At 48.5% G+C, this 139656-nt stretch overlaps 6 protein-coding genes across 11 annotated transcripts; all 6 read left to right on the forward strand.

The window, feature by feature from the left end:
- Positions 1-3299: 3299 nt before the first annotated feature.
- On the forward strand, positions 3300-21663 carry LOC310746028 (zinc finger protein 777-like). Its single transcript, XM_083579602.1, has 6 exons — positions 3300-3614; positions 9966-10358; positions 12760-12886; positions 15410-15523; positions 18325-18579; positions 20219-21663. The coding sequence occupies exons 1-6, from the start codon at positions 3588-3590 to the stop codon at positions 21358-21360; spliced, it is 2058 nt and encodes a 685-aa protein (XP_083435728.1). The 5' UTR covers positions 3300-3587; the 3' UTR covers positions 21361-21663.
- A 2113-nt stretch (positions 21664-23776) lies between these two features.
- On the forward strand, positions 23777-47102 carry LOC310746047 (zinc finger protein 783-like). Of its 3 annotated transcripts, none has more exons than XM_083579673.1 (8): positions 23777-23847; positions 25927-26032; positions 27320-27709; positions 32565-32691; positions 33539-33652; positions 34299-34415; positions 35856-35969; positions 44908-47102. In XM_083579673.1, the coding sequence occupies exons 3-8, from the start codon at positions 27335-27337 to the stop codon at positions 45921-45923; spliced, it is 1863 nt and encodes a 620-aa protein (XP_083435799.1). In that variant the 5' UTR covers positions 23777-23847; positions 25927-26032; positions 27320-27334; the 3' UTR covers positions 45924-47102. The 3 variants fall into 3 exon arrangements, with proteins under 3 accessions (XP_083435799.1, XP_083435800.1, XP_083435801.1); XM_083579674.1 differs by lacking the exon at positions 44908-47102 and adding an exon at positions 38792-40274 and having other exon boundaries at positions 23779-23847; XM_083579675.1 differs by lacking the exons at positions 23777-23847; positions 44908-47102 and adding exons at positions 24119-24138; positions 38792-40274.
- Positions 47103-53571: 6469 nt separating this feature from the next.
- Positions 53572-69215, forward strand: LOC310746073 (uncharacterized protein). 3 transcript variants are annotated; one of them, XM_083579774.1, is made up of 9 exons: positions 53572-53606; positions 55009-55176; positions 55336-55736; positions 60507-60633; positions 61768-61875; positions 63896-64018; positions 64273-64374; positions 65274-65384; positions 67214-69215. In XM_083579774.1, the coding sequence occupies exons 3-9, from the start codon at positions 55344-55346 to the stop codon at positions 67948-67950; spliced, it is 1701 nt and encodes a 566-aa protein (XP_083435900.1). In that variant the 5' UTR covers positions 53572-53606; positions 55009-55176; positions 55336-55343; the 3' UTR covers positions 67951-69215. The 3 variants fall into 3 exon arrangements, with proteins under 3 accessions (XP_083435900.1, XP_083435901.1, XP_083435899.1); XM_083579775.1 differs by lacking the exon at positions 53572-53606 and adding an exon at positions 53616-53667; XM_083579773.1 differs by lacking the exon at positions 53572-53606 and adding an exon at positions 54110-54561 and having other exon boundaries at positions 54739-55176.
- A 12276-nt stretch (positions 69216-81491) lies between these two features.
- LOC310746000 (zinc finger protein 212-like) lies at positions 81492-106529 on the forward strand. 2 transcript variants are annotated; one of them, XM_083579523.1, is made up of 8 exons: positions 81492-82160; positions 85746-86147; positions 87575-87701; positions 88868-88981; positions 90057-90167; positions 90668-90781; positions 91188-91286; positions 103111-106529. In XM_083579523.1, the coding sequence occupies exons 2-8, from the start codon at positions 85749-85751 to the stop codon at positions 104469-104471; spliced, it is 2325 nt and encodes a 774-aa protein (XP_083435649.1). In that variant the 5' UTR covers positions 81492-82160; positions 85746-85748; the 3' UTR covers positions 104472-106529. The 2 variants fall into 2 exon arrangements, with proteins under 2 accessions (XP_083435649.1, XP_083435648.1); XM_083579522.1 differs by lacking the exon at positions 81492-82160 and adding an exon at positions 82995-83150 and having other exon boundaries at positions 85743-86147.
- Positions 98418-101752, forward strand: LOC310746414 (tigger transposable element-derived protein 1-like; the record flags this gene model as incomplete). Its single annotated transcript, XM_083580129.1, has 3 exons — positions 98418-98552; positions 98725-100136; positions 101669-101752. The coding sequence occupies exons 2-3, from the start codon at positions 98742-98744 to the stop codon at positions 101750-101752; spliced, it is 1479 nt and encodes a 492-aa protein (XP_083436255.1). The 5' UTR covers positions 98418-98552; positions 98725-98741.
- Positions 106530-106552: 23 nt separating the features above from the next.
- Positions 106553-119424, forward strand: LOC310746055 (zinc finger protein 212-like). Its single transcript, XM_083579710.1, has 6 exons — positions 106553-109448; positions 113007-113390; positions 113784-113901; positions 115620-115796; positions 116845-116955; positions 118276-119424. Exons 1-6 carry the CDS (start codon positions 109425-109427, stop codon positions 119247-119249), a joined length of 1788 nt encoding a protein of 595 aa, XP_083435836.1. The 5' UTR covers positions 106553-109424; the 3' UTR covers positions 119250-119424.
- Positions 119425-139656: the final 20232 nt, after the last annotated feature.

Below are 139656 nucleotides of genomic sequence, written 5' to 3' on the forward strand. Positions count from 1 at the left end.
CATGGCACCAGACCTTACATTAAAAGCGGTTAAATTACACACAGATTATATTATATATTATATCTAGGAAAAACATAGAAAAGTTATTAAACACAGAATTAAAACACTATCATATATACATACATTATTTATACACACACACACACACACACACACACACACAGTGGTACCTCGGGTTAAGTACTTAATTTGTTCTGGAGGTCCATACTTAACCTGAAACTGTTCTTAACCTGAAACACCACTTTAGCCAATGGGGCCTCCTGCTGCTGCAGCGCCGCCGGAGCACAATTTCTGTTCTCATCCTGAAGCAAAGTTCTTAACCTGAAGCACTATTTCTGGGTTAGTGGAGTCTGTAACCTGAAGCGTATGTAACCCGAGGTACCACTGTATATGAGAATGAACAACAATAAAAATATTGCAGTGCATGCCTTTTCCTTAAAAACAGTCTGTTCCTAAAAGCCTGTTGGAATAAGGTCTTTGTCTGCTGTTGGAAGGACATGGAGGGAGGCAGTCTGGTTTCTTGTGGCAGGGAGTTCCAAAGTTGTCTTGGAGCAGCCACCACAGAGAGATCTCAGATCTTGGGTAGGTTTGTATGAGACTTCTTTCAGACAGCCTGGACCTAAGCTGTATAGGGTTTTATAAGTGGGATTCCCGCATTGAAGGGGTTGGACTAGATGACCCTGGAGGTCCCTACACATTCTGTGCTTATTGGAACAATAACAGCGACATGTTCCCCCTCCACCCTGTAGGGGTCGCTGCGCCGAAAAGAGCCGCCCGGCTTCTCTTGCGCAATCGACTCTGGTCACGCGGAAATTCGCTCAGCACCAAGAGGGTGGGTCAAGGACTCCGTGGGGGTAGAAGCTGCACTTCCGGCTTTCAGTTGACCCTGAGTGTATGTGTATGGGGTGGGGGGCTAAACGAAGTAAATCAAGACTTAGGAGGGGGCAGCCATTGATGGAGTGGGGTGGAGACGAGCATCTTGAGTCCCTTTTCTTTGGGGAACAGAACCTGGAGCCGGGATTACATGGGGCATATAAATATGTATAAATTATTATTATTATTATTATTATTATTATTATTATTATTATTATTAAATTTGAATACCACTCTTCATCCGTAGCACCATAACATATGGGAGGCGCCTTCAGGGAACCTGAAACACAGATTTGCCGCGCACTTAATGATACAAATAAATAAACGCAACTGCAATTTTCCCAAGGCTGCAGCTCTGTAGCACCCCTTATTTATTACATTTGTAAGATTGCCAGAAGAAATATCAACAACCTCAGATCTGCAGATGACACAACCTTGATGGCAGAAAGTGAGGAGGAATTAAAGAACCTTTTATTGAGGGTAAAAGAGGAGAGCGCAAAATATGGTCTGAAGCTCAACATCAAAAAAACGAAGATCATGGCCACTGGTCCCATCACCTCCTGGCAAATAGAAGGGGAAGAAATGGAGGCAGTGAGAGATTTTACTTTCTGGGGCTCCATGATCACTGCAGATGGTGACAGCAGTCACGAAATTAAAAGACGCCTGCTTCTTGGGAGAAGGGCAGTGACAGGCCTAGACAGCATCTTAAAAAGCAGAAACATCACCTTGCTGACAAAGGTCCGTACAGTTAAAGCCATGGTTTTCCCAGTGGTGATGTATGGAAGTGGGAGCTGGACCATAAAGAAGGCTGATCGCCAAAGAATGGATGCTTTTGAATTCTGGTGCTGGAGGAGACTCTTGAGAGTCCCATGGACTGCAAGAAGATCCAACCTCTCCATTCTGAAGGAAATCAGCCCTGAGTGCTCACTGGAAGGACAGATCCTGAAGCTGAGGCTCCAAGACTTTGGCCACCTCATGAGAAGAGAAGACTCCCTGGAAAAGACCCTGATGTTGGGAAAGATGGAGGGCACAAGGAGAAGGGGACGACAGAGGACAAGATGGTGGGACAGTGTTCTTGAAGAGACCAGCATGAGTTTGACCAAACTGTGGGAGGTAGTGGAAGACAGGAGGGCCTGGCGGGTTCTGGTCCAGGGGGTCACGAAGAGTCAGACACGACTAAACGACTAAACAACAACATGCCACTTTTTCTTCCAAGGTGCTTAAGATGGTTCACGCGGTTCTCCTGCTCCTCCCTGTTTTATCATCGCACTAACCCTGTGAGGTGGGCCAGGCTGAAAGAAGGCAGTGACTGGCCCCCTAGCCCAGGGAGCTGATGCAGGATTCGAACCCACGGCTCACCACTCTGCCCCACTGGAAGGCATGCATGCAACCCCTCCAAGCAAGCCTGGGGACGCCCCCTCCTCCCCAAAACTTGCAGCAGTCTCCAGAGGTAGTGCAATGGTCAGTGCCAGACTGGGACACTGGGAGAGACCCGGGTTTGAATCGCACCCACCCCAGCTCTAGGCTCACTGGGTGCGTGGCCTTGCGGGGGGGGGGGGAACAGTCTCAGTGGCTTCTCTCAGCCTTAACCTACCTCACAGGGTTGTTGTTAGCGAGGGTAGAATGAAGAAACCGAGGAGGAGGAGGAGGAGGAGGAGAAGAGGACCATGCCCCACAACACCTTTTGAGCTCCTTGGAGAAATAAGGGTGGGATATGAATGCAGCAAGCAAGCAGGAAATAAATAAATGAAATTGGCACGGCCGGCGGCATATAAATGCAATCAATAAATAAAAATGTAAAAAAGGCAGAAAAACCGCCTTAGATCTGCCGGACGCAGCCGATAGGTGTAAATGAAATAATAATAATTATTATTATTACTAATAATAAATAAATAAATAAATAAAACCATTGCAAGAAATAAGAAATCAGCACGGCTGCCTTAGATCTGCTGGCCGCAGCCGACGGATGTAAATGAAATAATTATTATTATTAATAATAATAATATAAATAAATAAATAAAACCACGTGCAAGAAATAAAAAAATCAGCCCGGCCGCCTTAGATTTGCTGGATGCACCTGCCTGGGGCTATTCATTCCGTTAATTTCATGTCATGAAATCCACATACCGTAGGAGGAAAATAACCCTCCAGGCTGTTTTCAGAAAAGCGAACAAACGAGTGGATAAATAAGTAAGTAAATAAATGTCGTCGCCCCTTATATCTTTTTTTTTGTGCGTAGTTATTTGCCTCCCCCCCCCCCGCAGAGGGCGCCGAACGGGAGCCGGAAGTTGCGGGGCGCCGCTGGCTGGCGGCGCTGGGCGCTCCTCTTTCCCCCTTGCGGCGCCGGCGGCGACAGGAGACGCAGCAGCAGCAGCAGCAGCGCGTCAGGCGGCGGCGTCGAGCCTCGGAGCGCGCCCCGCCGGTGCGCCTGCGCGCCGCTTCCCCTGCGCGCATGCGCGCCCCCTAGCGCAGAGCGGCGCTTGGCAAGAGTGTGGCTGCGTGAGGAGCTGCGCTCGGCGGCGGCGGCCGCCTCCTTCCCTCCCTCCCTCCTTCCTGCCTCCCCTCGCTCCGTCCGGCCTCCGCCTCCGCCTCCTCCTCCTCCTCCGCCGGGCGGCGGGCGGACCCAGCAGCAGCCAGCCCGCCCCGCGCCCTCCCCGCCCGGCTGGAACCTCGTTGCGGCGCCGAGCCCCGGCTGAGGGGGGCAACAAAGGGCCATGGAGGGGGGGGCGCCGCCCGCACAGGTGAGGCGGGGGGGGGTCAGAGGGGGGGGACCCTTCCCAGGAGGAGGGGGGGTTGGTGGGGAGGGGGACACTGGCACGCTTGGCTTCGGGGGTCCTGGGGGGGGCAGCTGCGTTTGGTAGGGAGAGGGATAATCTATACTCTTGGGGGGGGAGAGGAAAATGTGTGTCTTTTTTGGGGGGGTCCTTCATCTGGGGGAGAGGAAAATGTGTGTCTTTTTGGGGGGGAGAGGAAAATGTGTGTCTTTTTTGGGGGGGTCCTTAATCTGCGAGTCTTATGAAAGCTGCGTTTTTGTAGGGAGAGGGATAATCTGTACTGTGGGGGGGGGGAAACGTGTGTCTATTTTGGGGGGGGTCCTTCCTCTGCGAGTCTTACGAAAGCTGCGTTTGGTAGGGAGAGGGGTGAACTCTGTACAGTGGGAGAAGGGAAATGTGTCTTTTCTGGGAGGGGTGGGGGTATAGCTTGTGCCTCCCCCTCCCCAGTTAGCTGCCTTTTGGGGGGGCGGGTGGTGGTGCTGAGTTTGAGGGGTCCCCCCAACACCACCACTTTCCCACCCGGTGGGCCTGTCAAAAGCCGGCCCAGACAGCTGCTTGCTGCAGTCCTTGGAGGCTGCCTGCCTGTACTTGGGGGGGGGGGGCGCCTCTGTCGTAGCTCTTGAAATCTATGCAAAAAGGGGTGGGGGGGGACAAGCATTTATCCCTCTCTCTGTGTGTGTTTTTTCCGCCCCCCCACTTTCCGATTTTCCCTGGGCTTCTCCTGCCACAGTTTGGCAGATTACACCCCGCCTTCCTTCCCTTAACCTTATTGCTACCATGCAAATGGCACAACCAGCTGGTCATTTGTGGCCTGTGCAGTAGAATGAGAAGGGGGGGAGGGAGGAGGGAGGGAAGAAAGGGAGATTTGTTTACATCAGGCTTTGTTTTCGGCCATCATTGGGGCTCAGGGCATTTGCCTTTCCCAGGAGGGCTAGCCCCCCATCCCGTAACCGGCCTACTTCCTGACTGCTCTCCCTTATCCCTAAACCCCCATTCCTGTTGGGAATACCCCTCTCCAGCGAGGTGGTGCTGATCTTTTAGGAAGAGGGGCGCAGAAGAAGAAAGCGTAAGCGTTTAATCCTCCGGCCCTCCTTGCTTACACAGATTTCACCCAAGGCGTTGATTTGAAACCTTGGGCCACACTGGCGTCTGTGAGAAACCCCCTGATCTCTTTCAACCCTTCATTTCTTTCTTCCGGAGCCTGACACAGACACGAATTCTGTCTCCTGTCCTGCATGTTTCTAACCAGCTGTCAGTAGCCTTGAGTGCAGGGAGAGAGATAGAGAGAAAGATGTGTTGTTGTTGTTAATATTAAGGTGAAGCCAAAACAGGAACATTCTTTGGACAGGAATGAGGGGGTTTCTGCTCTTCGTTCTATAGACCAGTTTGGAGAACAGGATGTTATTTCTGCCTCTTCTTTGTGTGGGGAGAGATATTCCATTAGAAAATGTTGGTGGGGTTCCTCAGCAGCTGCCCTTGTTATCTCAAGATTAGGTCTCCTCTGAACAATTTTTCTGAGTCTTGCTCTTAAACTGTGTCTGAAATCTCAGGTGAAGGCCAGGTACAGGGACCGCTCTGGAGCAACTGGGAAGCGTGTGTGTTTGTGTGTGTTGAGTTCAGCTTGCCCTGTGGTAGAATTGACCCTAAAAACAGTACCATGGCCAGGGCCTTGTAAATGCATAGCAAGCCCTCAGCGTAGCATCCCCTCCTAAAAAAATGGTAATGAGGAAGGAGGCGTGGCCACAGGGCTGTCTTGCCTCACCTGAGGCAAGGATGCTCCTGGCAGAGGATTTCCCCCGTTCAGTATAAAGTTATTGGCTAAGGCTGCAGTCGTAACTGCGTCTACTCAGAAGCAAGCCCCGCTGAGTTCAGCAAAGCTCACTCCCAGTGAAGTGGGATTATGACTGCGGCCTTACGCAAAGGAGTGCATAGACATTCTGCTTCTTAATTTAGAGCTCCCCTGGGTTGGGCGCACACAGGAAGCTCAAAGGTGTTAGCCAGGAAGTGGGGTTTTGAGAGTTGATGGGGGAACTGCAGCAACCTAGAGCCTCTCTGAAGAACCACAAGCCCGGCTGGAGGTAGAAGGAAGAGAGAGACTGACTCAAGCTGGCTTCTGCCATGGTTTTGTTATTTGTCAGGCAGTTATTAGGGCCTTTCCCCAGCTGGAGATTCCCGGTGGTTAAGCAGCCTCATGTCTGTAGTGCAAATTGGGCTGCCCCACCAGGCAGAAGGTTGCGCTTAGCTTTGCAGATATTGAATATGTCTCAGGGAACAACGGGGCACTTTTTCTTTTTCTTTTTACTCCTTACTGGGTTAGCAATTTTATTTTAAACAACCACCCTGTCTTTGATATATACAGAGTATCTTCTAAAATACATGTTGTGCGCATATTAAGGTACATATGTGTCACTTGTGGTAACCGAGGGTATATGCTTCTGTGGATTTTTTTTCTGGGACGCACAATCCTTACTTCCGAATTTAGGGAGCCAAACTTAAATTTCAACTGTCCTGGTTTCGGAAGCATCCATGCCAACATAAATTGGCTTTCCCCCACCAACCTGGTGCCCTCCAGATCTGAAGACATCAGGTCTAGATCAGTGTCATTAAAGCTTTAGCTTCTGTTAGAAGTTCATTGAGATGTTGAATTACAGGAAGGTACTGTGTCTCTCTCTACACACACACACGCACAAAGTTGAGTCAGTTTTATTTATTTGTGTGCTGCCTTTCTGCAAAAAGCACCTCTATGAAAAATTCTAAAACCATCAATTTGAATAACTCGCACGGACAAAATCAGTTCTAAAACACCAATCAATATGAGCAGCGTGGGCATCTGTGATGACAGGGAGCATTTTGCTAGCTCAGTTCTGTTCCAGATCTTTCTTTTAACAGAGCCAAGCCAGGTAGCCTATACTCCTGCTGTAGCTCTCCTGCCTCTGGGCTAAGCACAGGAGCCAAGTGGAATCATAGAATTGTAGAGTTAGAAGGGACCGTGAGGGTCATCTAGTCCAGCCCCCTGTAATGCAGGAATTTTTGCCCAATGGGGGCTTGAACTGAACCCATGACCCATGAGATTAAGAGTCTCATGCTCTACTGACCATGCTACTCTGATGGAGCCTCACAGTTCAGAGGCAGTATACCTCTGATTGCTAGATTCTGGGGATAACAAGAGGGAAGGGCCATGCCCTGTTGCCATGCCCTGTGTGTGAGGACTGAAGGGCATTTGGCTGCCAGCCAGGATGCCAGACAAACTGGAGCTTTGAGCTAATGGTGCAAGGTGATCTTTATGCTAGCCTTTCCCAACCAGATGCTCTCCAGATGTTTAGAGACTACAATGTCCATCAGCCCCAGCATCATACGGGAGAGCTGATGATGGGAGTTTTCGCCCAAAACATCTGGAGGGCACCTGCTTTGAAAACACTTGCCTCATGTAGTTACGCCCTTCCTCTCGTATAGGCAGGTGTTGCTGCAAATGTGTGTGTGCAGGTCTATGGGCAATGCACTTGCCTTGCCTGTTGGTTAGCCCACAGATCCAAGAAATTCCAAATCATTCTATCATGCAATTTGTTCGTCACCTTTCCAAAGACAAAACCATGCTCAAGGCGGCTTGCAACATAAAAAAAAACTTTGGTAACTGCAGACATAGCAAAAGCAGCCATGAACAATAAACAGAAGATCAGAAAGCACACAACCAAACTGAACAATTTCCACATGAATCGTAAGAGCCAAAATAAAGATATAAAAAATTAACAGCAACAACTGCCCCCGACAAGACCCCTCAAACAAAACCCCAGCCCATTAAAATAACAGCTCCTGTACATTCGCACACAATTGCTTGCATGTTTACCCAACAAGGGGAGCTGCTAATGAGAAGGGAACCTGTTTGCCCTGGCCTTTTAGCGCTGGATATATCCCTGGGTGTGCCCCGTTTGCTCTTGACCAGCTGCGCTCGGGTTTTCCATCAAACACATTATCTCAGTGATCTGGTTCTGTTGTGGCTACTTGCCTAGCAAATTGAGAGTGGGGGCTTGAATTGAGAGCACCCAGTTCACATTCTTACTGCGCTGTCTTACAGGCGTCTCCTCCGAAGTAAGCCTCATTGCCGTCAGTGGGACTTGTTCTTTTGGATTAGTGTCCTTAGCAAGGGTGGTGGTGAGGAATCTTTTGCCCTCCAGGTGCTGTTGGATCTTCCAGATGCCACCAGCCATCCAAATGGCCAACGGTTAGGGATGACAGGGATTCATTTGTTTAAAACAGCGTCACCTTCATTGTCAAGCAACCCCAGGGTTGGGCACAATGAAACGAAACAAGGTTAAGTTCAACAGCATTGGAGAATCACAGGTTTCTTCTTGCTGGTTCACAGGGCTGGAACATCCCCCCTCCCCAGCCAGTTGTAGTTTCAAGCATCGCAAGAGAGCCCACTGAAAATGTGGGCTGCGACAACAACAAAACGTCTTTTAAGAGTGGCACCTCAAACTTATTATGGCATAAGCTTTCGTGGACCAGAGTCTGCTTCGTCAAAAGTCTTATCCTGACCTGCAAGTACATATCTACTTGGTGATAGTGGTGGGATTATAAAAAGTGAGGTCAGGAGGATTTGACGGCTGCTCCTCTGGAAATGAGGACAATGAGCAATTATTTCTGTCCTCCTGGGCAGAGAGCATTGGCTAAGACTTCCCTTTTCCAAGGCTGCCTATCTTCCCACGAGCCAGTGCAAGGGAATACGGATAGCCATTGCTCTCCTTTGGGGCTTGGTTGGCCACAAAGCCAAGAACAGCAGCAGTATCAGCCTACAGCGCAAGCTGAGAAAAGCCCGGCTGCTGGATGAGGCCAAAGGGGGCTCATCTAGCTCAGCATCTTGTTCTGGCAGTGGCCAACCTGAGTGTCGAAAGGGAAGCCCAGGGGCAGGAACCCAATGCAATGGCACTTTCAATTCCCAGCAAGTGGTATTCAGCAGCGTTCGAAATTCACCAGGCGCATTTTGCACCTGGCTATTGGCCGCTTGCAAACAAGTGAAGCCGCCTGGGAGACAATATGGCGCTTGACATCTCCCCCAGCTGGAGGTGCGTGCCTGGGGATCCTTGGATCTTGACTGTTTTCACACACTAGCAACACATCCTGTAGAATTCTATCCGTTGTATTTTATCTGCACAGTCGTAATGGATTTCAGGAGCAAAAAGTCACATTGAAAAATACGACTTTCGAGCCCTGAATGGCAACTAGGCATTCTGTTTTGGTGACTGTAACCTTGGTTTAAGGAGCAATTTGGCAACTAGCTTATATATCTGAGTTTCTAACACGGGTATTCAGAGAGAATGGAGGTAGTAGACATCCACCCTAACAAAAAAACCAATGACCCACACTGAGTTCATTCTGGGTAACCAAAATGATCAAGGGGATGGAATGACTCCCCTGCGGAGGAGGGTTGTAGCGTTTGGGACTTTTTAGTTTAGAGAAATAATAAGAAGCAGCATGGTAGAAGTTTATAAAACGATGCATGGCATCTAGAAAGTGGATGGGGAAAAGTTTTTCTCCTTCATACCTGTGGGCATCCCAGTGAAGCTGAATGTGGGAAGATCTAGGATAGATAAACGAAAGTCCTCTTTCATGCAATGCATAGTTAAACTGTGGAACTCATTGCCACAGGAGGCAGCAATGGCCACCAACATGGATGCCTTTAAATAAGAATTAGACAAATTCATGGAGGGGGAGAGAGCTGTCGACGGCTACCAGCCACGATGGATGTGTTCTGCATCCACAGGCAGAGACAGCAATGCTTCCGAATTCTTGTGGCTGGAGACCACTGGAGGGGAGAGTCTCTTCCCCTCCTGCTGGCTGGCCACTGTGAGAACAGGATGCTGGGCTAGATGGGCCATGGGCCTGATCCTGCAGGCTCTTCTTATGTTCTCACGTGTGGAGCAGTGCATTCATATTTTCACTGCAGGACAGTGAGCGTTGGAAACTGCTTATCCTGGATCAGACCAATGGTCCATCCAGCTCACTATCACCTTCACCAGTCTTGGGGGACCTGTGTGCCTCTAGATGTTATGGGACTACAACTCCCATTGTCCCTGACTTGGTCATGTTGGCTGCTGGAGCAGATGGGAGCTGGGAGTTGATGTTTAGAGACCAACAGGTCTACCACCACTGCTCTACACACAGACTGTCAGTGCCTCTCCAGGATTTCAGACACAGATTTTTGCCAGCCCTTGCTGGAGATGCATGCAACTGAGCCTGGGACCTCCTGTGTGCAAACCAGTTGCTCAGCCAGTTTGCTGTGGCCGTTTCCCCTACCTAACCCCTGTCTTTTTCTTCAACCAGGCATCAGAACTGGACCGGGAGCCTCGGCGACGGTTTCCTCCGCGGCTCCCCACCGACCCCGACCAAATGTTCGAAAGGGAAACGCAGACCGCCGAGATCTCTCTCACCTTGGTGGCGTCCTTCCAAGCGATGGAGAAGAAGGTGGAGTCTCACGCCACGCGGTTGCTGGATTTGGAGGGCAGGACGGGGATGGCGGAGAAGAAGATAATAGACTGCGAGAAAACAGCTGTGGAAATCGGGAACCAACTGGAGAGCAAGTGGGCTGCTTTGGGGACTCTGATCCAGGAGTACGGGTTGCTGCAAAGGAGGCTGGAGAACATGGAGAACCTCCTGAAGAACCGTAATTTCTGGATCCTCAGGTTCCCTCCGGGCTCCAAGGGAGAAACCCCCAAGGTAAGGGCCTCTCTGGTGCTGCAGGATAATGGTGTATCTTCCACCTAGATCCGTGAATCTGAGCATGCAAACCTGAGCATGAAAACAACGAATCAGGATGCGGCAGCTGGACCGGTGACTGGGAGTGGTTACCGAGACCATATAACACCGGTTCTGAAAGACCTACATTGGCTCCCAGTACGTTTCCGAGCACAGTTCAAAGTGCTGGTGCTGACCTTTCAAGCCCTAAACGGCCTTGGCCCAGTATACCTGAAGGAGCGTCTCCACCCCCATCGTTCAGCCCAGACACAGGTCCAGCTCTGAGGGCCTTCTGGCGGTTCCCTCCCTGCGAGAAGTGAGGTTACAGGGAATCAGGCAGAGGGCCTTCTCGGTAGTGGTGCCCACATTCCCATCAGATGTCAAGGAAATAAACAACTACCTGACTTTTAAAAGACATCTGAAGGCAGCCCTGTTTAGGGACGCTTTTAATGTTTGATGTTTCATCGTGTTTTTAATATTCTGTTGGAAGCTGCCCAGAGTGGCTGGGGAAACCCAGCCAGATGGGCAGGGTATAAATAATAAATTATTATTATTGTTATTATTGCGAAGCTTTAAAAGGAAATTAAACAAATGCATGGTGGATGACAAGTCTATGAGGCTGCAGTCGTATGGACTCATTGAAGCCAACTTCTGAGTTGGCATGTGTAGGACTGCATGGTCAAGCAAGCTTTATGGAACCTCCATATGCAAGAGCAGTCTATCACTGAGTCCCAGTTAGTGGGGAGCAACAGCAGGATCAAGTTATTGCCTTCAGGCCTTCTTTGGGTGTATGGTTGACTATGGTTGGAAAACAGGATCTTTGAGTAGATGGACCTTTGATCTGATCTAGGGAAAACTGGGACTTGGGAAAACAAGGCCGTGTCTAATGTCCCTGGGCAGGGTGAGTCAGCGTTGAGACTGAAAGATTAAAAAAAGACTCTTGAGCCTTTATTCTGTTTCATCTTGGTTGCATTTAGTTAACTCACGTTGAGAGGAAAGGTTTGCAGAAATAGCTCACTAGAGGGAATCTAAATTTCTTCTTTTTTCTTTAAAGAAGATGAAGTGAGACAGCTGTCCAGAAGAAGCTATAATTTACATAGAGATGGAGTCTAGATTTCTGCACAATTGAGACATCCAATTTCTGCAGTTTGAAATAATTTGCGACGGTGAAATCGGTTCTGCTTAATCTATGTCTTTTGTTTGGTGGCAAAGCTGACAGAGGGAGGAGAGTTCTTCTGAGGCAGGGGTCCTGTTGGACTACAACTCCCATCATTCCTGGCTATTGCCTATGCTGGCTGGGGCTGATGGGAATTGCAGTTGACAACATCTTGCACATTCCTTGGGAATAAGTGATGCTGAGTTCATGGGAACTTACTGTTGGGGATGTTTTGAATAAGGACTAGGAGGCGAGGGACCGGGAGAGTTAGGGGGTGTGCTCACTCATTTGATGCTTGGGAGGACAGCCATGGTGATACTGTAGTTAGTTCACCATACAGTCATGGTGAAGATATACATCCATGATTATATACTAGTTCAGAAAATAAAAAATGTTCAATCCAAGATCAGTCAAGAGAATGGGAGCATTATTAACGGTCTTCAAACAAAAACATCTTGGAGGTCCCAGGCCACAGGGAGGTTAGGCTGGCCTCAACCAGAGCCAGGGCTTTTTCGGCTGTGGCTCCGATCTGGTGGAACGCTCTGTCCCAAGAGACTAGGGCCCTGCGGGACTTGACATCTTTCTGCAGGGCCTGCAAGACAGAGCTGTTCCACCAGGCCTTTGGCCAGGGCACAGCCTGACCCCCTCCTTTGGTAATTCTTCACAGAACTCGAGCCCAATGGTTGCCATCAATTTGATTTGAACTGATTTTATAATGAATTGATTTTAGAATGCTGTATTATTTTACTGTTGTTAGCCGCTCTGAGCCGGGCTTTGGCTGGGGAAGGCGGGATATAAATAAAATTTTATTATTATTCTTATTATTATTCTTATTATTATTATTATTATTATTTTCATAGAAGCGAAGAGAGCTACTATTCGCATGTGATCAGTGCAAAATTGAAGCAAATTTGGAGAGAACCTGCAATCCACGCATTTGTTTTTTAATATACCTCCACCACGTAGTCCATTGGCTTAGCAGTGCCTTGCAAAACACATATCAAATGGGTCAATTTATCTGAAACTATGATACACAAGGCCTTTGTGAATCAGATGTTAAGGGGAAAAGATTGGCGTACTTTTCTATAATGTTCCCAATAAGAGAACTTACAATGATTGATTTTGGCCCAGGGATTTCCAGCTGGGATCCTAGCTCTTACAAAAGCAGGTGTGAAATGTTGGTTGGATGAGAAGCTTGGAGAATCCTGACAGCTCTTGTGGTTGCAGGTGCCCGTGACGTTTGACGACGTGTCCGTCTATTTCAACGAAAAGGAGTGGGAGAAGCTGGAGGAGTGGCAGAAGGAGCTGTACAAGAACTTAATGAAGGGGAACCACGAATCCTTGATCTCTCTGGGTAATGTTGCACAACGCAATTGTGGGCTCCAGCTGGCCTGGACAGGGAACTCCATGCATCCTTCAGAGGAAGGGCTGAATTTGAGTGCCAAGCCATATCCATAGACTGTGTGCAGCATTTGTGTCTGGGGCCAGATAATCACGGGGCGCTCTGCGTATGCCGTCCCTACTTAAGCCAGATCATTTGCTTAATCTGCTGGAAGCCATTTCCACTCTCATTACGTCCGGCGCTCTGGACCATTGTCTGTTCAGCTGATTCTTTGATTGATTGATTGATTGATTGGGAAATGGGCACCCCCACTTTCCAAATCGGAATTTGCATGGTTGATCTTGTCACGTTGATAATCAGCCTGGAATTGTGATCAATGTTGTTACAAGCTTGTGTCTGAACCCAGCATTCCTGTGTCTCCCTACACACATTGCCAAGAGGTTTCAGACCTTTGGCCAGAGTTATAACACGTGTTCATTACAAATACTGTATGTGTTTACTCTTAACCTTATGCCCCAGGAAGTTCACTCACAAGAGGAATAAATCGGGTTTATTACATGGACTGAAAGTGAGAGGGTATAGCAATTGTGCCTCAGGCAGCGAAGTTATAAGCAGGAAGCGACTTGTGTGAGATACACACCTTGATCTAAAGAGTAAAGAAGGATCCCTATCAAAAGCAGCCTGCGTTTTGGAACATGCCATTAATTCCCCCAAGAGGAAGAGCTGTTTGACAGTGGAACGGTCTCCCTTGGGAGGTTGTGGACTCTCCTTCCTTAGAGCAGCCCTTCTCAACCTGTGGGTCCCCAGATGTTGTTGAACTACAACTCCTATCACCCCTAGCTAACAAGGCCAGAGCTCAGGGATGATGGGAGTTGTAGTCCAACAACTGCTGCCTTAGAGGTTGTTCAGCAGAGGTTGCATGGCCATCTGTCAGGGATGCGTTAGCTGTGATTCCTGCGTAGCAGTGGGTTGGACTAGATGACCTTTGGGGTGCCTTCCAACTCTAAAATTCTATGATTCTGTGATTCTATGAAATGTAAAGGAGGCAACAAAATAAAATATGTCCCTACCTCCACACCCCTCTCTTCATGTAAAGAGTATGATTTACAGGCAGAAACTGTGTCTTTGCGTCAAATTACTGTATTTTTTGCTCTATAAGACTCACTTTTTCCCTCCTAAAAAGTAAGGGGGAAAGTGTGTGGGTCTTATGGAGCGAATGCAGGCTGCGCTGCTATCCCAGAAGCCAGAACAGCAAGAGGGATTGCTGCTTTCTCTGCACAGCGATCCCTCTTGCTGTTCTGGCTTCTGGGATTCAGAATATTTTTTTTCTTGTTTTCCTGCTCCAAAAACTAGGTGCGTCTTATGGTTTGGTGCGTCTTATAGAGCGAAAAATACGGGTAGATGTAGGAGAATGAAAGATAAGATTCATGCCTTTCGTTAACAGTCGTCAACGGGTTTGCCATACCTATTAGCCAATCACCCATTCCCACTACCCTTCTGAGAAATACCCCTCCCCACCCTCTCACCATATAGAAGGGTCTGGTGACTTCTGTTTCAGAGTATCTGAAGAAGTGTGCATGCACACAAAAGCTTATACCCAGAACAAACTTAGTTGGTCTCTAAGGTGCTACTGGGCATTTTTTAAAATTTTTTTGGGAAGGATTCTTTTAAATACTTTTTAAGGGGGGGGGAGGTTTTTTTAAGGACTTGATTCTTTTAAAGGATTTTTTTGGGAAGAGTTTTTTAAATAATCTTTTTCTAGGTTTTATTTATTTATTTCGACTATGGCAGACCAACACAGCCACCTACCTGAATCTACTGGCTGCCTGTTCATGCAACACTTTGAGGCTGTGTGTTTTTGGGCCTGTTCATGAAAGTAGTTCACCTCTTTCTTCTCCTTTTGTCTCATGTTAGGGTTAGGGCCAGGGCCTTTTCAGTACTGGCCCCGACTTGGTGGAATGCTCTGTCCCATGAGACTAGGGCCCTGCGGGACTTGACATCTTTCCGCAGGGCCTGCAAGACAAAGTTGTTCCGCCTGGCCTTTGGTTTGGACTCAGTCTGACCCTTATGTTTCCCTCCCTTTATGCTTTTGATCTATGGGCTACTTTTAAAATGAGGCTGCATTTTAAATTGCATTTTAACCTGTGTTTTAAATTGGGTCCCCCCCATTATGTTTTTTACTGTGACTTTACTGGTGTTAGCCACCCTGAGCCCGGCTCTGGCCAGGGAGGGTGGGATATAAATAAAATTTATTAATATTATTATGTTTATATTTGTTTGTTTGTTCATGTGCAGAATTTCTCCCCTGCCCATCTAGTGCCCATGCACCACTCCGGGTGGCTTACAACAATTTAAAATCGCAACGTAATCAAGATACATATATTTATTTGTCAAAATTTATTTGCCGCTTAATCAACAGAAATCTGTAAGCGGTTTACACATAAAACCATGTGAAACAGTCATTTAAAATGCTGACTTAACTGCCTCCCACCCGTCTCCTAAACCGGTGACCGTCTTGTTCTTTGTCTCCAACAGACTATGCAATTTCTAAGCCGGGCGTTTTGGCCCAGGCAGAGCCTGGTACCGACTCATGTCTTGGAGATGAGCAGGACTCAGAAGAGCAAGGCAGTCTTCCTGACCCTACTGCAGGTGAGCAACGGGTCTGTACGGTTTGTGCTGCAGGCCTGTCTCGGTGTGTGTGTGTGTGGGGGGGGTGGTCCTGCAACAAAAGGCACTGCTTTAAGTTCAGACAGAACTGTTTAGTCCTGCTTCAGTATTTATTTCTCTCTCTTTTTTTTACAAACAAACCCCACTGTCACAAAACAGGTTTTATGCAAATCGTAGCCATGATGGCTGTGCTGGGCCTCCAGAATTTGAGGCTGGGATGCTTCTAAATCGCAGCTGCTGGAAACCACAGGAGGGGAGAGGCGCTGTTGCGCTCAAATCCTGCTTGCAGGTTTCTCATGCTGAGAGCAACCTAGCTCCTGTCAGTACGCCTTTCAACCGATGTGCAGCGACTGGGCTCAATAGCTGGTTCTGCCCCAGCTGGGCTAGGTGACTGGAGCACTTTCAGAGACCTTGCAATCCTGGGAAACAGGTCCCAGTGCTCTGGACCCACAACTGTGCATTGTGAGCACCAGACTCATGCAGAGTATAAATAATGCGGAAGCTAGCCGTGAAGCATAACTCCTTTTATTTCTAATAGCTACTACAAACTAACGAACTACTGGCTTGCATGAGTGACATCTCCCACTCAGCCATCTAGTCACAACATAGATAAGACTCTCTCCACACACAGAGTCAGGCAGGAGCAAAAGTGTACAAGAGCAGTTTCCGCCCGTTCCTTTCTCAAAACATCAGATCAGGAGATTCTTGCAATGGGAGGGGGTGAAGATATCAACAGCTCCTGCACTTTGTGCTAGCTGCAGCTTTAAGGGCGGCCCCATGTAGAGGGCATTGCAGCAGTCCAGGCTTGAGGTTGCCAATGCATGTACCGCTGTAGCCAGGTTATTCCCTATATATATATGTGTAATTCACATTTCAAAATATTCATTTAAACAACCTTAAATCAGTGACTTCCCTTCTTCTCTTTCCGTGGTTCATTTTGCATACCATACATCCCTGCATATTTTACATGAACTAAACCATTCAGTAATCCATGGTTACATCTATCAAAACTCATTTACTCTGTAAATTTATCTTAATGCTACCAGCGTTTTTAAATAAACACAATTTTCACCCATATATTCATTAAACATTTTCCAGTCTTCTTTAAACGTACATTCTTCTTGTTCTCTTATTCTATAAGTTAAATGTGCAAGCTGTCTGTATTCCATCAGCTTAAGTTGCCATTCTTCTCGTTCATTTTCCATTATTGGGCTAACAAAACACAGGCCGCAGTAGTAACATACATAAATTATCTTTTTTGACACCTGGGAATTTCCCTCTGAATTATCCCCAACAGAAAGGACTCTGGTATTTTTAGAAAATTACTTTTAAATATTCCCCCCCCCCATTATATATAATTTCCCAATACTCTCTTACCCTTTTACCAGTCCAAAGCCAGGTTATTCCTGTCCAGGAGCAGTGACTGCCGGTGTATCAGTTAAAGCTGGTAGAAAGTACTCCTAACTACTGAAGGCGTCTCTGGTGTCTCTGGTGACAGCAGCAAATCTCCCAGGCTTCAAGCATGCTCCTTCAGAGACAGTGCAGCCCCTGCGGACCCAGAGCAGTTATCAAACAGCGGAGATGATAGCACTGAGCCCTGTGGAAAAGATTTCTCCCATGAAGCCAGTGTGTCGTGGCTGGAGTCATGAAAGTCACTGGGTGACCTTGGGCCGGTCACTGCCCCTGTCTAACCCTACCTCACAGGGTTGTTGCGGAGATTATTGTTGTTGTTGTTTTTATTGAGTTTTATAAACATGAATAATGTTATACAAATAAGTATACCAAGTTTTCTCATGTCTTGTTGTGGGGATTGTTTGAGGAGCGGGGAGAACTATGTACGCCACCTTGAGCTCCTAGGACAAAAGGGTGGGATATTTGTTGTTGTTTAGTCGTGTCCGCCTCTTCGTGACCCCCTGGACCAGAGCACGCCAGGCACTCCTGTCTTCCACTGCCTCCCGCAGTTTGGTCAAACTCATTCTGGTAGCTTCGAGAACACTGTCCAACCATCCCACCCTCTGTTTGTGGCACACTTCCTGTTGTTGTTTAGTCGTTTAGTCGTGTCCGCTTCTTCGTGACCCCCTGGACCAGAGCACGCCAGGCACTCCTGTCTTCCACTGCCTCCCGCAGTTTGGTCAGACTCATGCTGGTAGCTTCGAGAACACTGTCCCACCATCTCGTCCTCTGTTGTCCCCTTCTCCTTGTGCCCTCCATCTTCCCCAACATCAGGGTCTTTTCCAGGGAGTCTTCTCTTCTCATGAGGTGGCCAAAGTCTTGGAGCCTCAGCTTCAGGATCTGTCCTTCCAGTGAGCACTCAGGGCTGATTTCCTTCAGAATGGAGAGGTTTGATCTCCTTGCAGTCCATGGGACTCTCAAGAGTCTCCTCCAGCACCAGAATTCAAAAGCATCCATTCTTCGGCCATCAGCCTTCTTTATGGTTCAGCTCTCACTTCCATACATCACTACTGGGAAAACCAGAGCTTTACCTATACGGACCTTTGTCGGCAAGGTGATGTCTCTGCTTTTTAAGATGCTGTCTAGGTGGGATATAAAAGCGATAAATATATAAATAGGCTACCTAGTCTGGAGTCCGCGTGGAATGTTGGTGCTGTGTTCCTGGTGCATCCTAGTGAAGGGGGTTTCTTGAGAACAGCGAGAGCCACTGCCAGCCCCCTTCCTTGCTATGTTGTCGCTGCAGACTTTCGCTGATCCTCCTGCAATTTTACATTTTTGTAAAAAAAATTAATTTTTTAATCCTCTTCCTTTCTGAATCCTTCCTCCCGCAGCTGGCATCAGGGTGGTGATCAAAACAGAGGAGCCCCATTCCGACGACTGCCCGGAAGACCTGGAGCCGCACCAAATGTCCGGGAGCTCGGAGGGGGATTTCCAGGGCCTGGATCAAGAAGCCCCCTGCAGAAGTCCTTACAGTGCAGCCACACCTCTGGGGAACTTTGCAGGGAATAACCTCGAGGAAGCGGGCGACTACGACATGGGCTTCGGGGAAATCAAGAGAGTAACTGTCCAGCACGGCACATGCACAGGTAAGAGCTTGCAAAACAAGGTTTATTAAATTTCTGAGAAATCAATCAACTTAACCAAATACAACTTGATGGTTGTTCCATCAATACTGCAAACAGCCCCAGTGTTCCAAAGGAACCTTAAGACAAATAGCATAGCCAATGGACTATTTCGCTCTAGTAAGTCTCTCTCTCTTGCATGCGATTGTGGGGGGTCTTCAAGTTGGTGGCAAGGTTGCACGGAACAGCAATGGGTCCAATCTCCCTCTGGCAGCATGCAGTTGATATTTCAGTTTTTCTAGCGCATACCTGCGCATACCATGAGTCAGGTGTCAGACCCTGGCCTGATTTCAAGCATTTAGATACAGTGGTACCTCTCGACGCGAACGGGATCCGTTCCGGAGCCCCGCTCGCATCCTGAGCAGAACACAACCCGCATCGCAATTCGCCGCTTCTGTGCATGCGTGCGACGTCATTTTGAGCACCTGCGCATGCGCGAGCAGCGAAACCCGGAAGTAACCCGTTCCGTTACTTCCGGGTCACCGCAGAACGCAACCTGAAAATGCTCAACCTGAAGCGTCTTTAACCCGAGGTATGACTGTATTTCCACCTGTGCTGCTGGCAGTAGAGTAGCACAGGTGTCCTTTGATTCTCAGTGCAGTGGGCCAGGGAGCCTTCAAGGGAGTCTTGGGCTGAGCTGGGGTTTGCATAAAGGTTTCCCAGCTTATATTCTGGCTCTTGCCATCCACCTGTTGGTGCATGAGTACGAACTGAGGGTAGCTCTGAGGCTGGGGAGAGCAGCACCTCACAATCTTGCAGTGCAAAATTCCTTTCCCCCTACCACTCCCCCTTGATCAGTGGTGTTCCCGGAGGGGTGCGTGGTTATCTCTCTTCTTCTCTCCTCGCCCCCAGCCCTGCTGATAGAGCAAATTCAGCCATTCCCCAAAGCCATATAACTACTCTGAGCAAGGGAATAATAATAATAATAATAATAATAATAATAATAATAATAATAATAATGTATTTATACCCAGCCAAGACCGGGCTCAGGGTGGCTAACACCCAATATAAAAGCAAATTGATTGAAATACAATTTAAAAACAAGATTTAAAACATTAAAATACAGCCTCATTTCAGTGGAAACTCAAATCAAAAACTTTTTGGGGGATGAAAACGTCAAGTCTTCACCAAGGCTAACTATCCAGCCTGGTCCTACGTGGGCCAGAAAAAAGCCAGGGAAGTCCCCAAATAGGAGTTCCATCACAGAAGGAGAAAGGAAAAAGGATAGAGGGGGAGGAGATCAAGTTGATTCCAAGCCAAAGGCCAGGCGGAACAACTCTGTCTTACAGGCCCTGCAGAAAGAAATCAGATCCCGCAGGGCCCTGGTCTCGTTCCACCAGGCCGGAGCCATCACTGAAAAGGCCCTGGCTCTGGTTGAGGCTAATCTGACTTCCTTAGGGTAGTCTGCGTGGATTGCAAAAGTTGCCATTTTTAAAAAAAGAAAAAAAATTCCAACTCTTTAGCATTGAGAGGGTTGCAGGGACTCATGACAGTCAACAATCTGGCAGGCCGTTTTCAGGAAATCCTGGAGAAACTTTAACCCTGAAATGTTTCCCCTGCCGATCAAGTGACGCCCTGACCTTTCCTTTTGTTTCCCTCCAAGATGGCGGCATTGTGATCAAAATGGAGGAGGAGGAGGAGGAGGAAGAAGAGGAAGAGGAGGAGGAAGAAGAAGAAGAAGACCCTGTCAACTTGGAGCCGCGTGGGCTGTTCTCCTCGAGAGCGGAGCCCCCCTGCTCGCTGAATTGCAACGTGGAAGTGATGCGGGAAGAGAAGCGGGTGGTGAAGCCCTCCAGGGCCACGGTGGGCATCTGCGCCCCTCTGTGCGAAAGGGACAGTGGCGTCGAGTCGCGGCCGGTCACCCTCCAGCAGAGGAACCGGACGCGCGAGAGGCCGTACATCTGCCCGGAGTGCGGCAAGAGCTTCATGCTGCGCATCAACTACATAATCCACCAGCGCAACCACCTCAAGGAAGGCCCCTACGAGTGCCACGCCTGCGACCTCAGCTTCCGCATCAAGCAACAGTTCCTGCTGCACCAACGGCTGCACACCGCGCGGCGCGGGGTAGCTCCCCCGCCCCGGCGGGGCCAGGCCTACCCCGACAAGCGCAGCCTCAAGCCGCAGCCCAGGCCCCCGCCGGCCCCGGGGAAGCCCTACAAGTGCGGCGAGTGCGAGAGCAGCTTCAGCCACAAGTCGAGCCTGAGCAAGCACCAGATCACGCACGTGGGCGAGCGGCCGTACTCGTGCGGCGAGTGCCGCAAGAGCTTCCGTCTGCAGATCTCGCTGGCCATGCACCAGCGGGTGCACGCCGGCAAGAACGAGCTGTCCTTCATCTGCCCGCAGTGCGGCAAGGCCTTCAGCCGCCCCTCGCACCTCCTGCGGCACCAGCGGACTCACACGGGCGAGCGGCCCTACAAGTGCAGCCAGTGCGACAAGACCTTCAGCGAGAAGTCCAAGCTGACCAACCACTACCGGGTGCACACGCGGGAGCGGCCCCACGCCTGCGGCGAGTGCGGCAAGGGCTTCATCCGCAAGCACCACCTGCTGGAGCACCAGCGCATCCACACCGGCGAGCGGCCCTACCACTGCACCGAGTGCGGGAAGAACTTCACCCAGAAGCACCACCTCCTGGAGCACCAGCGGGCACACACCGGCGAGAGGCCGTACCCCTGCACGGAGTGCGCCAAGTGCTTCCGCTACAAGCAGTCCCTCAAGTACCACTTGCGGACACACATGGGGGAATGAGGACTGCTTCGCCCCCTTGCTCTCTCCCATCGCACTAAAGCCCGGGGATCGGGGAACTGACGGGGTGGGGAGCTGGGGGTTGGGGGGAGAATCCTCCCAGTGCACCCCTCCGCCCTCTCCCCCGCCCCGTGCCCTGGGAGCACAGACTCATGGTCTCGTCCTTCAAGTAAATAACGGGTTTCAGAACCAAACTAACCATACCTGTGTTGGCACCGCGCCACCTGCCAGCCCTGAACTCTCCGCCTTGCTTCTGCCTTCCCTGCCCTGTTCTGCTCTTTTTTTTATAATAAATGTGGAGTCTGATTTTTCTTTGGTAAGCAAATGCCTTCAGGTTTTGGGTTTGTTTCAGGAGTGTCTGGGAACTCTGTATCCTGGGGAAAGCCCAGGTGAACAGAAGGTCCTCAAGGAGCTAGTCCTGAGTGTGTGTATGAGCATGTTTAGACCCGAGGAGAGAAAGCCCCAAAGGACCCCTTTCAGCAGGGACAGGAGGAACCCCAGCGTTGCCACATTTGCCTTAAGATGCGTTGTCCAATTTGGAGGAGGGGGCGGCATCCTTGTGTGTACTTTGCACTGTTGTTGCACAGTTTGGGTCTTCTTTGACACTGGGCAGAATTGACATATTATTTGTTTCCCCTGTGGGAGAGAAGTTTGGATTTGTAATTACTCAGGAGGTGGGGGAAACATGCTGGGAGAAGAAACTGCTTGTGATTATTTCAGGAAGACTCCATTGGTTTTCTTCCCCCTGGCACATATGAAGCATCCTTAAAGGTAAAGGGACCCCTGACCATTAGGTCCAGTCGTGGCCACTCTGGGGTTGCAGCGCTGATCTCGCTTTACTGGCCGAGGGAGCTGGCGTACAGCTTCCGGGTCATGTGGCCAGCATGATTAAGCCGCTTCTGGCGAACCAGAGAAGCGCACGGAATTGCTGTTTACCTTCCCGCCGGAGTGGTACCTATTTATCTATTTATCCTTACCTGGTCAAATGGCGGGTCCTTCTAGCTTGCTATTTCCTGCTTTGATTGCAGGAACTCTCAGGGCTCCTTCTAGACCTTTCTCCCCGAATCCCCTTCTTATTGAACCTGGGGTTTTTGCATTGCAAAGCTGTAGGCCATATGCCTTTACTGAGGGGCATTTTAAAACTTGTGATCAAAAGGGCTAGAAACTGGGATGTTATAAGACACCATATACTGTATTGCTATGGTGGTGCTGTGAGGTTCCAGATACTGAAAAGGATGCCAACCAATTCTTCCCTGGAGCCTCTGAGGGTGAAATAAAGGAGTGAGGAGCTTTGTGGCGGCTTCATACTTCCTTAACTCCAGTTCCTTAGTCCTCTGGAGTGTTGATGGGAGACAGGAAGGATGTATAGCTTCTCTTGGCCTGGGTTTAGCAGTGAATGATTTATGTTCCGCCTCTGCGGCCGGAGGCAGCATGTCTCTGAATACAAACTGCCAGGAGTCACAAGTGGGGGTGACACAGGAGGCAGCAATGGCCACCAACCTGTGGCAGGGAAGACCCCTTTCAAAGACACCCAGTGCAAGGCCAGAGGCTGCCAGTGGGGCAGGGTCACTGGGACTAGCGTTGACAGGTAGCTGGCTCAAAAAAGCGGCCCAGAACCTCTCTGCTGCTACAGGAGTCTCATTTTGGGAAGGAGGTCTTACTTCACCGTGCATAGTTAATCTGTGGAACTCCTTCCCACAGGAGGCAGTGAGGCCACCAACTTGGATGGCTTTAAAAGCAGATTGGGAAAACTCATGGAAGAGAAGAGGGCTCTTGATAACTGCTACAATGCTTCTGAATCTCAGTTTCTGGAAGCCACAGGAGGGAGGGTGGGCTCTTGCGCTTGGATCCTGCTTGCTGGTTTCCCTTGGGGGCACCTGGTTGGCCACCGTTAGAACAGGGGGCTGGCCTGGACAGGCAGTTGGCATGATGTTGTCTCTAGGCTCTTCTTAGGCTTTTACGGAACCTCCAGTTCCAGATGCAGTCTATTTAGAGCAGAGTTTCCCAACCTTGGGGCTCCAGCTGTTTTTGGACTACAACTCCCATCATCCCTAGCTACCAAGACGTAGTCTGGGATGATGGGAATTGTAGTCCAAAAACAGCTGGAGTCCCAAGGTTGGGAAAACGCTGATTTAGAGCTTTTGGTTCCTGGGGATATTTAGCCAGCGTGAGAACTACATGGGCCGCTGGCCTGATCCAGCTGGCCTCTGCTTATGTTAGAGCAGCGGAGAGGGCCTTCCTCCCATCGCACCCCTCCAGGGGGCAGCAACCAGCAGGAGAGCAGAAAGCGAATTGGCCCCCCCTTGCCATGAACTCCTCCCTCCGCAGGTGGCGCTGCGGTGCCTCCAGCGCACAGGAAACCGCTATCTCTCCTCCTCTCCCCGCTCCGCTTCCTCCTGGCCGCCGCGCGCATGCGTGCCGCTGTTTCCCCACTTTTTTTAAAACACAGGACCGCGCATGCGCGGCAGCCGTGTTAGTGAGACGGCTCTGGTGGGTACCTCCTCCTCCTCCTCCTCCTCCTCCTCCTCTCTCCCCGTCTCTTCCTCACCCCCCTCATTCCAACTGCGCCCCCCCGCCCCGACAGAAGCCCCCCCCAGCCCCGCCGCGCGTCCCCTCAGAAGGCCGCCTCCTCTTGCCCTCCCCTCCCCCCTTGCAATAGACGGAGCCTGATTGGGCCGCTCTCGGCTGCCCCGCCCCCTTTCCTCCTGGGGAGGGGGAGGGGAGACAAAAGGCCTGGCCGGGGGGGGGGTGTCGTCGAGGGAGGGGGCGCCGCCGCCTGAGGTGAGGCTGGTCCGGTCTCCCCCTCGGGGGAGAAAGGGAAAGGCAGCCCGCCCAGCCCCTTGAAGGGGCCTTCTGGGGAGGGGCCCCCTCGAAAGAGTTGGGGGGGGGCGTTGCTGGGTGTGAATATTGGGGGGGGGAGGCTGGTGGTGTGTGTTTTTTCCCCTGAGGGAAGATATGGAAGCGCCGCCTTGGTTTTTTCTGTCAGCTGGGGCGGGGCTCCTCGGAGGGGGGAGGGGAGCATCCAGGGGGAGGGAGGGGGAGGGGAGGGAGCGACGTTGTAGGCCTTGGAGAGAGAGAGTGAGTGTGTGTGTGTGTGCAAGAGGGAGGTTGGGAGCCAGGGAGGGGTGGGGGTGAATGAGAGAGGGAGGGAGAGAGAGAGAGAGAGGGAGCTTAGTGCTGTTGGCCTAAGAGGGACTGGCTTGTGTGTGTGTGTGTGTGTGTGTAAGTGTGCAAGATTGTTGCAAGCCAGAAAATAGCTTACAACAAGATGACTGTTTCTGCGGGGAGAGGGAGGTGGGGAGTCAGGGAAGGGGGTGGTGTGTGTGTGTGTGCATGAGAAAGTGTTGTTGGCCTTGGAGGGTTTCTCTCTCTTTCTCTCTCTCTCTGTCTCTCTCTGTGTGTGTAGGATGACTGCTTGCTTCTGCCTGGCAAGGGAGGGTGGGGGTTGGGGAAGGTTGGTTAGGAGCATCCCTGGGAGGGGAAGCTCTGTGTGTGTGTGTGTGTGTGTGAGAGAGAGAGAGAGAGAGAGAGAGAGAGAGAGAGAGAGAAATGCTTCTGGCCTGTGTGCTTAGAAAGACTGCTTGTTTCTGCATGGCACAGAGGGGGTGGGAGGCTCTTGGTCAGTGTGCTTTTTTTGGGGGGGGGTTGCAGTGGAAGAGGGATTCTCTCTCCATGCAGCTTCCAGGTCCAGAAGGATGTGCTTATTTTTTGTATAATGGGGGTTCTGAAGGGCACAAGGAAAGGGTGGTCATGTCCTCAGTGTTCTGCTTTGATGGGAGACTCATCTCTTGGGACCGTTCTTGCGGAAGTGCACGTTGCCCAGATGTGCAGGCCTGAGGAGTTGCAGCTAACATCCCTTTTTGAGACAGGCTGCAGCTCAGTGCAGGGTTCTTATGCAGAGGCAGGATCTCAGGGCTGGGAATAAACAGCCTCTTAATTTGAAAACTGTCACTAATATAGAGTTTTTTCTGGACCCTTAACTAACCAGAAGGATGGAATCCTCTTTGAACAATTTGTCCCAGAACAGCCTTCCTCATCTTGGTGCCTCCAAAGTATTTTAGAGTACACATGAACATTCTGGTTGGGGCTGATTAGAGTTTTAGTTCATAATATATCAAGGGCACCAGGTTGGGGAAAGCTGTTTTATGTTGACCAGATGGAAAGCAAGACATGGATTTTGTAGTTGTTTATTTATTTGCTTGCTTGTTGACTTATTTAAGTGAATTAGTTTGGGATCCATCCATTTGGATGAAGAGTGGCTTAGAATTCTTTAAAATAATTACGGTAATTTATATAACACTTCTCTGCCAATATGCTTAATGGTTCTCCCCCCCCCAAAAAAAAAAGTTCACAGCAAATACATTCACCCTAATAGACAAAATATTATTAAAAATGGGATTTGGGGGAGGAGGGAAAAATTAATTCACTTACAAATCCTTAGGCAATGTTACACATTTTCTACAGTCACATATGGAATAGCCACCGCAGGGATGTGCATAGGGGTGAGAGATGGCAAATGACTTGAGCTGAAATGATGGAGCGGACCATGGTGTCTCTTCTCTTCCACAGATGCAGCCAAGTTGCATAGAAGAGAGAGTTGTGGCAGGTGCAGCTGTCATGTAATAAGGAAGAAATCTGCACCTACTGAAATTATCTCTTTTACCAAGTATTCCAGGTAAATGAGTTTTGTTGTCTTTGCACATGGTTACTTCTCTGTTTTCTTCCTCTCTGTATTTCTGCTTCTTTTCAAGAACCGAAACCCCTGAACAGCAAGAGTAACAAAGGAAAATGCTATGCTTTTAGTGAGATCCATCTTAGGCCATGACACTACACGCTTTTGTGTCCAAACACACCAGGTGAAGAGCAGTGGAATAGACAGTACAAGACTGGGTGAACCATTGGTTCATCCACTTCATCCATCTGCAGGTTGTTGGGTTTTTTAAGAATCTATGTAAAAAATCATATTTAAATACTTAGTTTATTTCTCTGCATGCATTTCTAAACATTTTATCTTAAAATAGTACTTTTAAAATGCATTTTGGTGTCATTATTTTTTTGAGCTAAAGATTATTGCAAAATTGGCAGAAGTGCAAATCCAGAAGATAATAGCATTTACATCAGTGTACTAGTCTCAGAGGTGAGAATTAGATCAAATGGCTTTAAAAAAAGCAGGCGCCTTCTGTGCCAAGTTTTTAAAGCCTGCTGGAAACTTTTCTGTTTCACCAGGCCTACGCAGGCAAATAGGAGTACATCCCCCGCAATGGGCTATTGATCTTTGTTTTTAACTTTTTCGTTTTTAACTTTCTATTATTTTGTGCTTTTCTTGTATAGTTTTATTCCTTTTTCACTGTTGTAAACCGCTATGATAAAGCGGCACATCAATAAACAAAACTAGAATGCAGAGAAAACTGAATTCCTAGTGGGCATTAAAAGCATTTTGGTGTAAAATGTAGTTAGTAGTGTATAGAAAACTAAGGGCGGTGAGTGTGTATGTGAGAACCAGTCCTAAGTATTCCACAAACAAAGCATTTGCCAACCTGGTGCCCTCCGTGTTTTGGACTACAACTCCTGTCTGCCCCAGTCAGCATCCAGTTTGGCGAAGCCTGCATTAATGCAGCTCTAAGATGCACTTTTGAGGTGGCTTATAAGCACAAACTCAAATGTAAAACCTGTAATATTGATATAATAATTTGGTATCTCACAGGGACTTGTAGCTCAATGACCAAGCATCTGATTTGCATGCAGAAGGTTGCAGTTCATCTGCAGGTAGGGCAAGGAGAGACTGCTGCCTGAAACTCTGCTGGTTGTTGAAGGTGATCCTGAGTTAGATGGACCTGTATGGGCTGACACTGTATAATGCGGTTTCCTTCATTCCTAACTTGCTTGTGCTTTTGGGGCAGAGCAGACAGCAAGCCAAAATAGATGGACTATATTGATCGTTCTTCTCTCCTTTTGTAGCCAGCTTCAGCGTTTCAACATGGAGCCCCGGCAGCCGGCGCCTTCGCAGCCCGAACAGAATTTTGTCCGAGATGCCAAGCAGAATATGGCTGAGCTCTCTCTGTGGACGGTGGTGGCTGCGATCCAAGCCGTGGAGAGGAAGGTGGATTCTCACGCCACACGGCTGCTGAACCTGGAGCGGCGGATGGTGACCAACGAAAAGAAATACGTGGACTGTGAGAATGCCGTGGTGGACTTTGGCAACCAGATGGAGTGCAAGTTGACTGCTCTGGGGACGCTGATCCAGGAGTACGGGCTGCTGCAGAGGAGGCTAGAGAACATGGAGAACCTGCTGAAGAACCAGAACTTCTGGATCCTGAGGCTCCCTCCAGGCTCCAAAGGGGAAACCCCCAAGGTAAGGGTACTTGGGGGACACTCGCTCTATTCCCCCCCTTTTACAGCATTGTGAAAAGCTCCTCAGACTTGGAGATGTGTTATTATTAAAGGCTGCCTTCCGGATCATCAGCCAGCAAAACTTTTGTTAAGTAGAAAGGTTAACTCTTTCAGGCTGTCGGTGTGCCACAAACAACTAGCTCATGAGCCCAAAGTCTTGAAAACTTGGTTAAGATAAGAACTATACTTGGCTTTGGTGGAGATGGCGAACTGTGCTTGAAGGCTGTCAAAGGATGGAGATGGAGAGAGGAGAAGTGTGTGGTTCTGTGGATGGCCCCCAATATGCAGTCCACAGTAAAGAAGCGAACAGTGTCAAAATCTGCACAAGATTATAGTTATGCCCACCACAGGGAGGCTAGTATGGCATCTGTATTTATTTTTAAGGCTTGCCTTGTGTGACAGCAGAGCATTGAGGTTTGCCAGGCCTTGATTCTCACTACTTTGCGGCTTCGATCCTTGCATTATTTTTTAGGTTGCCGTTTTGAGTTCTTGTTTTTAATTTACCTTATTCTAGATAACTTCAGGCAAAACTCCCATTACTGTTGAGTGTTAGGCGGGAGGATTTGTGGAGGGCTTTTGGGGGGGGGGGGAGAGACACCAACATAGTTTGAGTGTTTCCTTAGCTCATCTTGCATGCTTAGATGCTGTTTGACTGACATTATTGGAATAGTTGAGAAATGCCTTATTTGCTCTTCTAAACTAGTGGAGAAACTTGTTTTCTGTCCAGCTAGTGCATCCCCCAAGCTCTGGAAATTATGGTCACATCTTTTCTTCTTGTCCTTTCCCCCTAACCTCCATGGACGAATAGAGTAGTGTGGTCCAGCTATGCCTGTTGGGATTCTCAGGTACCCCAGAGATCGTTGTGAGAGCTGTTAAATAGCATAGAGAGTGCTTAAGTAACTGCAGTAGCTCACCAAAGAGGATAAAAGGCTGATGCCTGCCTCTGGACATGCCCCCTTCCCTCCCAAACGTCTAGGGTAATATGCTATAATGTCAAATGAGCTTTATGAATATCTTACCCTTAATCTTCATGAAGCAAGGGGTTAATCGCTGCAATATACGCAATACTTGAAAAGGTGAATATAAGTGGAAACCAGCTTTGGGGATCTGGGAGACAGATCTGGGTGCAGGGATACCTCAGCAAAAAATGGAAAGCCCTTTGGAACAAGAAGCTATTTAAGACTGCAAAGATATATGAGAATGTCTAAAAATGCAGAATATTATTGGTACCTTGCACCCCAGAAGTGTCAATCCAAATGTTGGAGGAAAGATTGTTCAGGATTAGGTACATGTATCCATATGTGATGGGGGTTGTAAGAAAATTAAGAGTTTGAAGTATTCTTGGAACATGGTGAAGTAGTTGACAAATGACCTTCGTGGGCATTCTTAACAACTTTTGGTGGAAAGAATGAGATGGTACCATCTAAAGATATGCTGCCTTTTTATTTGTGGCTGCAAGACAGGTAATTGCAAAATATTGGAAAAGTAAAAATGGAGGTTCAGCACAAGAATAGTATTGTTACATTTGGCAAAATGCTTTGGCAGAGAAACTGACTAAACAGATCTGAGCTTCAAGGTTGCCTGAATGTGAGGGTGACTTTGCAGTTCAGTGGTATAGTTTTATTCCATGAGCTAATAGACAAGGTGGTCTTCGGAGTCCACCATCCACACTTGGGACTCTATGGACTGGTCCAGTGTGATAGATAAAAGATACTCCTTTTATACTCCGGAAACTCTGATTGCTTTCCACCTACATTTATATTGTGAAAACAACACCTTCAATTTTTTTAATATAAACCAATGGTTCTTTTAAAAAAGAAAAAATACCTATGCGTGGGAAAGGTGTTAGTACAATGCAGTTTCCTTTCGAGGAAAATGATGGGTTTGGAGGCACTGATGAAGTTTGCTGCCAGCTGTCCCCAAAGTGACTTTCACATCAATTAAGACTTAACAGACTGATTAAGACTAACCAGCCAAATCTCTAAAAGGAGGTGTCTTGAGCTCTATTGCTTCAGTTGCACGTTTAGTGGCTCTGGGCAGAATGCAGGAATGGAATTGCCCTCATGTTCCCGGTCAGCCATTCCTCTGATAGCCACTACAGTACAGGCAGTGGTTTGCTACCTGAAACAATGATACTTCATTAGATAGGATCATTGCCCTGACTTGAGAAGAAGAAGAAGAAGAAGAAGAAGAAGAAGAAGAAGAAGAAGAAGAAGAAGAAGAAGAAGAAGAGGAGGAGTTTGGATTTGATATCCCGCCTTTCACTCCCCTTCAGGAGTCTCAAAGCGGCTAACCTTCTCCTTTTCCCTTCCTCCCCCACAACAAACACTCTGTGGGGTGAGTGGGGCTGAGAGACTTCAAAGAAGTGTGACTGGCCCAAGGTCACCCAGCAGCTGCATGTGGAGGAGTGGAGACTCGAACCCGGTTCTCCAGATTACGAGACTACCGCTCTTAACCACTACACCACATGGGCTCTCGAGATAGATGCTGTTCCTGGAAATGTTCCATTTCCCTTCTTGAAAGCCTGGTGGATCAGGCTTTGGATTTGGGCAGGAGGGGATATGCTTTGGGCGAAATGCTTCTGGGTTGATCACCCCAAGAGAACTCAGCTTCTGCTCTCAGTATCAGTGGTGCAAATTTGCTTATAGGTTGTGCTTTGAATTTGGTTTTGTGTAGAACTTTGAAATGTCTGTCAAGGAGCAATGTGGGGTCAGCAGGTAGGTCATGACATACCTGCCCTGTGGAGACCTGAGCCTTTTGCCAATGCTACCTGATTATTACCAAGCGTGTGTCCATAACCATGAGGACTAGAAACTTCACCTGAAAAGTACAGCCTGGTAATTGAGGTTCTACTCAGGATAACTAGGTTCCATGTGTACTACACAGGGCAGAGGGTGATGGCAAGAGACAGACCCAGGCAACGTTGTATGTGTCAGCTGTGAAACCCACTTTCAAACTCTGCTCCCCCTTGGCTTGTTTATTTGGGGGGGGGCTCCTGTTGTTGTTTCTTCAGTTTCTATACTTCCCTTCATCTTAGGATCACAGGGCAGTTTTCAACGTAAAAGCACAAAAATACATACCATAGTAACAAACAAAAACAGCTACCCCCAACGCAGTTTAAAAGACCATAGATAGGTTAATTATCCAAAGGCCTGGGAGAAGAGGAATGTTTTTGCCTCACACCTAAATGTGTGTGACGAAGATGCCAGGTGAGCCTAGGAAGGGCATTCCACAAATGGAGCTACTGCAGAGAAGGCCCCGCTCTCGTGTTGCCACCCTCCAGACCTCTTGCAGAGGAGGCACATGAAGAAGGGCCTCAGATAATGAGCTCATGGTCTGGGTAGGTTCATATGGGGAGAGGCGGAACTTACGGTAATGTGGTCCTCAGCTTCTTGAGGCTTTATAGGTCAAGACCAGCACTTTTGAATTGGGCCCAGAAACTAATTGGTAGCCAGTGCAGTTGGACCAGGATCGGTGTTATACGCTCACACCGTCTTGCCTTGGTGAACAACCTGGCTGCTGAATTTTGTACCAGCTGAACCATCTTCAGAGGCAGCCCCACGTATTACGCGTTGCAGTAATCTATCCTAGAGGCTACCAGAGCATAGGCAACAGAAGTTAGGCTATACCTGTTCATATTGGGGTGCAGCTGATGGAAGGTGCTCCGTGCCACTGAGGCCACCTGAGCCTCAGGCAACAGCAGTGGATCCAGAAGCCGCATACCTGCCTCTTCAGAGGGTGTGTAGCCCCATCAAGAGCAGGTAGCTTCCCATCCATTCAGTCTAGGGAACCGCCCATCAACAGTCCTTCAGTCTTATCTAGGTTGAGCTTCAGTTTGTAGGCTCTCATCCATTTAATTACTGAGATGAAAAGGAGTAGAGCTGTGTGTCATCAGCATAAATGAGGAGTGGTTTTGCCAGTGCCTCCTTCTAGCAGGCAGGGACTACCCCCTCTTGCATTAATCACCTCCCTGGCCCAGTCAGCTGTCCCTCCCTGCTAGTCTTCAGCCAAGAGGGGCAAGGGTCCAGAGCGCAGGTGGTCGCCCTGACGGATCCGAGCACCTTGCCCACGTCCTTGAGCCTTACTAACTGAAACTCATCCAACATAATAGGACTAGACAGTGCTCTGGGTAACTCTTGAGATTCATCTGCTGTAACAGTGGAGTCAGGGTCCCAGTGGATGCAAGCGATTTTATTCTCAAAATGATTTGCAAGCAAGTCACAGTGAGCTGCCATCAGTTCTGTCACCACCTCTGGGCCAGACGGTAAAAGGTTCTTAGGCACTACCTAAATTATTATATATTGAAGTGCCACATTTTTGCTCAGAGCTTTACAGAGTAACTGACAGGCAGTGGAAATGAAGCTATTGCATTGAATCTGGAAGCTGCTGGATTGCTTCTTAAAAGCTAAACTCAACAAAGTTTCTAGGTGGAGATATTTATCTGTCTGTATCTGGATTGGATTTGAAATTGCTTTTATATATGCAGGTGTATTGCATATGGTGTTACTGTATTGTGAAATCACTTTGAGACGTTTCATGGGAACTCTATACGTATGTTAAATAAATAATAAGAGTTTGCTTCATACCGTTTTTTTTCTTCAAATCTCTAAATGTTGGTCGGGGAGGGGAGCATAGGAATAGCTGGTGAGTCTGCTTGCTGTGGGGAGCGATAGGCTGTGCACCCTTTCAGCTTCTCTAGACCAGAGCAGTAACATTCTGGCCCTGCAAAAGGTGATGGATTTGGAGGGAAAAGGGACACAGGTAAGTGCCAGGCACTCACCCTAGAAGGTCTAAGTCTGCGACTGCTGTGATTCCAGGTGCCGGTGACCTTTGAGGACAACTCCGTCTACTTCTCAGAGCAGGAATGGGGGAACCTGGATGAATGGCAGAAGGACCTCTACAAAAACATGATGAAGAGCAACTACGAGTCGTTGGTCTCACTGGGTAAAGAACTGGTTATTGCTCTTTTTATTAGCTGCTGATGCAAGTCATGAGGCTGGCTCAAGTGGTTTTTAAAAATATCTACCTCATCTGTTATCTAATTGTTTGCCATCTACTCCCTCATGGGGTGCAAATAATAAAATTATTATTAATCCCTGTTGCTGAAAACGGCAGAAGGGGAAAGTGCTATTGCATTCAGGTCCTGCTTGCGGGTTTCCAACAGGCATGTGATTGGCCAGTGTAAGAACAGGATGTTGGACTAGATGGGGCGTTGGCCTGATGCAGCAGGTTCTTCTTAGGTTCGTCTTACGTTCCCAGTATCTCTAGGGTCCACAGAGCATCTTTTTTAAGGTAGCCTGGCTTAAGCACGGACATTCTACTGGGGCTCTGATCCACGTTGCTTGGGCTTTCTGCCGAACGGTGGGCTGGTGTAAACACACAGTCGCTGTTAACCACGTTTGGGGATTACTGCTTGATTTTCTGCAAGTGATAAGCTGTGTGACGTTGTGGAGACTGTGCTGTAATGCTCTGCAGTGTCCAGGACCTGGGAGACAGCCAATACAAAGCAGGGGTGACTGTGGGGAAGTAGCTGAACTCCACTACCTCCATGACTTCTGCCTGTTCAGGGATACATTCCCAGTCTCTCCTCACCTCCCCACTTTGCCCTTTCTTTGTGCTCTGAAGCACCTCTGGACCTGCTCATGTAACTTCTATGGTGCACCTGTAATCTAGCGTGTTCCCTGCGGTGAATTTTCAGTGGGTACAGAAGTGCTGCCAGCATCTCCCTTAATCCTGTTCAGTACAGCAAGTGGGCTGAAGGGGTGTTCTGTGTTTTCTCTTTTTCCAACAGACTATGCAATTGCAAAACCTGACCTTCTGTCTCGGATTGAGCAAGGCGAACGCCCCTGTGTGGAGGAAGAGGAGGTCCCTAAGGAGAAAGAGATTTCTTCAGAGCCCAGCCCAGGTAAGCAGCTGGAATCCCAGAAGGGTTTGGGTGGATGAATAGGATGTACAAGGCTGTCTTAACTGACCCTTCCATCTCCAGTGAGAGCCAGTGTGGTGTGGTTAAGAGCGGTAGTCTCGTAATCTGGGGAACCAGGTTTGAGTCTCCGCTCCTCCACATGCAGCTGCTGGGTGACCTTGGGCCAGTCACACTTCTTTGAAGTCTCTCAGCCCCACTCACCTCACAGAGTGTTTGTTGTGGGGGAGGAAGGGAAAAGGAGATTGTTAGCCGCTTTGAGACTCCTTCGGGTAGTGATAAAGCGGGATATCAAATCCAAACTCTTCTTCTTCTTCCAACTGGGATTCTCCCCTCCCACCCACTAACTTCAAAATGTGCAGGAGATTTTCCTCTCTCTTCAAGAGGGGTCTGCCAGGACTCCCATGTCTGAGGTTCACCTTGGTGGTGTGGGCTGCAAGACCTGTGGCCCAGGACAGGGAAGTCTTGTGCATCTGGCATTCTTCCTGTTACAGCAGAGCAGAATGAAAGACCATCTTTGTCCTCCTTTGGGGTTTGTGAGTTAAATTGAAACAGGCTTAGCAAGTAGTTGCAGCCTGGTGCAAAGCGGCTCACCGAACAAACACCCTCTCGTTCGTGTCTCCCGAAACAGAAGCCTTGGTTTTTAGGCCTGGCCTGGCCTGCCAGATGGAAGGGAGAGAAAATGCTCATGTCATTGGAGACCAGGAGAAAGCAGAAGGAAGGGCAGCTCTGAGCGACCACAGCGTTGGTGAGTGGAACCCGTAGGTTAGGCCGTTTTTGTCCAGAGTATTTCAGGGTTTCAGAAAATACAAAATCGGCTCGGAAAAGAATCTTGACTGGATTCTCCTCACGGTTTTTGCAATGGAAGAAAATGTTGAAAAGTAAAGCCTAGAGGGACACAGCTCTTGCAGCAGGGTCTAAGAAAACGTTATCTCTGCACACACACACCCAAACATGAATGCTAAATATATTCAGCTGGAATTTAAAATATGGTTTGAATAGGTGGTGTGGGGAGGAACTACTAACCCCGGTGGCCCCTTCCCTGCCTCCACAGTCCGCATACCAGCTGCCGCTGACTGCAAGAGGGCAGGGGGTTCTCTGCTTGGCTCCTGCTTGCTGGCTTCACATGGTGGGTGTCTGGTAGGCCGCTGTGAGAACAGGATGCTGGGCTAGACAGGAAGTTGGCCCTTTTATCCCAGCAGGCCTCTTCTTAGGTTCATTACTACATTGACTTTCAATGTGGTTCTGCAGAATAGAGGCGACAGAGTTTTCCAGCTGAATGAAAAGCCCTAGATGCTCATTTTGAATAGTTTTTCAACAGATCTTTTTTTGGGGAGTGGGGGTTGCTTATTTTATGGTGACTGGGAGTGGCTGCTGAGACCATATAACACCAGTCCTGAGAGACCTGCATTGGCTCCCAGTACATTTCCAAGTACAATTCAAAGTGTTGGTGCTGACCTTTAAGGCCTTAAATGGCCTCCGTCCTGTGTACCTGAAGGAGTGTCTCCACCCCCATCGTTCTGCCCGGACACTGAGGTCCAGCGCCGAGGGCCTTCTGGGGGTTCCCTCCCTGCAAGTGAGGTTACAGGGAACCAGGCAGAGGGCCTTCTTGGTAGTGGCGCCCACCCTGTGTAACGCCTTCCCATCAGATGTCAAGGAAATAAACAACTATCTGACTTTTAGAAGACATCTGAAGGCAGCCCTGTTTAGGGAAGTTTTTAATGTTTAATGCTGTATTGTGTTTATAACATTCAGTTGGGAGCCGCCCAGAGTGGCTGGGGAAACCCAGCTAGATGGGCAGGGTATAAATAAATAATAATAATTATTATTATTATTATTATTATTATTATTATTATTATTACTGTTGTTGTTATTACACACCTGCAAATTCCCTTGACACGCATGTAGCAGGTGATTCATAAATTAATAACAATAAAAAACAAGGGGTAAAAATGCCTTCCTGTGGTCTGCCAAGGGCCCTGTTCATGCCACCGCACAGTTGGAGGGCAGTGCCAACCCCCTGGCAGGATCTGTACCCCCTGCCCCCTGCTAAGGTGCTTTCTGAAGTCCTGCAGAGACTCAGCCAGGTGATGCCCATGTTGCTGCCCTAAAGCAAGTCGGGGGAGGGGAGAGAGACTAAATTGCCCCAAGTTGAGCTTCCTCCTAACTGCTCTTTTCGTTGGCACAGACTATGGGGCTGCCGGATCCTCCTTTGGCTCTCCAGGGAAGCGGGAGCAAGAGGTGAACCTCGAGGGCCCAGAGGGCACGGAGGAAGGCGAGCTGCGCATCAAGCCTCGCGCTGGTGAGTGTTGCACCTGGCGCACCTGGGTGCAGGAGGGGCGGTGACGTTGCAGAGGCGCTTTGCGTTTGGAGCAGATCAGGCTGCCAACCCTTCCAGCTGCTACACTTGAGCCTGAGGAACATGTCCAAGCAGAACTTTATTCTCCCCAGCCCATTTAGTGCCGTGGCTGTGGGCCCTGTGTCGAAATAGCCACAGTTGAGTGAATCCGCATTTGCAGTGCATGGTGTCGAAGTCAGAACCTGGAGCAAGCCAAGCGCCTCTAATGCTCCCTTCTTGTATCTTGAGGGGGCTGTGTTTCATGGGGTGTTTGGGTACCTTTGGCCCACAGTGGGGAAAAGGGCCTTCTGCTTCAAGGCTCTGTGATGATGTTTTATGGCATAAAAGGGGTCTCTTTGTGTAAAGCAGGATAAAAATGTAACTGAGCTACACCTACCGTTTCGTGTTATTCTCCCCACCTTGGTATCAAGTTTGCAACCTCTGTGTGAGGAGCTGCCTTCTTGGTAGAACTCTGTCCTGTTGGGCAGCATCCTCTGGCCTCACAGAAAGCGTTTGTTCTTGCTGCTGCTTCACGGCCCGCCTCCCAGGCAAGGGGAGCTTCCTAGCCCCTGAGTCAAATTACTCTCGACCTTAACATAAGATGGGGTAGCCTAGGTTTTCTGCTGCTCTGGAGGGGAGGACACAAACCAGGGGATTCAAAGGAGATTCCAACCAAACATTAGGAAGGACTTTTCTGGTTTTTAGACAGAGTTTGTGTGACCGTCTGCCAGGGATTCCTTTGCTGTGATTCCTGTGTTGCAGAGGGTTGGGATAGATGATACTTGGCATCCCTTCCAACTGCTGTGATTCCACGATGTAAGACACACCATGCTAAGGACCAGGGAAGAGAGTAGTACAGGAAAACTCTATATGTTTCTCTGCTTCTTCAGCCCATTGGTTGTACCTCTGAGCCACGTCCCACGAGAACAAAGCCTTCCTCCTTCTGTTTCCACCCACCCACCCAGCAAGCCCCCTTTCTGTGAATTCTGTTGTAATGTTCAGGGTGAACTTGTGTCTTCTGTATTGCTGGCTAAAATATTCTGAGTGCTTCCTTCCCCCCCCCCCCCGCCTTCTCTTTTATGCAACGAATCACACTTGCAATATCCACAGTGATATTTAGCCAACGCCCCTCCTAGCTGTGATGTTGGCCCTCTCCACATCACCCGTGTGGCCTCCCACCCTCCACCACTTCTTGTATGGTGTGCAAGCAAAATGGTCTGCTCCTGTTAAAGTATAACCCCTGCCTCGTGGTATTCTGGGCCCTCATGGTAGCTTACATCCATGACAGAGCGATAAAAGTACAAAGAACCAGAATGCGGCGGTACCATTAAAAGAAAAACACAAAGCAGCAACACATCTCAGAAAGGTTCGGATGGTCTCATCTTGGCCACCTGTGTGCTGCCTTCAGTCTACTGATCCAGCAGCCTTGAGGAGGGCAAATGCGCTTGTCCTGTTTGACTAGCAAAGGACGAAGGAGAGCCAAGACCTGCTTTCAGGAGCCGTTTTTTGTAGTGGAGGCAATCCAAGCACGCGCGTTGCCAGCCCTGGGTCATTCTGGTGCTGGCCTCGAGTGCCCCCCTGCCCCGCTCACCCGAGAATGGCAAGGAGACTTGGAGGGGCACTGAGGCTCTGAACATGGAGAGGGGGAGAGGCTGGTTTAGAGCCCACCTGGACAAAGAAATGGGCTGCTGGAAGGATGAGCAGAGCTGGCTGGCTGGCGAGGCTGAGAGGAGACGCTGAAAGAGGGAGAGAAAGAGAGAGAATGAGCACGAGCCCTTCATGTAAGAACACAGCTACTGCCTGTCCCCCTTTCTGACTTGTCTCCTGCTCTCACCTGGTGGCCGTTTGCTGCTAGGCGGGGGCAAGCGCTGATCACGTTTCCATGCTTTCCTTTGCTCTTTCGAACTGTCAGCCGCTTGTATAAATGTACCCCGAACGTGGCTTTCTTGTAGGGTATTGGGGGGGGGAGAGAAGGCAAGTGCTTGCTTGTCTTTTGACTAAAGAATATAGTAATTTTAGGGGAGTGGGCACCTGCAGTGTGCAAGCACTGAGCAAGGGTCAGAAAGATCCCTCTGAGTGCACACTAGAGAAGCACATTTTATAAGCTCAAGCCCTGTTGTCTGTAGCCTGCTAGACAAAGGAGTCCAGGGACTTGGAGCTGAAAGTGTGGCCGGGTGAGAGCAGGCCTTCTGTGACTCTCCAGAGCAGAGAGGACATCCCAGGCAGGGTTGACGTGAGCAATGGAGAACAGCTAATGGACATTGCCGGGGGTAGGACTAGATGACTTTGAGGTCCCTTCCAACTCTGCAATTCTTTGATTCTAACGTTTTTGGGTAGAGCGGAGAGCAAGGCATAATGGGGCTTGTCAGCTTACAGACCTGGGTTCTTAGTTTAAAATAAGTGCCAATGAGACTTTTAATAACGTGTGCAAATGCCCAGTCAGGCTGCACCAACCAGAGAGTTGCCTTGTTGGTCTTTGTACACGTTGCCTGATGGAAAAGGGACTGTGTCCTCGTGACGTGGTGCGGCAGAGAGGCCACGCTGGCCGCAGCCGCCTTGTGCAGTGGTCAGGCAGGAGTGCGCTGACGACTGAGCAAAGCGGGTTCCTGCAGAGCCACTCTGGGTTACCTGGCCCTTTAAGCACCCTCCCTCTGAACAGGCAGGAGAAGGTAGCTGGGCAGAATGTTGTAGGTTTCTGGCTCAGTTTTTAAGAAACGGATGTTGCGCGCGTTTGCTGCTTTGGAGAAGAAGCATTGCACCAACGCTGTTTTCTTTCAACCCACCAGATGACGGGCTGGCCTTCAAAGCAGAGGTCCTGCAGGCCCAGAAAGCGCTGTGCGAGAGCTTGGGGCTGCAGTGCACCGAAGACGCCGTCCTCCACGGCCCCCACCCAGGGGCTGCCTCCCTCGGGAGCCGCTACAGCGCCCTGATGCACCAGCGGAGGCACCCGGAGAGCCAGGCGGACGAGGCCCTTCCCGGAGAGGGCAGCTTTGGCGGAGGCGGTGGCGGCCACAGCCCCATGGTGGGCTTCCAGCGCGAGAGGCCGGGGGAGAAACTGTTTGTGTGCCCCGAGTGCGGGAAAAGCTTCCGGCTGCACAAGAGCTTGCTGATCCACCAGCAGAGCCACGCGGCGGGCGGAGGCTACCGGCCGCAGTGCGAGAAGAGCTTCACCTACAAGCAGCAGTTCACCCTCCACCAGCGCATCCACACCGGGGGCGGCGCCTACACATCGGTGGCCTGCGAGGAGACCTTCAAACAGAGCCACAACCTGAAAGCCCTGCCCAGGGTGCCAGCCGGAGAGAAGCCGTACGGCAGCGCCAAGTGCGTGAAGACCTTCAACCTCAAGTCGTCCTACCGGCAGCACCCAAAGGGGCACGGGCGCGAGAGGCCCTACAAGTGCAGCCGCTGCCCCGAGAGCTTCTCTCAGAAGAAGAGCCTGGTGACCCACCAGCGGCTGCACTCGGGGCGGGGCAGCGGCAGCTCCCTGGCCTGCCTGTACTGCGGCAAGAACTTCAGCCACCCCTCGGATCTGGTGCGGCACCAGCGCATCCACACCGGGGAGAGGCCCTACCGGTGCGGCGAGTGCGAGAAGAGCTTCACTCAGAAGCAGCATTTGCTGCAGCACCAGAAGATCCACCTGCGGGAGCAGAACCGGCTGATGGGGACGGCCGTCCGGGAGGCCCTGCTGGACGCCATCTTCATCTAGCAGCCCCCTCCCACCGTGGCCGGGGCTACGGCTCTGCAGGGAGGGGCGGAAGAAGGGCAGGGAGGGAGGGGGTGGAGAAATAAGACTGTTACCTCAGAAATTGGACCCCCAGGGCTGCGAGGGGGCTTCTCCGCGACCTCCCTCCTAGCCTGTAGGATCCTGTAGACTCTCGGGTACTCGATAGGACCTTTTTATTTTAAGGGTGACTAGAGATTGTTCAGAGTTGCTGAAGAAAAAACAGTGGCATTGGTAGTAACAAAAAAATGCTTCTGGGATTGTCTTTTCTGTCTCGTTCGGAGTGTACCATACTGTAGCTGCCCCTTCCCACTATCTCCTCCCCACCGCCCCCCCCCCGGTTGCCAGAGGGACATTTTCACTTCAGAATAACTCAAGACGGACGACTGTTGGCCCAGAGACGGCGCACCCGTTCACCTTTTCTGTAAACACCGATTTCTCAGAACTGAACACTTTTATATACTTTTCCCCTGGATTTTTCTTTTTCTTTCTTTCTTTTGGTCTGTGGAAACTTAAAAAATAAACTAGAAATGTGGAAAAAGAAATTAGCTCAGCGTTCTGGTTAGTGAATGTTTTTTTTCCTGGGGAAAATGGAAATTTCTGGGCACCATGTGTGTTTCGTGACATTGTGGGGTGACAGCAGCAATGAGTGAGGGCGTCTTCCGTGGCCCTGCTGTCTTTTCTGTGAGACCCTCCCTTCTCCTGCCACCATCCACCCATGCTGGGGTCCCCGTACCATCTAGAACCCCAGAGCAGGCTCCCCTTACACAAGTTCGGAACTGTGGGACCAGAGAGGGGGGGACACATTTGCTGGCCCCTAAGGCACTGGGAGGGACGCGGGTGGCGCTGTGGGTTAAACCACAGGGCCTAGGACTTGCCGATCAGAAGGTCGGCGGTTTGAATCCCCGCGACGGGGTGAGCTCCCGTTGCTCGGTCTCTGCTCCTGCCAACCTAGCAGTTCGAAAGCACCTCAAAGTGCAAGTAGATAAATAGGTACCACTCCGGCGGGAAGGTAAACAGTATTTCCGTGCGCTGCTCTGGTTCGCCAGAAGCGGCTTAGTCATGCTGGATACATGACCCGGAAGCTGTACGCCGGCTCCCTCGGCCAATATAGCGAGATGAGCGCCGCAACCCCAGAATCGGCCCCGACTGGACCTTTACCTTTACCTTTAAGGCACTGGGAATTGTACCTAATGATTTCAGCTTTTAAAACTTATTTTGCAAACTTTCTTGAAAACCTTTAAAGCCGTTTCCAAGCAGAAAGTTGTCTTCCAAGACATGTACGTATGTTAAGTCTTGTATGTAAGTCACTCGCATGGCATCAGAACAGACTTGGAGAATATTTTGCAGTGCAGATTATGCTCACATGCAGAGGGTCTGCATCAGTCTGAAATGTTAAGAGGCTGTCTCCAGAATGGCTGCTGTAACTTGAGACAGAAGGGGAATTACTATTGCTAATAACCAATATCAGTCAAGACCGTGCAAACGCATCTTTCTTTGTAATTAAACGTGGCGAGGCCCTCTCCAGTCTAAAGGTAAGGCAGAGGAAAAGACTTAAAGACACTCTTGTCTCCCAGACAGCCCTTTCCTCAGCAGCTCAGCATTTCCATGGATTTCTCCAGATATTTCTGATCTTGCATTGGGAAATGCTCTTCCTTGAAAATCAGACCATGAACTCCTCCGGGCAGGGAACGGTTCTTACTAGATTTTGACACTGGATTTTTCTTAATGGGGGATTCAGCTTCTCTCAAAGAACTCCCAAGAAGGGTCATCTCACCCAGCTCCCTGCAGTGCAAGATTCACAGCTAAAGAATCTGACAGGTGGCCATCCAGCCTCTTGTTTCGAAACCTCCAATGAGGAAGAGTCTGCCACCTTCTGAGGGAGTCCATTCTATTCTCAAACAGCTCTTGCCACCAGAAAAGTTATTCCTAATGTTGAGTCGGAATATCCTTGTCATTTGAATCTGTTGATTCGGGTCCTGTCCTCTGGAGCAATAGAAAACAAGCTTGCTACACCTTCCATTTGATACCCATCGTTCAGCCCGGACACTGAGATCCAGCGCCAAGGGCCTTCTGGCTGTTCCCTCATTGTAAGAAGCCAAGTTACAGGGAACCAGGCAGAGGGCCTTCTCGGTAGTGGCCCCTGCCCTGTGGAACGCCCTCCCTTCAGATGTGAAAGAAATAAGTAGCTATCATATCTTCAAAAGACATCTGAGGGCAGCCCTGTTTAGGGAAGTTTTTAATATTTAACGCTGTATTGTTTTTAACATTCGATTGGAAGACGCCCAGGGTGGCTGGGGAAACTCAGCCAGATGGGCAGGGTATAAATAATATTATTTTTATTACTATTATTATTACTTGAAGGTGTCTATCATGTCACACCTCGTCTTCTCTTATCCAGGCTGAGCACCCCCAAGTCATGAGACTTTGTTTCCAGACCCTTTTATCGTCTTGGTCACCCTCATCTGTACATGTTCCAGATTATCAATATCCTTAAATCGTGATGCCCAGAACAGGACACAGAACTCAAGGATTGGTCTGATTCAGGCACAACAGAGCAGCTATTCTCACTTCCCTTGGCCGAGACACTTGACTTCTGTTGATGCAGCTTAGAATAATAACATTAGCTGTTTTTGCTGCCGCATCACACTGCTGGCTCATGTGAAACTTGCGGTCTCCTAAGACCCCCTCGATCCTTTTCACATCTGTGTGTCAGGCTTGGGGAGTGAAAGGAATGTGTCTCCACTGCCACCGGAGGTTTCAATATCCTGCATCTGAAAAACGGGTTGCAAGTTGGGGGGAAGGATCTTGCTTAGTGATGGGACACCTGCTTGGCAGGTAGAAGGTGTTGTGCTCAGTCTCCAGCGGTCTAAGTCAGCATCCCGAGAAGTCAAACTTTTAAGAAGGAGAAGGAAGGGTGGGGGGAGCAAGTTGCTTTTGTGCCATTGCGGCCCCACGAAACAGTGGATGCGTGATTTTTTGGTACAGGCTGTAGCCATGGACGTGCTATGTGATCTGATGGTGAATTTGGGGTGACCCAATGAAAAAATCCTGAGGATCCATGAGCTTTTACCTCCCCCCCTCCCAGGCAGTCTCCTTTATCTCTAGCATCCCTTATCTCTCTCCCGATCCCACCGATCAGCTGCTTCCTTTCAACACTCCCTTCCCTCTTGTTTGCCTTAGTGTCTTTTCCTGAGCTGGAGCAGTTTTTTGCTCCTCCTTTTCTTCTAATTTCTCTCCTTATTGCTTTAGTCTTCCTGTTTCCACCTTTTGCAAGGTTGCTGTCTTTACCTACCCTCTCCCAGGCAGCCTCCTTCATCGCTAGAGTCCCTTATCTCCCTCCCTGATCGCTTGCCGATCAGCTGCTCAGCAGCTTTGTTTCAACACCCACTTCCCTCTTTCAAAAAAAAAAAAAGCACGATCTGCTTTTTGCCCCTGGGCAATTCAACTCCAGGGACCACGCATTCTCTCCATAAGATGCGCAGTCTTATGGAGCGGAAAATACGTTACTTCAGGCAGTGCAGTTAATCTGTGGGACTCCCTCCCACAGGAGGCAGTGATGGCCACCAGCCTAGATGGCTTTAATAGAGGATTGGACGAATTCATGGAGGAGGAGAGGGTTATCGATGGCTTATAGCCTCGTTGGCTCTGCCCTGCCTCTATGGTCCGAGGCAGCAATGCTTGTGAATGCTGGTTGGTGGAAACCACTGGAGGAGAGAGGGCTGCTTGTGCGCTCACATCCTGCTTGCAGGTTTCCCATAATGGGCATCTGGTTGGCCACTGTGAGAAGAGAATGCTGGACTAGATGGGCCACTGGCCGGATCCTGCACGGCTCTTCCTATGTTCTTAATAGCCAGAGAGCGGTGTGTGTCTGAAGAATAGTCTCCAAACGGTGCCCCCTTGGGGACACAGTGTGCCTTGCAGGCCTTCCTATACAGCCGTCCCAATGTTTTGGACTCACATCAGCCCCAGCCCTCAAGGGTATAGAATACTGCATCAGATGGGCAATATCCCCCCCATTGGGGGGTTGGGGTTACCAGGCTGTGTGGAAGGCTGCTGCATGTGGATTGGAGAAGTTGGGGGTAGTTGGCATCCATCTTGGAGGTCCCAAGTTGCCAGGTGGTTAGAATGGTCTCAACTAGGGCCATGGCCCCGATCTGGTGGAACGCTCTGTCACAAGAGACCAGGGCCCTGCGGGACTTGACATCTTTCCGCAGGGCCTGCAAGACAGAGCTGTTCCGCCTGGCCTTTGGTTTGGACGCAGTCTGACCCTTTTGTTTCCCTCCCTTTATGGTTTTGATCTATGGGCTACTTTTAAAATGAGGCTGCATTTTAATCTGTATTTTAAATTGGGTTTTTCCCTCCTGTTATGTTTTTACTGTAATTTTACTGGTGTTAGCCGCCCTGAGCCCGGCTCTGGCTGGGGAGGGCGGGGAATAAATAAAAATAATTATTATTATTGTTATTATTATTATTATTATTATTATTATTATTATTATTATTATTACTATTATTATCACCTGTCTTGGGAGACAATGGAGGAGTGCTCCTTTGGGGCTGAGCAAAAGCTGTTGGTAGGTAGCAGCACCTGCCGTGGCTGCAGAGACCGATGCAGGAGAGACATGTTTTGTTGCAGCCAGGGCAGATGAAGGTGTTCGGTTGTTCTGCTACAGATGCACCAGGGCGTTTTTTGTCTCTGCGCTCCTCCCAGCGGTCATTCCTCCTATGGTCACTGCTCTGGATGCACAACCTGACCATCTGTCTCCATGCACTGCGGTTGTCTGCAAGGGATTCCCACACAGCAGGGTTGATGTTGCAAGCCTTCATGTCGTGTATACAGACATCTTTGGTCTCCTAGTGGGAAGCCAACTCCCTGCAGAGAACATCTTTGTGGGTCCTGCCATCTTCCATTCTGTATATGTGACCCATCCAGCATAGACGTCACTGAGACAAGAATGCGAACACCCTGGGAACATGGGCTTGGGAGGAGAGCATATTATAATAATAATAATAATAATAATAATAATAATAATAATAATAATAATAATAATAAATTTTATTTATATCCCGCCCTCGCCAGCCGAAGCTGGGCTCAGAGCGGCTAACAACATCTTGGTTTGGTAGGCATTCCAGATTTTCAGCGTCTTCATTTTTGTCTTCCACTCTCCCCTTCCCTTGCAGACCTCCCGACGGACAAGGCGCCGATTGAAGCCAAGCGAGATCCCCGAGTCCCTGAGCCATGGGGGCCCGAGACGTCTGGGGAGAGCGCCTTCGGGGAGAAGGGTCCTCCTCGCCCAGCCGTGTGGCCGGGGAGCCCCCCGGGGGAGCACAAGCGGTTCAGCCCCGTTGGACTTGCCCTGGCCGAGTGGCCAAAACCCAGCAGCGAAGCCAAGTCTCACCCGTGCCCAGACTGCGGGAAGAGCTACGGCTTCCCAGGGGTCTTGGAGGACCACCGGCGCAGTCGCTGCAGCCTCGCCCCCTCTCCGGGATGTCTCCTGCTGTCGCCCTCGGGCGATGGGAGCCTCCCGAGGCCTGGGCTGGGCTGCCAGGGAGAGGCGGAGAGTGCCAAGCCCCTTTCTCCTCTTCCTGCGCCACCCGGGGAGAAGGGCTGGGCGTGCCCCTGGTGCCAGCAGCGCTTCCGGTTGCAGGTGAACCTTCTCATCCACCAGAGCAGCCACCTGGAGGCGGGAGGCGAGCTGGGAGGGCAGGACCGCCTGGCGTGCCGCTTCTGCCCGCGCCGCTTCGGGCGCTCGGACCACCTCCTGCGCCACCAGATGAGCCACACGGGCGCCCGGCCCTACCAGTGCCCCTCGTGCGAGAAGAGCTTCACGGACAAGAGCAAGCTGACCAACCACTACCGCACGCACACCGGGGAGCGCCCCTTCCGCTGCGCCGCCTGCGGGAAGAACTTCATCCGGCGACACCACCTGGCCAAGCACCAGCGCACCCACACCCGTGAGAGGCCGCACCAGTGCCACGTCTGCCTGAAGGGCTTCATGCAGAAGCACCACCTGCAGAAGCACATCCGCACACACACGGGAGAGAAGCCCTACCGCTGCAGCCAGTGCCCCAAGGCCTTCTCCTCCCAGCAGCGCCTGCTGCTGCACTGCTGTGCCCCAACGCAGGTGGTGGCGGCGGAGGCTGCGGGAGGAGGTGGCTCGGCGGCGTCCGCCACCGCCCTCCTCTCAAAACATTGATGTACCTCCTGCGCCGTTCACAAGGCCGATCTTCCGGTCTCCCGCCTTCAGAAGGGGCGTGGGGAGCAGCGCCCTCGATGCCGCCAGCTTGCTCGAGAGACCCTTGCCGGACCTCGGCTCTCCGCTGCGAGCCTTGGCGGCAGAGGGTGCGTTGCAGAGCCTGAGCTGCCATGGCAAGGTGAGCCCCTTGCAGGACAGCAGCTCCTCTGCGCCTTCAGTGTAAATGGTAAATCACATAAGGGTGGCGTTTCCCTGATGGGGACTTTGGTCGTTGTGGTGCTAACGTGTGCTTAGAAGGGGAGAAGGGGGTTGCGCATGAATGTAAGTATTAAGAAGTCTTAAAGGTGGCCGCCGACGCCATCTTTTCTTTTGTTTCCAAGGCAATCACTGTTGTTGGACTACAACTCCCATCATCCCTAGCTGGCAGGACCCCAGTGGTCAGGGATGATGGGAACTGTAGTCCAAAAAAACAGCTGGAGATCCAAGTTTGGCAAACGCTGGACTAGGCCCTGATATAGCTCAGGGTTAGGGTGGTCGTCCGAAAGAGGGAGGGGGATTTACATCTGGGGAAATTTGATGTAAAATATTAAAATGGTGAATATGTCAGCCTGGTTATGTAAGCCTGGAACAGTGGAGAACAGGACTCAGTTTGTGTCTCGCTGCGTTTAGAAGAGCCCTATCCAGCGTCTTCGTGGTTTCAAGCTCTTAATCGCAGCTGGAATGGCCAGGTGACCTCTGAAGCCACACAGAACCCCAGTGAAGCGAAGCTCCTTCATCTCTTTTCCAGATGTCCAAGAGGTTCACCATGCAGACTGGGCCACGGGGCTCTTATTCGGCTGTTCTCGCATGATGCCTTGCTGCAGAGTTGGGACCAAGCATTTTGGGAGTCTGGAAAGGGCAGGACCCAGGTGGGGGTACCCACCTTGCCTGAAACCTCACCCAATGGGACTATAACGCCACCTCCTACAACGCGTGGCCGTTGGGACTGTGGAACTTCTGTTCTTTTCTGAAATACTTTCCCTGCATCGATAGATTTTTGTTTCATTAAAAACCCAAACTTTTGTCCTTTAGGGGCTGGACATTCTGTGTTGTGGTTTTGGATAGATATATTTTTTCCTGATTTTGTAATCCTGCTGTAAAGGCTTACCTGGGGGGAAAGATATACACTGGAAATGCAAACGGGAGCGTCGTGTGGTTTTTTTCTTTCCTCTCCTCCTCCTCCGTTCCACATTTTCCTGTTTTAAAGGTATTAGAAAGAACTTCTGCTCTTCTGTCTTTTAACAATCCATCCGTCCCCGTCCCCATCCGTCCCACTCTTGCAAGGAAGCACTGAAATAATTCCATTCTGTATAGGTAGAGACAGCCTTGGCCAATCTGTGACACTTTCCGGGTGCATGGAACTACAGTTCACATTGGCTCCAGCTTGGGAGTTGCAGTCCATAGCAGCTGGAGGGTACCAGGTTGGCGAAGACATTTGTGCCCACATTCCGTGCTGTTTCGAACCCGATACCTGAGCATGCATCTCCCTTCTCTCAAAACTTTCCATCACTGTGCAAGGCACTGAAGATGCATTGACTGGGTTTGATGGGGATGTGGAGTTGTGGCTGGTAGAAATCAGGGACTCAGTGGCTCCTAAATACCCCTTTTATTATTTTGGCCTTTCACTTTTGCCCTTGGGATCCAAACAAAAGGGTCTGTTGGTATCGCTGAGGACACCGGAGTTACAAGTTTTGTGTCCATGCGCCCTTCATGTGCTGAGCGCAGCCACTTGGGGCAGGCAGATCTCTCAGGCTTTGGCGGTCCTTCGCTGGTTTGCAACATCTGTTTGAAAAATGTTTGCATTTCATTGAGAGTAGCAGAGTGGGCGTATGCTGCCCCATCTTGTTATGTGCTGCCTACCTCACCAAATATTCTGGTTTTAGCATATCTGCTCAAAGAACCTTGAACCTGACTTCTGAAGAGTTATCCAGAATGCGGCAGCTAGACTGGTGACTGGGAGCGGCCGCCGAGACCACATAACACCAGTCTTGAAAGACCTACATTGGCTCCCAGTACGTTTCCGAGCACAATTCCAAGTGTTGGTGCTGACCTTGAAAGCCCCAAATGGCCTCGGTCCAGTAGACCTGAAGGAGTGTCTCCACCCCCATTGTTCTGCCCGGACACTGAGGTCCAGCTCCGAGGGTCTTCTGGCGGTTCCCTCCCTGCAAGAAGTGAGGTTACAGGTAACCAGGCAGAGGGCCTTCTCGGTGGTGGCACCCACCCTGTGGAACGCCCTCCCACCAGATGTCAAAGAGATAAACAACTACCTGACATTTAGAAGACATCTGCAGGTAGCCCTGTTCAGGGAAGTTTTTAATGTTTGATATTTTATTCCGTTTTTAATCTGTTGGGAGCCGCCCAGAGTGGCTGAGGAAACCCTGTAGAATGGGTGGGGTATAAATAGTATTATTATTATTATAATCATCAGTTTGATTATTATTATTATTATTATCATCATCATCATCACCATCATCATCTCTATAATAACCTGGCAATAACCACTGGCAATCTTATTCCGCCAGCTCTCCGGCTTTGTTAGATTTTGCTAGATCACAAAGTTACAAGGATATATTTGCAGCCACAGGGACAAGACACTTTTCAAGAAGGAGGAGAATTCTGAACCCAATTCCATGTTTTGCATTTCTGCGATCTGCACACCCTGCAGTGTTTGCATCATTTTCCGCATGAGACTGAAAACTCACTAAGTTTCCCCAAAGGGACAGAGGCACCATCTTGCAGGATCACCAGCCATCCTGCCATCTGCTCACACTCTTATGGGCTCTGGCAGTGGGGAAGTTTCCACCACCACCAATGGCACCCCAGCTAATGAGGGTGGCATTCAGCTGAGTTCTGCTCCAAGTGGAACCTCTGAAATTAGTGGACCTAACTTAGTCGTGCCCATTGATTTCAGTGGGTCTGACTCTGAGCAAACCTTAACTGAATGCCAGTCGGTAGAGCAGGAGACTCTCAATAACAGGATTGTGGGTTTGAGACCCATGTTGGGCAAAGATTCCAGGGGGTTGAACTAGTGTCTGGAGGCGGTTGGAGGATGGATGGCGGCTAATAGATTGAGGTTGAATCCTGCCAAGACAGAAGTACTGTTCTTGGAGGACGGGGTGGGCTGGTGTGGGGGACCCCCTGGTCATGAATGGGGTAACTGTGCCCCTGAAGGACCAGCTGCGCAGCCTGGGAGTCATTTTGGACTCACAGCTGTCCATGGAGGCGCAGGTCAAATCTGTATCCAGGGCAGCTGTTTACCAGCTCCATCTGGTACGCAGGATGAGACCCTCCCTGCCCGTGGACTGTCTCGCCAGAGTGGTGCATGCTCTGGTTATCTCCTGCTTGGACTACTGCAATACGCTCTACGTGGGGCTACCTTTGAAGGTGACCCGGAAACTACAACTAATCCAGAATGCGGCAGCTAGACTGGATACTGGGAGCAGCCGCCGAGACCATATAACACCGGTCTTGAAAGACTTACATTGGCTCCCAGTACGTTTCCGAGCACAATTCAAAGTGTTGGTGCTGACCTTGAAAGCCCTAAACGGCCTCGGCCCAGTAGACCTGAAGCAGCGTCTCCACCCCCATCGTTCTGCCCGGACACTGAGGTCCAGCTCTGAGGGCCTTCTGGCGGTTCCCTCCCTGCGAGAAGTGAGGTTACAGGGAACCAGGCAGAGGGCCTTCTTGGTGGTGGCGCCCGCCCTGTGGAATGCCCTCCCACCAGATGTCAAAGAGATAAACAACTACCTGACATTTAGAAGACATCTGCAGGTAGCCCTGTTCAGGGAAGTTTTTAATGTGTGACATTTTAATGTGTTTTTAATCTTTGTTGGAAGCCGCCCAGAGTGGCTGGGGAAACCCAGCCAGATGGGCGGGGTACAAATAAATTATTATTATTATTATTATTATTATTAGCACCACACCCTAACCAACTGAATGAAATAATGTGTGAATGGAGTTACACATCTTTTGGAGATGAGGGATGACAGGTGTGACATGATAGGCATCCACAGGTATCTCTAGGGCTGTTGTGTGGAAGATGGAGCAAGCTTGCTTTCTGCTGCTCCAGATGGCAGGACCTGAACCAGCGGAGTCAAATATCAGAAAAGGAGATTCTGACCCAGCTTGAGGAACATGGTTCTGGCGGCAAGAGCCGTTCAACAGACGAGCTCAGAAAGCGGTGGGCCCTCGATAACAGCGGTGGAGGCTGTTTAGGAGAGGTTTAATGGCCATCTGTCAGGGGATCTTTAGATGTGAGTGCCACAGGTTGGTCTAGATGGCCCTCGGGTCCATTCCAACTCTACCATACCATGAGAGGGTTAAGCCTGAGTCTTTTTTTTTTTTTTTTTTTTTTTTTAAATAATATTTATTAAAATTTTTCAAAAATACAAAAAATATCACTTTACGGGACTCCCCCCTTCCCCCACCCCTACCATATTCCCCTTTCATATTGTTGGCCAAACAAGTTCCCCATTCAAATTGAAACTTAATTTGTTTTACAGTAAAAAAAAGAAAAAAAAAAAAAACCCAGTGTTCTTTCCCCAAGACCCACCCCATGTCATTCCACAATTTCCATTTTTTAATAAAAGAAGCACCCCAGATAATAGAAACAGAAAAGGTAGAGAATAAAAAAAATATAATGAATAATAGACCAATTCAGCAAAAAATAACCAAGTTGGCAAGCCTTTGGAGTTTTAGTTCTCCCCCCCCTGTCCCCGGTTTAATTTCCCCCTGACCATCAACCCCTGGTGTCTGCCTGGAATTCTTAAGACCATAAATCACAACTTTTCCCCAACTCCTTGCTGGCTTTTTCTTTTTTAAAATTAAAAATAAATTTTTTTGAAAATCAAAATTATTATTATTATCATTATTTTTCAAAACTTTAACTTCAGTCTTTAATAAAACTGTAATAGAACTCCCTCCATTGTTCTTTCCAGGTTGTAGTCTGATTTCCCTTTGTTCCGCTGCTAAAACGTTGTAGTTCGAAAGTTTGGTAAGTCTGCAGGGATGGTTGTTATTCAGGGGCAAAACCTTACGTTCAGTCCCTTCCTTTCTTCAATAGAAAAATCTATTGTCTCCTTTAAAAAAAACAAAAAAGAAAACACCCTGAAGACGAGATGTTATTTCCGTTTTGCAGCTTTCCCAGAAGATAACCAGTCCTGTAAAGTTCCATTGGTGTTTTTCCACTTTCCCAATCCTTGTAATGTCCCGAAACTCCTCAAGGGGGATTGTTGTATCTTTGTTTCCTCTAATCCAAAAGTCAATTTGTTATCCATATTCGCCATTTTGTATCCAAATTTTAACAAGTTGTAGCAAATTGTATCAAATTTAACCAGCCAAGTTCTCATAATAAAATCCACTCCGCTTTTCGACTTTGACAGCTATTTTGACAGCTGTCAAGATCTCCGACTCCTTTCACCAGGCTCTCTCTTCAGTCACCCCGGTTCCCAGGGGGGGGGGTTGCGTTTCCCTTCTCCAGTTCCTCCTCCAGCACAGTTCTTGTAGTTCCCCATCGTGAAATTTTGGATTTTTATCAGCAATGCAAGCCTTTTTGGGTCTTGGTTTCCCCGTCCTTGTTTTGGAAAGTTTACAATAGGGAGGGGACTGACTTCCTTTTTGGATCCCCCCCGCTCGTATCCAATTCGAAAAAAAAAATTTTTTTTTTCCTCCTTTTGAACCCGATTTCCAAATTTACTCACGGGTTGTTGTTGAAAAGTCCGAATTTTCAATGGAAGAAGTCAGCGCTCTCCGCCGAATGGCATGCGGCTTCGCTCAGCAGGGGAAGCAGAGAACTCAAGGCACCACGCTTCTCCCCGGCACCCGATCCGTAGCCTTTAAAAAGGCTCCTTCACGAGTCGGGAGGGCGCTAACGGTGCAAGCCGAGTCTCCATGTCCACGGCCTCCGTGGCCGTGGTTTCTAAGGGTCCCCGCATCGCCGGTGCGGTAGAACCCAGCCCCTGCCGAGCAGACTCCCTCCGGAGCTCGGAGGGAGTCCGCCATTCGGCGATGGCGCCAACCCGGAAGTCTAAGCCTGAGTCTTAAGCCACAATGACGTAATAATTAGTGGGGGAGGTGTGTTTTGAGCAAAATTGTTTCCCTGTCTAATCCATAAGGGCTTGAGGACTTTCCAGACTGCACTTGTGGTTTCTTTTTTAAAAAAAATATTCATTTTTCTTTTTCATTCATTACACACATCTCAAATTCTTAACATTTACTATATATTCCTCCCTCCCTCCCCTCCAGGGCTTCCCCCAACTTTCGCTTCTGGTTTGTTTCTCTTTTCACCCATTTTGCTATCTCTAAACAGAAAAAGTTATTAATAACATAACATCAAACCTAAAGGCATAAAAATAACAGTAAATACACCATCATATTTCACTATCTTCTAAACATTTTCTAATGCTAATAATGTGAATGTTTATTTCAATCCTGCCATCGTCTATTGGCTTTCTTTGTTTCTGCAAACATAATATGAATGGTTCCCAATCTTTTTCAAAGTCTCTCTTGTATTTTTCTAGTTACAGATAGGTAGCCGTGTTGGTCTGCCATAGTCAAAACAAAACAAAATTTTACAAAAATTTTTCTTCCAGTAGCACCTTAAAGACCAACTAAGTTAGTTCTTGGTATGAGCTTTCGTGTGCATGCACACTTCTTCAGACATCTGAAGAACATCTGAAGAACATTCTTCAGACATCTGAAGAAGTGTGCATGCACACGAAAGCTCATACCAAGAACTAACTTAGTTGGTCTTTAAGGTGCTACTGGAAGAAAAAATTTTGTTTTGTTTTGTCTTTTTCTCTTTGTCTGTCTGTCATTTTTGCCAGTTCTACATAGTTCATCAACTTCTCTTGCCACTTGTCGTTTCTGACCATTGAAGCTGGTCAGATGTCATTAAAAGCAACAAACCACGGAGGCTAATAATAATAATAATAATAATAATAATAATAATAATAATAATAATAATAATTTGTTATTTATACTCTGCCCATCTGGCTGGGTTTCCTTAGCCACTCTGGGTGGCTTCCAATAGAATAGTCTATTAAACATTAAAAGCTTCCCTAAACAGGCTGCTTTCTAAAAGTTTGCAACAAATGCAGACTTGTGATGTGGATGGAGTGTAAATAAGAAACTGTAAGAAAAGATTTGAGACATGAAAAACGTCGAAGGGGTGGAAGGAAGTCCGGGTAAATAAGAAGACATTCAAATTTTTGAATGTAAGAGTATTTATTTTATTTGTTGTTGTTACAAAAAAGCAATAAAAAGTATTGGGGGGGGGGAAGTCTGCAACAAATGCAACCATAAATAAAATAAAATAAAATAAAGTCTGCAACAAATAAACGCAACCATAGATAAGCAACGATCAGCCCCAGCAAACGCGCCCCATGGAAAGGGATGATGGGAGTTGTAGTTCGACAGCGCCCGGCAGAGCAGGGAAGGGGGCGTGTCTATGCAAATACCTCCGCCCTGTGCGCCAATCCGGTGAAGCGGGGAGGAGCTTGCGTAGCCCTCCGGCGGCGGCCGGCTCCCTGCGTTTCTCCTCCTGGCCCGCAGGTGGCGGTCCGGAGTCGCTCCCGGGGAGCTGCGGCTTCGTCGCCCAGGCCTGGTCCTCGCGAGCATGCGCAGTGCCGGCCCCACGGACCCAAGGCAAGTGTGGGGCTCTGCGCGGGAGACAAAAGCGGGAGAGACGCGGCAGGGCAGGCGGAGGGTATTGCAAAGGGATGGGGGGGTGAGCGCGGAGGGGCCGGTCAGTTGCATTTCAGAGTGCCTTGGGGTGCAGAAGGGCTGATCATCTGTATTTCAGGGTGCCTTGGGTGCAGAAGGGCTGATCATTTGCATTTCAGGGTGCCTTGGGTGCAGAAGGGCTAGGCAGTTGCATTTCAGAGTGCCATGGGGTGTAGAAGCGCTAGGCAGTTGCATTTCAGAGTGCCATGGGGTGTAGAAGAGCCGATCATTTGCATTTCAGGGTGCCTTGGGTGCAGAAGGGCTAGGCAGTTGCATTTCAGAGTGCCATGGGGTGTAGAAGCGCTAGGCAGTTGCATTTCAGAGTGCCATGGGGTGTAGAAACGCTAGGCAGTTGCATTTCAGAGTGCCATGGGGTGTAGAAACGCTAGGCAGTTGCATTTCAGAGTGCCATGGGGTGTAGAAGCGCTAGGCAGTTGCATTTCAGGGTGCCATGGGGTGCAGAAGGGCTGATCACCTGCATTTCAGGGTGCCTTGGGGTGCAGAAGGGCTGATCATTTGCATTTCAGGGTGCCTTGGGTGCAGAAGGGCTAGGCAGTTGCATTTCAGAGTGCCATGGGGTGTAGAAGGGCTAGGCAGTTGCATTTCAGAGTGCCATGGGGTGTAGAAGAGCCGATCATTTGCATTTCAGGGTGCCTTGGGGTGCAGAAGGGCTGATCATTTGCATTTCAGGGTGCCTTGGGTGCAGAAGAGCTAGGCAGTTGCATTTCAGAGTGCCATGGGGTGTAGAAGAGCTGATCATTTGCATTTCAGGGTGCCTTGGGGTGAAGAAGGGCTGATCATTTGCATTTCAGGGTGCCTTGGGTGCAGAAGGGCTAGGCAGTTGCATTTCAGGGTGCCTTGGGTGCAGAAGGGCTAGGTAGCTGCATTTCAGGGTGCCTTGGGGTGCAGAAGGGTTGATCATTTACAATTCAGGGTGCCTTGGGTGCAGAAGGGCTAGGCAGTTGCATTTCAGGGTGCCTTGGGGTGCAGAAGGGTTGATCATTTACAATTCAGGGTGCCTTGGGTGCAGAAGGGCCAGGCAGTTGCATTTCAGGGTGCCTTGGGGTGCAGCAAAGCACTTTGGGGGTTCCTTGAGGACGCCTTAGGTCGGATAAAGCAGAAGAGAGGCAGGGATAATTCCTGCTGTTTATTTTGGGGTGTAGCGAAGGTGTTGAGGGCTCTGCTGCTTTCGAAAGACGTTTCTGGGGGTGTTGCAGGAGCCCTACTCTGGCTTGAAAAGGGGGGGAGAGTACACCTTTGCTTTTGGGTATGGGACTTAAGGGAGGATGGCATCTAAGCTTTTGGCTTTCTTCCCTCTTGGCAGCTTGCCAACTTTTCCCCAAGGCCCCCTTTCCTAGGGTGAAGGGCATCCCCAACGCGGCGCACATCTCTCTCCAACTTTGGTGTTTTGGTTCCGATAAGGGGCATCAAAACCTGGCAAGCGACTCTTACCCAGGACCCTGTCCCCAGCGGTGAAATTTCACAGCTTCCGGTAAGCAGCCTCTGAAAGGCATTTCTTTTCCTGCTCTCTAACAGTGTTGGAGGCTCGATTCTCATCCAGCGCTTGAATCACACGGGGTTGGTCTGGATGACCTTTGGTGGGCCCTTCCGACTCTACAATTTCCTGATTCCATTTCCTCCACCCTTGCAGAGCAAGCCATGGAATTCGAGGTTTCAGAATCCGGCTGCCAGCTGCCGTCGTGCCCTGCGGCGCCCTGCAAGGCCACGTTTAACGGGGAGAGGAAGGTGCCCGTCCCGGAGGCGTCTTTGTGGTCTGCCGTGGAAGACACAGACACGGCGCTTCCTTCTCACGGTGCCAGGCTTCAGGGCCTGGAGAGGAGGATGGTGGCTGCAGAGGAGAAGTGGGTTGTCTGCGAGAGGGTGGTGGCGGAGATGGGGCAGGAGCTGGAGAGCAAACTGTCCGCGCTCGGGACCCTGATCCGGGAGAACAGCCTACTCCAGAGGAGGCTGGACAACTTGGAGAACCTGCTGAAGAACCGCAACTTCTGGATCCTGAGGCTTCCTCCGGGCGTAAAAGGAGAAATCCCTCAGGTAATATTGCTCCGGCCAGCTTAATTTGCACTACAAATTATATGTACATTATACAAATTATATGTAAATTATACAACATATATGTAAATTATACAAAATATATGTGTTGAACACTCCTTCCGTGGAGGTTTTTATTGAAATACTTTATTGTCACTTGTACAACTTGTATACAGTGAGATTACACAAGCACCCCCCACTCAACTCTCTTAGTCTTAATTCCCCTCGTTTACCCACCAAACCCGAAAGTCAGTTGCCCTATTGTTCTCTTTTCATTCAGCAGCCTAATGGATAGAAGCTGTTCTTTACCCTGTTGGCGCGACTATTCTTGCTTCTATATCTTCTGCCCGAGGGCAGGAGATCAAGAAAGAGCCAGCCAGGGTGTGAATCATCCCTGAGAATTTTCCACACTCTCCAGCGGATTCACGGGACAGCCCATAATATCTTGTGCTGTATTCCCCACCCTCTGTAGGCACCTCCTATCTGTTGATGTCAAACCAGCGTCCCACACCGTGATGCAGTAGGAAAGGACACTTTCTGTTGTGGACCAGTAGAAGGAGATCATCAAATGTTGATTGACATCGTTCTTCCGCAAGACTCTGAGGAGATGGAGTCTCTGTTGGGCTTTCTTAACCACCTGGGTTGTATTGATTTTCCCAGTAAGGTCTTCACTGAGATAAACTCCTAAGAGACTCTCTCCACACAGCGGGGCTAGTTCTCCTCTCTTCCTCCCAAAGTCCAACACCATCTCCTTTGTCTTGCTGATATTAAGTTGTATACAGGGACTCTTTCTCTCGCTGCGATTCTTCTTAATTACTTTTGCATCCCGCCTTTCCTCCACGGAGTTCAAGGCGGCTTACGTGACAATCCCCATCTTATCCTCACAACAGCCCTGTGAGGTAGCTTGGGCCTAGTGATTCCAAAATAAACGTCAAGAAGCACTTTCTGACGGGAAGAGGACTGGACTCCATCCGGAGGTGGTGGGCTGTCGTTAATGGAAGGTTTATTTTTATTTATTTTTAGACAAAGTAATAATCATCAATAAATAAGAATAAACATGTGCACCCCACCACTGAGACCATTCCATTGTAACTATCCAGTCTCCCAAAATTTCAACACCTCTTGCGATGGTTTGACCCCTTTCTGTTTTAACAGTACAAATCCTACAAACACCCTCCATATCTCCTCAGAATCATTTCTCCTGCGTATTCCACATCTTACCTTAATAGCACATGTTAATTTATCATTAATAGCTATATCCCACACCTCTTTATACCGTTCTTCCATTTTATGTTCTGCTTGCCCCTTCCACTTCCTAGCTATCATAACTCGTGCAGCTGTCAATAAATTGGTAAATAATAATAATAATAATAATAATAATAATAATAATAATAATTTATTTATACCCCGCCCATCTGGCTGGGTTTCCCCAGCCACTCTGGGTGGCTTCCAACCGAATATTAAAACAATACAGCGTCAGACATTAAAAACTTCCCTAAACAGGGCCACCTTCTGTTGTCTTTTAAAAGTAAAACAGTTGTTTATAGCCTTGACATCTGATGGGAGGGCGTTCCACAGGGCAGGCGCCACCACTGAGAAGGCCCTCTGCCTGTTTCCCTGTAACCTCACTTCTCGCAGCGAGGGAACCGCCAGAAGGCCCTCAGTGCTGGACCTCAGTGTCCGGGCTGAACGATGGGGCTGGAGACACTCCTTCAGGTATACTGGGCCTTTGAGGCCGTTTAGGGCTTTAAAGATCAGCACCAACACTTTGAATTGTGCTCAGAAATGTACTGGGAGCCAATGCAGATCTTTCAGGACCGGTGTTATGTGGTCTAAGCGGCCACTCCCAGTCACCAGCCTAGCTGCTGCATTCTGGATTAATTGCAGTTTCCGGGTCACCTTCAAAGGTAGCCCCACATAGAGTGCATTGCAGTAGTCCAAGCGGGAGATAACCAGAGCATGCACCGCTCTGGCGAGACAGTCTGTGGGCAGGTAGGGTCTCAGCCTGCGTACCAGGTGGAGCTGGTAAACAGCTGCCCTGGACAGAGAATTGACCTGCACCTCCATGGACAGCTGTGAGTCCAGAATGACTCCCAGGCTGCGCACCTGGTCCTTCAGGGGTACAATTACCCCATTCAGGACCAGGGAGTCCCCCACACCTGCGCGCCCCCTGTCCTCCAAAAACAGTACTTCTGTCTTGTCAGGATTCAGCCTCAATCCGTTAGTTGCCATCCATTCTCCAAGTCCTTCATAGCTTGTGAACCTTCTGCTCCGTCGTAAATTGATAATAATGCCGCTGTAATGGCTTTAGGGGTTGCTCGTGCGTAAATAGCCGCCGCTCTGGGCTAGGTTGGCTGGTTAACCGTTTCTCGCTGGACAGCCATCCACTCCGTGGCTGTTCAGTCGCTGGCAGAATCCATCAGTGGGTGTTTCTTAAACCTCTTCCAGCAAAGCAGTTCTTTGACGCCCAGTCGCCGCCTACTTTCCCTGCGCGGAAGTCTTCTGCGCAGGGTGGGTGTGGGCAGCGGAGGACCTGTGCTCTCCTCGCTGGTCTCCTGCGAAGAGTCCTGGAGCCCCCTCTCTGCTTCCCCCATCGGCCCCCCTCTATCCCTGGTGTTGCGCTGATTTTCTTCCCCAGCCGGAGACCTGCCTCTCTCCCTGCTTGGCCCCTCTCCAGCATCGCTGTGGAGCCTCGCCTCCTCCGCTAGTTCCGATGGCAGTTCCCTGACAGCCGCCTCTGGACTTTTGGTCAGCTTTAACCCAGTGATTTCTGTTATCTCCTGTAGCACCCTTTGCCAGAAAAATTGTACACCCCCACCACACGTGAACATAATTCTTGGTTTCCTGGCATCCACTCCAACGTAAGGGTTTTTTTTAAAGTAGAGGTTGGTTGGCCGTCTGTCAGGATTTCTTTAGCTGGGATTCCTGCCTTGCGAGGGGTTTGGCTAGACTACCTCTGGAGTCCCTCCTTGTTGTCCTTCCACCTGCACGTGAAGACACCTTTATCCCGACAGACCTTTGGGAACGATCTGCTTTGGAAGAAAAGGATCACCTCTCCTGGTATGCCCCGCGGAGGACCTTAAGGTCCACAAATGACAACACTTTGGAGGTCCCAAGCCGCAAGGTGGTTAGATTGGGCTCAACTAGGGCCAGGGCCTTTTCAGTACTGGCCCCGACTTGGTGGAACGCTCCGTCACAAGAGACTAGGGCCCTGCGGGACTTGACATCTTTCTGCAGGGCCTGCAAGACGGAGCTGTTCCACCTGGCCTTTGGTTTGGACTCAGTCTGACCTTTATGTTTCCCTCCCCTTATGGTTTTGATCTATGGGCTACTATTACAATGAGGCTGCATTTTAAATTGCATTTTTAACCTGTATTTTAAATTGGGTTTCTTTTTCCTGTTATGCTTTTACTGTAATTTTACTGGTGTTGGCCTCCCTGAGCCCAGCTCTGGCTGGGAAGGGCGGGGTATAAATAAAATTTATTATTATTATTATCATCATCATCATCATCATCATCTGTCTTGGGAGCATAGCTGTCAACTTTCAGATTTGAAAATAAGGGTCAGCAGCCTCGAAAATAAGGGATCAGCAGCCTCACCTGTCCCAGGGACAGTCTACAGAATAGCTAACAATCCGGGATTGCAGCGGGAAACGGCGCTGGAATAAGGGAATTTCCCGCAAAGAAAGGGAAACCCAGCCAGATGGGCGGGGTGCAAATAAAAAATTATTATTATTATTATTATTATTATTATTATTATGCCGTGCCTTATTTACCATCTGTGTTGTTATGGATTTTCAAACATTCTACCGGAGTTTAATTTCCTTTTTAACAATGATCCCTTCTTTGTTTTTAGTTTTTGGTATTCTCGCTGTGTTGTTTGAAATGGTGCAGAGTCCTGACCTGACATGCACTGGCTGGACGCGGGGAATCCCCAAGGGAACCCCCGGGGGACAAAGGCTCAGAGCCCAGTGGTCAGAGGAAAGGAGGGAGCAGTGTTGGGAGTTTGGTGAGCAGGAAGAGGCTGTGACAGAGGTCAGCCCAAAATCAGAAGCTGTGTGTTGGCAGCCTGTGGAAGAAGACAGGGACCAGCTTGCCTCTCTCCTGTCTCCCAGAAGCAGTAGAGGTCTGAAGAGGGTGGAGCAAAGAGCGCCAAGACAACTGAGCCTTAGGCTGCTGGGGAAGGAACCGGGCCAGGAGCCTTTTGAGAGTGGTGGGCATTCAGTCCTCGCAGCTACTTTCTTGGGGCAACAACAACAACAACAACAACAACAACAATTATTATTATTATTATTATTATTATTATTATTTATTTGTACCCCGCCCATCTGGCTGGGTTTCCCCAGCCACTCTGGGCAGGTTCCAACAAAGATGAAAAATACATTAAAATGTCACACATTAAAAACTTCCCTGAACCTTCAGATGTCTTCTAAATGTCAGGTAGTTGTTTATCTCTTTGACATCTGATGGGAGGGCGCCACCACCGAGAAGGCCCTCTGCCTGGTTCCCTGTAGCTTTGCTTCTCGCAATGAGGGAACCGCCAGAAGGCCCTCGGTGCTGGACCTCAGTGTCCGGGCAGAACGATGGGGGTGGAGACGCTCCTTCAGGTATACTGGGCGAGACCTCTTGGGAAGATTTGCTGAGAACCCCCTAGGCCTGAGCTGCTGTTTTTTCCCCTTGGATGAAGAGATGAAAAGTGGGTGGAGGGGGAAAGATCTCTGGATGTGATGGACGGAGATGGGCGCTCTGACGTTTGGGACGCTTTCCACCCCAGGTACCAGTGACCTTCGGCGACATCTCGGTCCATTTTGACGCTCAGGAGTGGGCCAACCTGGACGAGGGCCAGAAGGAGCTGTACAAAGGGGTCATGCGCAGCAACTACGAGATGCTGGTGTCACTGGGTAAGAGCTTCAACACCCAGGCGGGATCTGTGCCTCTCTTTCCCTCTTAAATTTCCCAAATGCTTAATGGCGTCTTTGTGCTGTTCCGTTACGTGTGTCTGCATTATCGCTGCCTGTTTCTTGTAAGCTGCTTTGAAGGCCGTTCTATTTTTCAATTGTTATTTATCTTTTTTTTTTTTTTGAATTTGCATTTTATTTATTTGTTAGCATTCTTCTATCGGTAAATGTTGTCATATTACATTACAGGACTTACTATAATATAATTTCCAACATGTATGCAAAAATTATATACAAGTTTTATATACCTAGAAAGAAAATGAAACAAAAAAAAGAAAGAACAAAGAGAGAAAACAAAAACAACCCCCCCCAAAATAGTATACATACCAACAAACTAGACTTCCTGTCTTTCCCGTTGTATATTCCTTTTTTTACAAATGAATGTACTCTTATTATTGTATATTTCTTTATATATTATCTAATACATTCCTACATCAATATGTGCTCTTAGTCTAATTTCTCAACTCAGTTTCACTTCAACATCAATCAAATGCTATTTTTCAATTGTTATTTATTGAATTTGTGTACCGTCCTTCGTCCGAAGGTCTCGGTTCACGGCATGAAAATGCAGAACGGAACTGCAAAGTAGACCGTAAGAACAAAGGAAACCAACATTTAAAAGGAAGTAGATGTTTGAATTAAAAGTGGCGTAGGAATATAATAAATCAAATCTGTGCCACACACTTTCAAATGTTTTGACTTCCATTTTTTGACTGAGCGCAGCTTGTGTCATCCGGAACCAACAAATCACGGTTTAGAAGATCACATAACATCCCTTCTGTCATTGTGTGTATATTTTATTCGGATTTGTTCATGAGATCCATAACTTTTAGTATATGCTGAAAGGGCTAAGTTCCTCCAGTGTCCAGGAGCCGTGATGTTTTCAACAATAAAGGATGTTAAAATATATCTGTGCCACACCTGCTTTTGGGTAGGCTGCTTCTATATTCCAATTAATGTGCATTCTCTCTCCCCCCCATCCTCTTCCTCGTGCCCCCCTGGCATTTCTGCCCATTGTGCATTCCCCACCACCCTGTTCTGAATGAGACTGACTGCCTCTCCTTTTCCCGTGGCCAGACTATGCCATTTCCAAGCCCAGGATCCTGTCCCAGATTGAGCGAGGGGAGGAACCCCGTGTGGAAGACCTGGGAGACTCAGAGGCGGAGGAGCTGCCTGTGGATCCAGGTAGGTGGGTGGGGTGATGAGGGATCAAGCCCCTTCTCCCTTAAATGGCCCTCTCCACTTTCCTGGTGGCAATGTTACTGTTTGGGGTTGAAAACACACGAGCAAGATGTTGGGCCAGGCAGAAGCTACGGTCAGGCAAAGAACCACAGACACCGAGAGTCAACAGGACTGCTCAAGGTGCCCCGACTATAAAATTGGAGAAACCGAGAGAGAGATAGCCGCACCAGCAGCATATCTCTTCTTTCTCATATGCAAAAATGCAAGAAGGGCTTTTTCACTTGCCAGAAGCTCGGCTCTAAACTCGCTGGTCCTGGAAGGAGCCTTTTAAAAAGTCCCATATGCTCAGAGACTTTGCGCCTGTTCATTGGGGGAGAGAGGAAGCCCAGAGCAGTTGTTCTTTAGATGTCCCTTTTATGAAGAGGCACGTAGTGAGAACATTGATCCCCTGCTGGTGAGGCTCACTGACTTCCCGGAAAAGCAAAAATTCGACCTTTTTCTGTTAGGCAAAGCTCATAAGACGACCTGGATGGTCGCCAGATTCTGTGTACAGATCTGTAGGTGCAGACCATCCCCCGATCCAAACTACTGTATTTTTCGTTCTATAAGACGCACATTTTCCCCTCCAAAAATTAAGGGGAAATGCGTGTGCATCTTATGGAGCGAATGCAGGCTCCTTGGCTTCAAGGATAGCCGCCTGAAGCCTCGGGAGCGCAGCGGTTTCGAATCCTTCCTGTCATTTTGTCCAATTATGCATAGTCCATTAATTTTGTCTGCCATTCTTCTTTCGTTGGAATTTCTTCTTGCTTCCATTTCTGGGCTAACAATACTCTTGCCGCTGTTGTTGCATATAAAAACAGTTTAACATCTTGCCTATTAATGTCCTGGCCTATAATACCAAGTAAAAATGCTTCTGTTTTTTTTAAGAATGTATATTTCAACATCTTTTTCATCTCATTATATATCATGCCAAAAGTTCTTTACTTTCTTACATTCCCACCACATGTGATAAAATGTCAGGTCTTGCTTTGGGCTTCCTGTTGGGACAGCTGGTTGGCCACCGTGATGGCAGGATGTTTGCCTAGATGGGTCCGATCCAGTAAGGAAGACTCATCATATTTTTTTATGTACAGCGGTACCTCGGTTTACGAACTTAATCCGTTCCAGAAGTCCATTCTTAAACCGAAACCGTTCTTAAACCAAGGCGCGCTTTCCCTAACAAGGCCTCCTGCCACCAGGTCCCTTCCACTGTTCGGCTTCCGTTCTTAGACCGAGGTAAAGTTCGCAAACCGGGACACTACTTCCGGTTTTGCAGAGTTCATAAACCAAATAGTTCGTAAACAAGGCTGTTCTTAAACTGAGGTACCACTGTACTGCTGTTAAGGAATCTCACAATTGGGATGTGGCACACGAGGAAAAGGGAACGGTCTGGAGGAGGAAAAAAGCAAGCACAGACACAAGTCCCAGCCGCTCTGAGTGGCGGTTCTGGTTGTCTTGCCCTCCTGAGCCTGCAGCGAGTGTCTGCGCAGGGATGCTCTTGGGCATGGGAGATGTGCTAAGTGAAGAGCAAGAAGTCATGCGTAGCCTCATTTTCCCTGGGCTCATCCAAATTCTTGTTACGCTGCTGTTTCTACGGGGATATACGCTCGGTATTTATCACTCCTGTTATACAAAAATCTCCAAATGGGTCCAAACTTCAATGTCTAAAACTCCTGGTAGAGGACAAGGATCTGGAGATTACGCTAAGGGTGGCCAAATTCTGTGCGACTGCCATAAAACTTCGGGAACAAGCTGTACTACCAAAACGATTAAGGTTTTAAATGATAATTTTAGGTTATATTTTAGTGATCAAGATTTAATATATATATTTTTTTAACTGCCGCTATATCTGAATTGTCTCTGTTATACCCAATTGCAATTCAATGTATCCCTGTTGTGTTTTATGATTTTCCTGATAGTGTAAGTGACCCGGACGACTGGTCTGTGACCGTAATAATAAAATTCATTCATTCCCTGGGCTCAGGGTCCCCGATTGCTGCAACGGACACTTCTTCCTGGGACGGGGAAGAGATCAAGGAGGAGGTGAGGCCCTTTGATGACCCAGAAGAGAGTCAAGAAATGAACCTCGCCATCGACCCCGACTTGGGTGAGTCCTCTCTTTAGAAAGATCTTTCCTCTGAAAACATTTTATTTTAAAAATCCAATTTGGATCTAAAAAAAATCCAATTTATTTTATTTTATTTTTTTAAATCATTGATTTTTATCCACACTGCTTCTTAGCAGCACTTGGGGTCAGAAGTTCCCCAAATGCCATAGCAAAAAAAAGGGGGGGGAGCTGAGGTTTGATTCCCAGAAAAAATCATTTGGAGTATACAGAAATTTCCTCTTTATTTCCCAAAGAACTCCAGATTGTTCAAGACGAGACGGGGCTGCAGATTAAGGAAGAGCAGGAGGAAATCCACATCAAGGAAGAACCTGCGTCTCCCATGAGCCCTGGCAGCGGTGAGTGTTGAGGCCCCTTGGGCACAGAACCAGGAGCCCTTCTTGGATCTGGGCCCCGGGATGAGCACCAAGAACAGGCCAGCAGTGCCGTTGACCGTTCTCCGGGTTGGTGAAGCTTGTTTGACGACAATGAGAAAACAGAGCTTGAGCGTCGTCGGCCTGGTCCTGCAGGACTCCCTGCCACTAGAGATTCAGCAGGTGCCTTCTGTGCCCAATTTTTAAATGCCTACCGTACTCCGCCAGTCCTAGGCAGGCAGTTAAGAACACCTCCTTCCACCGCGGTTAATTGGGCTCCGCTTTTAAATGGTCTTATGCAGGGGTCAGCAGACTTTTTCAGCAGGGGGCCAGTCCACTGTTCCTCAGGCCTTGTGGGGGGCCAGACTATATTTTGAAGAAAAAATTGAATGAATTCCTATGCCCCACAAATAACCCAGAGGTGCATTTTAAATAAAAGCGCACATTCTACTCGTGTAAAAACACGCTGATTCCCGGACCATCCACGGGCCGGACTGAGAAGGCGATTGGGCCGGATCCGGCCCCGGGCCTTAGTTTGCCTACCCATGTCTTTACCCACAGGAACTATTAAAAGAAAACCTTCACAGAAAGTTAAAGCTTAGATCAAGGGTCAGCAAACCTTTTCAGCAGGGGGCCGGTCCACTGTCCCTCAGACCTTGTGGGGGCCGGATTATAATTTTTTTTTAAAAAATGAACAAATTTCTATGCCCCACAAATAGCCCCGAGATGCATTTTAAATAAAAGGACACATTCTACTCACGTAAAAACACGCTGATTCCTGGACTGTCTGCGGACCAGATTTACAGTAGAAGGCGATTGGGCTGGATCCGGTAAAAGATTGCTGGGGAATGATGACCAGTTTCGGTCTCCTCTCTCATCCACAGGGCCCCTTGTTCCTGCCTGGATTAAACAGGAGGAGGAGGAGGAGGAAGAAGAAGAAGATGAAGAGGAAGAAGAACAGCCCATCGAGGATCAGCAGGTCTTGGTTTCAGCAGGTGAGGGCTGGCTTGGGAAGAATAATAAAATCAAAGAATCCGTTGAGTCGGAAGGTGCTCCGAGGGTCATCTAGTCCAACCCCTGCAAAGAGGAGGAAGGCCTTTTAGTTTTCGGCATAGAATAGAGCTGTTGGGGAGATGTTGTGGCTACCTAAAGATCCATAGCATTCTTCAGCCAGACCCACATCCAGGCCGAACTGCAAGATCTTTCGATGTAGCGGCACCTAAACTGTGGAACTCCTTGCTTGTTGATATCATCCTTCATTATATACTCTTTTCAGTACCTGCTAAAAACTTTCTTGCTTAGGAAAGCTTTCTCAGATATTTAGAAAGTGCCTTCTAGTTTTAATCTTTTTTTAGTCTTACAGTGGACGCTTGGGGTGCGAATGTGATCTGTGTGGGTTGCATGTTTGCAACCCGCGCCGTCCCATCTGCGCACGCACGGGTCGCGATTCAGCGCTTCTGCGCATGTGCAAAGCATGATTTAGTGCTTCTGCACATGCGCGATTGCCGAAACCCGGAAGTAACCTGTTCCGGTACTTCTGGGTTCGGCGCGGTGCACAACCCGAAAACACACAACCTGAAGCGTCTGTAATCCAAGGTATGACTGTATTCTTATTTTAACTTTTCAAAAGTAAAAACTTTTTTTATATAAAAATTATTTATTTGGTTTTTCAAATAATTTTTTTACAGGGAATATAGCACACATAAATAATAAAAACAAGATTCCAAGGAATCTCATGGACTTCCATCCTCCCTTTTGTGGCTCCTATGATTAATCCTTTCCTCCCACATCTTTTGTGATAATCCAAAGTCTTTACCTCTTCCATTCAAAAGTTAAAACTTCAAAGTGGTCTGCAAAAAGAATAAGTCAGTAAGATTATTAGCAAAAACAAATTAAAACGTTCGAGGAAGTTCCTGGCTCAATCCCCAGTCGCATCTGTCGACAAGGTTGGGGGAACCCTGGAGATCTGCTGTCAGTCAGTGTGGGCAATACAGAGCTACATGGAGCAGCACTTGGTTAAATCAGCCCTTGATTTAGAACATTGAGGACTAGAATCTTGCTTTATTTTTAGGGGAGCTCAGCAGTAGAGCCTCTGCTTGGTGTGCAGGAGGTCCCAGGTTTGACTCCCAGTGACCTCTCTTTTTTAAAAAAAATAATATTTATTAAAGTTTCAAAAAAGTTACAAGAGTTACCAAAATGAAATAATGAAAAAAGAAAGAAACAAAAAATACAAAATACAGAAAAATAGAAACAATTAAAAACAAAACAGTCTTTCCATGTCTTGTCTTTCATTTACTTATTTCCCTGACCTCCTCACACCTCCCTTTTTTGTATTCTAGTTCAGTAGTTGTTTCAGCAAATCCTTACCATTTTTGCTTTTATCTTAATAATTTATCTTAATATATTGTAACTTTACATTCTCACCTGTTAACAATCCATTTTTACATACCCCTTTGTAGCATTACTGGTAAAACCACATAACTTCATTCCAGCATCCTTCTAACATTCCTTAATTTTACAGTGTTTCTGTATATAGTCTTTAAATTTCTTCCAATCTTCTTCTACTGACTCTTCTCCCTGGTCTCGGATTCTGCCAGTCATTTCCGCCAGTTCCATGTAGTCCATCATGTAGTCCCAGTGACCTCTCTAGGTAGGGCTGGGAATGTCTCCTCATCTAAAATCCCAGACAGCTGCTGCCTGCCAGTGTAGACAGTACTGAGCAGGAGGGACCCAATGATCTACCACCTTCCTGTGAGCCTCAGAAGACTTTTCCTTGCGCCTGCCCAGCCCCCTTTTCCTAAAGACGGTTTGCTTTTTGCCCCAGTTGGACGCCGTACGCCGTGCAGGGCCGCAGAAGAGGAGGAGGAGGAAACCGACAAGAAGTCAGCCGCCCAACCCAGCGCGACGGAGGACCCTGAGCGGAAAGCGGTCGAAGGCAACCTCTTCCAGTGCGAGATGTGTGCCGCGGATGGCTCACCGCGGACGGCCTCCGCTGACCACCCCTACAGCCGCAAGCGGAAGTTCCAGTGCACGGGCTGCAACCGGAGCTTTGCGTTCCAGGGCCAGCTCTCCCAGCACCTTCTGACGCATGCGCCCGGCGCCCAGTTCCCGTGCGCCCAGTGCAACCTGTGCTTCTCCAGCCAGAAGTCGCTGGCCGTCCACGAGCGCGTCCACTCGGCCGACTGGGCCCTGCCTTGCTCCGTCTGCAGCAAGGCTGGCCCGCCCGCCTTCGACCAGAACCAGCAGTCTCTCGCGCCTGGCCGGCCGGCCCCCTGCCTGGAGTGCAGCGTCTACTTCACTGACCCGGCTGCCCTGGCCGCCCACCGGCGGATGCACTCGGACGACTGGCCTTTCCGCTGCCCGCAGTGCGACCGGACTTTTGTGCACCAGGGGCTGCTGCTGGAACACCTGGAAAACCACAGCCGCATGCAGAGCCGGCGCTGCCACACCTGCGGGTCGTGGCTGTCCTACAAAGGGACCCTGATGCCCAGTGGAGCCCGCCTGTTCCACTGCAAGAGGTGCAACACCGCCGGACGAGTCCCAGGGGACTTGAGGGCCTGAGAATTCAACCCGCCATCATTGAGGGGGCGGCCCTCAAACAGGCACCGAGAGCGTTCTCCGGGCAGACCCTTTTCAGCTCAGCAAGGCAGTCAGGGACCCCTCTCAGGAGAAAACGGGGCGTTCTCACCCGAGGCCCGCACAACTTTGTTTGTGGCTTTGTGCAGGTGGCAGGAAGACAGACCGGTAAACAGAGACAGGCTGGGGGTGAGAAGCAAGCAGAAAGGGCCGCCCAAGATTTGGCGCGACTTTCCCTGAGCCTGGCAAGCAAGGTGGCAGGGGCAGAGAAAGCTCTTTCCCTGCTGGGTTTCCCTGGCCCGGTTTCCTGTGCTGGGGTTCAAGTCTTGAGCCTCCCAGGAATCTCCAACAGCCTTTGCGAGGCCTCACAGAGTCCAGTAAGGTGGGGATAGTCACTCGGGTTGTGTGTGTGTGTGTTTTCCTGCCTTTGCGTGCAAACCTCCAGGACGTACCGTATTTTTCGCTCTGTAAGACGCACCAGACCATAAGACGCACCTAGTTTTTGGAGGAGGAAAACAAGGAAAAAAATATTCTGAATCCCAGAAGCCAGAACAGCAAGAGGGATTGCTGCGCAGCGCTCCCTCTTGCTGTTCTGGCTTCTGGGATAGCTGCGCAGCCTGCATTCGCTCCACAGGAAACACACACATTTCCCCTTACTTTTTAGGAGGGAAAAAGAGCATCTTATAGAGTGAAAAATACGGTGATCCCCAGGGCCTAAACTGCAGGCCTGCTGCACCGCTCTCTTTTGAGTCCTCACGTGGGTCAGAAAGTGGAGCAGCGTTCCTGGGATGGCCAAGCCTCTCACTTTGAAGGAAGGGGGTCTCTCTCCCTGGCCAAGATGGGCCCAGCTAGGATTTTATGGTGTGGCAAAGCTGTGGCCACACACCATCCGTGGATGCAGGTGGAGAGGGCCTTGTTAATTTTCCCCCTGCAGTCCTCCTCCGTTTCTGCGGCCTCGATAAGCCCCAGTTCCTTTTCCTTTGCCAAACTTTTCTCTTTTCTCCCGGGCTCTGTCCGCCTGAGGGACGCACCTGCCTGACTTGCAACCTCCAGGGCATAGATTTCTGCCCGTCCTGCAGGGGGCGGCACGCGCTGAATGCCCAGGGATCAGTGGGGCTGGGAAGGCAACGGCGCTGAGACATGAACCCCTCTTGATAGCAGCAGCTGCAGCTCTGTGGAAGGTTTGGCCCTTGGCACAGCCTCCTCTCCCCTCCCCGGGGGCCACAGGCACAAATCCCCACAAAATACCCCCAAACGGGGAAAAGACCTTTCCAATGACGTCTGCAGCGGCCAGTTCTGGGGTCCTCTCCTCAAAGACAGCTGCTGAAGCCCCCTAGAGTGGCACTTTGAATGCCCGGTGGTTTGTGGGGTCCAGCCATGAACCCAGTACAGTGGGTGTAGGGCCGGGGCAAGGAAATATCGTGGTAGTGCCACTTCCTTCCGCATCTGCCAAGGGAAGAGGCTCCAGAACGGATGGCTCGCTTTCCCTCCTCTGTTCAACCCCCTAGCGACCCCATTTCCTCCATGCCCGCTGCCTCTGGGCTACTGAAGGCCTCAGAGCTCCTCATTAGGTGCTTGCCGCTGCCTCCTGCCCCATAGAGGTGGATCGGGACCTCCTTAAAGGGGCAGCCACTCTGACAAAGGTGATCCCCTGTGGATCTGCGATGTGTGCCAGCCTTAAGCTGCCCGCTCTCCAGTTTTCTGGATCCCTCCGTAGGGCTTCATCCCGGACTTCAGAGGTTCTGGTTCTGCTCTCTGACAGAACTCTCACGGTTGCTATTGCCTTGCCAAAGCAGTGGTCCAAGGAGATGTTTTGCCGCAGTTCGGTTGAAACAGGTTGGCTGCTGAGCCCTTCCTGTCGTCCCCATCGTATTACGGGATATTCAACCTCTGGAATATTTCCTTATGCACCTGCCTTTTATAAATAGGAACTTGGCTTGCTTCCTTAAGCTCCGTTTGTGGCTGTGACGTCTTCTCCTGTCCCCTTGGAGTTGTGAATCCTGCTCCTTATACCATAATCAGTGGGTCATGGAAGAGTAGGGAATTTGCTACCAGCTGAAAGTCTTTCCTGCGAGTTACTTTCCCCGCAGGTTGACCTGCCGCTCCTATCAGCCCAGTCCCCCTGGCCTGTGGTCAGGACTGACTTTGAGACCATTGCTTTTGCTGCCCTTAAAGCTGCATCGATGGCTCCTTCCCCATTGGAGAAGCATAAAGTTCTTATAGCAAGCCATCCCCTCGGTGGGGCTGGTTGATGTTGGTTGAGAGTCCTTCTGGGGCCATCTCGACATCTGCTTTGGCGCTGGAAGGAAGCTTCTCTGTCAAATTCTGGGTGGACATAAAGGCTCTGCTCCCCTATCCCCGGTTTGGGATTAATTCTCACTCCAGGAATCTCCTGTAACCTCTTTGCTGTGGAGCCGGTACATGAGTTTGAAACATTGCTGAAATTATGAAAATAAAAATTCAAAAAAAAAACCTAGTGCGTAACTCTTTCATTTTGGAGTGCCTTGTTTGAAGGCAGCCCTGTTTAGGGAAGTTGTTAATGTTTGATCCTTTATCGTGTTTTTAATATTCTGTTGGGAGCTGCCCAGAGTGGCTGGGGAAACCCAGCTAGATGGGTGTGTATTAGTATTAGTATTATTAGTATTATTATTATTATTATTATTATTATTATTATTATTATTATTGCTATTTTTAGAGTTGAGCAGACATAAAAGAGTAACTGCAAAATCCTGGGACAAACTTGAGTAACTTTAACTCACTGGGATATGTGTGGGGTCCATTGTTTTGTATAGCTGTAGTAGGGGATTTTTTTCCAATAGCCACACCACTGCGTTATTTAAGGTACGTTTAGTTGGTCATGGTGGTGACTGCTGGGGAACTGAAAAAAAGTGGAGTCCACAGGCTTATAAATTACAAAAACTCTATAAACAATGACAGGCAACATGCGGCCTTCTGGCAGTTGCAAAGAAGCAAAATCTACAGTGAACCAGGTATAGGGCCTTCTCGGTAGTGGCCCCCGCCCTGTGGAATGCCCTCCCATCAGATGTCAAGGAAATAAACAACCAGCTGACTTTTAGAAGACACCTGAAGGCAGCTCTGTACAGGGAAGTTTTTCATGTTTGGTGTTTTATTGTGTTTTTAATATTCTGTTGGGAGCTGCCCAGAGTGTCTGGGGAAACCCAGCCAGATGGGTGGGGTACAAATAAATTATTATTATTAATAATAATAATAATAATAATAATAATAATAATAATAATAATTCCATTTTTTTTTAAATTAAATATTTATTGGTATTTTCAAAAAACACACAACAAACAAAAACAAAAAAAAAATAAACAAAATATTCGAAACTAAACAAAAAAAATAGAAAAAACACATACAGTTTCTGATACTTATTTTCCTCAACCTTGTTTCTCAGACCTCCTCACACCTCCCCTTCTTGTATTCCAATTTAAATTGTCAATTCAGCAAGTCCTTAACTTATTTCTTCACCTTAACTTAAACATTTATTCTAACATACTGTTATTTTACTTTACTTCTTTTTTCCATTTCCTCCATTTATTTTTAACAGCCTTATTCTCACTTAGTTTAAAAAAAAAAAAGAAAAAAAAACCAATTTCACCTTATTAAAATTACACATCAATACTTATACCTCATTAATTTATTCTTGAACCTTTTTCCTAAGGTCGACCAAAATTTCCCTTCCACGGTTTACCCAATTTCCTTACCACTAACAAAATATAAAACAAACAAAGCAATGCAAATTATCCTTATGTACCCTTTGGATTCCCAACCTCCACCCACCCTTCTCCCGGTTCCAGTCCCCAACCAATATCCATCAGTCTTTATATTATTTATTTAGCCTGGAGATCTCAGGTCCGAGGCCCTTATGTCTCTCTCAGTTCCTTTCTGCCGGTCTCTTTGATAGACCTTGATGTTAAGCCCCAGGTCTCGGAGGGGCTCCGGCCCAACAGAATCGGTGTTGCTTCTAGCCAGTCCTCCATACTTAAAAGCAAAAGCAAAGCCTATGGGGTATTCCAACTCTTGTTTCAAATTTCTTTCTAATCCAAATGTCCCCACAGCTCCAGCTTCCACCTTCAACAAATTTATAATCCTCAGGTCTTCAGATCTCCTCAAAAGAGGATCTCTCCATTTTCCAAATTCCCAATCAAACCAGGCTTTCCGCATCCAGTTTTTATTATCCTTTTTTATCATCATGTCAGGCCTCATATTGTAGCTCTCCTTTGACTCCTGCAAACCTCCATCTCCTCCTTCGTTTTCTTCAAAAAGAACATATTGCTCCATCGTGTCTACGCTTTCGGTTTCATTTATTTGTTCAGTTGAATAGGCTTCCTGTTTCAAATCCTTATCAGACTCCAAGCTGTTGTTTACTGTCCAGTGTAATAGCGCTACCTCTGTAGACAAAGCATCGTACTCATCTTGTAAGTTTCCCAAGAGAACCAGTGCTCTGTCCAATTCTGCTTGGAATTTAGACACTCCAGCCATTTTTGTAATGTAGTATCCTTGTTACCCCTCTAGGGGGATTTAATTCCTTGATCTTCCTTTCAGCTCAAAAACCAAAAGTCCAGTTATTTTGTATCAACCTTATTTTCAACAAGTTATCCCGAATAAACCAGCAAAAACAGCAGAAACAATGTTCTCTTTTTCCAGCTGACAACTAGCTGACTAGCAGCTCACTTGACAGCTGTCAAAATCTTCCATGCAACAGGCTTTCTCATCGGACGTTCCCGGGTCTAGGGGGGGGTGTAGTTTCAGCTCCCAAAATTCTTTTTATCCTCCAGAATATCCTCTTATAATGTCCAAACCGTGAGGTCAGGATCTTTAGTTAAAAAAAAAACAAGAAACAGATTCTCTCGACCTTAGCTGCCCAGTCCTTTGCTTTAAGTTGTTTACAAAGAGGGGGGGGTGGACTTCCTTTTTAGCCCCTTCCCGCTCGTTCCAAATCCAAAATAAGAAATTTTTTAAAGTTCCAATCTCCGTATTACTCACGGGTTGATGTTTTAAGATCCAATCACTCTTAGAAGAAGTTGGCGCTCTCTGTCAATGGCTTGCGGCTTCACTCCGTAGACGAGGGAGTACTCTCAGCACCACGCCTTACCCTGCCTCCGTTCCGAAGCCTTTAAAAAGGCTCCGTCGCGGATTGGGGGGGCGCAAATGGTGCCCGCCGAGTCTCTGTGTTCACAGGCATCCGCGCCTGTGATTTTAAGGGTCCCCGCTTCGCCGCAGCGGCCAGACCCAGACGCTACGGAGCCGATTCCCTCCGGAGCTCGGAGGGAATCCGCCATTAAACAGTGGCACCAACCCGGAAGTCCCAATAATAATAATTCCAACAGCCAAGCTAGTGCCAAACATCTTGCTCTGCTTTCCCTGGAACCACACCAGCGGGACTGAGAGGATGGTCTTGTCACCTGGGCAGCCCAGGACCTCCAGACACACTTCCCAGGCTTGTGCCCTGGGGAAGTCCCTTCAGTGTTGTAACGCAGCATTTTGACTTCACCCCAAAGCACACTTCCTTGTCTCTTGAGACAGATGCATACCAACAACAACTGATGATGGCCACACCATTGCTTTTTTATAATTTATTTTATGGCCGGAGTGCGAATTATGTAGCCTGCAGGCCACATGCCAGGCCACTCTGGTCCTCTCACCATTTGACCAACTGGGATGCTTCCTTGAAGTGTAAATTCTTCTCGCTTAACTGGATGGAGAGAAGGTGATGTGGCCATATCCAGAAAGGAGCCCCCTGTACAAGGATACCATTTGCATTTGCTGCTCCTTCTTGCCTCTTGCCCTCACTGCCCCTGCTATATTGTTGATGCGTGAGCATCATCTGCTCTTGGGTTTTCTTCTCTTTTTGTGGTAGTTTCTACAGAAACGTTTTGCTGCGTCTTTTACTTCTTTACCTCATCAGCAGCAACAGCAGCATTCCAGCTATCTCCTAGTGAAATCCCCACTACAGGAATAAACACCATTTGGTTCTGTTTCTCAGAGTCTTTATTATTTACAAAACTTTACACTGGTCATTAATAAAGGGGGAAAATCCAAAATCAAATAAACAAACACAATCTCTTTCTCCTTTTAGCCATCCGGCCAGAGACCTAATGCTGACTTTTTCACATGCTCATTTAAACTGACCCAGACTCAACTGATCACATGCCCTTATAAGGATGCCTGTTGCTGGGGGAATTTTCCGTTGCCTAGCAACTGTTCAAAGCCATTACCGGTTTATTCTAATCTAGAATATTCCAACAGCCCCCTCCCCAACTTGAAATACTGCCATGGATACCTGGTAATTTTATTTTATTTCTTTACTCGGTAAGACCCAATTCCGTAGTTGGCATTTTAAATTTCACAGCAGTCAATGGCCCAATTTCAGTGGTTCTGGGGAGGGGGAGGGATGGTGTGGGAGGAGGGGCAGGCCGGGCAAGGGGCACATGGCACAGGCAGTTAGTGACCGTGCTGTGTGCCAGCCCTTCCTCCAATCTGGGGAACTGTGGTTGTCATATCAGCCAGCCCTTGGATCCACAACTGCTGCTGTTGAATGCCAGGTCGGCCCAGAATAAAATCTCCCTCATCCATTATCTGATTATGGATGAGGCCGCTGATCTGGTTTGTATCACACAGACCTGGGTGGGTCAACAGGGTGGCTGTGCCCACCTGGGTACTCAGTGCAGCATCAGGCCAGAGTTGAGGGTCAGGGAGGGCGAGTTGCTGTGGTCTATAGGTAAAGGGACCCCTGACCATTAGGTCCAGTTGTGGCCGACTCTAGGGTTGTGGCGCTCATCTCGCTTTATTGGCCGAGGGAGCCAGCATACAGCTTCCGGGTCATGTGGCCAGCAGGACTAAGCCGCTTCTGGCGAACCAGAGCAACGCACGGAAACGCCATTTACCTTCCCGCTGGAGTGGTACCTATTTATCTACTTGCACTTTGATGTGCTTTCGAACTGCTAGTTTGGCAGGAGCAGGGACTGAGCAACGGGAGCTCACCCCGTCGTGGGGATTCAAACCGCCGACCTTTCGATCGGCAAGCCCTAGGCTTTGTGGTTTAGACCACAGCGCCACCCACGTCTCACTGTGGTCTATAGAGACACTCTATCTCCAGGCTTTCGGTCCAGTTGAGGGTGGGAATCTAGAGTGTGTGCTCCTCACATTGGGGAAATGGGACAGATTAGGGATTCTGTTGGTTTACTGCCCAGCAGTCTCCCTGCCTGAGATGACAGAGCTGGTCTTGGAGGCGGTGTTGAAGACTCCCAGACTGCTGGATCTGGGAGACTTCAAGATCCATGCCAAGGCAGCTGGCTCTGGGGCGGCTCAGGACTTCATGGCTGCCATGAAGACCATGGGGCTGTCCCAACATGTCATCGGCCCAGCACCACATGGCAGGCCACACTCTGGACCTTGTTTTCTTTTTTTTTTTATAATAAATTTTTATTGGTTTTACAACATATATTAACAGACAAGAACTGACAATTCACAACATAACACGTTAACAAACAAACATATAAACACGTATAATTTCATCACCTTTTTTTCCTAAACCTTATTTCAACGACTTCCCCATACCTCCCTTTTCTGCATCCCTGTTTTAAACTTTTTCAGCAACCCCTAATTTCAGATACTTATGATTCAATTTCTTTAATCCTTTTTCTCTAACCCAATCGTTTATCGTTGCAATTCTGTTTTACATTACCCATGACATTTTAGCACTCATTAATTTTACAACAGTTCTTAAGGTAAACTTTAAATTTCTTCCAATCTTCTTCCACCGTCTCTTTCCCTTGGTCACGGATTCTGCCAGTCATCTCGGCCAGTCCCATATAGTCAATCACCTTCGTCTGCCACTCTTCCAGCGTGGGTAGTTCTTGTGTCTTCCAATACTTTGCTAAAAGAACTCTTGCTGCTGTTGTAGCATACATAAAAAACGTCCTATCTTTCCTTGACACCAATTGGCCTACCATGCCCAAGAGGAAGGCCTCTGGTTTCTTGTGAAAAGTACACTTAAGTACCTTCTTAATTTCATTATAGATCATTTCCCAAAAGGCCTTGATCTTTGGGCACGTCCACCAAAGGTGGTAGAAAGTACCTTCAGTTTCCTTACATTTCCAACATTTATTATTGGGCGTATGATAGATTTTTGCAAGCTTGACTGGGGTCATGTACCACCTGTAAATCATTTTCATAATGTTCTCTCTTAAGGCATTGCATGCCGTAAACTTTATACCGGTAGTCCATAACTGTTCCCAGTCAGCAAACATAATGTCATGACCAATGTCTTGTGCCCATTTAATCATAGCTGATTTAACCGTCTCATCCTGTGTATTCCATTTCAACAGCAAGTTATACATTCTTGACAGATTCTTAGTATTGGGTTCCAAAAGCTCTGTTTCTAATTTTGACCTCTCCACCTGGAAGCCAATTTTCCTGTCCTGTTTGAAGACTTCATTTATCTGGTAGTAATGAAGCCAGTCTCTTACTTTAGACTTCAATTTCTCATAACTCTGCAATTTCACTTTTCCCTCCTCATGCTCTGTAATTTCCCAATATTTTGGCCATTTGGATTCCATATTAAGTTTTTTCACTTCCTTAGCTTCCATTGGTGAGAACCACCTAGGGGTTTTGTTTTCCAACAAATTTTTGTACCGAATCCAAACATTATATAGTGCTTTCCTGACAATATGGTTTTTGAAACCTTGGTGAATTTTAACCTTGTCATACCATATATATGCATGCCAGCCAAACCTGTTATTGAACCCTTCCAAATCCAAAATGTCTGTGTTTTCAAGAAGCAGCCAGTTTTTCAGCCAGCAAAAAGCCGCTGGTTCATAATACATCTGGACCTTGTTTTCTTGGCTGAGCAGGAAGAGGGTGATCTGAGGGTGGGAGACATTGACATCAGTCCCTTGTCATGTTCTGATCACTTCTTGTTAAGATTTAGGATGTTAACAATTTCCCCCCTCCACAGAGGTGGGGGACCTATTAGGAAGGCCCGCCCTTGGAGACTGATGGATCCAGTGGGGTTCCAAATGGCTCTGGGGGTTTTTCCGGCTGATATGACTGGTGGTCCTTGTCAAAGCTCTGGCTGACTTCTGGAACACCCGAATGGCTGGGCTATTGATATGATGGCCTGTGAGTGCCCTCTCCCACCTTGTGGAGCCCAATTGGCCCCCTGGTATACTCCAGAGCTTAAGATGAGGAAACAAGCTGGGAGACAGCTTTAACGCAAGGGGAGGAACGATCTGAATGAATGCAACTGAACACTGGTAAAGGCTCATTATCGAGCCTACCCAGTGGCAGTGAAGGCAGCAAAGAAAGCCTACTTTGCTGCCTCCATTGCATCCCCTTTATGTCATCCAGCAGAGCTTTTCTGGGTTGTATGGGGCCTTTAGCAGGCTGGCCCAAAGGAGGTGATAGAACCAACTGTGACTTGTTTGCAAAGCATTTTGAGGATAATTGAAATTGAAATACTTTATTGTCACTTGTACAACTTGTATACTGTACAGTGAGATTACACAAGCACCCCCCACTCAGCTCTCTTAGTCTTAACTCCCCTCATTTACTGACACACACACACCAAACCCGAAAGTCACTTGCCCTGTTGTTATCTTTTCATTCAGCAGCCTAACAGCCCACGGATAGCTGTTCTTCACCCTGTGCTTCTATATCTTCTGCCCGAGGGCAGGAGATCAAGTAAGTGCCGGCCAGGGTGTGAATCATCATCCCTGAGAATTTTCCTCACTCTCCTGAGGCAACGTTCTTCCGTGATGTCATCCAGTGGACTTGCGGGACAGCCCATAATATCTTGTGCTGTATTCACCACCCTCTGTGGGTACTTCCTATCAGATGATGTCAAACCGGGGTCCCACACTGTGATGCAGTATGAAAGGACACTTTCTATTGTGGACCAGTAGTAGATCATCAAATGTTGATTTGACATCGTTCTTTCGCAATACTATGAGGAGATGGAGTCTTAACCACCTGGGTTGTACTGATTTTCCAAGTAATATCGCTTGCATCCACCAAGACCTTGACTCTGCTGTTATAGCAGATGAATCTCATGGGGTGTCCAGAGCACAGTCTAGTTCTGTTGTGTTGGATGAGTTTCCGTTGCTAAGGCTTGAGGATGTGGACAAGGTGCTTGGATCAGTCAGGGCGACCACTTGCGCTCTGGACCCTTGCCCCTCTTGGCTGATAAAACCAGCAGGGAGGGAAGAGCTGACGGCCAAGGAGGTGATCAATGCCCCTTTACAAGAGGGGGTGTCCCTGCCTGTTTGAAAGAGGCAGTGGTAAAACCATTCCTTAAGAAACCTAGCCTGGATTTGGAAAACCTACCTAAGCACCAGCCAGTTGCTAATCTCCCTTTCCTGGGCAAGGTTCTGGATTCAGTGGTCACAGACCAGATCCAGGCACTTTTGGAAGAAACTGATTTTCTGAATCCATTTCAACTGGGATTTAGGCCTGGTTTTGGCACAGAAGTTGCTTTGGTTGCCCTGTATGATGACCTCTGTCAAGAGAGAGACAAGGGAAACGTGTCCCTGTTAATTGTTCTCAACCTCTCAGTGGCTTTCTATACCATTGACCATGGTATCCTTCTGGAGTGACTCTAGGGGTGGGTGGTGCCGCTATACAGTGGTTCCAGTCCTACTGAGATGGCCGTTCCCAGAGGGTTCTACTTGGGGAGTGCTTTTCAGCCCTGTGGAACCTTCAATGTGGGGTTCCACAGGGCTTAATCTTTTGTATGTGTGTGTGTGGTTACTTTAGATTTTTGTTTTAATTTTTATTTATTTATTTATACTTATACATCATACAAACAAGCATTGAATAAAACAAACAAATAATACAAAACCAGAAGAAAATACAAAAGCAAAATTACAAGGATATAAACATAATAACATAAACTACAATTGAAAATATAAAAAATATTCTCCTAAAAACAAAAAGGACGAAAAATAATACAAAAAAGGAAGTTTCACTAGGTGCTCTGCGTGACTTAAGCTTCACTGCACACATCACATTCCACAACCTTAGAACATGGTTTCAATGTGATTGCCTTCACACAACCCTGGCATTTTAGCAACAGTTCTAAAATTGACACGAGCTAATCCTCTGTGGTATATAAATGAACACACTGATTATGAGGAGCACAATTAGCAACTGTGGATTTTGCTTGGCTTGGCTTGCTATTTCATCCTTAAGACTGCCCTCCTGAGGCTCAATCACATGTAAGGGATCTTGCAAATGTATTGTAGCATAAAACTCTTCCCTTTTTCTAATTTCACATGCATCACCATCAAAACATATTTCAAATCCTGATGTTGCCAATTTAATCAGACTCAACAAATTAGACTCCAGTTGTGGAACATTAAAAACCTCAAGCACTTCCTTCCTTAAACACTTAAGCTTTACCTTTCCAATGCCAGATACAGGAATGTTACCACCCCAGCTAATGCCATAGCTTGACATTTTACATATAGTTCAAAAAGTCAAATTGTGTCTTATCATTACACATGTGACCCAATGCCCCCAGGTCCAAGACCCACCAACCTGAAGTATTACTCAGTCTTGTGATTAAGGCTCTATTCGTCTTGGTGTCACGTTTTCCAGCTTTTGTTCTCCATCTTGCACCCCGGTCTAGTTTCTCTTGCTTGTCCTGTGTTTCCTTCTTCTGTAGCAACGGACAGTCTTTCTTTAGGTTCTCTTTTGAGTCAGAATTAACACATTTCCTCGCTTTAAAGGCTGTAACTTCAACAGTAGTCGCTGTTGTAAACCTGCCACTGTTGCATCTCCCTGAAGATTTACTGCCCATTAGCGCTGACAGTGTCTCTCTGCTGTCAGCCCATTCCTGGCACTTTCCCCATTCAGTCAGCAATTTTCCTGTTATCCGTTCACCGGTCAGGTCCTCTTCATCTTTGCCTTCTACTAAAGTTGAAATGGCATAATTTTCATCAAGGCTTGACAGGATTATGTATATTTGGGATATGGGTGTGAAGTCCAATCCATGCACTCTTAGTTGCCCCAAAAGATCTCCAAGTGTCTGCAAGTGGTCAGGCAAAGACACCCCCTGGCTTTAAATGTTGCTGGTATAATTTGCAAGTCAGTAAAACTTTACTGCCCGGGGTCACACTAAGATAACATTCTGCAAGGCTTTCCACATTGTTTTGGCTATCGTTTGAAAATGGATAATTGAGATCTGTGAAGCCTCAACTCCCAAAGTATTACTTGCCTGTGCTTTCCCATCATACATTTGCCATTTTTCAAATTTTCAACTGTTTGCCTTCCAGGGACGTCCAAAGCCGACGAGGTTTTCCCCAAGACCATCCATGAAAGTCATGAAGAGAACTGCAGGGCTTAAGCCAGCCAGCTTCTGTTTTCTAAAGAAACAAATGCTTTTCTAAATTATTTCTAAATACAAGGTCTTTCTGAAAACAAATTATATGGGAAATCAAGCTCTCTAGGATCATAGGGCACCCCTCCCTAGTAGCCGTGTGTTGTAAGAGAATCTTTGTTTTCCATATATCCTGGCCTGGTCTCTATTTATTTCCCTACAAAACGCAATCTTTCTGAAGGTCCAGTCTTTCTTAAGAAGCTGAACCCCTTAACAGAACCTCTTTTTCGTTTATTTCACTGTGTCACAGGAAAAAGGGGCTGTATCCACTTGTGACATCACATGGAGTTATAGGCCTCAGTTGGTGACATCACAGGGAGTTATAGACGTCGGTTAGTGATGAGTGTCATTGCTTTGGTTGTGTTCTATGCGAGCAGGAGCCTTCTCCCAAGGTTTACACTGACCCTTGAACAGTACATTCCCTGTTTGCTGCAAACCTTGGGAGCTAGCAGCAGGGTCTGGAAGACAGTGAGAAGGCAGAATCCAGAAGTTGCCAGATAGAGAACAGCAGAGTGGATGGATTAGTACTTGACACACCAGCAGGAATTTGGACGCTGGTAGACAATCATCAGGAACCTTCTTATTGAGTGACGGCTTTGCATGAAATGGCTTGAACAGGTACCTTCCTGCTCTTGTGTGGCACTCCAGTTGACCATCTGCTGTGGTGAGGTCTGCAGGGCCTGCTCCCTTACAAGGCTTTAAAACTGGAAGCCCATTGACAGAAGTTGACAGGGCAAAGTGAGGAGGGATGTGGCCCGATGCAGCCAGTGGAGGTGTCTAGGTGACAGTAGCTGCCACAAGGCTGAAGCCAGCTGATATTTGTGGATGCAAGCTGGTTGACAGTCACCTCTGTTGAGGTGAATTTGGCATGGTCCACACCAAGGACAAAGTTGCCGGGCAGAAGCCAGTGGAGGTGTCTGGGAGGATGCTGTCAGATAGTAGCCATCCCACTCAGCTGTTTGCCTTTCAGGGACATACGAAGCCGGCGAGGTTTTCCCTGAGACCATCCATGGAAGTCATGAAGAGAACCGCAGGGCTTAAGCCAGCCAGCTTCTGTTTCCTAAAGAACTTAATGCCTTTCTAAATTATTTCTAAATAGAAGGTCTATTATATGGGAAATCAAGCTCTCTAGGATCATAGGGCGCCTCTCCCTGGTAGCCGTGTCACTGGAAGAAGGGGCTGTATCCACTTGTGACATCACAGGGTGTTACAGATGTCCATTAGTGACATCACAGGGAGTCTGTAGCCCACGGCAAAAGCTGGGGGGGGGCACCTTATTTTTACTTAAAAATAAAAATGACTGCTGGGGTGCCTTCAGAACAAAATGTATGCATTTTTTATGAAAGAAATAACAACGGTATTGTTAGGAGTCCAGGTTCCTGTCTTGATAACACAGTAAACGTATGTAAGTAAAAGGTAGATTTATTGCAAAAACAAGCAATTGGCTCCGGATGGCTCTAGCCAAGCATCCGGCATCCTCAGTCAGTTGACCCTTCTAAAGAATCCTTCCATTTCTGGCAGAATAAACTGAACCTATGACCCTTGCATTTCTTATTTTGTTTCCTGTCAAACACCCTCCCGCGGCGACGACTTCGTGGCTCCTTGGATCCTCTCCAACTTCTTCCTGAGAAGACAGGCTGTCAGTCTTCTGCTTCGCGCCTGCCTGTGCCTCTTGAGAGCCCTGTCCGCATTCCAACATGGTCTCCGCAAGAGAAATCTGATCCTGTCGGTTGCAAACTGCGGTCTGCTGCCGGCTGCATTCCTAGGCTGGGAGCTAGTGTATTCATGACAGGTATAGTTTTCGCTGGCAGTTTCCCCTCAGTGGAAACTTCTGTGGGGCGGAGAAAGGAAGCGCGTCCATTAGCCAGCCACGCTGTCAGGGGTCCACCCAGCGCCGCAAGGCACTCCAACTCCCATCATTCCCTTGTCAGCGCTGCCGACGGCGCTAGCATTTGAACGACAGTGGATGCCGCAAGCTTGAAGCCGATGCATATTTGTGGATGCAGACTGGTTGACGTTCATCCTTGGAAGCCCATTTGGCAGATGTTGACAAGCCGCAGCCAGATATTGGATAGTGACATCACAGGGACTCCGTAGCCAACAGCAACAGCTGAGGGGGGCGCACCTCGTTTTTAATTAAAATTAAAAATTGATTAAATAAATTGATTAAATAAATTTAAAATTGATCGATTAAATAAATAAATAATAAATTAAATAAATAATAAAAATTAATTAATTAATTAAAAATAAAAATGACTGCTGAGGTGCCTCAACAACAAGCTGTATGCAATTTTAATAAATAAATAGGAACGGAAGAGCTCTCGCCCGCAACTCAGGGGAAACCTCTGTAGGGCGGAGAAAGAGAGAGCGTCCCATAGCCCTCAGGGGCCTGCTCGGCACTTCAACTCCCATCATCCCCTCTACGGCGCGGCCGGCGGCAGGGCATGACGGGAGTTGTAGTACCTCGGAATCCGGCGGTTTCCCGCCCAAAAAAACCGCCACCCGGGGACTGAGGAGGGAGGGGTGGCCGTTCGTTCCTCCCGCCTACTGGCGGCGCTGCGCTGAGGGGAAGCGGAAGCTGCCGCCTGCCGGTCTCGCGATGCGTGGCCGGCGCACACTCCGTTTCCTCGGCTTCCCCCGGGTAGGCGCTGCGGCTGCAGTGCGCCTGCGCAGTTCGGCCTCCGCCGCTTCCCCCCAAGGCCCGCTGCCTCCGAGCGCCGCTCGCCTTGTCCGTCTCTCTCTCTCTCTCTTCGGAGCCATGGCTGGGGGGGCGCCTGTCCAGGTGAGGCTCGGGGGGGGCGGGGGCGGGGGCGGGAGGAACGACACACCTGGCGCGAGGCCTTGTGGGAAGCAGGGGGCAGGAGGAAGACTCAGCCCCCCCGGCAGATTCTCCTTGTTTTACCTCAGGAATCTCAGAGGGGGAGGGTCGGGTCGCCCCACCCGCTTTGTTCATCTCCCTCCCCGCCCCCCAAGTCCCCTCGGGCCTCAGGGAAGCGAGGAAGGACCCTCCCCATTGGTTTATTGTTTGTTGATTGAATTTATATAGCGCCCTATATCCGGAGGTCTCTTTTTTTATAAATAATTTTTATTGAATATTACATTTTTATCTTTTGTTATCGAGATAGCCGGAGGTTTCAGGGCGGTTCGCAGAATAAAATAGTAATAGTAATAATAATAATAATAATAATAATAATAATAATAATAATAATTTTGGCTGGGTTACCCCATCCACTCAGTCATTAAAAACTTCCCTAAACAGGGCTGCCTTCAGATGTCTTCTAAATGTCAGAATATCAAAAATAGAAAATAGAAAGCCACAATATATATAATCAAAATGTAAACAATAACACCCCACCCCCAAAAAACTCATTTTAAAAGGGCATTTCAGTGTCTAGTCGGTGAGCTCTCCATGCCCACAAGCGGAAGAGGCGAAGGTCCTGTTCTCTCAGTGGGGGGGAGGGGAGACAACTCCAGAATTCCTTAATAGTCCCAGATTCTGGAAAAGGAAAGGAAAATCACAGGTCGAGGATGCTATTTATTTGTTTGTTTGTTTTTATGAGGTGGGGCGGGTAGCACCAGACCCTCCACATGTCCCTGTTTTCCAGGGCCAGTCCCTGGCATTCCTGTTATCAAATGTTGGAGAGTATGGGGTAGGCGTCATGTGGCGGGATAAATTATTCCCTCCACCCGCCCAACATTTTTATGCCCCCTGGTTGCAGAAGTCCATCTGTGTGGTTCACAAGGTAAAAAGCATATCCCTGCTACCGGTTTAATAATAATAATAATAATAATAATAATAATAATAATAATAATAATAATAATTTATTTGTACCCTGCCCATCTGGCGGGGTTTCCCCAGCCACTCTGGACAGCTTCCAACAAAGATTAAAAATACATTAAAATGGCACACGTTAAAAACTTCCCTGAACAGGGCTGCTTTCCGATGTCTTCTAAATGTCAGGTAGTTGTTTATCTCTTTGACATCTGATGGGAGGGCGTTCCACAGGGTGGGCGCCACCACCAAGAAGGCCCTCTGCCTGGTTCCCTGTAGCTTGCACTCACCAAGTGATTCCTCTGGTGCTGATGGGCAGCAAATGGGTCAGATACAGATGTTGGCCAGGGAGGTACTTTCCTGCAGGGGTCCTGGAAGCAGTTGACTTGGAACCCCGTTTAAATACACTATTTTTGATATTTCAGTGAATCTCTCAAAATGCAAGCCAGCTTGTTAAAATTTGCATGTCCTGAATGAAAAAAGTGTATTGTTTTGGTACTATGGATGCTGAGCATGCTGAGATGAGCAAGTATTTCTTAATGGGTGATGCAATTTGAACTGATAAAGGGCAGAAGCGCTTGCTCCGGGTCAGATCATATGTCCATCTAGCTCAGTATTGTTTACAATGACTGGCATTGGCTCTCCCAAGATTTCGGACAGGTTTCTCCTCTAGCCTTAACTGGAGATGCCAGGAATCTTTTGCATGCAAAACAGATTCTCTGCCACTGAGCTATGGCCCTTCCCCAGCACTCCTTTAACTCCCCCTCCCCACATCCAAATGAGGGACACGGGTAGCACTGTGGGTTAAACCACAGAGCCTAGGACTTGCCAATCAGAAGGTTGGCGGTTCGAATCCCTGCAACGGGGTGAGCTCCCATTGCTCAGTTCCTGCTCCTGCCAACCTAGCAGTTCGAAAGCACGTCAAAGTGCAAGTAGATACCTTCCGACGGGAAGGTAAACGGCATTTCCATGCGCTGCTCTGGTTTGCCAGAAGCGGCTTAGTCATGCTGGCCACATGACCCGGAAGCTGTACACCGGCTCCCTCGGCCAATAAAGCGAGATGAGCGCCGCAACCCCAGAGTCGGTCACGACTGGACCTAATGGTCAGGGGTCCCTTTACCTTTACCCCACATCCAATAAGAACCATGAAAAAAGACTCTGACAGAGTTCCTTTCTTGCATTGCTTCACTTGCTGCTGATCATCACATAAGAAGTGAGGACAAAGACAAATGCAGTTAAAGGTCACAAAGGGAGAAGCTTCTCTTGTGACTCACGCAGTAGCAACGATGATTAAATTGCATTTTGTCTCTTGTCTCATGTTGGCTAAGGTCTATAATAAGGGTGGGGGCAGAGCAGTGACCCAGCTTGATTCCTCCTCAGACTGCCAGTTGATGTATTGATACCCAACCATTCACTGGGTTTGTTCAGTACTTGCAAAATTACCACTTAAATGGCAGTATTTTTGCACCCATTTTGCCCAAGCATATGTTGCTGCCTCTGACATTTCAGAAGGAGAGAATGGGGTGGGAGGTGGGAAGGATTTTTCTGAAGTCAGCTGAAACGCAAGATGGCCACTGACTTTGGGTTTCTGTCTCCGCAAAGCAGGCTATGGAGTGTGATGCGGAGCCAAGGTCTCTGCTGCCTTTCCAGTCCCTTGTGAACCTCAAGCAGGCCACTACGCGGGACATGCAGGTGCAAACGTCCGAGGCTTCCATGTGGGCGGCGGTGGCGGCCATCCAGGCCATCGACAAAACAGTTGACAACCACACCATGCGCTTGCTGCGCTTGGAGGGCAGGATGGGGTCAGCAGAGAAGAAGCTGGGAGCCTGTCAAAAGACCTCAACCGAAATGGAGAACCAGCTGGAAAGCAAGTGGGCTGCACTGGGGACCTTAACTGAGGAGTACAGGCAGCTCCAGAAGAGACTGGAGAATGTGGAGAATCTGCTGAAGAATCGGAACTTCTGGATCCTGAGATTCCCCCCTGGTGTGAAGGGAGAAACGCCCAAGGTTAGGAGTATTATTAATATCATTTATTAAATTTGTTTGCCGCCCTTCATCCATTGATCTCAGGGCAGTTCACAACATAAAATGACAATATAAAAAACACAAAATGCCATCAGCCAAAGGCTTGGTTGGCACCTAAAGGTGTACAGTCATACCTCGGTTTGAAGTAGCTTTGGGATGAATATTTTCGGGGTTTCACCGCTCGCGCATGCGCAGACACTCAAAATGACGTCATGCACGGAAGCGGACACAGGTTGCGTTCGCTTCAGGATGTGAACGGGGCTCTGGAACGGATCCCGTTCGCATCCAGAGGTACCACTGTATAATGAAGGCTTTGATGCAAGTACAAAACATTCTGCTACCAGAGCTAGCAAACATTATTCATGTTTACTGCAAGTAATTATGCAAATTACTCCAGTGCTATAGATTCAAACAATACTATCTGGACTGCCAGGAAGAACTTTGAGTCATGAAAAATATTTTAAAACCCAACTATGAAACCTCCCTGTAGTCATTTGAAGTCTATCCAGAATTCTCCTCCATAGCTCATTTCAGACTTTTAGCAGATGGCTTCCTCACCTTTTTTTTCAGCCATGAGGACTAGAAACACAGTGAAAGCATTGGTTTTCAAGAGATCAGTAAGCATGCTGTTTTTTGTACTGAATGCATGGCTCTGTGATTCACAGTGCAGTATTAATGCCCCCAAAATTCTTCCTGGCTGCCTCCATGGGCTTTCTGTGGGAGTGCTAGAGGTTCTTCCTTTTCCTTGGGGACAGCACCAAACAGAAAGTTGCTATCACAGTATTCCCCACATCTGTATTCCTGGATAATAGACATGCTTTGCAGATGTTTTAGCTCTCCTTGGCAGTTCGCACAGTTTTCAGTGGGGCTGCAGGATGCTGAGAACTTTTGGAAACAAATTTATTTTATCTCAGTGGCCAAAATGTGTGGCCTTGAAAACAGGATGCTTTTGTCTGCTTCAGACAAAACAATAGTGCTGTTAGCACATAAAACTAAGCTCAGTGTGAACAAGTAAGTGTGCTGGTTCACAGAAAGAAAACTGACTGCTTCGTTCCTCCATGCTTTGGCTTCATGTTACATCCAAACCTGGGCTTGTGGTTTATCACCCACAGACAGATCACAAGCAAAGAACAAACCTTAGCTACAACAAATCATGAGCTCAGGTTCATATGTAATACCAGGCCAAACCGTGACTTAGTTCCCAGTAGCAGGGGAAGCGGCTGTGATTTTCGCTCTGTGCACTGATACACCTGCTCATTCATGTTTGGCTAAGTGTTATGTGTGCACCAGCCTCTCTTTATGTAGAAAGTGATTCTTCCAACATCATCCAGTAACATTTCTTGCCTACCAGTTAGGCCGACTGGGTTGGTAGTCAAGAGGGTGCTGAGCTTTAACTTTTGTTGTTCCAGGTTCCAGTGACCTTCGATGACCTCTCAGTCCATTTCAATGAGAAGGAATGGGGAGACCTGGATGAGTTGCAGAAAGAGTTGTACAAGACAGTCATGAAAAGCAACTACGAGATGCTAGTCTCACTGGGTGAGATTTAAGAAACCCTGAGTTGGGATATAATGGGATGCAGGCTCAAAGTTCTTACTTGTTTGGGTGATCATTATCAGTATCTTGAGAACTAATGTGGTTTAGTGAATAAGAGAGGCTTCTCATCTTTGATTATCTGCAATGTGTGTATTAAAAAAGAAACAAAATAAGGGCATTTGTTGTCATGGAAGAGTGTGTTCAAGCCCCTGCTCAGGCGGAGAACCTGCCACTGGACCCCTTTTTTAGTTTCTGAGCCATTACTATGGGTTCATAGCTCCAAAGAGAGTTTTATAGGCCATGCTGTCCAACCCTTTGCTTGGTTCAGGAAATCCACAGCTGGGGAGAGCCTGGAAGTGGCAGAGCAACTGGGCTCCATGGCATCACAGCAGCGTGGCACTGGTATCCAACATATCCTGGGCCAGCTCAGCTTTTCCCACCCCTGGGATGCCCAGTTTTTGGTGGGTCACGTGCACTCTTGGCAAATGAAGCAAGGAGGAAGCCAGTGGAGTCATTGATGGGGGTAGGAACGGAGACATCTGCCTCATCCGACACTCCCCTCCCTTCCCCCAGCATGGCAGATAAGGGATTTGGATTGCAGCAAAGCCTCTTAGAAAGTCTGTAGCTTCCTTCCCCAACCTGCTACCCTTCTGATGTTTCGGACTGGAATTCCTATCAGCTCCAGCCAGCATGACCAGTAGTCAAGGATAATAGGAACTGTAGTCCCAGACATCTGGTGGTCACCAAGTGGGGATGGATAGCTCATGGGCAGCAGCCATATTTTGGCTTGTTTTGCACCTTGAAACACACCCATTCTTGATTGTGGGAGCTGTTTGATGTTCAACTCGAGGGAAGTTGCAGCTTAGCAGTAGACTGCACACTTTGCATTTGGCGGAGGGGACTGCAGTTAGTTCATCTTACAGATATTTTTTAATGGATCTCTGGTAGCAGAGCTGTGAAAGGTTTCTTCTGCCTGAAACCTTGGACAACTGCTGCTTGTCAGAATAGATGATACTGGGCTAGATAGACTGGTGGTCTAACTCTGGATAACACAGCTCTTTCTGTCAAAGCCAGGGCTTGTTTATTTGCAAGCCTTCACAATTCTCTGAGCCTTTTGTTAATGAATGGCATATAATGACCTCCTCTTTTTCCATTCATTGATTGAACAGACTATGCCGTCGCCAAGCCAGAGATCCTGACTCGGATTGAGCAGGGAGAAGAGTTGTGTGAGAAAGGACTTGGAGATTCAGAAGGCAGTGGTGTCCCTGAACAACTTGACGCAGGTGATGTTATGATGCCTCATCATAACAGAGATGTTATCTTGCAATTTCTTTTGACCTTTGCCACTGGCTGTGTTGGCAGCATTTGGATATGACTTGCAAATGAAGCCTGTAGACCAATGTGGGTGAGATCCAGCTCCTCAGCCCCACTCCTTTGCCTCAAAGGATATTGGTGGGAGCTTTTTCCCTGGTATGACACCAGGAAAGAAGAAAGTTGAGGGCAGGAAATGCTGCCTGAGTAATCCTTGTTGTGTATGGACATTGTGTAATTCCTGTTTTACTGGATTCGAGTGATGGTTTTATTCTGAGAATATAAAGTGCCTCTTTTCGACTATGAAGTGGAATATAACTAATCTAAATGAATAAATAAATGCATGGGGACATTGGGCTGGATGCCCCTCACTTGCACTTTAGTTGTACTCAAAGTATGGAAATGAATCCACATGTTAAATCCACCTGTTTAAGTTTAAGGTGTTTGTTTACTTAGAGGGCTTGAGGAGCAGAAGTGATATTTGTGTTGCAAAAGGCGCACCTTTTCCAGCACGTTGATTGTTTTCTTTTTGCCTTATATTCTTCATGCCTGTAGTGCTTTTGCAACAACCTTCATACTTGGCAAAAACGTGTTTCTTTCCTGTTACAAATATTCATTTTTGTATCGGAAGAAGTGGCCTTGTATGCCCAGGACATTGTGTTTGTCCTTGTGCACCTTTTGCAGCAGTGTGTATAATCTCTCCTGCCCGTTGTCGGTCCTGGGTGATACCCTTTTAATTGCAGAAAGTTCTTGCATCCAGATTGGAAAGCCATCTTATTCTACCAGGCAATTTGTACATGCAAGACTGCTTGGAGAGCCTGGCCGTTTTCAGAATGTGACATGGGCTCTGTTACGGTGCAGGGATGGTTAGAAAATGAAGACTTCTTACATGGGAACCTGGTTAGGAAAGTGATTGGAATGTATTGGGTTGTGTAATGAAACACTGAGAGTTTAAGCCTCAAGTTTGTGACCAGTAGGTTGTCATGTGTGCATGGTTTTCAGTGTTCATCAGCTGATGCACAGCAACCTCTTCTCTCTCCCATTCAGACTGCCCCGCTGCTCCAGTCGATGTTTCTTTGTGGCTTAAACAAGAGGTGGAGGAATCCCAGAATGGGGAGGCTAGGCTTCCTGAGGAGACGAGCAATGGCTGCCACATGGGTGAGTATTTAAATGCATTGTGGTTTCTGCTTAGCTTTTAGGCTCCCAAGCAAGAAAGCAGGCCCTTGACTTGAGGGCTCCCCTCTTCCCAGCAGGCTCCCTTTCATTATAAAGCCAGGATTATGAGGGAGCTGCTTACACAATTGGCAGCCTGCCATGTTCAGGTGGGACTTCAAAGGTTTCTCTCCTTCCTCACCTCCACGACAACCCCATGTCACCTTTGCTGTTTTAACTGGCTGGTTTTATGGGTTGTGTTCACTGTGCCCTTTATTATTGCCCCTTGAAACTCTTTCTTCCAAACTATCCATCCTTTTCTTTGCTTCTTCACCTCCTTCCTCTGACCTCTTTCACACTCTTCCCACTGACCTTCCCTGGCCCTCCTCTTTCTGTCCCCCTCACTTGCCACACATGCGCTTCCTCCTGCTCCCTGTGGCTCTGGATGAGTTTTCTCCTTGATGGAGAAGAGCAGTGCCCTGTGACCTCCTCTCTCCTATGTGCAGGTTCTCCCATGGATATAGTAGAGTTATCCTCGTGGATTAAAGAGGAAGTGGAAGAGGTGCGCTTTGCTCCTGAGGATGGCCAGGAAAAGGACCTCGGCCACAAAGGCAGCCTGGGTGAGTCCTGTCTTCGATCTCCCTTGGAACCAATTATGCTTGTCTTGTTAGGAATGCATTGAATGCGTAAATCCTCATGAAGACATTGCAAGTGGGTGTAAAGAAGCTGATTTAAATTTGTAGTGACGGCTCTAATATAACTGTTTCAGCAAACCTTTAAAGGCATGCAGTCCTTATTCTTAGACATGCAAATTTTCTATCCCTGGCCATGTACCACCTTTCTTTTTCTTTTTCTTTTTGTTTGTTAACAACGTCCAAAAGCACCTGCCAGACTGCAGATTTCCCCCTGCGGTTTGGCTAGTTATTCTCCTGCGAAGATTCCCTCATAAAGATATTTCTGCTCTGAACGTTGTGGAAAGAGTAGAACAGGACAGCCTTGGTTGCAAATTTCCTTCTTCCTCGACAGAATATCATACTGTCACGGTGGACGAAGAGCACATGGCGGAACCCCAGGAAGGCATGTGTGCGCAGGAGCCGTTGTTCCTTGGTGAAGGGCCTAGCACTGGTGAGTAGCAGGACAAAGGTTTTTTGGCTCTTGAGAGCGTTGGTCCTTAGATTCCCCCTTGGGTGGAGCTGGAATTCTTGCAGGTAGCAGCGAACCTTCTGGCCCAGCCAGTGTGTTTTCACACTGTACTAACTGCAGTGTTCTGTCTCACCACCAAACTGGCACATAGTTTGAAGCAGGAAAGCTGCATTCCTAAGCAAATTAAGGGGGAAGATGTACCAGAGAGCAGGATTGTGATGGTGGGGGTGCTTCTGATATGATGAGCAACGACTTTGGAGCCTCAGGGCTGGAAGGCGATCAGCCCCTTGAAACAACTCCACATGCTCTCACCTTATGGTAGCTTCTTCCTGCTTAAGGGTACTAGGACTTTGAGTGCCTTCTCACAAAACCATTTTTCATTTGAAAGGTCTGGATGCTCTTTCTCTCGTGTCTTTAAAATGCATAGCCATGAGGGGAATCAGGGGATCAGACTTGCAGGCACACACATTTATTGCAGCAGGAAACAGACTGAACTTGTACTCGATGGAGAGAGACCTCTGTGACTCCTTTAAGATTTAGTGTCCACAAGGACTGGGATCGCTCAGCAGCGTTTTAGAAGTAACTAATAGGGGGAATGAACATCCTTGCACACAGTGGTAGAAAGGATGCTCATTGGGAAATGCAATATAAAGTTTGTGGGGAGTTAACTTTCATCCTCCTTATGACAGCTGAGTCATTTTAGACTTGCTCCAGAGTTCTGAGTCTTAATTGTATCTGCTGCATTTCAGAACGTTTTAAGATGCGACAAATATTTACTCAGATTAGTTAACAGTGTTGGGAGACTTTCAGGCACCTCTCAATGGTATTCATGGCATTCTTTCCTTGACCCCTCCTAACCAGGTGTAATCCCAAAGCTATTTTTCAAGCTGCCACCACCTATTCCTGCTCAAGACTAAATTCTGGTGTGTCTGGGGTTTTTGTTTTTTTAAACAAAGAAGTATACATGGGAACAGAGGGCAGTCCTGCTTTAAATTTCTAATAGTCCTAATAGATTCCAATTGAGCCACACACTTCAAATGCCTCACGGGATCTAAGAAGTAGTTGGGAGGAGAAGTAACTGGCAAATAGTCACCTGTGCAGTTGATTTGCACAGCAGTCAATGCCAGTTTGGTGTGGTTAGAGTGTTGGGCTAAGACCTGGGAGACCTGGCTTCTAGCCCCCTCTCAGCTATGAAGGTCACTTGGCAACCTTGGGCCCAGGTACTGCCTCTTAGGCTTACCTACCTCACAGGGTTGTTGTGAGGAAAAATGGGGAGCGGGAGAGGCAAAATCATGCATGCCACGTTGAGCTGCTTGGAGGAAAGGTGGAATATAAATAGGGTAACATAAAAAGAATAAATATATACATATGTCAATCCTTAAAATTAGTTCCAACAAAAACAACTCACTACGGCCAGGATCCAAATAGACAGTGCTTATGCCAGGGAGAGTAAGAATTTTCCCTGCTAAAGAGAGAAGCCACTAATCAATTTGAAAAGCCGCTTCTCTCTCTTGTGCCCAAGATAGTAAGAGAGGCTGCTTTCTTCACATGCAGATCTTGGGCACACACACTTTTTGTTTGCTGGTTTCTGCTAAGCAACTAACTTCAGCTTTGTGTATACTTTGCTAAGAAGTGGAACCTCCTTAGGCCCTTTGCTCTCTTCCCCAGTTGCTATTTGGCAGGGATTTGCGGCATAGTGTCTTCTCGGAACGGCAGAGGGGATTGGTTGGGACAGAGCCCTTTTAGTCAAAGTGCGAGCAATGAAGCGATGCTTCTTCTAGAGCAGAAGAGGCAATTGCCGTGGAAGGTTGGAGAGTGTGGCTGCTGTGGTGGCATGCTAGCAGATCCCAACACTTCCTGGTCAGGCAAGCTACAGGCAAGGCCAGGATCACCAAGGAAATCTCACACTGCTCATTCAGTCCTTGAGAACCAGAATCCCATTGGACGTAAAGAGTGACAAAGCCCTTCCAGATCTTTCTGAAGCCCCTGGCTGCTAGAGGAACCGAAGCTTTTGCAGCGAGCTAGGCTGAGTTTTGCTTGCAATAAATGGTCCAGAATCGGACGCCACCTGAAGATGTCTCCCGCGCGAAATGCCATGGTTCAGAATGGTGCGTCTTTAACATTTCCCTCGGAGGGAGACGTAACTGCTGACATTTCAAGAACTTGAAAGAAGCCTAAATGTCACTGCTTTCTGCTGGATGCGTTTGGGAGGTGCTTGGCACTGGGAAGAGGAACTGTGTGAGCAAGTTGTATAATGTGGAGGCTGGCTTCGAAATGTCTCTGCTAGGCCAGATGTGGGCTGGAGGTCTTGGAGCATAGAAGTATGATATAGAAGGCCACGCTTCTATCTTCTGTTTGGTGTTGCCGAAGTGGGGTCTACCAAGGGAATCCATTGAAGCAAGAGATCAGTTGTTTGCTACCAGTTCCCCCCGCGGGATTTTTCAGCATTACTAAGCACCCCAACTTGGTAGCTGTTCAGCACAGCTTCGTGTGTCGGGAGACTCCACCAAACTGTTGCTGCAGGCAGGAGTCTCTTGGAATGCTGCCTTGAAAGCCGCCTGCCGAAAACTGCGTGAAAACTGGAGGAAGGCGCCGGAGAAGAGGCAGCAGCCCAAGACCCAGTGGCTTTCCTAGGTTCCCAGACCCAGCCCAGTTTGCCCAGTGGGTCAAGGAGGCCTGGGAAAGTGTCTCTGCGGACATGACAAGCCACAGCCCAGTCATTTATTGCAACAGCTGGTTCAGACTTCATCCAGGGCACAGTCATTGCTGTTGCCAGGAGGTGGAGCGGGGGAGGGGACTCCTTGTTTGGCCTGCATCCTAGATAATGAAGGGACTAAGGGGAAGGATGCTGACGAGGTCGGCTTCAAATGAATGCCACTTAGGGTTCCTTCTCCCAAAGCGAAGGCATCTTTAGGCTTCAAAAACCGGTTCAGGTTTAATAAAGCCGTTAAATTATTGTTAAATGCCTGAATGCAAGATCTTTCCTTCTCGTTCATTTCCCACGTGTAGTTCTCCCGCTTATGACCCAGGTAATAAATTAAAATAACAATAATAGCAAATAATGGTAACTGTATTGACTTGCTGTGGTGAAAAATCCAGTGCTTATAATTTTTTTAAAAAGGTATTTGGAAGAGGCTCCATCGTCTCCCAAGGCAGCTTGTTTCATTTCTAAAGTCAAAAGTGTTCTGTTGCTTCTGTGAAATGTCTGCGGGTCATTTCTTGCTGGAGCCATTGGCAGGTGCCATATCCCAGTTGTACTTCATTGCTCCTGCTCTCCAGCTTGTGGTATGTGCTGTGCTCTGGCTAGTGCAGTTTAATCTGATGTGGGTGTGGAGGGGCTGGGGAGGTTGATTTGTAGTTTGTTTCCTCTTAGACTGGGTTACCTGGCCCTGTAGTAACACCTTCCCTGATCTTACTGGTACATGTTGAACAATTAGCAAGGTGTCCGCTGTAATGATTCCCGCCCCCAATATATTCCATGGATATCTATTAGTACAGTGGTACCTCGGGTTAAGTACTTAATTCGTTCCAGAGGTCCATTCTTAACCTGAAACTGTTCTTAACCTGAAGCACCACTTTAGCTAATGGGGCCTCCTGCTGCCGCTGTGCCGCCGGAGCACGATTTCTGTTCTCATCCTGAAGCAAAGTTCTTAACCCCAGGTAATATTTCTGGGTTATTGGAGTCTGTAACCTGAAGCGTATGTAACCTGAAGCGTATGTAACCCGAGGTACCACTGTATTGCATTTAAGGCTTAAAAATGTGTCATAGTCTAGGTTGGTAATAGAATAAAGCTGTGAACTTTGGATTCTCAAACTTCTACTTTCTCTCTCATCTCCCCTCTCACCACACTTTTAGAAATAATTGTCGTGTGTGAGCAGGATGATAGCGTTGGGACGGCATTAGACTGGGATCAAGGAAGAAGGCACTATAATACAATGCCAAAAGCTAGGGAAACAGGGCAGAGAGGGGGAAAAACTTAATTCCACCTGTGAATGAGGTGGTACAGCGTGGTTCATTTAAGGGAGACATTAGCAGAAAGCTGGAAGCGGGGAAGGGTGGGGTGAGATGTAGGTACTGAAGCAGAGTTGGGAAGTTTGGCAGGGGCATACAGGCCTAATAGGCCGAATATGGATAGTTTTCCTGCAAGGACAGGGGGAATACTTTGTGGGTTTTCACCACCCATTTCTTCACTGCCAGGAAGTTAAAACTTTAAGAGGTTCATTCAAGTTTCCTGGACAACTCCCTCCCAGTTTCACTGCCTTCCACCACTACTGCAGAACATTTTTCTGGCAGCTCCTAAGGCATGGCAAACACCATTTTATAACAGAAATGTCATTTCCTTTGTTCCTCCTCTCCTCTGCCTTTCCGATCCCTTCGGAGACCCCTCCCTTGTTACATCAGAGGGAAGGGGGAGGACCCACACATCAGTAAGCAGCGGAGGGGACAAGGGAACTTTGCAAAGACTCCTCAGGAGTCCTCAGGGACCCAGAGAGGATCTTTGACATAATGGGCCATGATAGAGATAACCAAACACACAGAGAGAAAGAGTTTTTATAAGGCAGTGCTTCCTTTTTTCATAGTTTGCAGCAGACCCAGGATCATGGTTGCAAATTTATTCCCTTCACAAAGGGCTTGCCCCTTCTGCTGTAATGTGATTGTGAAAACATACGGGCTGGAAGAGATCTTGTGGGTAAATTTCATGAAGGAATCTCATGAATGCATACCTGTTGGGTTTTGGCTACCCATGTAGGTTTTCTGGGACACATTGGTGATGAGGACCCAACAGAAAACCCTGGGTCCCTGTTCACAGATCTGTCCAGGGCAGCCAGTGTTTTCTTGCGGAGAGCAAATTCCTGTGTGACGTTTCCACCTTGAACCTGAGGTTACAAAACTTCAGGCCCCGGTTCTGTGAGCCGCTTTAGTTCTGTGAGTTGGGTGGCCCCTTCGGCTGTCTCTTGCACCTTCAGGAAGTTCCCTGTTCCCGGTCTGGAGGGACAAAAAAACATTGTTTGGGGCCGCAGAGTAAGAGCTTCCTCTTTGCTCAGGTCCAGCCCCCTTTCTGACTTGGGTTGACGCCGCTGGCGACATGGAGCACGTCCTGCGCGAGCAACACCGAGGGCGTTTTTACGAAATGATGGAGGAGATCCTGTCCACCAAGCGAGAGGACAACAACAGTTACATTAACCGCGAAAGATACAGGACTTTGATCGAGGAGGTCAAGGAGGCGAAGAGGCTCCGCAGCAAAAAGGGCAAGCATTACCGCCGGCTGAGGCGCTTCAACGTCCTGAACATTGGCGAGGAAGAGAAGCTGGTGGTGCCCGTCTCCCCTGGGCACACCGAGGTGGTGTACTTCGTCCAGTACGAGGATTTGTTTGACATCCTGCACGCGGCACATATTGCCATCGGCCACGGCGGTCGGACCAGGATGCTGAAGGAACTCAGTCGTAAGTACAAAAACGTCACTGCTGAGGCTGTAATGACTTACCTGAAACTTTGCGAGCTGTGCCAGAAAAAGCAAGGCGGTCCCAAGAAGGGCTTTGCCGCAAGGCCCGGGTTTCGCAGCGAAAGGGATTCGCGTTGTTCGTTTGATATAATTTACATGTAGCAGGATTGGGATGCGAACTCAGAACAGTGCATCAAGATCCCCTGAGAAAACTGTTCAGCCTGGACCGCTGCAACCAGGTATTTTTCACAATCCCCATTCCATGTTTTCTGCACTGCAGAGAGCTTGTATTTCAAATAACTGAAAAATTGGTGCTTGGGGTGGCGCCGTAATCCTTAATGGGGAGCCACGGACTGTTGAAACACACAAACGGAGACATTTGGAAACAATAAGTTTGGTCAACGGAAGCAAGACGAAGTCTGAAACAGTTTCATTCAAAGCGTGAGGATTTCATCGCATCACGACGGCATGAAAAGGATTCCTTGCAGAAGCTGCCTTTGGATGGTCCCAAATGGTCTGGCGTCATCAAACTTGATTTCAGATAATTTAAGGACTTTGAGGTCTGTCAGAACAGGGTGATAGAAATTCAGGCGTGCTGATTTTGGTGCAGGCTGGTATCGCTTCAGCTCACGCCCACAAAATGGGGAGGTCACTGAAATAGCCGTCAGCACATGGAGACCTATGGAGAGACTCTCAGCTAATGTTAAAAAAATAATAATATTTGTAAAAATAAACTCCAGGTAGGCTTCAAGGAAAGTTGTCATGAACACCAGAACCTTCTGAGGATTGCACAAAAAGCAAAAACTCACAAAGGACCGAGTCTTGGGAGAAGAATTGCCATTCTGAGGCTTATCGGGTTCTAACAGGCTTTATTTAAATAAAATATAAACAAATAACAGGTTCTGTTATTTTAAAAACCAGTTAGAAGGTTCCCCCCCAATCCAGCAGTACAGTGGTGCCCCGCAAGACGAATGCCTCGTAAGATGAAAAACTCGCTAGACGAAAGAGTTTTTCGTTTTTTGAGGTGCTTCGCAAGACGAATTTCCCTATGGGCTTGCTTCGCAAGACGAAAACGTCTTGCAAGTTTGTTTCCTTCTTCGTAAAACCGTAAATACCCAGGGTGCATTGCTTGAAGAGGTGCAGTTGCGACTTGACTTCGAGGAGCAACTCATAGCACGCGGTGTGGTAGCCTTTTTTGAGGTTTTTGAAGACTTTGGTGATTTTTGAAGCTTTTCCAAAACTTCTTTTGCAGCCATTTGGTAAGTTAAACTTTTAAAACTTTTTTGGGGGGTTTTGGATTTTGGGTTGGGGTGTTTGCAATTCAAGGACTTGGTGTTGGGGAGGGGTTTGCAAGAATCTGGAAGCTTGTGTTTTTTTTTCTGCATTTTTATGATTTTTTGTGACCATTGGGCCACTCTGCTGTTTTTTTTTAAAAAAAATCTGGGTTTGAATTTCTGTGTGGTGGGTGGCTGGGGGAACAGTTGAGGAGGGGTTTGCAAGAATCTGGAAGTTTGTGTGGTTTTTTTCTGCATTTTTATGATTTTCTGTGACCATTGGGCCACTCTGCTGTTTTTTTTTTTAAATTTCTGGATTTGAATTTCTGTGTGGTGGGTGGCTGGGGGAACAGTTGGGGAGGGGTTTGCAAGAGTTGGGGAGGGGCTGGGGGAACAGTTGGGGAGGGGTTTGCAACAGTTGGGGAGGGGTTTGCAATTTCTGTGTGGTGGGTGGCTGGGGGAATAGTTGAGGTTTTTGAAGACTTTGGTGATTTTTGAAGCTTTTCCAAAACTTCTTTTGCAGCCATTTGGTAAGTTAAACTTTTAAAACTTTTTTGGGGGTTTTTGGATTTTGGGTTGGGGTGTTTGGAATTCAAGGACTTGGTTCTGGGTTTGAATTTCTGTGTGGTGGGTGGCTGGGTGCTTTTGAATTTTTTGGATGTGAAGCACTGATTTATTTATTTATTTTTTGGGTTTGCGAAGGTAGGAGCTGTGCTGCCATGGGACCCAAGAAGACTGCTGCTGCAGAGGCCGGCGAGAGGAAGAAGGAGAAGGTTACGCTGGAAATGAAGAAGGAGATCATCCGGAAGCACGACGGTGGAATGCGTGTGACAGACCTCGCCAGGGAGTACGGGAGGAATCCATCGACCATCGGGACCATCCTGAAGATGAGGGAGAAGATCCTTGCGACTGATGCAGCCAAGGGAGTCACCAGGATCGTGAAGAACCGCCCAGCTGTTCTGGAGGAGGTGGAGAAGTTGCTGCTCATCTGGTTAGAAGAGAAGCAGCGTGCAGGGGACACAGTGACTGAGGCCGTCATTTGCGAGAAGGCCAAGGCCTTGCACGCAGACCTCGTCCGGGAACAGCCAGGAACCTCAGGCGAGCCAGAAGTCTTCAAGGCAAGCAGAGGCTGGTTTGACCGGTTCAAGGCAAGATCTGGAATCCACAGCGTGGTCAGGCATGGAGAGGCTGCCAGTTCTGATGTTCCTGCGGCTGAAGACTTTGCAGCGGAGTTCCTGGAGGTTGTGAAGATGGAGGGCTACGTTCCACAGCAGGTCTTCAACTGCGACGAGACCGGGCTGTTTTGGAAGAGGATGCCCAAAAGGACTTTCATCACTCAGGAGGAGGACAAGTTGCCTGGCCACAAGCCCATGAAGGACCGTCTGACCCTGCTCTTCTGTGCCAACGCAAGCGGCGACCTGAAGATCAAGCCCCTGCTGGTGTACCACTCGGAGAACCCACGGGCCTTCAAGAAACACAAGGTCGACAAGGAGCAGCTGAGTGTCATGTGGCGATCCAACAGCAAGGCTTGGGTCACACATGTGCTGTTTGTGGACTGGGTCAATCTTGCTTTTGGCCCTGCTGTCAAACAGTACCTGCTGGACAACGACCTGCCGCTGAAGGCTTTGCTTCTGATGGACAATGCTCCTGCTCATCCTAAAGGCCTTGCGGAGGACTTGTTGGAGGAGTTCAGCTTCATCAGCATCATGTTCCTGCCGCCTAACACCACGCCACTGCTCCAGCCGATGGATCAGCAGGTCATCGCCAATTTCAAAAAACTCTACACCAAGGAGCTTTTCAGGCGATGCTTCGAGGTGACTGATTGCACCACCATCACCCTGCGGGAATTCTGGAAGGACCACTTCGACATCGTCACCTGCTTGAAGATGATCACCACGGCCTGGAACGGGATCAGCCAGCGAAATTTGAATTGCGCTTGGCGCAGCCTGTGGCCGGACTGTGTGGCACCAAGTGACTCTGATGCACCAGAGTCAACAGTGGTGCAGGACATTGTTGCCTTGGGGAGGACCATGGGCCTGGAGGTCACAGAGGAGGACGTCAGCGAGCTGGTGGAGGAGCATGAGCTGACCACCCAGGAGCTGGTCGAACTGCAGGCAGAGGCTGCGCAGGGGCAGGCCTCGCTGGAAGAGGAGGAAGCAACTGAGGAACGGCTGTCCTCCAAAGAACTGAGGGACATTTGCATTAGAAACCCACGAGTCCTTTTGCCTAGTAGAGAATCATCAGGACAGGGCCTGCTTTATAAAGTTCCTGCGCCTCAGTTTGTGAAACAGGCGAGTTTGTGAAACAGGCGCCTCAGTTTGTGAAACAGGCTCTCTCAGAAGTGTCCCATGGGAGTTCTGGCAAAACCCTTCAAAACTCACCATCTCCTGTTCTTGAGTCAAGTGCAACTTTCCTGCTAAGTCATTAAAGGATTTTATTTAGTTGTATTTATAAATGTTCATATATTGTGTGCATTGATTTTGTAAATGAAGTATTTATTTGATTTTTTTATATATGTATATTTTAATATTAATCAATGATCCTGTCTTTTTACCCATTATTGACTGCTTTGATTTCAAAGAAAGCAAGTTTTTCAATATGCAAGTGAAGCAGAGGCATTTGTGGTGCTGCAGCTAAATTGGCCTCCTCTGCAAGGCTGTAACTAAAAATGCTGATGTTCTCCTGCTTCTAAGAATCCTTGGGGTGGATTCTGTGCCTAGTTCAAAGCCCTTTGAACCCTTTCCAGGCCTGTCCTGATGACTGCACAATCTCAAAAAAAGATAATTCTGGGTGGAAGGGCAGTGGTAGGAATCCTGTGTCACTCCCAGTGTCACAAGCCTCAGCCTCTGCTCTAGGAAATAAATATTTTGTCTGCCGATGGTCTTCCTTTGTACTCTGCTTAAGAAGAGTTGTTTGTATGATGACAAAAATAAAGAAATCCCAACGCCCCAAATGACAGTGCTAAAAATGTTATAGTGTAGTAAAATGGTGTTGTTTGCTATTAGATACCGATTAGCTTTGCACCTGCTTGTTTTCTTCACAGTGATGTCAGGTGGAATGTTAAGAGAAATTATATTAAATTCTTTTGTTTGAAAAATGGCTTGGCATAATTCATTACCGAGATAACTTCTCTGGTTAAAGTTTGAAACCAGAAAGGTATAAGAACATAAATTCCACAGTTCAGCTATGTGCCACATGAAGACATCACTTCTTTTTGTATAGCTCAGTTGGTAGAGCATGAGACTGTTAATTTCAGGGTTGTGGGTTCGAGTTCCGCATTGGGCAAAAAACATTCCTGCCTTACAGGGAGTTGGACTAGATGATCCTTCTGGTCCCTTCCAACTCGACAGTTCTGTGATTCTGCGATTGTATCCAGGGTTGAAAATGTGCTTCATTTATCTTCTCCGTTGACAGCGACAATTGCACGTTTAAAAGTCATACTAAAAAGTAATTAAGGTTTTTCTACAACTGCTGCCTTTCCCTGGCCTGGCTTGGTAATCGTTAGCACCGTTAACATTTGAGCATTTGGTACTTCCCACAAGCTTAGTAGTAAATTTACTCTTTTTGATAATGTCATTATCAAACTCCCAGTAATACTTCTGAACATAATAAACTACCGCAAGTGCCCTTGTGTTGTTCGGCACAGCCAGTGCAGCCTACATTCTTGGCTCTCATAACTGCTCGCGTTTCAAGGAAAGGCAAGCTGCGGCCAGGCTTTCCACACCAGTGACTGAGCCCAGAGGGCCATGTGTGTCATCAGCAGCCCCTGCGACACCTCATGATGCTAGAAGGAGCATGGCAGCCGTACTGTGATTCTGAATATTGCTTTTGATAGGGTAGGGAGCACTGGGGATAAGTTTATAGCAGGGGTTGTCAACCTGGTCCCTACCGCCCACTAGTGGGCATTTCAGGATTCCAGGGGGGCAGTAGGGAATTCTATGGCACAAGCTGAATCCTTCTTCCATCAAGCACTGGTGGGCGGTAAGGAAATTTTACCATCAAGAAAGATGCATTAGTGGGCAGTAGGTATAAAAAGGTTGACTACCCCTGGTTTACGGAGTCAAGGAGGCAGTGACCCCCAAAGGTTTGGGAACCACTGTTTTAAATAAAATGAAGGTGTTGGGCTTCAAAATATAAAACCCATGCTTTGAATTGGTCCCAGAAACAAACGGGCAGCTCGTGCTACTAGCATGATAGTGGCCTCCCTCTAACAGCTGTTTGCGGTTGGCCATTTCTTCCCTTGGTCTGATTTGATGGCTGTTCCTGAGCCCTCTTCAAAGGCAGCCTTATATATGCAGGCTGGACTTCCAGTTGATATCACCAAAAAGATGGGCTAGCGGGTGGTAGGGGAGACCTCAGCGTCAAAAACGGAATTACTCCTGTATGCCCCTGCTCACAGCTTATTCAGGGCCTGTGTTCCTGTGTCTCGTCTTAAGTCAGTTGAGTAATGGTGAAGAGTTGCCCTCCTCGTGAGTTTATTTGCATGCCGCTTTCCGCTGCTCAAAGAGGCTCTCAGCAACATACAGACTAAAACCCAGCATCTCAAGACGTTGCGTTAACCATTACAAAGTAGAGCACAATTTGTTGTTGTTGTTTAGTCATTTAGTCGTGTCCGACTCTTCGTGACCCCCTGGACCAGAGCACGCCAGGCACTCCTGTCTTCCACTGCCTCCTGCAGTTTGGTCAAACTCATGCTGGTAGCTTCGAGAACACTGTCCAACCATCTCGTCCTCTGTCGTCCCCTTCTCCTTGTGCCCTCCATCTTTCCCCACATCAGGGTCTTTTCCAGGGAGTCTTCTCTTCTCATGAGGTGGACAAAGTACTGGAGCCTCAGCTTCAGGATCTGTCCTTCCAGTGAGCACTCAGGGCTGATTTCCTTCAGAATGAATAGGTTTGATCTTCTTGCAGTCCAAACAACAGCAAAACTTGCACTAATGTCCGTAAGACCAGCAAAACACTGAAATGCCTTAACAATAGAACCCAAACATCCATATAGGAGCGAAAACAGGGCAGCTTAAGAGACTGCTGTGGGAGAGAGCTTTTCCTGTGTAACGCCTGGTCCCCTTCTGTTCTTGTTCTTTTCTCTAGCAGAACAAGAAACTTCAGCAGAGACACAGGAAGACGGAAGCCGCCGGAAGCCGGACTTGCTCATTGACCTGTCGGGAAGAACCACCCCTCCCAGCCCTGGGCACAGCCTTGCCTGTGGCGCTGAGCCTGGTGCCCAGCCCCAGCCCACCAAGGAGGAGCCAGAGAACTTTATGCAGGAGCTGTACTCCTACCTGGAGTGCGGGAAACGCTTCGGGAACAAGCGGTCTCTGCTGGACCACGAGACGCCCCACCCCTTCCAGTGCCTGGAATGCCACAAGAGCTTTGGCTGGGAGGACGAGCGCCAGCCGGACAGCCACCCCCCGGCCACCTGCCCTGAATGCACACAGCGCCTGCGCAAGAAGCGCTCCAGCCTGGCGCACGTGGCAGATGCCCAGCCCTTCGCCTGCGCCACCTGTGGCGCCACGTTCAGCCAGTGGTCGATGCAGCTCCTGCACCAGAAGTGCCACAGGCCCCACAGCCACTCCTGCGGCGACTGCGGGGCTGGGGCCGGGTCGGCACAGGAGCTCCAGCGGCACCGGAGGGCCCACGCCGTGGTGGGCAGGGCCCACTCCTGCCTCAACTGCCCCTGCAGCTTCCTCTCCTCCTCGGAGCTGGCCGCCCACCGCCGGACGCACACCTCCAGCTGGCCGTTCACCTGCAGCTGGTGCCAGAGCACGTTTGCCAGCCGCAAGGTGCTCTCCGAACACCAGGAGCTGCACGTGGCGGCGGCGAGGAAGGTGCTGCCCCACGTCAAGCTCAGCTTCAGCTTCAACTGGCGCGAGTTCCTGGCGGAACAGATGAAGCACTGCCTGCACTCCAGCTGCTCCCCGCGGCAGGCGCTCGCCGAACTACTGCAGAAGAACTCGGAGCTGTGGCCCTACCCGTGCGCAGAGTGCGGCACCCACTTCTTCAACCAGTGGGCCCTTGCCAACCACAGGTGCGCTCCCTCGCCAAAGGTCGTGGCAGGGGGTGGCAGCGTGCTTTGGCAGGGGGCGGGCGCGGATCTGCCCCCAGCCGCGTTCCAGTGCCCCTCCTGCGGCCTGGGCTTCCCCCAGGAAGAGATGCTGGCACAGCACCTGCCCAGACACAGCGGTGAAGGGCGCCCTTTCCAGTGCCCCCACTGCAAGAACAGCTACCTGTGCAAGGAGGCTCTGGCTGGCCACGTGCAAAGCCACTTCACCTGGCGGCCGGCCCACTGCTACATCTGCGACCGGGATTTTGCCCAGCCGGAGGAGCTGGTGGAGCACCTCAGCACCCACGTGGTGGAGCACCCCTACAAGTGCGGCCGCTGCCACAAGAGCTTCCTGAGCCCCTTCCTGCTAAGCAAACACTTCCAGCAGGAACATGCTGCCCTGGGTTAGCCGCCCGTCCGCAACCGGTTCGCTCAACCTGAGCTGCTGGAAAGAGCACCTGCTGTCCCACACTGCCAGGGACCCCTTCCAGGGCGATTGGGGCGAGAGAGGCTGTTCTTGCCGGCGCTGCTGGGGGAGCGTGGGAGGAAGTGTGCAGAAGAGGAGTCGTGCCTGGCGCAAACGGGGAAAAAGACAGAAAAGTCTTCTCTAACTGGCTGCAGAAAGGGTTCCCCAAACTGAACATGGCTGGGAAAGACTTTGCTCAGGTGGAAAGGCCTGCCTGGCTCTCGAAGGGTCTCTGGTTCACCTTCCTCTTCTTCGTCCTCCCCGCTGCGATCTTTTAGTATCGCTCTCAGACTGTGCTGTCGCTGCGGGAGTTGCAATCAATTAACTGGCAAATCACCTCCCGCATATAGGTCCCGAGGTCTGCTTTGAGGTCCTTTAACAATCGCGTGGTGTGCATTTTATATGCATCCTCAAAACAGGCAAAAGGATTTTCAAAAGCAGGACGAGAACAACCGAGCATAGGTTTAAAAGCAACGCAAAATCAACGGCTAAGGCAGAGAACTTTTCTCCTAGCTTGGAAAGCTTGTTGAAACTCTCATGTTCTCACTTGTTTCTGGAAGGGGCAGAGAGGGGGCTCTTCGGGGGGTTCGACCCGCGGTGCTGTGGCGTGTTTAAATGTCTGCAGCCACGTGGGTGAGACAGATTGCAGGGTGCTGTTTTATCTAGGGGAGATCCATGGGGTTGACTCCTTTACGGATTGTGGGCCCCTGAGAAAAGTGCCTCCCTCAGTGGTCCTGTGATGAGATTCTTCCGTTCCATTTGGAATGGTTTTATGTGGTTTGTAGTACTAATGAGTTTAATTTTTTTTTTTTTAAATGGCATAGTCTGTTGTTGTAACCTGCCCAGGGACCTAATAAATAAATCTTATAAATAAGTGTAGTGCTTGAAGAGCCTTTTGGAGTTGGGTGCATCAGTCCCTGAACGAACAGCGCTGTCTTTCCAGCAAGGCTGTGGCAGTTGCACTCCAGAAACCTGCAGTGTCCTCTTTTTGCGGGACTCTGGAACACAGGTCACCAGGGTGCCGTGCTAGAACACAACAAGCACAGGGGTTGCTGGGCGAGACAGCTGGAGCAAACACACCCATGCACACACGAAAATTTTTGCAGGAAGTTTCAGAAGCCGGAAAGCCTGACCTTTTCTCTGTTTCGGAGCCTGCAAAAGGGTTGTATTACGGCAGCGACAGAAGCGTGGGAGATGGGGGAGGTAGCGTGCTCTGTTCCCTTCTGAGCCGCCCAGTGCCCTCCGGATTTATTTATTTTTTGGACTACAACTCTCATCAGCCCCTGGCATTGGCTGATGGGAATTGTAGTCAGAAACACCTGGAGGCCATGCTGGCTACCTGACAAAAGGGCAGCTTCAGCTTAAAGAGCTGCGTTTCAGAGATCATTTTACTAGACATCTTTTCATGGAAAGGCTTTTGCTCATGCAGTCGTACTGCGACCAGTAAGTTCATTCTCATCACCACCTTTTCAGGAGCTACAAGGAGCATAAAATTGGGCACGGCCTGATCAAGATTTTTATTTTATTTTATTTTATTTTATTAAGTTTATATACTGCCCTATGGCCACAGGTCTCAGACCCAAGCCTGAGCTTCCACAGTTGCTGCCCGCCATAAAACACCATTGACAAGAATGGGCAGCAACAGCTGCAGAAACGTTCTACGCAAGAACATTTTATGCTCTTGCTAACAATGCTCTTTGAAATGTGCATTTTCTATTTGACTTCCTTTCGTAATGTTTTCCTTTGAAATGCCTTAACATATTTTTTTGTTAACTTCACTGCGTCAAATGTGCATTCCTTTGTAATACTTTTATTTTGGAACCTTTCAGATAATATTTCAGTTTCCTGTTAATTAAAGTATGCTTTAGATGTATACTTTGTATTTGACTTTCTTTTGTAGTGTTTTCTTCTGGATTGTTATCTTTGAGGTTTTAATGTATTTCCGCCCCTTAAAAATACAAAGCAGTAAAGAAATGAAATAAATAACAACCATACGAACAATAACAGAGAAGTCTGCATTTCTTTTTGTGCAGGGACAAACAGAACCCTTTATTATTGTATTCATTCATTGCTTTTTATACAAAAACGTCTCAAAGTTAAGAAATAACACGAATAAATTAACAGCCGAGTATAAGAACTAAGAATAAAATGAAATCTCACAGAGTTCAGGCATGAAATGACCCTTCAAAAACACTGGACATTTATTTTTTATTTCTGCCATTTTCCTTCAGGTAGAGGAAGCTGCACAGATTCGCTTTGGACAGTAAAAGTGTCTCTTTGTGTTGGATTAAAACCAGCCAGTTGTGCTGATCCTGTTGTGTGCTAATATCTTTCTTGGCCCAAGCAACGTTTGCAGTGAAAGTTTTAATGTTTTAAAGAACTCAGCTCTGCTCCCCACACCCAGCCACTTCTAGGGAGAAAATAGTTCTGTATAACTTGGAAAGCCTGCATTGGTACTGAAGGATAGAAGAAACCCATATTTTTGCCCTGCGCGACACAGGTGACTCCCGTATGAGGAAATAACGCAGCGCTTGGGACTTTTTAGTTTGGAGGAAAAGATGAGAAAGAGACAACATGATAGAAATTTATAGTTTATAAAATGATTCCTGACAAAGTGGCCACTGAAAAGTCCTGTCCCCCCTCAATAACTAGAACTCCTGGTTATCCAATGAACTGGAATGTTGGGAGATTTAGGAATTATAAGAAAAAAGAATTTCTTCAAGCAGTGCAGAGTACAGTGGTACCTTGGTTCTCAAAATCTGTTCCGGAAATCTGTTCCAAAACCAAAGCGTTCCAAAAACAAGGCGCGCTTTCCCATAGAAAGTAATGCAAAATGGATTAATCCGTTCCGTACTTTTAAAAACAACCCCCAAAACAGCAATTTAACATGAATTTTACTATCTTAACGAGACCATTGATCCATAAAATGAAAGCAATAATGTACTGAACTATAAAATAAATAAAGCAGTGTTGTAGATGATGATGATTATTTCTTACCTGCACTGATGATAGTCATTGTTTGGATGGGGGGCTTTTATTCATTTCCGCAGTCACACAATCAGTAGCTGAACTGGGTTCCACACAGTCACAAAAACAAATTAACCGAAAAAGCCTCAAAAACGCAAAATAAATAGCAAAAACAAAAGCACCAAACTTAATCTGTTCCGGAAGTCTGTTTGACTTCTGAAATGTTCAAAAACCAAGGCGCAACTTCTGATTGGTGCAGGCGCCCCGGAAACAATAGCGGACAGGCGCACTGGACGTTCACTTTCCAAAAAACGTTCGAAAACCGGAACACTTCTGGGTTTTTGGCGTTTGGGAACAAGGTACCACTGTAGTTAAAACAAAATTTAAAAATTCCTTCCAGTAGCACCTTAGAGACCAACTAAGTTTGCACACGAAAGCTCATACCAATAACAAAGTTAGTTGGTCTCTAAGGTGCTACTGGAAGATATTTTTTTATTTTGTTTCGACTACGGCAGACCAACACGGCTACCTACCTGTAACTGCAGTTAGTTAGTTTTATACCACACTTCCTCCAAGGATCACAGGATGGTACACAACATAAAAATACAAGATAACACAAAAGCAAATGAAAAAATAGCTACCTTTCCACCAACACACTGAAAAGGCCACAGGCTGTTGAATCATTGTTAAACTACGGAACTCACTCCCACAAGAGGCAATGATGACCACCAACTTGGATGACTTTGAAAGAGGATTAGACAAATTCATGACAGAGAAGGCTATCGATTGCCACTAGCCAAGATAGCTGATCACACACACACCATTTGACTGGCAATGGCCATCACCTTTGTGGGAGCCTGCCCCCCTCAAATATTTTATGGGGGAGGGGCTGAAAGAACCTTGGCTCCTATACTCAAAGTCGTGGGTTTGAGCCCCACGTTGGGCAAAAAGATTTGTCGCATTGTAGAGGGTGGACTAGATGACTCTTGGGTGTCCCTTGTTGTTGTTTAGTTGTTTAGTCGTGTCCGACTCTTCGTGACCCCCTGGACCAGAGCACGCCAGGCCCTCCTGTCTTCCACTGCCTCCCTCATGCTGGTAGCTACGAGAACACTGTCCAACCATCTCATCCTCTGTTGTCCCCTTCTCCTTGTGCCCTCCATCTTTCCCAACATCAGGGTCTTTTCCAGGGAGTCTTCTCTTCTCATGAGGTGACCAAAGTCTTGGAGCCTCAGCTTCAGAATCTGTCCTTCCAGTGAGCACTCAGGGCTGATTTCCTTCAGAATGGAGAGGTTTGATCTTCTTGCAGTCCATGGGACTCTCCAGAGTCTCCTCCAGCACCAGAATTCAAAAGCATCACTTCTTCAGCGATCAGTCTTCTTTATGGTCCAGCTCTCACTTCCATACATCAAGCATGTCCCTTGCAACTCTGCAATTCTATGATTCTTCAAAGGTTGCCTGCCATGTATGATCTGCTTGAGATTCCTGCATTGCAGGGGCCAGGGGGTTGAACTAGATGACCCTCGGGGTCCCTTCCAGCTCTACCATTCTGTGAACTCTGCACATCCTCAGAGGCGCGCAGGAGAGCCCCTCGCGCGCGCGCGCTTGGCAAGCGGAACAGCTTTCCCACGGAGCGCTGCTAGGCGCGCATTCTTTGGAGGGGTCCCTAGCCAAAAACCTCCGAGGGGCAGGATCCGCTCCTATCCTCCGCGGGTGCAAGCGAAGCTCCCTTTGCGCTTGCTCGCTTTGTGCGGCGATGCTCTCCCAGGCCCACAGGCGGCGGTGCAGCTCCGGAGTGGCGCCGGTTCCCCTCCCTAGTCTGCCCCCCGCCTCCCCGCTTTGCAAAGCTGCTCCCGACATGCTCTGAGCTGCGGATCCCGGCGCCGGCCCTCAGCTCCGGACGGATCCCTCGCCGGGACCCTCGGAGGCGCCATGGCCGAGTGGGCGCCCGCGCAGGTAAGCAGCGCGCGGTCCCCAAGCCCGTGCGCCCTTGCATCTCTCCTTCTCCTCCTCGCGTCCTCTGGGCTTCCTGGATCCTGCTCTTTTTGCAGGGGAAGAGGATGCACTTTGCGCCCGGCTGATCCGGACGAGCTTCCCCCTCCCTTCGGGGTACTTACCCCGCTTTTACCCCGCTCCGCTCCCCTCCTTCCCGGTGCAAAAGGGAAAGGGAACGGCGGCGTCGGTTGTTAGCAGGCGGGATGGCGGAATTCTGCGGGTGGAGATGCGCGCTTGCAGCCTTGTGCCGTGTGAACGGGGTGCTTAAATTCGGAATCAGGTTCTTCCTTTAATGGGACCCTCCCTCTGCCCTCTCCGTGCCTGGTGCAAAGGGACCAAGTGGGGAGCAGAAATCTCTTAAGGGGCAAGGAGAGGGCAGAAAATTATTATTGCTGTTATTATTGTTATTATTTTTATTCTTAGTGCTTTATTCTAAGGGGAAAAGGTGTTGGTACTCACCATGAAGTTGTCACAGTAAGTGCCACACTTTAAATATTTTTTTGGGGGGGGTACCAGTACTACGTATCCTTGAGTACCCCCAGAAAACCCCCACTGACTGTTATTGTTTTTATTATTTTTAGTACAAGAGTGCTGTGGTCTAAACCACAGAGCCTAGGACTTGCCGATCAGAAGGTCGGCGGTTCGAATCCCCGCGACGGGGTGAGCTCCCGTTGCTCGGTCCCTGCTCCTGCCAACCTAGCAGTTCGAAAGCACGTCAAGGTGCAAGTAGATAAATAGGTACCGCTCTGGTGGGAAGGTGAAGGGCGTTTCCGTGCGCTGCTCTGGTTCGCCAGAAGCGGCTTAGTCCTGCTGGCCACAGGACCTGCTGTACGCCAGCTCCCTGGGCCAATAAAGCGAGATGAGCGCGCAACCCCAGAGTCATCCGCGACTGGACTTAACGGTCAGGGGTCCCTTTACCTTTACAAGAGGATAGTAAGAGCCTGGCTGGATGAGGCCAGTGGCCCAGCTAGCCTTGCATCCTGTTCTCACAATGGCTGAACAGTGTTAGAGCGTCTCCACCATGGCTAGAAGCCACCCATCACCCCCTTTCCATGAATTTGCTCAACTCTCTTTTAAGGCCGTCTCACTTGGCGGCCATCGCTGCCCGTTGTGGAAGGGAGTTCCATAGTTTAACTCTGGGCTGTGTCAAGGACGACTTTGTTTTATCTGTCCCGAATCTCCCAACTTTGGATGCCCCTGAGTTCTGGTGTAACGAGAGAGAGGGACAAAAGCTTTTCTCCATTCCACTTTCTCCATTCCATCCACAATTTTATTTTATATTTAAAATTGCTTTTCTTGATTTTTGGATTACAAAAGAACATCATAGTGTTTCTGCTTTCAGTTCACAGAGTCCTTTTTACAGGTCAGCTGCAGTCAATTTGAGACACTGCTGTTATAGGTGGTGTGAGTTTGGGGGATGCCAGGCATAATTCTATAGGAGGAGGAGGAGTTTTGGATTTGATATCCCACCTTTCACTCCCCTTAAGGAGTCTCAAAACGGCTAACAATCTCCTTTCCCTTCCTCCCCCACAACAAACACTCTGTGAGGTGAGTGGGGCTGAGAGACTTCAGAGAAGTGTGACTGGCCCAAGGTGACCCAGCAGCTGCAGGTGGAGGAGTGGAGACTCGAACCCGGTTCTCCAGATTACGAGACTACCGCTCTTAACCACTACACCACACTGGCTATAGACTTCTATCATTTCGCCTCTTTCTTGCCTTTTCCCTAAAGTAAAAAGCCCCCAAATGCTGCAGCTTTTCCTCACTGGGGAGTCGCTCCACCCCCTTGATCATTTATCTGGCCCTTTCCTGAACCTTTTTCCAATTCTGCCATATCCTTTTTGAGGCAAGGCAATCGGAACTGTACAAATTGCTCCAAATGTGGCCACACCATAGATTTGTATAATGGCAGCCTGTGCTGTGTGAACAGGGTGTTTAAATCTGGAGCAGGCACTTCCTTTAACGGGCTGCTTCCTCTGCCCTCTCCATGCTGGATGGAGGCATTTTCTGCTTTCGGAAACAGATAAATTGTGGGATCTTTTATTACTATTAAAACATTCCTGCATCGCAGGGCATTGTACTATCTCTACCTTTCTTTCAAATCAGAACCAGTGAAGGCGGTGAAGGTCCTGTGTGAGTGTCTGGAGGCGGTTGGAGGATGGATGGCGGCTAATGGGATTGAGGTTGAATCCTGACAAGACAGAAGTACTGTTTTGGGGGACAGGGGGCGGATGGGTGTGGAGGACTCCCTGGTCCTGAATGGGGTAACTGTGCCCCTGAAGGACCAGGTGAGCAGCCTGGGAGTCATTTTGGACTCACAGCTGTCCAGGAAGGTGCAGGTCAATTCTGTGTCCAGGGTGGCTGTCTACCAGCTCCACCTGGTACGCAGGATGAGACCCTTCCTGCCCGCAGACTGTCTCGCCAGAGTGGTGCATGCTCTGGTTATCTCTTGCTTGGACTACTGCAATGCGCTCTATGTGGGGCTGCTTTTGAAGGTGTCCCGGAAACTACAACTAATCCAGAATGTGGCAGCTAGACTGGTGACTGGGAGCGGCCACTGAGACCATATAACACTGGTCCTGAAAGACCTACATTGGCTCCCAGTACGTTTCCGAGCACAATTACAAGTGTTGGTGCTGACCTTGAAAGCCATAAGCAGCCTCGGCCCAGTATAGCTGAAGGAGCGTCTCCACCCCCATCGTTCTGCCTGGACGCTGAGGTCCAGCGCTGAGGGCCTTCTGGCAGTTCCCTCACTACAAGAAGCCAAGTTACAGGGGACCAGGCAGAGGGCCTTCTCGGTGGTGGCGCCCACCCTGTGGAACGCCCTCCCATCAGATGTCAAAGAGATAAACAACTACCTGACATTTAGAAGACATCTGAAGACAGCCTTGTTTAGGGAAGCTTTTAATGTTTGATGCATTACAGTATTTTAATATTTTGTTGGAAACCGCCCAGAGTGGCTGGGGAAACCCAGCCAGATGGGCGGGGTACAAATATTTTTTTTTTTAAAAAAAAAGCTGAAAGGTGGTTAGGATGACCTTCCCTGGTAGAATTCACAGGCATCTCTGTGGTGAGATGAACAGCTGGGTGCTGGAGGCACCTAATGCCCCATCAGGTATGGTCCTGGTCTCCTTGAATGTGGGGTAAATTATTATTATTATCACGGCCCCTTCCCAACCACAGTGATTCCATTATAACAGGCATGTCCGACAGGTAGATTGTGACCTACCAGTAGATCACTGGATGTCTGTGACAGATCCCTGGCAGATCACTGGTTCCCTCCAAAGAAGATGAACCCCCAAGAAACAGGCCTTCCTCCTTCCTAAATATAATTCCCTGCATTATAATATTTATATCCTACTTTTTCTCCAAGGAACTCAAGGTGGTGCTTGAGAGACGCGTTGCAGGCCAGTCTTCCCCAACATGGTGCCCTCCACATGTTTGGAGTGTTTTCAGAAACGGCCAAAACAAAAAGCTTAGTTTCTTTTGTGAAAAAACAACAACTTGTATCCTTGCCAACAGGAATGGGACGCTGAATCGCGGGGCGCGCCGTCTTCCCTGCAGTCCCCCGCCGTCCTCGAGTGTCCGGCGGGGCAGGTGACGGAGGCGTCTGTCTGGACTCTGGTGGCTGCTGTCCAGGCGATGGAGAGCAAAGTGGACACTTTGACGTCTCGGCTGCTGAGCCTGGAGGGCAGGGCAGGGACGGCGGAGAAGAAGATCTTTGAGTGCGAGAAGACGGAGCTGGAAATCGGGAACCAGCTGGAGGGCAAGTGGACGGTGCTGGGGACCTTGATCCAGGAGTACGGCTTGCTCCGGAGGAGGCTGGAGAACCTGGAGAACCTGCTCAAGAACCGGAACTTCTGGATCCTGAGGCTCCCACCCGGTGTCAACGGGGAGGCCCCCAAGGTAGGTGGACCCTGCCTGACGATAACTGGAGCAAGATTGCATTGGGGGACTTTGTGGATGGGTTGATGGGACCAGTTCAGTGTGTGGAAAGCTGGATCTGGGAGGAGACGCGAGCTCCCCTAGCTCTCTGGCCTTGGGTTAGTCGCTGGCAGGAGCTAGCCAGCAGTAAATCACACTGTGCAAGTTAGAGTTAACTCTTTATTAGCAAAAGCAGGATTTTTTTAAAAAAAAATTATTATGTTTTCCATAATTATAACAAATACCACATAACAAAACAATCGCAGGGGGTTGAGCTAGATGACCTTTGGGGGTCCCTCCCCGCGCTACCCTCCTAGGATCATTCGTTTCCCAGGGTGCTCTGGGGCATCAACTTTTGTGGTTGACTCCTTGCAGGTGACCTTTGATGGCAGCACCGCCTTTTCCCAGGAGGAGCGGGAGAAGATGGAGGACTGGCAGAAGGAACTCTACAAGAACGTCCTGAAGGGGAACTGCGAATACTTGATCTCTCTCGGTAAGAGCCGGCGGGAGAAAGGAGGCTTCTGGGCCATGCGTTCACCCTGGCCTGCCTCCAAATTCTCCATCACTTTTATTTTTCCCAGCAAATTTTTTTTATTGATTTTCCAAATTTATAACAAACATATAAAAGAAAACATCAAAAAGAAACACAAACAAACAAGCAAACATAAATCCAAACTGTAATAATTCCATTTTTGTTAACATTGTTGGGTGACTTCCTCGAATCCGCCTGGCTGAATTTCCATATATATCATTGTAGCAGTTTTCCAAAACTAATTTCACCTAAAAATTACTTAGTCAATTAACCTCTTTTTTCTTTTCATTTTAACTTTAAACATATTGTTCTATAACATCACGTACTTAAATCCTAGGCCAATCTGATACTTGGAAGTAATTGAATTCACCTTCACTTTGTGGCTGTCCTCAGTCTCACCTCTTCTGTGCCACAAAATGCCCGTTTCCCACATTGGTAAGAACTCGATCGCTCAGTGTGGCAGCCTCTACACTTTGGAACTCCCTGCCGATTGATACCAGGCCAGCACCTTCACTGTAAACTTTTCCAGCATCTGCTAAGAACACTACGGTCATACCTTGGGTTGAATATGCTTCAGGTTGAGCGCTTTCGGGTTGCGTTCCGTGGCAACCCAGAAATAATGGAGCTCGTTACTTCCGGGTTTCACCGCTCGCTCATGTGCAGACGCTAAAAATGACGTTACGTGCATGCGCGGAAGTGGCAAATCGCGACCCGCGCACGCGCAGACGCGCCGTCACATTTTACGTTCCATTCAAGATGCGAACGGTGCTCCGGAACGGATCCTGTTTGCATCCCGAGGTACCACTATACAGTCATACCTCATGTTACGTTTGCTTCAGGTTGAGCGTTTTCAGGTTGCGTCCCGCGGCGACCCGTAAGTAACGAAACGGGTTACTTCCAGGTTTCGCCACTCGCGCATGCGCAGATGCTCAAAATGATGTCACGCGCATGCGCAGAAGTGGCGAATCGCGACCCGCGGGTTGCGTTCTGCTCAGGTTGCGAGCGGGGCTCCGGAACGGATCCCGTTTGCAACCAGAGGTACCGCTGCATTGCTTAGACATAAGCAATGCTTAGAAAGTCATTCCAATGCTGTTTTAGTCCTTTAAAGTACTGTTTCTTGATTCTTATTATTTTATTTTTTTGCAGACCGCATTGAGGGGTGAGGTTTTTTGTTTTTGCAATCAGGCCTGTGTAAATTTTACGAAACAAATGAGTAAATATCCTTCTTTTCCCCTAAAAGCAGCCTTTTCATCCCACTCTGTAAATTAAGGATGTCCTGTAGTTAGCTAAATATGTTAAGATAACTTAAATAGAATTACTTGCAAGTATCAGATTGGCCTAGGATTTAAATATGTGATGTTATAGAATAATATATTTAAAGTTAAAATGAAAAGAAAGAAAGAGTTTACTAAGTAATTTTTAGGTGAAATTAGTTTCGGAAAACTGCTACAATGATATATATGGAAACTCAGCCCAGCGGGATTTGAGGAAGTCACCCAACAATGTTAACAAAAGTGGAGCTATTATAGTTAGGATCTATGTTTGCTTATTTGTTTGTTTTTTGATGTTTTCTTTTTGTATTTGTCGATATGTTTGTTATAAATCTGGAAAATCAATTTTGGGGGGGGGGGGAACCAACTAAGGATGTCCTGTCCTTTTCTCTTTTCTCATCGCAACAGATTATGCAATCTCCAAGCCAGATATTTTGTCCTGGATTGAACGAGGGGAGGACCTGGGTCCTGGCGAACAGCAGGACACAGACTCCAGGGAGAACCTCGGGGATGCCAGCATGGCTGAGAACCCCTTGCAGAAGCAAAGGAACCATCAGAGAAGTGCGGCTCCAGCATTTGTCCCAGGTGACTGTTCCGAGCCGCTCCTTGGTGTTTGGGGGCTGGGGTGGGAATCTTTGGGTCCCTTTCACCTCTATGGTTCTGTGATCTTTTGGACTAGGTCCTTTTGGACTAGGCCTCTCCTGGTATGCCCCGCAGAGAACCTTAAGGTCCACAAATAACAACACTTTGGAGGTCCCCGGTCGCAAGGTGGTTAGACTGGCCTCAACTAGGACCAGGGCCTTTTCAGTACTGGCCCCAACTTGGTGGAACGCTATGTCCCAAGAGACTAGAGCCCTGCGGGACTTGACATCTTTCTGCAGGGCCTGCAAGACAGAGTTATTCCTCCTGGCCTTTGGTTTGGACTCAGTCTGACCCTTATGTTTCCCTCTCCTTATGGTTTTGATCTATGGGCTACTTTTAAAATGAGGCTGCATTTTAACCTGTATTTTAAATTGGTTTTTCCCCCTTTTCCTATTATGTTTTTACTGTAATTTTACTGGTGTTAGCTGCCCTGAGCCTGGCTCTGGCCGGGGAGGGCGGGGTATAAATAAAATTTATTATTATTATTATTAGTGAGCTCCATGGCCCAGTAGGGATTCGAACCCAGGTCTCTCCCAGGTCCCAGTCCGACACTCTAACCACTGCAACACACTTCCAATGAAAGCAATTCTTGGGGGGGGATGATTATTGGTTTGTATGAAGGGTTTTTTTGTTCTTGTTTTTATTATGTATGTTTTATTATGTTTCTACCCAAATGCAATTTTGGTTTTAAACGCAACATAAGGAGTCTCTATAGGAGTATATTGTATTTTAAAATGGGGTTTCAGAGTTTGTAGGGGTTTTTTGCATGTCTTATGTAGATTTTTCAATGTCATTGTTCTGTATGGGACAATGACAACGAAGATATCGTATCGTATGTATTTTCAGTTTTCACCTTGTATTTTTTTCTCGTGAACTGCTCTGAGTTCTACAGATGAAGGGCCCTATAGAAATTTGATAAATAATAATGACGACAATTCACAGATCTTAAGAAAGGAAGAAATCCCATCTTCTTCTCCCATCTCCTCTGCAGGTTCTCCTGAGTCCATCTTGGAGGCTGCCCCCTCCTCACAGGTAAAACAAGAGCAGGAGCCCTTGGCTAAGGAGGAAGAGGAGGAGAGTCCGGGAAGCAAAATAGCCCCAGGTGAGTAATCAATGGCCCTTTTTAAAAATCTGAAAGCCAGAAATGGGTAGCTCTTGGGCCTTTTATTCTGGAGACCAATGGGTCTGGCATTAACATCCCAGCAGGATCTTTCTCCATGAAAAAGGCTCTTAGATGCTTCCAGAGGATATATTGGGGGACCTTGAAGGGGGGGGTGTTTGGGGGGGAATGTTGGCCTATGTCTCCTTTGTGGTGGAGATGCCTAATCTCTCCAGTCCAGTGGAGTAGGTAAAAGATCCTTCTGCCCTAACAAGAGGCCTTAATCCCTTGCATTCATAGCTGGCAAATACTGATTTCCTCTTCCTCCAAACCTTTAACTCCCCTGCCATTATGCAAGGCAGTTTTGCAGTGAAGTAAAGCGCCAGGGATCAGGCCGAGCTGACATCTCCGGAGCAAAATGTTGCTTTGTTTGCCAAGGCCTAAAGTCATAGAATCTAATAATCATAATCATAGTAATTTTTATTTATACCCCGCCCTTCCCGGTTCAAAAACCGGGCTCAGGGCGGCTAACAACAATTTTAAAACACTTAATTATAAAAGCAGCATAAAATACAGTATAAAAAACATGAATAACAATAAAATTCAAAAATCAGTTTAGGAGAAATAAGCATTAGATAATCCCCAGAGCTAGCTGGCTGAATTGGTCCTACTTTGGCCAGCGAGGAGGCCAGGGGAGAATTAGCTGTGGGGTCTCAGAGCGCGTGATCTTCATAAAAAGGGGAGAGGGGGGAAGGAAGGGGAATAAAAGATCAGGCTGAATTCAAATTAAAGGCCAGGTGGAATAGCTGTGTGTTTGCCACCCTCTGGACCTCTTGTGGAGGAGGACACACGAAGAAGGGTCTCAGATGGTGACCACAGGCTCACCTGTGGATTTAGACGCAGATTGTGCATGGATAAATATAACGATACTTGGAATGCATTTTTGTAAAATTATAATGGCTTGTTGATACAGTGGTACCTCGGGTTACGTACTTAATTCATTCTGAAGGTCTGTTCTTAACCTGAAACTGTTCTTAACCTGAAGCACCACTTTAGCTAATGGGGCCTCCTGCTGCTGCCGCGGTGGCATGATTTCTGTTCTCATCCTGAAGCAAAGTTCTTAACCCGAGGTACTATTTCTGGGTTAGTGGAGTCTGTAACCTGAAGCGTATGTAACCTGAGGTACCACTGTAATCATATATTCATTGCAACAATAGCAGTGCTTATTGAACTATTTACAATCTCAAGCACTTTTCCTTCCCCCACTCACTTCTTTCTCTTTATTTGTTCACAAATAAAAAATGAAATAAATTGTTGATGCAGTGGACAGCTGGCTGACGCACCAAAAATGCCGGAGCCCTGAGGAGCCGGAGCCCCACTGGACTCTGGCAGAGAGATCGGAAGAGAACATCTACCAGGACGTGAACAGCAGCTACGGTCTTGGTCAAGCGTTACCCCAGGGCTTCGCCGAGCAAGTCTTCCCCGGGGCAGCAGAGAGGGATCCTGTCCCCCCAAATGGACCTCACCTCCAGCGGGGTTCCCCTGAGCGCCCCTACATCTGTGCCGACTGCGGGCATGCCTTCGCCCGGAAGGAAAATTTCACCCGGCACCGCCGCTCCCACCTGGGCAAGAGGCCTTTCTCCTGCCTCGAGTGCGGGAAAGCCTTCGTCCACCAGTCGACGCTGACCACGCACTACCGCACCCACACCGGGGAGAAGCCCTACGGCTGCGCCGAGTGCGAGAAGCGCTTCGGCCGCCTCTCGACCCTGGTGGAGCACCAGCGGACGCACACCGGGGAAAAACCCTACGCCTGCGGCGAGTGCGAGAAGCGCTTCAGCCGCCTCTCAACCCTGGTGGAACACCGGCGTACGCACACCGGGGAGAAGCCCTACCAGTGCGCCCAGTGCCACAAGCGCTTCACCCGTATGACCAACCTGACGGTGCACCAAAACACCCACGGCGGGGAGAGGGCCTATTCCTGTGCGCGCTGCGGGAACAGCTTCCCCCAAAAGGCCGGATTCCTCAAGCACCTGCGTTCCCACGCCCGGGAGAAGCTCCACCAGTGCCAGGACTGTGCCAAGAGCTTCGCCTGCAGCTCCTGGCTGCTCCGGCACCAGGCGGCGCACTCGGGCGAGCGGCCAGAGGGTCGCTCCTGCTGCCATGTCTGCGGCAAGGCCTTCCGCTGCCAGCGAAGCCTGAAACTGCACGAGCGCAGCCACGCCGACGCAGCGGGTGGCCCGTGGGCGACGCAGCCCGACAGCCAGGCTCCTTTCGTGAAAACGGAGGAGGTGGGGTGATGGAAGGAGGCAAGCAGGCTGTATGGCGAGGATCTCACCTTCTGGAACCCCCCCCCCCCCCAAAATTGAAGGCAGGCAGCCCGTCTGGCTCTGGCACACAGCTGACTTGGCTTAGCAATAAATCTGATTGTTATTTTTATATATATTCTTTATTGATAATAAAATGTAATATGGAGATTTGGGTGTTGTTTCTCTCTCCCCCCGCCTTTTCTCCCTCTTTACATGGCTTATTTTGCCATGTGTGCCAATAAATCTGATCATACGCAAGCAGGCGTTGGCCGAGGCAGATCTTAGTGGGGTGATTGTAACATCGTGGCATGGAAGAGAGGTCCAGGGGTCATCTTTACCAACTGCACTGGCTCCCGGTGGAGTACAGGGTCAGGTTTAAGGTGCTGGTTTTGACCTTTGAAGCCCTATATGGCCTAGGACCCTCATACCTACGGGACTGCCTCTCCTGGTCTTCCCCGCGGAGAACCTTAAGGTCCATAAATGACAACATTTTGGAGGTGCCAAGTCGCAAGGAGGTTAGATTGGTCTCAACTAGGGCCAGGGCCTTTTCAGTACTGGCCCCGACTTGGTGGAACGCTCTGTCCCAAGAGACTAGGGCCCTGAGGGACTTGACATCTTTCCGCAGGGCCTGCAAGACAGAGCTGTTCCGCCTGGCCTTTGGTTTGGACTCAGTCTGACCCTTACGTTTCCCTCCCCTTATGGTCTTGATTTATCGGCTACTTTTAAAATGAGGCTGCATTTTAAATTGCATTTTAACCTGTATTTTAAATTGGTTTTCTTTTTCTCCCTCTCTTTTCCCCTATTATGTTTTACTGTGATTTTATTTTATTGGTGTTAGCTGCCCTGAGCCCGGCTCTGGCTGGGGAGGGCAGGGTATAAATTAAATTTATTATTATTATTATTATTATTATTATTATTATTATTATTAAGCCCAGCCCCTTGCAATACAGGAGTCACAGCTAAATGATAATACGTAGAATCATTTAAGGGACCCTGAGGGTCATCCAGCCCAACCCCAAATGCGGGAATCATAGAATCATGGAGTTTATTTATTTATTACATTTCTGTGCCACCTTTTCCCCTGCAAGGAGCTCAAAGTGCTTTACATGGGTCTCCTCCTCCCCATTTCATCCTCATCCGGGAATCTCTTGCCCAATGTAGATCACAGCTAAAGAGTCCCGGATTCCTCTTTCAGAAAAGCTTCTTGATTTGGTTCACAGCCACAGGGCTTAGCTCTAGAGAACTAGTGCCGGAAAAAGTGAGAGGAAGGTCTCACCTGAGCATGTGCAGAGTGCATTCCCTTCATTGTGGCATAAGCACAACAGCCCACTAGTGAGGATTGAGCACGGTCGCCACCCAAAAGGCAGCGTTTGTTTCCTTCCGTGTGAGTTTGAACCCCAAGACCTTGTTCCTTGTCAGAAATTAATTTCAGCCTGGTGTTTCCAAAGAAAGCCTTGCCAGCAGGAAAGATTGAAAATTCTCTACATCGTGCCTGTGGCCTGGGAGCCACAGGCTGTGCAATGGAAAAGCTTTGCTGTCAATGGGCGTCAACTGTACAGTGGTACCTCGGGTTAAGTACTTACCGTATTTTTTGCACCATAACACTCACTTTTTTCCTCCTAGAAAGTAAGGGGAAATGTCTGTGCGTGTTATGGAGGGAATGCCTACAGGTGGCATGCCTACGGATTTTCCTCCTCTAAAAACTACGTGCGTGTTATGGTCGGGTGCATGTTATAGAGTGAAAAATACAGTAATTCATTCCGGAGGTCCGTTCTTAACCTGAAACTGTTCTTAACCTGAAGCACCACTTTAGCTAATGGGGCCTTCTGCTGCCGCCGCGCTGCCGGAGCACGATTTCTGTTCTCATCCTGAAGCAACGTTCTTAACCCGAGGTACTTTTTCTGGGTTAGCGGAGTCTAACTTGAAGCGTATGTAACCTGAAGCATATGTAACCCGAGGTACCACTGTACTTGTTGAGTTTGTGCCTGTTACACAAGGCCATACTATGGAGTCTTGCTTCAGGGGAAGCCTAAGCTGTACTTGTTGAGTTTCTGCCTGTTACATAAGGGACGCGGGTGGCGCTGTGGGTTAAACCACAGAGCCTAGGACTTGCTGATCAGAAGGTCGGCGGTTCGAATCCCCACGACGGGGTGAGCTCCCATTGCTCGGTCCCTGCTCCTGCCAACCTAGCAGTTTGAAAGCACACCAGTGCAAGTAGATAAATAGGTACCGCTCCGGCGGGAAGGTAAATGGCGTTTCCGTGCACTGCTCTGGTTCACCAGAAGCGGCTTAGTCCTGCTGGCCACAGGACCCGGAAGCTGTACGCCGACTCCCTCGGCCAGTAAAGCGAGATGAGCGCCGCAACCCCAGAGTCGGCCACGACTGGACCTAATGGTCAGGGGTCCCTTTACCTTTAAGCTGTACTTGTTGAGTTTCTGCCTGTTACACAAGGCCGTGCTATGCAGTCTTGCTTTGGGAAAAGCCTAAACTGTACAAGGTTGGGTTAGAGGGTAAGGAGTGCTTAAAACTCACATCTTTGACTACATGCTTTTGGGGCTGTACAAAAACATGCACCCCAAAATTTTATCTCAAAACGATCTTTGGCAAGTTCTGGGTCCCCTTGTCACTGAAGCGCCTGGTGCCTTCCGCCTGCTCTACCCAACCCAGTGACCCAAGTCATCACAACCCCATAAGCCAGAGGTTTTCAACCTTTTGGGGTCCATGGTTCCCTTGACAAACTGCATTCTTTCTGCAGCTCCCCTGTGGGGCTCAGGAGCCCAGTTATGCCACCCCTTGCCTGCAGAGCCGGCAGCCCCTCACCCTTTTTCGAACACCCTCCCTTCTGGATAATAATAATAATAATAATAATAATAATAATAATAATAATAATTTATTTATACCCCACCCATCTGGCTGTGTCTCCCCAGCCACTCTGGGCGGCTTCCAACAAAGATTAAAAATACATTAAAATGTCACACATTAAAAACTTCCCTGAACAGGGCTGCCTTCAGATGTCTTCCAAATGTCAGGTAGTTGTTTATCTCTCTGACATCTGGTGGGAGGGCGTTCCACAGGGCGGGCGCCACCACCGAGAAGGCCCTCTGCCTGTAACTTGGCTTCTCGCAGTGAGGGAACCGCCAGAAGGCCCTTGGAGCCGGACCTCAGCATCCGGGTAGAACGATGGGGTGGAGACACTCCTTCAGGTATTCTCTCGGCCTCCCCTCGCCTGTCCTCGGGAGTCCTCTGGGCAGCTACCGCCCCTGGTCTCTGAGCTGCCCTCCTGCCCCAAAGAGAGGTGCCTCCTCACACTGCCCCACAGGGGCCTGGGAAGAGGGTGCTCCCAGCCTTAGTTGCCCAAAGGTTGCCTGATCTTTATTGATCTGTTGCAACAGGGTCCTTCCCTCACACGCAGGAAAGGAGAAGGACCCAGAACCAAGGTGTGCAATGGTGTGTAGATCAAGACCACCCCCAGAAACATCATACCTACACCACAGAAGGGGTGGTCTACAGGAGAAATCTGAGTGCTTTGTTTACCTCGTGTCTGCCAGGTTACCTGTTTAATGGTCACTTGACGGGATACCCTGGGGAGCCTGGCCAGTCTTTTGTAATGATAAATACTTAGTTCCTGAGCCAGGTCACAGGCTCACACCCTATTCATATCTTAAATGTGCCCTTAAGACAGGATTTGTGAGGAAAGAGACAATGGGGAGGTTTCCCACTTTGACCTTGCAGAGAAATAATTGAGGTCAGTTTCGGAATAAAAAATGGTTTCAGGTCGGTCTTCCTGTGCTGATCTATGTACATGCTTGGTTGGTACATTTATGGACATTTAACATATATCTAAGACCTTAAAATTCCTATCACAAAATCCATCCTATATTAACTCTTGAAGATGGACTGGCTGCCCAGAGGAGGAGAAAGAGACCCCTCCCCACGTGCTCAGATTAATGGCTTGAACTCAAACGGGTAACCAGACCTCTGAGCCCAGACTTCCTATGCAGACAAGGTCTCACTGTGGCCAGCAATTGTGCTGCAGCATCCCGCACTCGCTACAGCTTCTGGATCAGACACGAGGGAAGCTCCACATAGAGTGCATGGCAGTAACTCAGTCCTGAAGTACTCAGTGCATGAACCACCGTGGCAAGGCTTCCCTGGTCCAGGAATGGCTGTTGGACCAATCATAGCTGGTCAAAGGCCACCTGAACGCAAAAGGTTTAAGACTCGGTAGAGGAGATGAGTTGCAGACCCCATGTGTCCCCGTTCAGCTGAACTCTCTTAGACGCCCGCCTGGGATCTTCCCACTCAGCATCCTTTCCCAGGACACTCCATTCCATTCCTCTTCCCACCCACTTTTCCATTTCTTCCCCAGCAGCGACTCAGCCTTCCTGGGCCGCTGGGCTTTGGGCTGGTTAGTCTCCCCCAGGAAATATTTTTTTCCTGAAAGGTGGTGGGATGTGTGCGTGTTGTACTTCTTCAATCCTGGGGGTTCCTGCTACCCACCCAAATCTGATAATATTTCTGCTGTTAGCTAGATAAGGATCGGCATTCAGAGAACAAGCTTGCTCTCTCTCTCTGTGTACAATCCCTTCTGCTTTCTGTCTTATTCAATAATATACTGTAATTTCAAAACATACCACAGATTGATTGCTCAAATAGACCGCAGCTTCCTCCTTTTTTGGCTTTGCTAACTTGCAGCCACTTTTGTTAAAATAGATATTGTTAAGTAAAATGATGTGCTGTTTCTGTGACTGAAATGCATTAAATTAATGGGTGTGTTCCTTTCTTGTACTGCAGGCCGATATGGGAACAGGAAGTGTAATTTATGAAATTTATGACTTGCTTGCTTGGAAATCAGACCCTCCAAGTGTCCTTATTTTCCAGGGACATCCCTGGTTTAGAGAAGCCATCCCAGTTTCTGATTTGATCCCAGAATGTCCCACTTTTCCTTGAAGAGGTAAAGGTAAAGGACCCCTGACCATTAGGTCCAGTCGTGACCGACTCTGGGGTTGTGGCACTCATCTCGCTTTACTGGCCGAGGGAGCCGGCGTTTGTCCGCAGACAGTTTTTCTGGGTCATGTGGCCAGCATGACTAAGCTGCTTCTGGCGAACCAGAGCAGCGCATGGAAACGCCGTTTACTTTCCCGCTGGAGCGGTACCTATTTATCTACTTGCACTTTGACGTGCTTTCGAACTGCTAGGTGGGCAGGAGCAGGGACCGAGCAAAGGGAGCTCACCCCGCTGCGGGGATTCAAACCGCCAACCTTCTGATTGGCAGGCCCTGGGCTCAGTGGTTTAGACCACAGTGCCACCTGTGTCCCACTTTTCCTTAGGACGTCCCTATTTTCACTGGATAAATGTTGGAGGGTATGGAGTTATTCGACCCCCGAGCCGTCTGAAGGCAATCCTGTATAGGGAAGTGTTTTTTTTAATGTTTTATTATGTTTTTATATTTGACGTAAGCTGCCCATAGTGGCTGGGGCAACCCAGTAAGATGTGGGGTATAAAGAGTAAAATTATTATTATGGAATGGAACGTCCCTATTTTCATTGGAGAAATGTCAGGAGAAATTCATTTGGCGTGTGCATGTTACCTGCTGACTTTCAAAGGGAGAGCAGCTTGATCTCTTTTGCCCTGCCAAGAATTCCCTTCTGCAGTTGGAGATTGTTCTGCCCCCAAAATGGACCAACCTTCTGCAAAACACAGTCTCTGTTTCCATTTCACTAGAAGACTATTGCAAACTTTGCCATGGATCCAGATTCAATAGCTGCAGTTCCTCCCATCACTGCCAGATGTCACTGCAGCACCAATCCTAGAGGTGATCAGCTGTCAAACGCTACAAACTGGTTTTCATTTGAATCCAGTCTCCCAGATTGCCATTGGGGTCCTGTCCTGAACGGAGGGCCAGGATCACACACACACACACACACACACACACACACTCCCCTGCTGCGTGATGCTTGCCTTGTGAGGGGGAATACCAGAAGAGAGGCAATGTGTGGGGGGAAACAGGCATACAGCAAATTCCTCCACTTACATTTCAGGGTATGCATATAGAAAATGGGGAGATTGCATTTTTGCAGGTGTGATTGTCAATGGAGATCCCGGGGTGTTAGCTAAATCTAGTCGATGAATCTGGAGTACATCCACAGGAAACAGACTTGATAATGACAGGGGGAAATCTCACATATTACCAATTCTAGTTTAGCAGAATATTAGAAAACCACAAAATGTCTGCATTTATGAACCAGAATATATTTGCAATCGGATTTAGAATAATCTGAATAAATGGTTGAAACTGAGCCATTTGGCTAAGTCACGGCTGGGGAGCCATTTCCCAGGCATCCTAGTCCGTGTGGTGCAGTGGTTAGAGTGTTGGACTAGGACTTGAGAGACCTCTGCATGAGGCAGCCGTTGCCAGTCAGAATCCTGGGAAAGATGACCCCCAGGACTTCTCTGGAGTAAGGCAGATTCGTAGGCAGACTCTTCCACAGAAGCTTGCCTGGTGCTACCATCAGTTTGGCCACCTGACAGTTCTGGATCGCAGCGAGGGGCCGGACCTGATCTGGGGCTGTCTCGACCCAACTTGACCCAAGCCCAGATCCCTCTGAACTGGCTCAGGATTTGGGCTGATGGCTGGCTGGTGAAGGACCCTGTGTGAGAGGCAGGGAAGTAAGGATCTTCCAAGGTGGGAAGCTGGGAGAACTCTTCTGTGTGGGATAAGAGTTCAGATCTACCTGTCAGAGAGGACTTTGCACCTTTCTTTCTTTCTTTCTCTTCTTCTTTAGATCAGTTTTCTTTTCAATGAAATGTAATATGAAAAGTCTGAATAAAACCTTAATTATAAAAAACAAGGGAAAGGATTTGGGCTTCAGCTGAATGTGGTGCACAGCTCTGCTACCCAGCATGTCCTCCTGGCCCTACAAAATATCGTGCTGCCTCAGGTGTGGTGGAAACACTCTCTCAGCAGTCAGGCTGGGTTAAGGTCCAACTGCTGGTCCGACTTCTGTATGAGGAACGGATGCCATCTTGTAATTTGCCTCAGGCAGCAAAATGTCTTGCACAGGCCCTGCTCAGGAGACACGGATGAGGCCATTCTTAAAGAACAGAGTAGCTTTTATTTAGAGGCTGTTTCAGGGCACAGCTGCAGGAAGCAGGCAAAGAGCAGTAAAACATGGGAGAAATCAGTGGGCAATTGTGGTTACATCGCTTAAAATCCAAAGTGCACAAGACATCTCTGGCAGTCAAGTTTCTCAGCAGTCTCCCAGTGCAGGGAAAGAGGCAGGATCTGGTCTGACCTTGTTGTCAGCCAGCAGAGGTGATCTGGTCATGCCCTAGTCGCCTGCTGGTGAATATGGCTTCTAGGCATGGATCCTTCAGACTGGATTTCTGCTTCAGCTCCAGGAATTCCTTGGCAGGGAGCCTCTTTGGCACTGCTGATACAAACAACAATAGAATATGCTCCCCCAAAATGCAGATATATCCAGGGTTAAATGTTTTCAAAAAGAAATTATATCCTACTGGATCTTCAAAAAGACATCTAGATGGCTAGCAATAAGAAAATGAAAGAAAAAATATCACAAGTAATCACACCCACAGAGATTCCAATCAGTCGCCAGTTGAAAATATACTCTGGAAACCCAGCCTTATGAGGAACGGTTGAGGGAGTTGGGTATGTTTAGCCTGGAGAAGAGGAGACTAAGAGGAGACAGGAGAAACATCTTCATATCTGAAGGGCTCCAGAGGGTAGGAACCAGACCCATGGATTCAAGTTACCAGAAAGGAGCTCTGACTATATATTAGGAAGAACTTTCCGATGGTAAGAGTAGTTTGACTGTGGAAGAGGCTGCCTCTGAAGGTTGTGGACTCTCCTTTATTGAAGGTTTTTAAGCAGAGGTTGGGAGGCCATCTGTCATGGATACTTTAGTTGATATCCTGCATTGCAGGCATTGGACTAGATGACCCTCAGGGTCTCTTCCAACTCTGCAATTCTAAGATTCTATGGATAAGGAAGAATGGGAGAGAGATCAATCAGGCAGGTCAAAAGCTTGCTAGGACAAAGGGGCCATAAGCAGCTCCTGTCAAGAGCATTCCTGCAACACCCCAAGTTTCCAATCACGTTCCAAAGGCTGCTAGAGCAGGGAGATTTATGGGCACGTTTTTATGCTGGGGTGGTCAGAAGCAGCACTTCCATATGAGGCCCCATTCACTTTCCCGATTATTATTATTATTGGCAGTCATTAGAGATAATACAAATCCCTGGAGAGAACACCATTTCACCCAGCACCAATTAGACAATAAGCAGGTAGGAACAATGACTGCATTTTGTCTGCAGCAACAAAGGGCTCCTTCACACTTCTGTCTGTTCCGTGCCTGGGAAGCATGGTTCCAAGCAGTTTTCCTCTCGTCTCACACTTTCCAGGCACAGCTCCAAGCAATTTTGTCTATGCCCCACTGCTTTCCCCCAGCCTGCTCTTTAGCGCTAAATCACAACAAATGGCATTCCACGGAAAACCTGATTGCTGTTAGTTCTGATTCAGCACTAAAGATCAAGTTTCCCCGAGCGAAACTGGCCGGGCAAATGAAGAAGTGGATAAGCTCACCTCACAACAGGTACAAATGCTTCCACAGCCACCTTCACCCAAATACGCACAGAGAGCAAGAGACTCTGGTCCGAATTACACTCACAGAACCTGAGCTCTCTGCTGATAGTCAAAAGCAAACAAAGGGTGCCTGAAAAGCTATACACGACCCCCTTATTTAAGCCAGTTTACAACAGATGCCATCCATTTCCTAATTTTGCCTGATACAGAGGACTTTTTTTCTTCAATTTGATCATACAGCTTCTGCTCTCCTCTGTCTTGGAGGTATTGACAAGCTGCTCTGCTCTCGTCTCCTTCCAATGATGTGGAAACCTCAATCTCTTTGCTGGGCTCACTCTCAGCCCCACCGGCACACATGGCTGAGACTCTGAATCTGTAGGGTGTCTGGGGCTTCAGACCATCCATCTCACAGAACTCTGTTTTCTTCCCTGTTCTTTTTTCAGCCCATTCATCTTTGTCCTTGCTTTTTGCCTCTCCAGCCTCTTCACTGTAGTCCACTTTGTATTCCTTTATAACAGCTCCCTGGCCAATGATCTTTGGGCTCTCCCAGGCTATACTGATTTTGGAAGACTCTGCGATTATCCCTCTCAGTTTCCCAGGAGGGCTGGTAGGACGTGTCTGTACAGATTTACTCACGTTGCTGGTCTCACTAAGTCCTGGTTTGCTCCTAGCGCTGTATCGGAACTGGTACTCTGTGTTTGCACTCAACCCTCTCACTTGGAATGTCTCCTGACTGTCCTCAGTATTCACAATCTTCCAATTTTCTTCTCCTGCAATCTTGTACTCTACTTGATAGCGAGAGATTGAAGCCCTCCCATACTCAGCTGGTTGAAATGTCAGCTGCACACTCTCATGTCCAATTCGGCCAATCAGTGGAGGGAGAGGTTTTGAGGGCAGCTCAAAGTTGCTGTTGACCATCTCCCCATCTTCATAGAGATAAATGGTAGCTCCTGGGTTGTCCTGATCTGGGACAGAAGCCACAAGGAACCGGGTCTTCCCATTGGATTCATTGACTTGGGCAAAATCAACAACGGACGTGGCAGCTTTCCGAGCTTTTCTCTGTATGTCTTTTTGCTCAAACCAAGCATTCCGCTCCTCAGGTGCATTCTGGACTCCTGTAGGATCTGCTGATCGTTTCTGAAGAAAGTGTTGTAAGCTGGTTAAAAATGGTTCCTTATCATGTAAAGAGGTGAATGTAAATGAGACAACAAATTCATTCTGGTGGTTAAGCACTACCTCTTGCAGTTTATTCTGGGAGGAGATGGTTTCTATCCCACTCATGATATCAAGGTAAGACTTGACCATATTTATCTCTTGTTCCTTGGTGTCCAAAAATGCATTCAGTCTTTGGTCATTAAAGGGTGAGTGATTTATGGATGTTAAGATGTCCGCCAAAACTCTTTCCTCTTTCTCCCCTCCCCGGATCAAAGGCAAGATTTCTGCCAGGTGTTTCTGGAAAGTCTGCCTGTGTTGCTTGCAGAAATCCTGGAATCTCTTGATTTTCTTCTTTAATTCTGGGAACTTTTCAGCAACAGGATTCATAGCCAGATCATTGCATCGCATGTTGATCTCATTCAGATTCTCCAAGACAGTTTGAGCATCAAAGATCAGTGCTAAGCTGATCTCACGCACCATCTTAGCTGCTCTGGATCTAGCTTGGTCAGTGGGTACAGCCAAACTCTGACAGGCACAACCTTCTCTCCATCCTCCCCAAGCTTTTGGGGCAGATCGCTGCAGACTTTCATGGCATCTTGAAAAGTCACTGGATTACTTTCCAAAGAAAAATCCCCATAGAACTTGCAGCTGAAATTCTCTGTTTGGGCTTTCTCCTTCTCCTCCATCTTGATAGATGCTTCCCCTTTGACAGAGACTTTAATCAAGTTGATCGCAGCATGGAGGCTTCCTTGTATATCTTGCACAGACTCGGAAGAAGAGACATTTCGGTCAAACACAAAGAAAGCCTGGGCTCCGTACAAGATGGCAGTGACAACATGGGTGGCTGTGCCATGCTCAAAAACAGCTGGATAAGTGATATTTCGGATTCCCAAATGGCTCATGGTCAGCTGTGAATACTTGGTGGTAGTTTTGTACTGCAGAGTGACTCTGGCCTGTTTTGTGGACTTCTTGGTGTCTTGAAGGAATTTGCCTGATCCACCCACTTCAACCAATCCCCCCAAAAAACTGGCCTTGAGTGATGCTGAGACATTGAGGGCAGAGGCCTTATCATCGATGGAGTCAGATGCAATGATTTCATATTCAGCCTTGGGTTGCGGTTTGATACACAAGTCCTTCTGAAGCGAGCCCTGGTCCCAAAGGGTGATTCCTGGGATAAAGCAGAGAAATATGCAAGGCTTGAGTATGCTCATACAAATGTAGAACACAATTAGCCTAATGCCTAAGGGTGTACAGAGAAACAAGGAGTTAAAATAGAGCTATCACTGTCCACAATGTCTGCACTCATGAATTTTGTCCCACTGTCATCCCCAACGAAAGAGGTTTGTGCAGTTTTGTAAAACTTTGCAAAAGGCAGGGAAAATATTTGACCAGATATGATAGTGGAACAAGTGTGAACATTTCATGAGCTTCTGTTGTACAGGCCTCAGAAAGAGGGTGGGCACAACTCAGCAGCAGGGATAAGATTCAATCACCGCCATTTAGGGCTGTGATCATGTCCTGATTGAGGCCCTAGAGAGCTGGTGCTAGTTGTTGACTGGCACGGAAAAAATGGGTATACATAAGGAGAATTCCCTGGGGGCCAAGATCCAAGTTGGGGCAAAACACTTGGGTGAGAGAACATCAGCAGATTTAAAATCACAAAATATGCAGCAAAGCAAAGTGTGGAAATTTAGGCTGTCAGACCTTTAAAACATGTGCTTCTGAGTTCCTTCCAAAACAGTCCCCCCCAACCCCAGCATTGAAAAAGACCATGTTTGGTAACTTCATAATGGTTTACTTAAAAACTCTCCAAAGGTCAGATTTATGTCCTTTTCCATACAGCAGTCAGAAAACACAGTTAGTAAAACTTGGCTTAGTTACAGTGGTGAAAGTTGTAAAATTATTGGTACAGGTACACCACAATGGATTACAGTCCCTCCAGGTGTCCCTATTTTCCAGGGACAGTCTTGGATTTACATCCCGGTTTCTGATTTGATCCCTGAATGTTCCGCTTTCCCTTAGGCTTAGGACACCCCTATTTTCATCAGAGAAATGTTGGAGGGTGTGGAGTTATGTGACCCCCTGAGCCAAAGAGAAAAGTAACTAGACAACCTATAGAAGACATCTGAATGCAGCCCTGTATAGGGATTTTTTTTTTATGTTTAATGTGGTATTTTTCAAGAAAAGAAGATGCCAGAGCTCTCCATGAATGCTTCCCTTGTTCTCTTATAATGCAATGGTGCCAACCTGAGAGGTGCCGGAACTGAGTTCTGGGAGGTTCTGGCTGAATAAAAGTCCTGTTTTTTTACCTACAGTAATAATTGTGGAAAGATGTATTCTTAATGGTCTGCATAGGCCTGGTGGAGTAGAAAGGTTTTCAGCAAGCTTTAAAAAATTGAAACAGAACACACCTGCTGAATCTTTATTGGCAGATGATGATGATTTGGGCAAAGATGATGCCAGCAAGGTTGAGGAGCAAAGACGCTATCAGGGGCAAGAAGACTTATTTTTAATAAGTGGAAGTCTTGTCCAAATGAAGAGAACATAAAGGCACACAAACGTTGGCAAAAGATGTGGAAGCAGGGGAGTCAGGGCAGGGGTCCCCCTAGTCCCACCCCAAATCCCAGGAGACCCTTGCGCTGCAGCCTTCATTCCTTTGCTCCAAGTCTGGGCCAAATCAGGCTGGATTCGTGGGCTTTCCAAAGAGCCAGAGAGCAGGAGGCGAGGGCATCATCAGCCCAAGATCCCGTCACCCAGTCCCCTCTGCAATATGCCAGCTGGAACGGTTTGCAGCAGCCGTGCAAAAGAAGCCTTTGACAACAAAAGAAGCCGTGACAATTTCTAATGTGCAAACGCGTCTTAACAGAAACGTGGAAATCGGATGAATCTTGCCTCCAAGTGCCTCTCTTGCTTGAGTTTGTCTCAACTTGCGTTGGTCCCCTCATAAAGCACAAGTCTGCTTCAGGCACAGAGGCCACTTCTCCTCTTATCTGTTTGGGAGTCACAAAGTGCAAGAGCACAAGGATCACTTTCAGGGCGAGAAGGAAGTTGCGAGATGGTGGAAGCCGCTCCCACTCGTCAGCATTTCACTCCAAAAAGGCTCTTAAACAGAGATTCATAGAGTTGGGAGGGACCCCAAGGGCCATCCAGTCCAGCCCCCTCCTGCAGCCTCCCCACGAGTCGAATCCATGCAGAATCAAGGACCTTAGTTGCACAACCCTCCCTTTCCTGGTATCTGGACCCAAAATGGATCCATGGAAGCTTCATACAGCAGGGATCGACATCACCAGGGATCTGTTCTCCCCCCTGGGCTTTTGGGAAAGAGGTTGTCAGCAGGGCCTCCATCTTGGCCTCAGATATGGGGGCTCTTGGCAGCAGAGGAAGGTTTCCCTCAACACTGAGCCACAACCAGCCTCAATTTATATGAGATTAGGAGAAAAGAGGCTTTCTGGAACAAAAGCAGTCGACCCCGGCAGGAGGGCCCTGAGATGTTTGGGTGAAGGGCGGTGTACAAACAACAACCGCAATAAATATTATCTTCCATTTTTATGCAGTGTGGGGGCAGCAGGGCCATGCTCTGGGGGAACCCACCAAACCCCTCACAGATGAAGGAGGAAATTCTGTGTATTCAGAGAGTGGAAGAGCTGACAGGAATTTGCCTCCCGGTATAAATGTGATGGGGCCATCCCTTCAGGCAGGCGTGGGGAACCCTTGCCCCTCCTGAGGCTGCTGAACTACAACTCCCACCACCCGGCCCTTTGGCCAGGCTAGCTGGGGCCGGGGGGAGTTGTAGTTTGGCAACATCTTTTGCGCCCAAAATCCCCCCCGCCTGCCCCAGGGAAAGGAACATTTTGAACTCCTCATGATGAACTCCCCTCACAAATCTTATTTCTTTGACTGGCCAAAGGCTCTTCCGATGCTGCTCTGGAGGGAAACATTTTGAACCTGCTGTTCTGGTGGCCTCAGGAAAAAGAGCGGGAAAATCCTAGTTGTTTCTGAGGGGAAAGTGTCTAAAATTCTCCTCAGAACCAGTCCTCAAACTGCTTAGGGCAATTCACTCCTCTTGCTTCTGAGGGGGAGAGAAACTTGCACAGTCAGCTCCTAGGTTAACAATATTTGCTCTGCGATTTCTGTCCATCCTGCAGCCTTTGCACAAAACTCAAGAGCACCACTCCTTAACTCCTGGGATTTCGGGCCTGGAAAAGCGATGGGGAAGGAGATACGCTGCCATTCACTTTTCAGAATATCCCTTCTGAGCGTTCGGTGCAATCTCTCAGATCCCTGACTAGCACCCTTTTTATGAAGCTGAAAAGCTCCGGGTGAAGGGACTTAATATCACTGTCATCAAGCGACAGGAGGAGGAAAACTCGGCCTATTTGGGGAACGTATTTCTGCCCCCCTCAGCGCCCTCTTGGCTCCGGTCGCCATTTCACGCATCAGAACTGTGGGGCTGGATTGATGCTGCACCAAAATGGCTGCCCTGTCCACAGAGGAGTCAGGAACCCCCAAGCCCACTCCCCAAAGTGGCCCTTCCTGGCAAGCGGAGGGAGGCTGTTTCCCCCACCATGCCGGCCTCACAAAATGGAGCCTGGGGGCGCATTGCCTGTCGTGTGGCCCCAGGCTGAGGGGAGAGAAGAGGAGGCTGAGGGGATGCTCCCGCCTGGCCATGGCCTTGTGAAGAACAGTGGCAGGATTTGGCCTGCAGAGCAGTGCCATAAGAATGGTGGGGAGGGCAGAGGGGACCCTCCTGGGGGGGATGCCCCCCTCCATTCACTCCACCCTGAACTCTGCTGACTTGGCCTTGGGCACAATGCCCACCACAAGGTGGATATTGCGGTTCTAATGGGGGTCGCCCCCCATTTCCTGCCTGCAGCCCTCTCCCATTGTACAGGCTCCCGAGAGGGAGTCGGCACAGGAGAATATGGGGCAACCAAGCCCCGTATCTCCCCTTTGTTGCCGGAAATATCCGAGGGCTCCCTTGGACAAAAAGTAAAGACACCAACCAGGATAACTTGGAGCAAAACAGCAGCCTGTAGGCTTGGCCTTTATTGAACTGTTGCAACAGGGTGTTCCCCTCACTTGCAAGAGAGAGGAAAGACCCAGAAAAATAGTGTGCAAGGTCTTATAAAACTTTTTGAAATTCCCCTCCTCTAGGTCAAGCCCACCCCCAGAAACATCATGCATACATTACAGAAAGGAGGGGTTGAGGGAGGAGTTGGTGGTAACCTGAGTGTCTTGTCACCTGGCTGGTTCCTCCTTTCCCCCCTCCCCATGAGTCACTTCCAGGAGACAAAGGGGAGTTTGCAGTTTCCTGCCCCCAGAGGGAAGATCTGATCATTGTCCTTTGTTTCTGTTCATGCTGAATCCACTCCCATATGCAAGTTCTTTGTGATCTTGATTGTCTTCTGTCTGGGATCATCAGGGTTGGCATAGCAACTGGGCAGGGCTCCTGTGGATGTGCTGAGACGGTGAAGGGATTATGGCTGACCAGGACCAAGGCACCCCCCTTTGATAGTTCTTGTCATATGGAGTAAAATAAAATGGAACAGTGCAAATCCGATGTATGGTTGATTTTCCATGAATTTATAACAGAAATGTGGCGTATGTAGTGTGTGAGTGTGTGTGTGTGTGAAGTTTGTACAAACAGAATGATTGGGGTGGGGGGGTTCCTGCTACACCTTAAATAGGTTTGTGAGCTGTGGTGGATCCTCAAATCCGGCCTTGGCTTTCCTCTGGCTCCAGGATGATCTGGCATTATTAGATATATAATATATATTTAAAAATCTGTTGGAGGTCTGGCTGTGTCAGAGCATTGTGTGGGGCTCCTCTCTCCCATTCGTGACTAACTCTGCCTTCCCTCAGGGGACATGGGGGGCCATTAATGGGCCCCTCAATATAGGAGGAGAAAGAACGCTAAAAAATATCCAAATTCATTTCCTCAATTCAGAAATAATAACCGAGGGGCCTAGCAGGTCCGGTTTCAGCCTTTCCTTTCCTGAAGCAAATTCTGTTTCCATTGGAGAAATGTTGGAGGGGAGCCAAAGAGTCCCCAGTGAGCTGTGGCAACGTGCTCAGGGAAGTCATTTTGAGAGTTAAAATGTTAAGCAAGGAAGCCATTTTGTTGTTCTAGGCCAGGCCCCATATCCAGTACATACACTCAGACACCCATTGCCCAGAGACACACAGAGATGGGCTGATAAGGATTACCAGATAAGGACATGGAAGTGTCATGTCCAACTCTTCATGCCTTATCTCTAGGCGGAATCTATTCTATCTATCTCAGTATGTGTAATGCTGTAAATTTTGATCAGATAAAGACCTGATTAAAGAATGCATAAAGGGAACCCTCTCCTGTTGGGAGGTGCTGGACTTCGGAACTTATTCCTCTGTGCCATTGCTTGCTGCCGGCAAACAATTAAAACTTTATTGCTTTATTTATCTGTTGCTGCGTGGCCATTTGACTGGCCTAACCAATTGCTACAGAGCGATGTATTTTCTTCGAGGCCTGACGCCTCGTGAAGTGATAAGAGAAGGCCTTGCAAGGGATTCTGTTAGGGGTTGATTTAAAACCAGGTCCCCCAGTCTGGCCTCCCAGTGGCTTCTTGTGGTAAAAAAAAGGCTGAGTAAAATTTGGGGCCTATATAAGGGAGTCCTTGGAGCACCCCACAATCGCCTGACCGTGGCTCCTGTTATGTATTGAAGTTCTCACTCTGGCCCCCAGAGGTATTGTGTATATACTGTATTTTTTGCTCTATAAGACTCACATTTTCCCTCCTAAAAAGTAAGGGGAAATGTGTGTGCGTCTTATGGAGTGAATGCAGGCTGCGCAGCTATCCCAGAAGCCAGAACAGCAAGAGGGATGGCTGCTTTCACTGCGCAGCGATCCCTCTTGCTGTTCTGGCTTCTGAGATTCAGAATTTTTTTTTTATTGTTTTCCTCTTCCAAAAACTAGGTGCGTCTTGTGGTCTGGTGCGTCTTATAGAGCGAAAAATACGGTAGTTTTCACTCAGAGGGAAACCTTGAGCTGTTGTTGTTACAGTGTTGATAGCCGGCTGCCTATAAAAGCAGGCTGGCTGAGCTGTTTGCAGATCAGTTCAGTTCCAGCTTACTTATAAAGAACTACTTGGAGAAATCTCTGTGTCGTCTGCTATGTCCACCCACTACTTAATACTGGTGATGAGGATGGGATAGGATGGACATCAGAGCACAGCCAGATTCGGATACTCACTGAGCTGAAACACTGAGTGAAATCACTGAACAGAACCCAGTTCAGAGCTGACCGTACTGGTTAGAGCACTGTGTTCCATCCATCACCCACCACATCAGCATCGGAACCATGGCTTCACTCGTGCCCCTACTGACATTTGCCCCAGCCTCTGAATCATGGGACTCCTACCTCGCTCGGTTCGCCTGCCACCTCCAAGCAAACGAGCTGACAGGTCAGAGGAGCGTAAGCGGGGCCTATTCCTCAGCCTCTGCAGGCCTGATGTATTCGAGATGGCCTGAGTTTTGGTCGCGCCACTAACAGTCCAGGCAGCGCCGTGGGACATGGTCAGATATGGTCACTCTGCTGGTTGGCTAAGGCTTCGAGGAGGTCTATGATGGTCTTAGTTCTCCTGGACCTTTCAATAGCTTGTGAACAGGCTGCCTGGGGTGGGACTCCAGGGGCAGTGTGTTTGAATGCTTCCACTATATAAATATGAACTCAAATATTGCAAAATGCCATAGCATTCCAGCAATGAAACCTAAGCAGGCAGCGCTGCACCCCTGGAACTTCACACTGCTCAGATAAGTGGAGTCAATGTAAGAAGGCGGGGTCACGAAAAATGTATGGCAGTCCTAAGCAATCGGCACCCTAATCCATGGGGTCACGGGGCCACCCAAAACCTGACGTCATTCGATTCACTCCAAAGCAGTGCAAGACGTTGACAAAAGGTCTGCGATAGCTTTTCACAGCAAAAACCCCATGCTTTGCAACGCCCCAAAAGTGGAGCAATCAGCACCATAAGTCGGGTGTGTGTGTGTCACGAGGTTGCTGAAAACCCGACATCATCCAATTCACTCCAAAGTGGAGCTAAACACCAACGAAAGGTCTGCAGCAGTGTTTCGTGGTGAACACCCCGTGTTTTGCGGTGCCCCACAAACAGAGCACTTGGCCTGTGGCAGAGCGGGCATTGCTCTTTTTGTGGGGTGTTGCAAACCATGGGGGTTTCGCTGCAAAATGTTTGCCAAAGTTTGGCACCGGTTTGGAGTGAATCAGAGAACATTGGGTTTTTTGTGACCTTTTGACCCGCCCCACCGTTTGAGGGACTATTGTTCTGTTGGTGGGGTGCTACAAAATGCAGGGGTTTTGCTGCAAGACACTGCAAAATGTTTGCCAAAGTTTGGCACCAGTTTAGAGTGAGTTAGACAATGTTGGGTTTTTGGTGAGCTTTTGACTCCCAGCTTAGAGTGTGTATCACTCTCTTTGTGGGGCGTTGCAAACCACAGGATTTTCACTGCAAAACGTTTGCCAAAGTTTGACGCTTGTTTGGAGTGAATTGGACAATGTTGTGTTTGGGGGCATTAAGTACAAACTCAGGTTTCCTGTATCAATTACTCCATTTGTGGGGCACTGCAAAATGACTGCAAAACATTGGTACTGGTTTAGAGGGTATCCCAGATTTTGGAGTTCGTAGTTAATGTAGCTGAGCCATTGCCATGATTGAACAATTTAAATGGCACGTTTACAAGATAAGAACTGGAGTATTGCCTATTTATAATATGTGTGTTCTGTATGTGTGTGTATCCTGAGGACAACATACATGTTTACATCTCATTAATACACGAAGAGGGCATTCTGGCATAAAATGAGCTACAAAAATGGAAGTCCTGTTTATACTGAAAATACCTGCGCCAAATGAAGGAAATGGTGAAGCTGACATACAAAGCACTATGTATTGTTCCAAAAGTTGGGTGCCACCCCCACTCTCTGCAGGATTCCAGGGCTTCCCAGGACTCACCCTGGGTCTGTGTTCCTTTGGAGAATTGAGACATGGCGGAGACTAGTATTCCTCAAAATCCCATAAGCCAGAGGTTTTCAACCTTTTGGGGTCTATGGTTCCCTTGACAAACTGCATTCTTTCTGCAGCTCCCCTGTGGGGCTCAGGAGCCCAGTTATGCCACCCCTTGCCTGCAGAGCCGGCAGCCCCTCACCCTTTTTCGAACACCCTTCCTTGTGGAGTATTCCCCTGGCCTCTCCCCTCTCCTTGGGAGTCCTCTGGGCAGCTGCCACCCCTGGTCTCTGAGCTGCCCTCCTGCCCCATAGAGGTGCCTCCTCACACTGCCCCACAGGGGCCTGGGAAGAGGATGCCCCCAGCTTTAGTGGCCTGACGGAGACTGGCCAAAGGTGAACGTGAGACCAGCACCTTAGTCATCTTGGGTGGCAGCAGCGGGTACTGCCAGGCCTGCATGGCGGTAAGGCTCCCCTTTGGCACTGGGCACTCAGCTCCAGGCCGGCTTGCACACAGCAACCACAAGAAAGGCCAGCACAGCGCCTGCCTGTCTGTCCAGCCTCCCACTTGTCTGTCCATTCCCAACAGCAAGGGCTGGCGGACTGGCTGGCTGGGCTCCCTCGCCCGCTTGCTTGCTTACTCTGAGGCCGCCTCAACTCCTGGCACCAAGCACCACCTGCCCAGCCCCCGAGGCACCATTCACCTGGGGAGCTTGTAGCCAGGGCTGATGCAACCAACAGCCACACAAGCTTTTGGGAGGCAGAAGGAAGAGGGCATCCAAGGATGGAATGAAGGAAAGAGGGGCAAAGGCCATTGTTGCCATTGGCACCCCTGACCATCCTTCAAGGCACCCCAGGGTGCCACAGCACACTGGCTGAAAACCACTGCCCTAGCCCAAGTCTGCTTCTGGCCACTGTCTATAATAGGCTGCGATGGTGCCTAGAGAACAGATGCCTCTTCCTCTTACACAAGGAAGCAGCGGATGCTGTCCTCTATGCTCTGGCTATGTTTCAGATTGGCCTGTTGCAACACTCTCCACGTGGGGCTGCCCTTGAAGACTTGAAACCACACTTTGTCCCAAAGGCTGCAGCCAAATGACTGGCTTGGGTTCCATCTTGATCTCCTATAACCCGTTTTAAAACAGTGGCGCTGGTTGCCGGTTTATTTCTGGGCCCAACTCAAGGTGCACATGATGGTGTTTAGAGCCCTATACGACTCATGCTCTTGGATGCCAAGACCGGCAGATGGGGTCCTCCTGGGAGTTCCTCAGAGGCTCACGGTGGCAGAGGCCCAAAGGGTACAAGGTCTTCCCTATGGCAGCCCCTAAACTGTGGTGCTCCCTCCCAAAAGATATGGGCCTGGCCCCTTCCTTGCACAGCTTCCGGAGGATGCTGAAGACGCCCCTCTCCTCCACCCTGGCTTCCAACACTCGAGATGTCTGGTTTCAGACCCACCTTATTTCTCTTTTCATGGTTGTCAGCTGTTTTAAACTGCTTTTGATATTGTGTTTTGATGCTGTAAAATCAGGGTGGAGGGCGGGCAATGAATAAATAAGCCTGTCTCGCAATACAGCAAACTCCCCATTTACACACGTCCCGAGTCACGTGTGACCACAATGGTGCACATTGCCACAAAACTGGAAGTGGCACA

Source organism: Podarcis filfolensis (genome assembly GCF_964270895.1).
Source record: "Podarcis filfolensis genome assembly, chromosome: 12".
Lineage (NCBI taxonomy): Eukaryota > Metazoa > Chordata > Lepidosauria > Squamata > Lacertidae > Podarcis > Podarcis filfolensis.

Coding starts and splice junctions, on each gene's coding strand:
- LOC310746028 (XM_083579602.1), top strand. CDS start 3,588: ATGGAGGGGGGGGCGCCGCCCGCACAG. Junction 3,615..9,965: donor GGGGGGCGCCGCCCGCACAG/GTGAGGCGGGGG, acceptor TTCTTCAACCAG/GCATCAGAACTGGACCGGGA. Junction 10,359..12,759: donor CCAAGGGAGAAACCCCCAAG/GTAAGGGCCTCT, acceptor TTGTGGTTGCAG/GTGCCCGTGACGTTTGACGA.
- LOC310746047 (XM_083579673.1), top strand. CDS start 27,335: ATGGAGCCCCGGCAGCCGGCGCCTTCGCAGCCCGAACAGAATTTTGTC. Junction 27,710..32,564: donor CCAAAGGGGAAACCCCCAAG/GTAAGGGTACTT, acceptor CTGTGATTCCAG/GTGCCGGTGACCTTTGAGGA. Junction 34,416..35,855: donor TCTGAGCGACCACAGCGTTG/GTGAGTGGAACC, acceptor TCGTTGGCACAG/ACTATGGGGCTGCCGGATCC.
- LOC310746073 (XM_083579774.1), top strand. CDS start 55,344: ATGGAATTCGAGGTTTCAGAATCCGGCTGCCAGCTGCCGTCGTGCCCT. Junction 60,634..61,767: donor CGAGATGCTGGTGTCACTGG/GTAAGAGCTTCA, acceptor TCCCGTGGCCAG/ACTATGCCATTTCCAAGCCC. Junction 61,876..63,895: donor GGAGCTGCCTGTGGATCCAG/GTAGGTGGGTGG, acceptor CCCTGGGCTCAG/GGTCCCCGATTGCTGCAACG.
- LOC310746000 (XM_083579522.1), top strand. CDS start 83,127: ATGGCTGGGGGGGCGCCTGTCCAG. Junction 87,702..88,867: donor CGAGATGCTAGTCTCACTGG/GTGAGATTTAAG, acceptor TTGATTGAACAG/ACTATGCCGTCGCCAAGCCA. Junction 88,982..90,056: donor CCCTGAACAACTTGACGCAG/GTGATGTTATGA, acceptor TCTCCCATTCAG/ACTGCCCCGCTGCTCCAGTC.
- LOC310746055 (XM_083579710.1), top strand. CDS start 109,425: ATGGCCGAGTGGGCGCCCGCGCAG. Junction 113,391..113,783: donor TCAACGGGGAGGCCCCCAAG/GTAGGTGGACCC, acceptor GACTCCTTGCAG/GTGACCTTTGATGGCAGCAC. Junction 113,902..115,619: donor CGAATACTTGATCTCTCTCG/GTAAGAGCCGGC, acceptor TCATCGCAACAG/ATTATGCAATCTCCAAGCCA.